This window comes from Narcine bancroftii, chromosome 9 (genome assembly GCF_036971445.1).
Source record: "Narcine bancroftii isolate sNarBan1 chromosome 9, sNarBan1.hap1, whole genome shotgun sequence".
Taxonomy (NCBI): Eukaryota; Metazoa; Chordata; class Chondrichthyes; order Torpediniformes; family Narcinidae; genus Narcine; species Narcine bancroftii.
In genome coordinates this window covers 37,433,672-37,577,850 of record NC_091477.1, presented here as the reverse complement: position 1 = coordinate 37,577,850, position 144,179 = coordinate 37,433,672, and the positions used below count along the sequence as shown (strand labels likewise).

Genomic DNA, 144,179 nt, shown 5'->3' with positions numbered 1-144,179 from the left:
TCCTCTGGATTGACCTTTGATCCATTTCTCTGCAGCAACCGTACAACTTTGTGATGTAGCCTGCCAGGACACTCTCGATAGATCTCCTGTAAAAGGTTGACATAAAGGTGGCCGGTAGCCTTGCCTGTTTCAGTCTTCTTGGGAAGTGCAGTTGCTGTTGGGCCTTCCCAACAAGTGAGGAGCTGTTGTCTGTACATGACAGGTCACTATTTAAGTGAACTCCATGTATCTTGGTGCTCATCAAACAATGCATAGAAAATTTCAGTCTTTCCGGAAGGGAGATGTTGCTATCTTTAACTCACAAGGTCAACTTGTGATCTGTTAATTACCAAATCAAAGATTTTGAAAGTAATTCAAAAAGGGACCCCACATTATTTGAAAATTTATATGCAAATCGGAAATAGAGCATCTAATCTTCTCTAAATTTAAACATGACATAATGTCACGTAGCCATTGTGCATAAGTTGGTGAAGCAACGTTCTTCTATTTGTGCAACACTGCCCACCGAGCCATAAGAGCAATAAAGGCAAGTCAGCTGCCATTAAAGTTATACCACTCTCTCCAACTGTACAAAACAAGGCAGTTAAAGGATTCGGCTTAAAATTAACTTTAAAAAGTACAGAAAAAGTTTGAAATACTTCACTCCAGTATTTCCCAAAACTCAGGCATGTCTGAAAGATGAATTAGTGAAGCATCTCCATTGTTGGATTTATCACAACAAGGAGGTACAACTGCATAAAAGCAAGATAGTTTGACTTTAAACATGTGGGCCCTATGGACTACTTTAAATTGTAGGAGGGAGTGACGAGCGCAGAAAGACGAGGTATTAACTAATTTAAAAATTACATTCCAAGTTTCTTTAGAGAATGAAAATTGTAGGTCCTATTCCCAGGCTTTTTCTATGATGGAGCCTCTCCTTTTCCCAACATCACATCATAAATGTTAGATTATAGAAAGGTTGTAAATTAAAAATTACATCTACTAAATTCTTATCAAAGCTCTTAGGAAATGTATGTAACTGAGATCACAAAAAAAATCTCTAATCTGTAAATAAAAAAATAAGTATTTGGTAAGCTATATTTAACTGACAGTTGTTCAAAAGAAGCAAGACTTCCCACAATAAATAAATCTTTAAAACATTTAATGCCTAATCTATACCAGTCTTTAAAAGCTACATTATCATGGAAGGTTTAAAGAAATAATTAGAAAAAATAGAACTCGAAGAAAAAATCTCTGTAAACCCAAATGTTTTCTAAATTGTATCCAGATGCTCAAAGTATGTTTAACCACCTGGTTGTCAGCTACTTTATTTAAAGATATGGGAAGTGAGGATCTGAGGAGATAAATAATAGAAAATTTCATAACAAAATTGGATTCAAAAGAGACCCATATTGGACAGTCTTCACAGTTAATATGATATGACCAAAATGTAAGATTTTGTATTTTGACTTCCCAATAATAGAACCTGAAGTTTGGCAAGGCTAAACCTCCATTCTTTTTAAGTTTTTTTTAGATGGACTTTATTGAGGTGAGGATGTTTATTCTTCCATATACAAGAAGATAATATTGAGTCAAGGGAATTAAAAAAAGACTTAGGAATAAAAACAGGCAAAGTATGAAAAGGTAATTTAGGTAATTATATTCATTTTAATAAAGTTGATTTGACCAATCAACGATAAAGAAAGGGGTGACCAATTTGATAGCGCCCCTCTCACATATTTTATTCAAGTTAGAAATTTTTCTTTGAATATGTGTTTATAATCTTTAGTAATTGATACACCCAAGTAAGTAAATTGATTTCTTACAAATTTAAAAGGAAGGTTAGTATTTAGCAGTGCCAAATTATTCAAAGGAAAATTGATTAAGCTGAGAAATTAAAGAAAACAGAGAAGCCAATGAGGTCTCAAATTTCAAAATAAAAAGCAATAATTCATCAGCCATTTCCTCTTATATGGACCACATAGATTGTTTCAACAGGCTGAACTCAGAACTCACAACTCATCTTCAAAATGGGGTTTTAAACAAGCTGACAGCTTGCCATGCTGCAGAAACCAGTTCTCTCTCTCTCTTAGAGAAAGCCTGTTTGGTCTCTTCCCTCTCTCTCTCTCTCTCTCTCTGCTTGCCAAAACCACATGACCTTCTTAGAACAGCAAACTGCATTCAGACAGATTGTGGCACCAGATCCAATTTGCTGAGTCCATTCATCTATTCCTTTTAAAACAATAATCCATTACTCCACAGCATATCCAATTAACACCCACTTATGAAGTCTCTATAGGCATTCTTCAAAGTTTTTGCAAAGGCACTTGGAGCCTGGACTGTCTGGCTTGAGCAGAGCTCCAGCATTTTAAATGAGATCTGTTTTGTGAAGTGTTTGTGTTTGTTTATGACCTACACCCATAATCTGTCTCCTTCAAAAACATATCTATATACAATATATAATATGATATAATCCATCACAACTGTCACTAGTCAAATGAGTACTCAGGAGCCTTGACTTCCATAATTCCAAAGCCTCCTCATAGATCTTTGATGGGACTCCCCACAAACTCTCCAGTAAGTCTAATTTCCCTCCTATGCCCATGAGAGTAATGCAGATATGTGTGAGACTGAGAACATCTGTAATGCTTTTTTTTAAATTTTTTTATTTTTCACACTATGAAATTCTAATTCGCCACTCATTCATAAATCCAGAAAACCCAACAGAAACAATGTCAAGAGCTACTGTTTTAATATTCCTGAGAATGGGCATGCAAGGCCTTGACTTGGAATGCAACCAGAAAAGTTCAAGTCATTCATGGAAATTTAGGGGTGTGGTGTGCTAGAAGCCAGAATCAGACACACACAAAGGCAAAGACTGTACAACAGGCTTAATCCACAAAAACTTCCACAGAGCCAGGCTGGCTGTGGCTGCAGCAACTCTGAGTGAGGCCTCAGGAGGCCGGCACAGGCTTATATCCCGGAGGATGATTGACACCCGACCGGGTGGGGCTTGATCCATTCAGGGTGACTGATTGCCCCCTGCAGTAGGCCGGTGGGGTACCACCACATTGGGAAAACAATTCCCTCTCCAATTTACTGTCCAATTCAGCAATTTATCATAATTTTGGGTCCAAGTTATGTGAAAGAGTAGAAATGTTGTCAGGCAAAATATCACTTTAAATGTGCATATAATTTGACAGACATTATTATAATTTTGGTGGGCTAATAAATCTCAGAAATTTCCTTAATTAAAATCCTACTTTTCATAATTTTGAGACTATTATAGAAACCTCATGATGTATTTTTAAAATTCCATCTTATAATTTGATTCAGGACAAACCAGAGCTGAAACAAATAGAGATTCAGTAATGGTCAATATTAAATGTCCAAACAATATGTTCCTTAAAAAAAAATTCTTATTTATTTATTTTTCCAACCAACTAATTCATGGGAATGTAGTGACATATGTATATGGTAGGTATGTCCAAACCTTTGTACAAAGTTTTTTGTTGTGGATCTGTTTCTGGACACAGTTTGTGATGCACAATGAACAAATAATTTTTATTATTTACTGTATACATGGGATATGGGCGCCACTGGTAAGGTTGGCATTTATTCCCTGTGCTAATTATGCAATAACATGTACTTGTTCCATCAAAAAATAAGGAAAGGCAACATATTTTCAAGACAGGATCATGTGTGATTGGAGAAAAACCTGTAAGCACTGGTGGTCATATTTTTTCCACTGTCCCCTGTTTTCAAGAGTTCACAGGTTGAGTTAAAGGAGACTTAGAAAATGGACACACTATAACTTGTAGATTGTACATATTGTAACTGCTGTTTATTAACTGCAGAATGATTGAACACTTTAAGTAGGTGGTGGGCTGGTTATTACACTGGCTACTTTCTTCTGAATACTGTCGAAGTTGTACTCTTTTAGCTAAATGGATATTATTCTCTCACATTCATGACTTGTACTCTGTAGATGGTAGAAAGGCTTTGGGGGTTCAGAAAATGTGCTTCACACTGAAGAATTTCCAGTCTCTGACCTATTGTTATAGCATTTTATTAATCCAGTTAAATTTCTTGACCCTCAAGATGTTGATGGCAAAGGGAGGGGAAAGGTGAGAATACCAGCAATACTGTGGCACAAATGGTGACACAACTTCCATTTACCATCCCATGCTTCAATATTAGTTTGGTCTCAGTCCATGCAGACAACGACTGGTTCATATTCATGAAGTTGCAAACAAAAAAAGAACATTGAACAAATATTCACAAAAAATCCCACTTTTGAACTTCAAATCTCATGTTCAAAGTTGGCAGCTGATTTATTGTTCTAAATTAGCAAATTCTGAGTATATGGATCAAAACCACTGGATCTTCTCAGTGCTATAAATCCACCCATCTTTCCACCCATCTGCTGTATCAGATAGTATTTGCGCTGAAGGGCCTATACTCTGCTGTACTGTTCTATGTTCTATTTTGAAACAAAATATTCTTGCTAACTCCTGTAAGAGACTAAAAAATTAGATGTATAATGGTATTAATAAATTAATAGCATTAATATAATAAATTAATAGTATTCGCTCAAGAACCAGTTTAATCCATGTATTACTTTAGACAAAAATTAAATTGAAAATTAACTCCATCTTGGAATTTATCCGCAGTCTTGATGAAGGATTTCAGGGACCCTTCTTTTTCTTCCACTGATTCTACTCCAGTAGATTTTATTTAACTTCAAATTCTAGCATCTGCACTCTTCTGTGTGTCAAATAGTTTTAGCTGCTGATCTTGAAGAAATCTATTCAAACGACTATCAGAATGCATGTGATGGATTTACCCCTCATCAATATGACTTGGAATTAGTACCAGCAGTTATAGATCTGCGATGTCCAGCAATAATGATGCCATCAAGCAGGCTGAGCAGTCAATCACAGAGAATTCTCAATAAAAAGAAAAACATGAAGTAATAGGGTCTGAATTTCAATGCAAGCTTCTTAGCATCTTTATGAAAGTGAAATTAAGGTTGAAATTGAAATAATTAAGAAACTTCGATTCAATTTGAGTCGTTTGAATTTTAGACAAGTTTCTGGCAGTGAGAATAGGGAAGATAATGAAGTTCATTGTTTGCTGAATGATATATACTCAGCAATTTATTCTATTGATAAGAAAGGAAGGTGTCACTGAAAAGAAAATTCTGATCTCTATGTTTAATGGTGGTTGTCAGAGTTTTTCAGATTACACAGTTGCACTTCTTTCAATGGGGAACCACAGGGCCATCCATTGGAAACTGCAAAAGTCAACAAATCATTTGGGGGGACAAGAAGGAAAACTAATGGCAGTGATACTTTTGTTCCTGGTGTGCTTTCTTTTCGATAGTGTTCTGATGACTCCTGAAAACATAACACACAAATCATAAAGCCCACACAAAGGATACGATAAACATTTAAGTGTTGCAAATGAATAGGAAGATCACAAGACGCACTTCACTTACCCAAGGTTAATGAATGTTAATAAATGAATGTCTGCCAAATCTAGTATTCTAGAAGATCTATGATCTTTTTCTACATGTTATAATTTCTAAACTTCAAGATAAACACTTGGGGTTAAGCATTTACAGGCCAATGGCAAACGATCTGAGCACAACTAATTTGATAAATCATTCAAAATGCCAAATGAGCTTCTATGCTTCTCATTCAATGTTTGAGATTTTCCTCAGGAAATCCGACATCAGAGCCAGTGCTAAAAGAACAAAGTATCCTTTTCCACACACACTCTCCACAAATCTGCATTCTGCAAGCTGCAAAGAGGTGGACGACTGTACAGAATGCTTCACAATGCAATCCATGACATCAGTGCTAGAGGTTCAATACATGTAAATCTGGCATTCATTTAGTTATTGATCACAGATCCATATTTGTCCTTCATACTTCAAATGTTAGGTCCCCTCAGCAACTGGGACAATTTGATAAATATATACAGGAAAGTTCTTGGATGCCAAATGGAATTCACTCTCTCTTTGCTAGCTGTCATCTTCTCAATTTCTTGATGGTACGCAAATAAATTTCCCTCTGAGTTGAAAATTGCACAGAAAAACAGTGATTGGTTATTTTGTAGCAGATTGTAAAATGTTGCTATATTTGTTAATGTTTTGATAATAGGTGACATTTTCCCCTAATGAAACAGATTAAGTTACAACAAATATTTTCAATATTGTGATACTATTAAAGTTAAAGTCCTAAAATCCAGACTGTTCGGGGATTAGGTCAGTTAGGATTTTCAGATTTTCTGGATTCCAGAAACAGGAATACAAGCTGTATTTTTAGATTAATTATTTGAACCTGAAAAAATTCTCAACAAGCTGATGGTGGTATGTCAGAGGATTTCCTTTTCCAAAGGGAGAGGATCTTTAAAATGTTATTTATTATACTGTGACCAAAGCTTAAGTATATACACTGTACCCCTTTGAGCCACTGCAGCAATTCATGAACAGGGTAATTAGCAAACGGCCTAGAAATCAGAAAAGTCAATAAAGAGCCTGCTGATATTGCAGTTCCAGTGTTTGTCTTATATTTCAGTAGCCCTATAGCTGTTTATATTTGGCCACTCGTAACCGGGACACTGCAAACTTTCATACTCACCATGAGCTATCTCCAATGTTAGGACTGTTCTACCTTCTACCGGTGATGTCATGATGCATCGAGCGATGGTGGATCTGCCATAAGTCCTGATCAATGTATTATGATCTTATATTTGAACAAAATTAATTATGTCTAATTATAACATAATTAAGCTTTATGTACAGCAAAATATGAGGATGGGCCTTCTACTCAAAATCTCTGAAGCAAAGGTTTTTTACTATCCCGCAGGACAACACTGTGCACTGAAAATAAAGGTCCATGACAAGATTCTGGAAAATGTAGACCACACCTTGTATCTTGGGAGCCTTGCTGAATGGAAATAAATATCAATGTTGAATTTCACCATCAACTTCAGTACACCAGCAGAGACTTTGCCACAGAGAAGGAAGGTGTTTGGAGACTAAGACTTCAAACATACTGCAAAGCATTTGATCTGCAAGCCAGTGGTGATCATTAACTTCCTCTATGGTTCTGAGACCTGGAGAACTTACTCTATGTCAAGCACTTCAAGGCACTAAAGATGCAACCAGTACTGTCCCTTCTAAATTCTCCATGCCCATAGACACAGTAAGAGAACCAACATTACCTTCCCAGGTCAATATCTCCAGCATTGTAATCTTAATTACACTCAGTTGTCAAGGCCACTTCATACTCATTCTCGATGCCAGACTCCAGAAGAAAAACACACTATTTAGAGCTTTGTCACAAGAAGAAATTGCCAAATGCATAGAGAAAAGATTAAGGGATATCCCTGAAACCTCCTTAAAAATGTTACATGCTGTTGTAGAGGCAGACCTGGGAGGGCTTGTGCATGAATTGCAAAATGTTCATTTGGAGGGGCAGCAGGAAAACAAGAAGCCCAATGGGATGTGGGCCTTCATTGCTAAAGGGCAGAAAGGTTCTGTTGCAGCTGTAAAGCATGCCAGTGAGGCTGCACCTAATATTCTGTGTGCACTTCTGCTCTCCTTATTTGATAAAAGGTTTACTGGCTTAGGAGGCAGTGCAGAGAAGGTATACCCGGTTGATTCAAGAAATGAAAGGGCTATCTTATGAGGAGAGATTGAGTAACCTGGACAATACTCACTGGAGATTAGAAGGATTAGGAGAAATCTTATAGAGGCATGTAAAATTATGGATAAGATAGAAGAAAGGAGGTTGTTTCCACAGGACTAAAATTAAGGGATATAGATTCAAGATTCAGGAGAACAGATTATAGACAGAGATAAGAAAGAACTGCTTCTCTGGGAGAATAGAGATTATCTGAAATTCTCTGCCAAAGCAAGGTGCAGTGGCTATCTCAATAAATCTATTTAAGACACTGAAAGATTTTTGAAGAACACACAATTTAAGAGTTATGGGGAACAGGAGGGTAAGTGAGTCAATAGTCAGGTCAGTCATGATCTTATTGAATGGCGGAGCAGACTTGATGGGCCAGATGGCCTACACCTTGTAATGGAGGATTAAAACCATGTACCCAGATGCTTTTTGCTCATGTGGAACTGACGACACTGGGTCCACACGCAGGTCACCTTACTTTCAGAACTAGCAGATGTAATTAAACTCAGCCATGGGGACTTATCTGAAGATACACTTTGAAATGGAATTCCACTGTGAGGCCCAGGGAAGGCAGTTGTCAAATGCAACACTCTGAAATTGACGAATTGGTCACAACCTGTTTTGCTCGAGAAGTTTTAATAAGTCTTTGTATCTACGAGATAAACCAGGAAATTATAACATCCTGGTTCCATAATAATTAATCTTCTAAATTGTAGAATGTAATGTTCAGTTTTGATTTTGACTGACAAATATTAGGAGTAGGCGCATGATTAATTGTTTTTGGGGTATATAAGCCTGTGGTCCTGCTGCTGAAGTTTAGACTCTCCGAGGGGTGGGAACACCCCTTGTCAAGAAGGAAGAACAGCCAGAGTCCGAGCAACGTCCCGGTCGGGGGAGGTGGAGAAGCTGCTACCAGCGCCCTGACAACCTACTACAAGTGTGCAGTCGTTGCCTCGCTTCGGCAGTTGGGACCAGTCCAAGCGTTGATAAGTATAGTTGGGAAGGGCTTGCATATTGTAGTGTGAAATCAGCTTTTGAATTAGTAATAAACATTTGTATAAACTGAACTGCTCTCGGTGTGTGTGTCTATTTTCTTTCGGTAGCTCAAACACTGTGACCAATCTAAAATGAACAAAATGAGAGGTATAAGTTTACCCAAGACACACCTGCTCCTACTTCATATATATTAAGGCCATGTGATGGGAACATACTGACATTCCCTGTAAATTATGAAAGGATTGCACCTCCAATAGAGTCATAGAATCAGAGCTGACCAGCAAGGAAATATTCTCTTCCTCTCAATTTGTCCATGCCAACCATTGCAAGTGCCACATGCCTGCACTTGGTCTATATCTCTATAACCATTCCCTATTCATATACCTGTCTACACTTGCACCCACACCTCTTCCCTCACCACCTTTCAAGACTCCAAACAGTCCTTCCAAGTGAAGCAACACTTCACTTGTGAATCTGCAGAGGTCATCTATTGCATCTATTGCAGACTTCGTCCTTGTGATTATTGGAGCAACTGGTAGTGCCCAAAAATATCATCGCTTGAACTTTTTCTGTAGATTATTTTTTAATAAATTATCGTCAGTTATGTCCATACATTGTACATGACATACTTCAAGCAAAGACAATCGAAAACTTCAGTTACATAATGTCTGTGTTTCAGTATTTATTTCATTTATGGTCGAATCAGTGCGGTCCGCCGTCCAACCACTGACACACCATTCGGCCCACCCCTTATTTAAACTCTGTATTCTCAAAATTTAACCTTTTAAGGTCCTCCACTTAGCTTGCACATCCTTTCCTGAAAACTACTTATCCCAATCCATGCATTCTAGTTGCTTGCTCATTTCCTCAAAATTAGCCTTTTTCCACTTCACAATCTCATCCTGAGGTCCTGAACTGCCAGTTGATGAAGTAGACAAAGATGATGTGGTCAAACAATAATCATGGCTTTTATTAGCAGAAACTCATGGTACAATAATGAAAGACAATAGATGCATATACAGTTATATCCAAGGGGAGTGTCCTTAACAGTAGAGATACAGACAGCTTGGCAGACATTCACCACAATTAATTCTCCATAATTAACTTAAAACTAATAGCATTATGATCACTTGTCCCAAAATATTCCCCTACACATACTTCTGTCACCTGTCCTGTTTTGTTCCATAAAAGGAGATCCAGTATTGCATTCTCTCTAGTTGGTACCTCTACATATTGATTTAGAAAACTTTCCTGAACACATTTGACAAACTCCAAGCCTTCCAGCTCTTTTACAGTATAGGAATCCTAGTCAATATGTGGAAAATTAAAATCCCCTACTATCACAACTTTGTTTCCTGCAGCTGTCTGTTCTCTCTCTCTCTCTACAGATTTGCTCCTCCAATTGTCATTGACTATTGGGCGGTCTATAATACGTCATGAGTGTGGTCATGCCTTTCCTGTTCCTCAGTTCCACCCATATAGCCTCAGTAGATGACCCCTCTGGTATGTCCTGCCTGTGCACAGCTGTGATATTTTCCCTGACGGGCAATGCCACACCTCCCCCTTTCATCCTCCCGTTCTATCACATCTAAAGCAACGGAAGTCCAAAATATTGAGCTGCCAGTCCTGCCCCTCCTGCAATCAAGTTTCACTAACGGCACAATGCACAATTCCACGTGCCAATCCATGCTTTAGGCTCATCTGCCTTTCTTATAATACTCCTTGCATTGAAATAGATGCACTTTAGAAAGTTTCCACCACATATAGCCCGTTGACATCTAACAGTGCATGCAATTTTCACATATTCTTTTCCCTCCTCCACTTCTCTCTCTGTTCTGGCCTCTATGGCTCCCCATCCCTCTGAAAAACTAATTTAAACCCACCGGAGCAGCACTAGCAAACCTTCCCGCAAGGATATTAGTCCCCTTCAAATTCAGATGCAAACTGTCCTGTCAGAACAGGTCCCACCTTCCCTGGAATAGAGCCCAATGATCCAGAAACATGAAGCCCTCCCTCCTGCACTATGTCTTTAGCCACATGTTAAGCTGCATTATCCTCCTATTTCTGACCCCACTTGCATGTGGCATGAGTAGAAATCCTAAGATCACAACCCTGGAGGACTTGTAATTCACTCTAGTGCAAAACTCCCTTAACTATGATCTTGATTTGAGATATCTCAGACCCTGGCACCAGGGAGGCAACATACCAAGCTGGATACTTGATCTCTTCCGGAGTTCATCCAACTTCAGCTCCACTTCCTTAATTCGGCTTGTCAGGAGCTGCAGCTGGATGCACTTCACGCAGATGAAGTCATCAGAATGACCCACATTCTGAAAGAAGAGCATTCCCCTGCCTTGACTGCCATTTCCACTGTTTACGATGAGAGGAGCAAAACACATGATATCTAAAACTTGCCCTTTCCTGTGCCTACCTGCTGAATCCTTTTTGTTCCTTGAATAGGGTGGCCTTTTTTTACTTCAACTCCTTCTATCCCTCGCCACCTTATCTGTTTTTGCTGAAGCCTGTTATCACTCTGATTCAGTCCACTCCAACAATGTCCACTCCCTCATTAACACCATTAAAATGTTCTTTGTCCATCCTTCAAACATGTCCCCAGCCTCTCTCATTACTTTCACTCAAGTTTCTTCTTTTCCTCACAGAAGAAAATAAACCAGACAAGTTGCTCCAGCCAGTCTACAGTATATGAACATTTAATGTCCTTGTTCTATATATGACTTTAATAGTAGTGTTGCCAATTTAAAATGGATCCATTAATGTCTGTACAGAAATGAGACATATTAATTGCCTGAAGCATTTATCAATGAACCTTGTTGATGTGAAATACTATTAGAGTGACAAGATGTTCTGATAATATCCTGATTGCTGGATATTGTGTTTAAACAAATTACTGGAGTGGCATTATTAGATGCAATTTTTCATACATGCTATCTATGCACGTGGACAAGTCAGAGATTATTGCAACAAGAAGGCATGCTTCGTTTTAAATGAATCCTTGTTGGCTGGATTAATTCCCAACTAATATTTGAGAATCTCATATAATTGCCTTTTTCACCCTTTCTTTTCTGACCTTGTTCCTCAAGATGATGAAACAGCTGCATTTGGAGGAATAACACCATGGTGAGGAATGCAAAATTCTGACCAGACAAGAGCCTTGATGCAAGGGGAAATTACACGCTGCTGCTTCCACAACCCTCAGCATAGCTTCATCAACTTGGCATTATGGATCAACCTTCACTGGAATAATAATTACATTTTTATGCTGCCCAATTTGTTGCAAGAATTGTCAATGGCATAAATATCTTGGTCTTCTGTGTGTAACATTCAGAAACGCAACAATAGTTTCCAGTGTCCAGACTTATTACTCGATAAATCTTCTTCTTGACATAGATTTACTTTTGTGGATATGTACCAAATTGTTTCAATTTGTCATTCTCATGACTCAAAGACACCAAATTGACACCATAAGACACTAAACTGACACAAGAAGAGAAAGAAATTCTGAAGACAATATCAAAGAAAACAAATATGATGATCATAAAAGTAAGTAAAACTTAGCTCCACGAAGGAAATACAATTTAATGAGGTAAACTGCTTACTTATGTACATTCAAGACCTGATTGGTGTGAATGGGAAAATGGGGGAGGGGAAGGAAAAAAAATTTTTTTTAATTAAAATAAAATAAAAATAAATTTAAAAAAAGACCTGATTGGTGTAATAAACCTGCTGACAACACCACTGAATTAATTGATTTCTAATAAACATGCAATTGGTTTGTGTGTGTGTGTGTGTGTGTGTGTGTGTGTGGGCATGGGTGTATGTATATGTATACACACACACACAATATATTGTTGTGTGTGGAGGAAGCATGTTTAGAATGTATACATTTTCAGGTGGTCATGTGTCCTCCCCAACTGAAACTTATTCAGAAGTCACATCACCTGTCAATCAAGGTTGGACTCCAGCCATCCATTGGTGCCTAGGGTCATTATTGACTAGATTAGCACTGCATATAACACCAACGTACAGCAAATTCTCTCTCTCTCTACCTCGTAGTCCAAGCTCTGGACATTGCTCCATGTCAGGTCGCTACTGTGCACAGCACTGGAAGGGTTACAGATAGGTGTGCACTGCACTGAAGCTGAGCCATTAGTATTGTGATAGGCCAGTACTCGCAGAGAGTCACAATCCCATTGTTAAGGGAATTGGGTGTGTGTGTAAAAGTCCTTGTTTGTAGTATGTGACCGTGTCGAGTATAGGTTCACCATCGTTGGAGTCCAACTGAAGTCCGAGGTGAATGTCAATACCATCACTTAAGTGAAATAATGATCGAGTACCATTTAATGTACTCACCTGTTTGTCTCCCATGTGTTAATTAAAGTTACATGTGATTGTAACACGTGTCCAGACTCACTCTCCGTGAACCCACTGAACCTGATCCTCTTCCCACGCAAACACACGCACACACACAAGTTGCTGTTCATAAATCGCTCATCCAAGAATACTAACATTGTGAGAACTGCTGTTTCAACTCAAGAACTCTGCCCCCAAATACTGTACATTTTTCTTAAAAGTCCCAGTCAACAGCCAGCTTTTCATTTCATATATTGATTCAGATCAACCTCTCAGCAGTTTTAAGGACTGACCTAGCAGGAGTCCTCACAAGTTCTCTCTCTCTCTCAGGTTTATAATTTGGTACAAAAAGTAGCTGCAGCCACAATTGACAATGAACCAAACATGTGGACAGAGCATCAAGTGCAGAGACGTGTGTGCTGCACCAGACCATGCTGGAACTCCAGACATTTGTTGATTATATACAAGATTGGGAGAGAGACAACAATCTTCTTAGTCATTTTCTCATGCCAAGTTCAGCGCTTGCCTCCACTCTCCCAGGTAGAGTCAAACCTTTGACTCTCTCTCTCTCTCTTTCCAGGAAAGATTACAAATGGTGACCTGGATATGTGAGGAAGAATGGAAACCAGGGCAAGAAAAAAGCTACCTGGCTTAGATTAACCTTCCTGCTCCTCCTCTCATAACTGCTCCCTTTTCTTTGGTGATGGTTCCTGAAAGTGGCAACATAGAACATTACAACATAGCACAGGCCCATCCACCCACAACGTGTGCTGACTTTCAGTTGAGGCTTTTAAAATTCAACAGATCTTCAAAGGCTGTTAAAGTAGGAAATATACTCAACATCAGAGCAATCCCCTTCCACCTGTAACTAAAGAGCTTGGAACAGAATGCAATGGGCATTACTTGCTTGATTCATTCATAGAATAGAGCAATAGGTGCTTCAGAAATAATGGCAAGTATTGGATTTTTGAAAATGGAGTAAATAGTAGCAGTGGGTTTCCATGAAGGCAATGTTAATTAAAATGGGATAGTGGGTTCCAACATACATGAATTCCTGAAGTTCTCATTATCTGTTAGAAAACATTTAATGCTTGAAATTTAGGTTTACTATGAATTATGCATAACCCTTTGCAGAACACTCTCTTATTCAATGAGCACCCATAACAAACAAATATTGACAAAGCTCAAATCAAAATATGTTGGTCTTGTGTAAATTTAAAATCATCACCTCCTCCTCATCCACCTCCATAACAATTATTCAAAATACCGATGGCCACTGTGAGTAGCCAATGCTCACCATATGTCAACATTATTTTCTAATGTATTCAGTCCCCATGAAACCTCACCATACAAGACACTTTCTCCATTCCCTCCCCAGAAAAAAAATCACTTGTTTGTTTTCATTCTTTTCACGTTCCCAACAGCATAATCCCATCTTATTCTATCAGTAAGGATGACATGATATAATTATGATTTTTTTGGTGCTTTTAGGTATCTTTTAGCACAGCCTTAACTATGAATTTTCATGTTTTACTTTTTTTTCCCAGCTTTAGAAGTACCATAATTTAAAAGTATTTGCATTTGTAACATCAAGAAAATAATACAAATTGACAATGTGTAACCATGTGGTCTATTAGCAAAGCAATTGTGTTCGATATAGATTTGTCTGATAAATGAATCTTTGGTACTTCCAGGCCAACAGACTATTACATTAAGCAGCTTTTCTTTGGCTTTGCACATCTGGCAAGATCAATTAAATGGTAGCTTTTATAATTAATAGACGTGACAACTGGCAGTAATGGCACAGATGGGAATTTACATCTTATTCTGACAAAAAGGTGAGTTCATTATTTACATGGGTAACTATAAAATTCTTTTTTTTATGTTTAATCATTTTTAGCAGAAAAGCAAATTAAATCAGATGACACAGCTATTGAGTCATTAAACTAGAAAAGTGTTTTTATGCTCTGATCCATTCATTATGTCACTAACCGAAGGATGCACCGGCAAAACAAAAAAAAAACAAAAAGTCCGGTGACCTGAATGTCTCTGAATAATATTTTGATTTTTTTCCCTTTTGGCCCAGCCTATGAAGCTATGTGTCCTAATAATTATAATTTTGGAATAAATTGCAAAAAAAATCAATGCAAATTTACATCCCGATTGTTGTTCCCGATCTTTTCTCTAAATAAAAACATCATACCAAAAGCCATGTCTGTAAAATGACAAAATCAGTGACAATTGCATCCTAAGAATTTTTAACTTTGCGAAAATGATGCTCTACAAACTATTTTCTTCTTGTGATAACCTATGGCATCTAATTGCATCCTTAGTTTCTGTAAAAAAAATTCATGTGAGAATTTAGCAGAATGAAATACAATTCAAAATGCATTATTTCTGCTACTATGTTTTCTTAGTTTGTTCCATAAAGTGCTTGTGTCTGTTCCAAATTCAGTTAAGCAATGAGGAGTTTTCATTCTGTTGGTAGGTTGGCATCCATTCTGTAACTTTATTAAGTTGGCAATATTTCCCCACAAATCCTGAGGAGCTTTTTTACTGTACGATAGAATTTTATAGGAATCACAGTTACTTGTACCGAGGATTTAAAAAATCTCTCAGGAATTATCCAGCACCTTGCCTTTCAGTAGGAAAGGATGATTGAATATCACAGTCTCTTTTATTGCAGTGACCCATGTAACATGCATATTTTATATTGAATGCCAGGACCCCAGCACAGAATTTAATTGCCTGTTCATAAAGATTGAAAGAAGTCTCAGTAACTACTTACATACAATTAATGATTCAACATAAGCTTAGAAATTCTGTATTCTCATTAAACAAACATTTAGCTTTCCTTCAAAGTGCATCCCACAAGATGCTTGCAGCTGAGTATATACTTAATAATTACTTTTATATCACCTATCACCGACTGAAAGAATCTCTGTGATCTCGGAACCTTATCATATAATTCTTAATGTGCAATTAAAGACCTCTGTAGCTTTCTTCCATGTAGTATCTGCATGAATAATTTTCTGAATGTTATGTAGTGTGACTAGTAAAATGCATTGAACCAATGATCATTTTCTAATTCATCTCCACCAAATACAATTTTGACTCCTATGTCCTAATTGTCAACATATTTGACATTGATGGGATAATCTAGACTCAACATCAAGACCACTTAGAACATAGAAAAACATAGAACATTACAGCACAGAAACAACTTCTTTGGTCCTTGTGCCTGTGCCAAACATGATGCCCAAGTTAAATTAAAACTCTGCTGCTTATATTTAATACATATCCCTCTACTCCCTGCATGTTCAAGTGTATCTAGAAACATGTTAAATGCTACTACAATATCTGCATCCACCACTACTCATGGCAGCCTGTTCCACCCACCTGCCCTGATTCATTCTCAACTTTCCTCTCCTTACCTCCTATCCACGTCCAATTATGGCCTTTTGCCTGTTGGTTGTACTCCCCCCCTGCTCTTTCTTCCCTTCTCCCCACCCCCCCCCCCCACCAGCCTTTTTATTTAGGAACCTGCCTGCTTTTTGCTCATATGTGGAAGAAGGGCTCAGGCCTGAAACTGGGTGCTGTGTGACTTGCTGAGATCCTCTAGCACTTTTGTATTTTTACAACAATCACGCCGTCTGCAGACATTCAAATTTCATTTGTAGTGGGGAAAGTAATGAGATACAAAGATGATTGTGGACTCAAGTAAATGGAGACTGACCTTTGTCAATTCATCTTCATGTTGAAGCAGATTGTTTCCAAAAGCAGTGAACAAGTAGACAATTGAGACATTAAAATTGCAGAAAAATTAGGCCAAACGTTTTGTTTGATAAATCATCAAACTGTAGGTGGCTTCCCCAGGCAGGAGAAAATGACTTTGCTACATTGAAATTTTGCAGGCAAGGTAACTTACAACACAAACCACCTCAAAAGGATATTCATAAAAAAGTACATTTTCTAAGCCACTTAGAAAAAAAATTGTAAAAGCTAGCTGTTCACACCTTTCTCCCAGAGGCACTTTGAGTGTTTCTACTTACCTGTCAGAAAGGCAGATGCACTTCCTCCCTGCTTGATGCCAGTCTCCACTGCACTTCAAGTTCATTTACACTTTCCTGTTTCTAACAGAGAGAATGGCTGAGAGTGTCCTCAAAGAACCTTTTAGGCAGTTGTTGCAGAGTATAGATTCTTTCGAAGAACTCTTTGAAATTTCATTTGTAAACATTGACATTAAACAGTTCAGTACATTTATCCAGACCTGTCTATGTCTTCATCAACCAAACTAAACTAATCCCATATGCCTGCATGAAGTCCATATACGTCTATTTCCTGCCTGCTCATGTGTCTGTCTACATGCCCTTAAATGTTGCTATGGTATCTGCTTCTACACCTCCTCTGACAGCCCATTCCCGGCATTTACCCAACTCTGTAATTAAAAAAAAACTTGCTTCATCTATCCCCTTTAAATTTTTCCCTCTCACTTTAAAGCTATGCCCTCCGTCATTTGAAATATCAATCCTGGCAAAAAGATTCTATCTACCCTGCATTTGCCTCTCATAATTTTAGTACTTCTATCATGCCATCCAGCAGGCTCCTAATTTCCAGCAAAAACAATCCAAGTGTATTGAATCCTTCAGAGTAAATTCTCTCTAATCCAGCCAATGTCCTGTTTAATTTTTCTGTACCCTCTCCAAAGCCTCCAAATCCTTCCAGTAAGGTGGCAACCACAATTACACACAATACTCCAAATATAACCTAACACAAATATAACCAAACTTTTTTAGCTCACAGAACCCTTTTAGGGAGCACTTGGAAATGGCAGAACCCCAATAATGAAAAACCTCCCAAGTAATGGTAATAATAAGAGATCGGTTTTTTTTTAAATACCTATGTTCGAACAAAGGTTGAAATGAGTGTGATTTAGGAATTAATCTTTTTACTTTTAAATAATGTGTGTAAATATACAGTGATGAAAAAGTAGAATACTTTTTTATACTTGTGTGTATTTATTTATTCTCAAAGAAATTATGTTCCATTTTTATTTAGCCTATAATAATTGTTATGGATTTATGTCATCTTTAGATATAAAATATATATTTCTTAAAGTAAGTTACAGAGTTAAATACGTTTCTTATGAGGGAATTGTGAACTGGATACAGGGTCACACACAGGTCACAGCATATTTCCAGATACACCATTGAACTCAAAAGGAGAGTTTATTTTCAAAGTCGATGCATCTGGAAAAGTAGAGCCATAAAGCTGAAGAAGTTTTCTTAATTGAAACTCAAGTACCATGTGTGGTTCTTAAAACCATTTTTGTTCACCATTATGCTAGCAGCTGTTCAAAACTCGTGCCATTTGAGTGACATGTGCTAGACTTTCTGGCATTGTAAACCACTTAACCCTCTTAGAACAGAGATGAGGTCAGTGGTTGTTATGGATATGGAGTGGTTTTGAAGAAAGGCAGGAAGTTTTGCAGAAATTAAACTAAAACTGTGGTGGTGCCACATCACATGATGTCAGAGAATCATAAAATAAAGGCAGAGACACATTTTGGACACCACTGAAGAAAACTGACCTTCTTGTGAAAAGACAGGATTGAAACAGTAGTCTCTGGAAAGAGAGGGAGATGTTGTCCTGTATTATATCATCCTTATCATAGGAGATACACAGCATAAGTGGCTTTTAAATAAGTAAGACCATTTCCCACTGCTCTTTTAAGAAGAGGGGAAACTTGTGAAAACACTCGTAAGAAGGAATATCTCTCTGAAAGTCAATTCATCAAAAGACTTGTGAGTTTAAAGAACTCTGAAGACATAATGTTTAAAAGTGTTTCATAATTACTTTTGAACTATGATTTTAAAAGATCCTCAAGATGTTTGAAACTGAACTTTAAATTGACTTTTTCAGAATCAAGGTCAAACTGTAATAGTTTGAAATTTAATCACACACACACACACACACACACACACACAAATATATATATAAATTTGCACATAGTGGGGTTTAAGATAGAATTAAGTTTAAAGATAAGTAAGAAATGTTATGTTCTTAATAACTTAATAAAAACTATTATTTTGAATTTACCATTGTTTGGTGAATTCTCTTTGCTATTCCTTTATTAGTACTGATAAGATTTTATTAGTTCATAACATAATTCTGTATGACTAAGAAATTGTAATATTCAATAATTTTCAAATTATTCTTTCAGATTTTTTGAGGTAAGTACAATTAAAAAGTGTGCCACTTTTGCAATACTTGGTACATAAAAAAGTATAGTTAAAAAAAAGTATATAAACTTACCATTCTCCAAACTGAAATTATTTATTGCCTCTAATTTGCATTTAATGGGAGGGATGAAATTGTTCATCATCTTTTTAATTTTGTTGGCGCCAAGGAACTGTTAGACAGAATTGTACCACATAAAACACACTATACACCTTCTGCCTCTTAATTCACGGTGAAATGAATCCAAGTGACAAATAATTGTTGTCATATTTTTATTTCTTTATGACACACGATTTTTCAGATGTAGGGTTATTCGAAGATTCTTCATGAAAAAGCAGTGGCACTTTACTACATTCTTCAGAGGAATTATCCTGTCTCATAGTTTCTTTTTTAATGCAACAATCCATGCGTTAAAACATGAATGAAAAAAAGTAACACTATCAAGATATTGTTCATAATATTAAACACTTTAATTATAATAATCACACAAAAAGAAACATCAACACTATAAACTTATCTCATGCAGAATGTCAATGTGGAATATCGGTAAAATATGGCCAGCTCCTTCTCTAGCTTTGTGCCAGTGCATGGAAGAATTTGGATCCTCATTGTTTAAAAATGACGGACTAAGTGCCATCTACACTGCTGATGTCAGGCGTCATGATTCTTTAAGAAACAAATTGAATTAAGGACAGAAGAAATAAGTAATTTTTTTTTAAAAACAGGCATCATGTTACTATGAGCCTTTAATATTTTTGAGTTTACTCCCCGTCATTTTTTTGTATGGGACCTTTACACTTTTTCACGGAACCCTAGGATTTCGCGGAACCCAGTTTGGGCAAACCCTGGCCTAACCAAAGTTTCTACAGCTGCAACACAACTCCCAACTTTTACAATGAATGCCCCAGTTGAAGAGGGCAAGCATGTTTTATTTACCTATCTACCTACTTTCAGATGCCTTGCACCCCAAGATCCCTCTGTACAATAATGTTCTGAAGGGTCCTGCCATTTATTGAATAACTTCCTCCTTCATTTGACCTCCCAAAATGCACCACATCAGACTTGTCTGGATTAAACTCCACATGCTTTCTCTTTCTCCAAATTTCCAACAGTTCTGTATCCCTTGACAACTTTCTTTATTATCCATAATTCTATCTACTTTTGTATCATCTGCAAACTTACTGATCAGACCACCTACATTTTCACCTCAATCTTATGCATATTACAAATAATACAAGCCCGTGTTGATTCCAACAGATCACTTCTACTCAATCAAGGACCATGTAAAATGCTTTGTTGAAGTCCATGTAGACAACATCCACTGCCTTATCACCATCAATCAATGTTTTTACCTATTTTAAAAACTATTTCAAATTTGAAAAATGACTATCCTTAATAAGATCATGCTTTTCCAAATGTGAGTAAATCCTATCTGATAATTAAATTATAACCATGCTCACTAGCCCATCATTTCCTGAATTATCCCAAATCCTCTTCTTAAACAAAAAGGACAACACTTGCTATTCTCCACTCTTGTGAGACCTTGCCTGTGGCTAAAGAATACATAAGGATCTCTGCAAAGCCCCCAGCAAACTCCTCCCTTGCCTTCCTGAGTATCCTGGAATAGATTACATTAGGCCCTGGGGACTTTTCCACCTTCATATTCATCTCGAGACCCAACACCTCCTCCTCTTTAATATCAACATTCCTTGGAATAAGAACTTACCATCAGTGGTGGGACTGTTACTGGAGGGGATTCTGAGTGATAGAATCTATGAGCATTTGGAAAGGCAAGGCCTAATGAAGAACAGTAGACAGGCTTCAGGCATGGGAAATTAAGTCTCATAAATTTGATTGAGTTTTTGAAGAGGTGACCAAGAAGATTGAGGAGAGCAGGTTAGTGGACTTGTTAGTCTACATGAACTTTAGCAAGAGCTTAGACAAAATCCTGCATGGTAGGCTAATCTGGAAGGTCAGATCGCATCAGGTTGAGAATGATCTTGCCAAATGGATACAGAATTAGCAATGGTAGGAGTCAGAAGATATTAGTTGAAGGGTTATAACTCAGATTGTGATTAATAGTGTGTAGCAAGAAGCTGAGTGCACTTTTGTTTGTGATCTATAGTAATGACTCGCGTGTCAATTGTAGATGGATATACAGTAGTCCAAATAATGTTTACCACAGAGCATTTAAATAAAGTTTATTCAAACATCAATAAATTCAGGAATTATCTCCATGGATTGGCAAATTGCTGAGCAGTTGAACAAAGGTCAGCTTGTCAGCAGTGGATGCATAGTTAATCTTGATGAAGAGGCCTCTGGTGTGTGGATGGGTCATGAATCTAAAGGTAATAAATAGAATTAAAAACTACAAATGTGAAAAGGTGGCTGAAGATTAAATGGGAGGAGTTAAAATAACCTCCACAAAAGTGTGTTCTATGTGTAATTAAAAGGAAGAAATCAATACCTAGGATTGGGATGATTGGGACATGACCGCAGAAGTAATTATGTCCAGGAATTAACAATTGTGGGAAAGAAAAAAAATGCAGTAAAGAATAGGAAGAGCAATTGATCTTAACACAGCTTACAGAATGAGGTCATAAAATAGCATGGCAATATAGAAAATGAAGATAAAAAGGGATCAATCACATTGATAAGAAGAGTGATCTGGGCAGCTGAAGTGTTGCAGAGGAAGAATACAAACAAGTCAGGGTCAAATGAAACAGTGACACAGCGAGGAGAGTGGCTCTCATGACTTAAGTTCAATCTTGACTTTAGCAGTTATCAGTATGGAGTTGCACCTTTCCCCTGTTACTGTTTGGGTTCCTTCCAATTTCTCTGGTTTCTTTTCATGTCCCAAAGATGTCTGGTCAGTCTGGTGCATGTTCAAGAGTACTGATAGGTAAAAATCAAAACTCTTCCTTTACAAACTCATATATCTACAATAAAACCCCTGGTATCTGGCAGCTACGGCGATTGGTAGATGCCAGATAAGTGAGTTTTCTGATTGCTTGAGACTCACTCTTACAATGCTGAGCTAATACACTTGCATTAAGTATAAACAGTTTAAAAGTCAAAAAATACTAGACTGTACTTACACTGACACCTCCCTTCTGGGCACATTGAACACTTTCTATGCATGGTTTGATGAGAAGAACAGGATGATGCCAAAGAAAGCTCCGTTTCCCCCAATGAGCTGGCCCACCACATAGCCACAGCCAAGGTGAGGAGAACATTATCCAAGGTGAACCCACACAAGGTAGCGAGACCAGACAACATACCTGGTCGAGTAATGAAGGACTGCACAGACCAATTGACAGAGGTCTTCAACACCTCAGTGCAACAGTCCATTGTTCCCGCAGGGTTCAAGACAGTCACCATAATCTGGTTCCCAAGAGAACGACAATAACAGGCCTCAATGATTACTGCCCAGTGGCACTGACCCCCACCATTATGACATACTTCAAGCATCTGATGATTGAACATATCAAAGCACATCTCCCAGAGACGCGGGATCTATTGCATTTTGCCTATAGAAGAAACTGTTCCAAGATAATGCTATAGCCTTGTCGTTTCACTCCATCCTGGTTCACCTGGACAATGATAACTCATATGGAAGGTTGGTGTCATAGGTGGAGCATTCGTAGGCCATGCCACTGCAACCCTCCCTCTGCCCCTGTTCATATGCCAGGCTGCTGTTCAGTGACTTCAGCTTGGTATTTAATACAATCATTCCCCCAGAGGCTGGTGGAGAAGCTGTCCTCACTGGGATTCAACACCCCTCCCTGTAATTGGATCCTGCACTTCCTAACAGAAAGACCACAGTCTGTCTGAGTCGGTAGTAGAATATTGATTACTGACACGCTGAGCACTGGCGCCCCTCAGGGCTGTGTGCTCAGCATGCTTATGTTTCCACAACTGCATCACCGGATCTAGCTCCAATGGTGTCATCGAGTTTGCAGATGACACCACAGTAGTCGGCCTCATCAGCAACAATGATGAGTTGCACTACAGAGAAGAGGTGGAAAATCTCGTAAAATAGTGCAAGATTAACAATCTGAATCTCATTGTGGACAAGATGAAGGAGATGACCGTGGACTTCTGGGGGACCAGGAATGACCACCCTCCACTATACATCAACAAATCTGTTGTAGAGAGTGTGGAGAGCACCAAGTTCCTTGGCGTTCACTTAACTAGGGACCTATTATGGACACTCAGCATCTCCTTACTTTTCAGGAAGGTGCAAAGCGACTGTACTTACTGAGAAGACTGAAGCAAGCATGGCTACTGGCCATCATTATGTCAACCTTCAATAGGACCTCTATCGAGAGTGACCTGACCAGCTGCATCACAGTGTGATACGATTGCTGTAGAGAAATGGATTGGAGGTCAATCCACAGGATCATAAGAATGACAGAGAGGATCACTGGAATCTTCCTCCCCCTTCCCATCTACTGAGATCATTGTCTCAAGAGGGCGAGCAAGATCATTGAGGACCCTTTCCACCCTGCACACAGCATCTTTCAACTGCTCCTGTTAGTGAAAAAATGCAGGAGTATCAGAGCCAGCACCACCAGGCTAAGGAACAGCTTTTTCCCATGGGCAGTAAGATTGTTGATCAACCAAAGGAATTGCACACACTAACCATCTGAGACTTTCATTTGTACAAAAGAATATTTATTTATTTATGTTTATAGATATTATAAACACGTCTTGCATATGTATTATTTGTCTGTATGTGTATTATGTCTGTTTGTGTGTCTGCATGTCTTTGCACCGAAGACTGGAGAACACAGTTTTGTCGGGCTGTACTTGTACAATCAGATGACAATAAACTTTACTTGACTTGACTTAACAAACTTTACTTGCATTAATATATTATAAAACTTAAAGCATCTAACTTTATTTTCAGTCACATTCTTTGAAAACATATAATTATCACTGAATTTGCAAGTCCCTTTCCCTTCATGGAGCGACTCAAAAGATGAACAATAACATCATAATTAACCCCCTCCCCCAAGTTTACAGATAAAGCCTTACTAATATACTTAATAATATAATAAAAAGGAGGGATAAAGGACTCTTTAAGAGTCACCCCAAAGGTGAGGTGCATCAACTAGCTCGTCACCCTGGTGAAGCCCTTTTATTCAAACACAACTTCATTCAAACACAACTTCATTCAAACTTTATTCAAACAACAGCTACGAGCAAAGCACGACCAAGGCACTCCACTGGCTGAATATTTGCTCCCATCTTCACCAAAGGTTTATGTGTTACTCCAAAGAACTTTTACTTTAACTGAAGTTTTTATTTATTCTAATTAATTTTAAAAATTTTAATTATGTATTTTCCTCAAATTTTTTTTGCCATTTGATTGAATTGCAGATAACAGGGTTTTTACTGTATTACGATTAGCATCTGAACCATTAAATTGTGGACTTATACGCATGATAGTACAGATTCTATCACCAATGTGTATATGTACATATGTACAGATGGTAGTGTAGGATGATTGTGATTGGCTGAGAGTGTAGCCACACCTACTGGCAGGTCTTAAAGGATTGCTCCTAGCCAGACCAGGTCATTCTGGACTGGTTGTCCAACTTGTAATATGTTCCAGTCTTTTAGTTAATAAAAGCCTTGGTTTGGATCAACAAGTCTTTGGTTCTTTCGACGCGCATTACAATAGGCACTTGGCAATATTTGTTCCTGTAAATAATATCTTGATTTATTGGTAAAATAGGGTTTTATTTTGCTTTAGCACATTTTTGTATTGTAAATAGTTGACAGCATTGATGCAAATTATGAATGCAATCTAGGTTTATGACCTTAGATGACATTTTCACTTAAGGATGAAGAGGTGAGACACATCTTTTATTTACATATACAGAGAAACTACAAAAATGTTTTTGTCAGAATTTATGAAGCAATTTTTGCATTATTCCCCAGCAGTATTTGTGTCCCTCGTGAATTTTTTTTTAACCTATTACAAATGTTAATGAAAGAGAAATCACTGTTTGGAGATACCAATCACCTCTAAATTAATGCTGATGTAATGTACAATTTTAAAGCCACAATTGCATCATGCACATTGTCCAAGCTACTAGTGTCATAGCCCAGAACAAGATTTTGAATACATTTGAAATAAATTAAATACTGCTAACTTGCCCTATTTGAACATGGTGTTTGAGAGTGATGTTTCAATATCGGTGAGTCAAGAAGTTATTATTCAAATGAATCAATTTACAATCAGATATGAGCTACTAACCTCTGCCAGTGTTACAATAAAGCAAGTAAGACAACTCTTAAAATGAACCTTCTGTTTTAGGAATAATGTTCACATTACCTTCATGTGAACTGTGGAGCAGCACGGTTGGCATAGCAGTTAGCATTAAGCTGTTACAGCATCAGTGATTGGTCTGTACGCAGTTTGTACGTTCTCCCCGTGTCTTCATGGGTTTTCTCCGGGGCTCCGGTTTCCTCCCAATGTTCAAAACATACTGGGGTTGTAGGTCAATTGGATGTAAATTGGGCAGTATGAACTCGTGGTTCAAAATGCTGTGTGCCCAAATAAATTTTTGAATGCTCTTCTTTAACTAACACCATGGGACCATAGAGATACCATGTCTAACTGACAGGCTTTGATCTAAAGTTAGTCAGAAAGGATGGCCTCCCTTGGGGTGAAGCTTAAGAATCAGAATCTGACACTTCTCATGTTCCTGTGCTGGCATTTTATTTCCACCACTATGCCAACTAGAAGAAAGATTGCTGCTTCCAGCTGAGAATAACTAATAATAATGCATAGCAATGCATGTGTGAGAATGGTAGAATGTCTTGGAACCTTTGACATCCAAAATGCTGTTAGGTTCAAAGCTTATGTCCAGTTTGCTATATACATGTTAAAAACAAAGTTATTTATTCAGAAATTATCAGTGTGTAAATTGTCTGTACAGAATAGTATCATGTAAGTTATAGGACAGGAAAATGTCATTTTGATAGTGAATCCATATTAGAGCAAGTGCTTTAACCATACCTACACCGTCTCTTTGCCCATCATTCATTTTTGCTTTCAAATCATTTTCAATTTCACTTTGAAATAATGTTCATGACTAGGAATTGTGGTCTCTCAGCACAGCTTTTCAGCAAGATTTTTTTTAAACTTTTGCCAACTTTTATTGAGCAGCAGATCCTCAGTTGTGCCAGTTTACGTCTTTTTCCTTCTTTTAATAGAAACCAGGTACAAAGTTTGTTTCACATTTGATTTACTTCTTCCACTTGTTTCAGCAAGAAATTTAATGATTCAAAGGCAAGGAAATATTGGTTATGTGGGTCAAGCAATGCCAGCTGGAAATTTATCTGGGCTCTTTCTGATATAAATTGCTCATCTGGTTGAGTCATTTTCTGTGTTAGATTCAGGCATAGTGACATATTGCCTGGAGCTTTGCTGGTAGGTTATTACAAACTGCTCCAATGTTGGACACTCACAACCCAATCAGAGATTCATGGCATTGATATGATTTGAAAGAGTCCTTCTGAGCAGGTCCCAGCCACTCACTGGGAAACTGATTCCAGTTTGTCCCTGTAATTAATTTACTAAAATTATCTTCAAATTCCTAGCATAACCCCAATTCAAGACCCTCATGTCCAACTTTTCAAGCAATTCATCAAAAACAAAACTATTGGGATTTTGAGACTCTTCAGCAGTTTTACAATTTCGTAATCATCCCATAATGATTTGACCAACACTGCTTATAACCAGTGTCCTGCCAGATTTAATTTCTCTTTTAATTTTATACAAATCTACTCAATATTGTCTTGCTGTTTAATGCCCTTTCAGATGAGAAAAGGGGTAAATATCTGCAACTGATGAACTCTGTTGGAAGCATTTTTTTTTCACACTATGAACCATACTGTCCAAGACACACACAAACATTTCCCTCTTGAATATACACAGTGTCATTTTCTCCCCTTTTCCCCCCTCCCTCCCCTCCCTCCTTCAACCCCCCCCCCCCCCCTCCCCCCACCCCTCCCCACCCACTCAATGTTCATTTGGAAGCATTTTTTGAGGTATGATTATTTTCACTAACCTTTCCCCCAGAAAATCCTACTTCATATTTAACTACTGTCCAGCTGTCTTCATTACCATTTTATGGGTTTTGTTCTCTCCATATTTTGTCAGGAACCCTAACTTGATATCATCAGCATGATTCATAATCAGGTTGGAGACTACAAATAAAGGAGAAGAGTTCAGGCATGATCCTGGGGAAATTAAATCCAGCGATGACATTCAAAGGTCATATGTCTTATTCACACAAAGCTTACTTTTGAATGGTACTTTCGAGTACAAAATATTCAAATCTGTTTTACTTTAGATAGACAGACAGACACACATCCTTTGCTTTTCTTTTGTTTTCTGTAAGGGGCACCAGAAAATACAAATGCTGACTCTTACCTGTCATAAGGCAAACAAAAAGAACATTCTGTGTAATATTATATTTTCTGCATTATTACATGACAATAAAACAATCTTGAATATATACATTCATACATAGGTAGATAGATGTTCGTGGGCAATGGAAAAGTGAATTAAAGTTTGATTTTTATAGTAATGCTTTAAAACGTGGAGTGGAAGAAGATTTCCAAATATACAACTGAGGCAACTTAAGCTTTTCTCATGAATGCCAAGTCAGAAAGAGAAATCAAACAGAATAAGACCAACAAGAATTCAGAGAAAATGTAAGGCTGAAGAGGTTGATACAGTTCTGTGAGGCAAAATGGAGAAATATTAGGAAGTTGTTTTTAAACTTAATTTATTGTCACACTATTTCATATTTGTTATTTTTGAACCACTACTAAACAAAAAATCTATTTCTGCAATCTTTTGCATACAAGTTTCTAATTTCCCAAAATTAATCAGTAAAGCTAGGAAAGAGAGAGAGAGAGAGAGATAAGTAGAAATAATGAAACAAGAGGCTAGGTAAGTATGAAGTGGAACTGTGTGAATTAGGTTCATGCTGATATTTGGACATCTGGTTAGTGCAAGCATGGGACCAGAACCGAGAGAGCTTTACTGCCCTGTGAACATCCCACTATTCTTTGAGAAACTATATCAGGGCCAGTCATTAAGTTGTAAAAGCACAAACACACACTCTGATAATTGCAGACCAGGTAGCTAAGATTATTATTGAAAGCAGCAGCAATTTAAAGGAATCAAAAGAAGCAAGTAAAAATAATGAAAATAAGATACAGCAGCGATAACTCCAGATAGTAGACGAAGACTGAATCAGGATGTTGGAGAAGAACTCACTACGTTCAACATCAAGTTCATCTGGAGTGGGCATTATGTAATTACAAAAGGAGACATGAAAGACTACAAATGCTGAAATCTAGAGTCAAATAGAAAGAGTCTTCAGCAACTCAGTGGATCAAGCATCATCTGAGGAGGAAATGTTTAGGGTTGCAGTCCAGTTCAGGACTGAGAAAGGACAGAGAAGACAGGCTATATTAAAGAGAGGGATAGGCTATGAATCAAGGAGGGGCAATGGATAACAGACAGATGGTGACATGACAATGGGAAATAATGAAAAGAAAGAGCAGAGAAAGGAAAAAGACAAGCAGGGAGGGGAAGATGAAGCCAAAGGAGTAAAGGGGGGGGGGGGGGCAGTTGAAGACAGCTAGTGAAGTAAGGAGATTGGTGAAACCTTTAGGGAGGGATGGTAACCTGATAGGACCATTGAATGAAGGGAATCAGTGGGAAGGTATATGGATAGTGGATAGATGGATAAGGTAAGGGGAAAGGAACTGGGTTTCAGGAGGTTGGGGAGTAAGGGGTACAAAGAAGAGTGTGTGTGAGAGGATCTGGGGAAAACAAGGAGGAGAGCAAAAGGAGCCAAGTAGGTGCAGGTTACTTGAAACTGGAGAATCTACATGCAAGTATTTGGGTTTTGAAGTTTTGTAACTAAAAAATAAATGATCCTTTTTCAATAGTGTGAGAAAGTGGAGCTGAGTCCACAGCCAGATCACTTATGATCATAATGAATGGTAGAGCAGGTTGACAGACCAGATGGCTGACTCCTGATCCTAATTTTTATGTTTCTACAAAATTTTGCAGTGAATCTTTAAGTTGACCATACTAATTGATATTAATAAAATGTAGAGTTATTAGGCAGCATGTCCTTAAAGAAAGAAACAGATTAATGTTTCACCTGGGTGACTCTTTGACAGCACATTTCCAATGAATTGGTGTGTTTCCAGCTTTTTGTTTTTTGTTTTGGATTTCTAGCACTTACAATATTGGGGAGTTTCATTGGATGAATGAGTTTATAGCAAGATACAGCGACAATATTTTGGACATTACAAATGTTAGACGATGAAGTTTGACATGTATAATATTGAAGAAATCAAATCCAGCAATGACATGGAAAGGGAATAACAAGAGTATCTGAAATGCATCAACTCATATGATATGCAACTTTCTTTAACCTATTGATCTCTATAGTCTGAAAGCCTTCCTCAGAAATCACTGGATGGATTTGTTAACCAGACTTTTTTTTTCCAACTGCAGAGTGACCTCTTACATAATATTGCAGTATGAAAGATAGCAAGACAAAATTAGCTGAAAACATTTCTTGAGTATGTTTCTCTCCTACTTTTGAATTTCCACTATTGTGTCAGGAATATTTTACATCAGATCACCTCTAAGACAAATGGTTCCCATCCTAGTGAACTGACGGCCTTGCAAAGAAATAATTCTAATGACAATTGGGAACTAGAAATATACAGGTGGGGTCAATGAGGCAAGCATCCAGCCTTCACCCCTCAATACTGGCAACACAAGATCTGAGCTATTTGATTGTTGGAAACATTCCTGCATGCCAGTCGTCTGGTCTAAATGACAACATTAACAATCATTCATGAGAACCAAAAAGAGCATGAAAGTATTTGAATGCAAGCCAATGATCTTGAAATTGATTTGTCGAGGAACAGGAATCTTCCCAAGCTGAGCAGGGTGGAATTTTACAGATAACAAAGGTAGTCTTTCTTGACAATTACAAAGCTGCGGAGTCAGTACAATGTAGATTATTTCCCATATCTAAAGAGCCACCATTTAACAAAAGCATATTTGATGTTCTTATCCACTGCTCCAATGCACCAGCACAACTTTTGGCCATTTTAGAATATATAGCTTTTTTCAAATAAAAATTGTTCAAATTTGGCACAATGTTCAAGAAAATAGTGGCCCTAACCTTCTGTGTGTAGTACAGATGTATAGCATGTCTACTGCTGGCATCTCTAAATACTGGAACAATCAAACCAATTAAGTTCACACAAGGTCCTACAAATCTATTTGGCAGGACAAATAAATCTTTTCCAAAGCCAACAACCTTAGGATTGAAAAATTATATTCAGGTTTCACCATGGATTTAGGGAAGGGGTGATGCATCATTCACATGCCAGGCACCAAAGTCTCCTCCCCCCTCAAACATGTGAGTTTCCAGGAGGCCAGACATAGTACATAAAGGACATTCCAAAACCTTTCTCGAAAAACTAAATTTCCTCACTGGTTCTTGGGAATCCATGACCTGTGACATTTTAAGTTGGAGCTGGAACATTCAGAAAAACAACTGAATACCTGAAGTCTCTGTGGGAACTTATGGAGGACAAACAGATTCAGCAGGTGGTTGTGGCACCGTTTAAAAATGCCCTTCATGCCTCTCAGTACCAAAGGACTGGAATTAAACCAACAGACTGACCAAGAAGAAGGAGCTGATGCTTTGTCTTCAATCAATTTCATTGAGAGCCACGCTGTAGGGTGAAATATGGTGGAGATCTTCAAAGAATGCAGAGATGACTATGCTCAGCAAGATGAAGACATTAAAAAAAATTAACAATCTGCAGGTGCTAGAAATCCTGGACAGAAACAAAATTTTCTGGAAATATTCAGATCTGTGGAAATGAAAATAAGAATTAATCTTTCAGATCAGAGGCACTTCTTCGGAACTGAAAAGGAGACAGAAGTTGGTGTAAATTTGATTATTATTTTAATTGATCACAGCACTAAAGAGAAACTCCAAAATACTTCCATCTGGCATGAGTTGAATCAATTAATTATCATTACTCTTGCCAGCTGAAATCTAAAACATTGTTTGGAGTCAATAATCCTCACTTTACTCTGGGAAATTACTTATTGTATCAGATGACAATCTGACCATCTGATCACTGATGTACATAGAAACTATTGAGAAAAAAACAATGGTTACTTGATTTATTTTGGTTCCATGTGATTGTATTTTCTGATTTTCAAATTTACCACAATTGGTGAGAGGAGAGCTCCAGATGTTTTATGTTACTTTTATCAACTACTTTTAAAAACCTTCATTTTCTTTAGTAGTCAATAGCATGTTAGAATTATTTTTTAATCAATTCACTCTAATTCTCTTGATGATAAAAAAAACTTCAAAGTTGATACGAGTAGCACTCAGAAAATTTCAGCCATTGTGAATTCCCAATTAAATGATTAAAAAGCCCAGAAGTTCCTTTACAATATGTTTTGGTTTACCATGAACAGTTCAAAAGTGATATCTATCTAGCTCACTATTTCATTGCATTAACAGCATGAAGTTCCAGTATTTGTACAATAGAGACTTCAGGACTATCACAGTAAGGCCACTTTGTCTCTATTTTCTCTTTCCCTCTTAATCTTGTCTTTTCTTTCCTTTTGCTATTTTACTTTAATTATACATTGAATGTATTATTCTAATTTACACTTTCTAGTTTAATTTCTGCATTGTTCTTTGATCTGATTGGTTAAGGAAAAATATATTAGCTTTCCCTGATCGTAAAAGTCAAGGAAGAATCACATATTTTGGATATTTATTTTACAGCAACATGAATGGTCAAAGAAATTAAATAATTCCCTAACTACTGTAAGTACAGGGACACAAGTTTAAGAAAAAAAATGATGTTAGTTGATATGAATTAACATCTCAGGAAAGGATTGATTTGGGGGGATGGTAATAGATCCGGTTGTAACTGAATTTTCTAAGATTATAAGTCTGCCAGCATCAGGAGAATAGGGTCACATTCTGAATGCAAAGATGTTGAATTTTTTTTAAATCCAAGTGGACCTATCATGCATTTCCAGAGCTGGGTTTTTTTAATATCAAAAATTGCCTATTTTTTTTTGTTTCTCTGTTCTGTTATTTTTAAGGGTCATTTAAAACTGTGAATGGTCTCTGATATGTGTTTCAGAAAAGACAACGTGCTCACAGGTGCAAAGTGAATAATTAGTTACCCTTGATCCATTTCCTCAACTGAATGCTAAAAATCATTTGCTGCTATTCCAAATAAAACAGGAGGATCTTCTAATGTTCTGATATTACCAATCTTCAGTTGAAATGTTATATACTGTTTAATACCGCATTCTTCTCCTGGACATTTTTGGAATCAATCATGTACAAGATGGCTGAAGTGCTTGCTTGTTAATGCTTCACCAAATGGACACTTGCATGTCTGTGAGAGGTTTCTGAAAAATTGATAAAATCCAATCCAAGTCTTTCTTCATTTATCTTAACCAAATACATGTGCATTGCTACTTCTGTACTCTATCACCTTGTCTATCACTGTTAATAATATGGGCTCTCAATCATTTAACACTTCATTAACATACCAACAGTATTGCAAACACATTTAAAAAGATAAATATGAACTTAGTTTTAAATTTACTGTCAGTAATTACCATGATTGTTTTTAAGTCATATAGTTCTAAATTGTTGTTCATTTTTTGTTTCTCTCTTTTTGAATTCCTGAATAGCTAAGAATGTTTTTGAGGCATAAAGAAGAAGCACGTTGGCGGTTTTTCTTTGTGAATATTGATTTCAACAATATAATGCTCAGAAATATTTTCAAGCTTCCATTAATGCTATGAATAAAAGTTGGAAGAAAGGAATGATTAGAGGAAAGATAATGATGTTACAGACTTTATTGTAATCGTCTAAACATTTTCAAAAAGTGCAAGCATTTCATTTCCCAAATGTGGGTGATTTCAAAATATAATTATTTATAAAAAGAATAGTAATGGAAATTGCCTTGAAGGGGTATTGAACTCAATGATGTTCTGAAGCTGAATTTATATCAGTAGATATATGGTCATTAGCCAAAATGCTTCTATTCAGCTAGCAACACAATTTTTCATGCTGCCAATTCAACCATGTATATTTCAAACCCATCATAATATTATTTGTGCTCAGGAATCTGAAAGGAACTCCACTGCAATTTTTCATTTATTCAAAGGTGGAGAGCTTGAACCAGGGATGGTGGGGATACCTGCATGGGGATATCAAATGGATCAGCAACAATGAGCATTTTTATTTTCTGTACATTTTTTAAAAAATAGAACCTCTTCTGTACCTGTGCGGTGCATGGTCTTTCTATTTGCACCTTAAATCAAGTGACAGAATCCTAATATATGCACAAATTATATTTTAGTTGCAACAAGCAAGAGTTGTAACTATTCTTCGCAAGACCTACTTAAAATAGCAGCAGCTGGAGTAATCGTATGAGCAAGAGAAAAAGAACATCAGCTCTAATGAGTTAGGAAATTTGTGCTTTAAGCGAGTGAGGGGAAAATTCCATAATCACTAAAACAAAAATAATCACAATCTTATCCTCTCTTCGTCTTTCAGTATACATATATATGTGTGTGACTCCAGTATTTTAGTCATTAACCCAGATGCATCCCAGGTGCATTTGTGAGTAGAGTACACTTTGATCTTTGCATAATTAGGCCCTGAGACATCCCATATTTACACAATTAGGCCCTGAGACATCCCATATTTACACAATTAGGCCCTGAGACATCCCATATTTACACAATTAGGCCCTGAGACATCCCATATTTACACAATTAGGCCCTGAGACATCCCATATTTACACAATTAGGCCCTGAGACATCCCATTCATGTTTAGACAAAAAAAAAATGTCAAAAATACCAGAGCAATGAAGTAAAAATATATATAATTTGTGCTTCAAGCTTTGGTGCTGACCCAACAACTAAATGCAACACCTGGTGCAGCACCAAGTCAGGCAAACCAGAAGATCACACAGCTTTGTTTCCCAGGCTGTGTTAAATTAGCTGATCTCAGTCAGCTAACAGCTGGGCACTAAAAAAAAGGTTGCACCAGCCCTGGAGTCCAAATCAAAAGTATTAGCCTTGGTTCCTTTTCCACAATTGCTCTAAAGTGACCTCTGCTGGAAAGAAATAATAGAAAAGAAAATGCTGGAAACACCAGAGCAGACATGATCTGTGAAAAGAGAGAGAAAGATAAATGGAGTTGAATGAACTTTCACTGTGTCTGAAAGAACATAATAATGCAACATTCATGGAAAATTATGTGGAAAAGAATGTTAAAAAAGGGAAATCAATGATAGAGTAGAGGGTAATAATATTTACAGGAATGGTGCAATCATAAATTATAACAGAGGGTCTGCAGATGGAGTACAATGTTAGTAAGTATGAGGTTATCCACTTTGGCAAGAAAAATAAAAGAGCTGAATATTATTTAAAGGGTGAAAAACTACAGCGCTGTTGCTCAGAGGGACTTGGGAGTGCTTATGCATGAATCACAAAAAGTTAGGTTGCAGGTACAGCAGATTATTAAGAAGGCAAATGGAATGTTGGCCTTCATCGCTAGAGGAATTGAATTCAGGAGTAGGGAGGAAATGTTGCAACTGTATAAGGTACTGGTGAGACCGCACCTGGAGTACTGTGTCCAGTTCTGGTCTCCATATTTGAGGAAGGATATACTTGCTTTGGAGACGGTCCAGAGGAGGTTTACTAGGTTGATCCCTGGGATGAAGGGGTTGACTTATGATGAAAGATTAAATCGTCTAGGATTGTATTCGCTCGAGTTCAGAAGAATGAGAAGAGATCTTATAGAAACATATAGGATTATGAAGGGTATGGATAGGATAGATGTAGGAAGGTTTTTTGAGCTGGCCAGGGAAACTAAAACGAGAGGACACAGTCTCAAGATTTGGGGGAGTAGATTTAGGACAGAGATGAGGAAAAATAGTTTTTCCCAGAGAGTAGTGAATGTTTGGAATTCTCTATCCAGGGAAGTGGTTGAGGCTGCTTCATTAGACATATTTAAAATTCGGTTAGATAAATTTTTATATGATAGAGGAATTAGGGGATATGGGGAGAAAGCAGGTAGGTGGAGTTAGGTCATAAATTAGATCAGCCATGATCTTATTGAATGGCGCAGCAGGCTCGATGGGCCATTTTTGGCCTACTCCTGTTCCTACTTCCTATGTTACCTATGTTAACAGGTAAAGAATCAAAAGATAGATCCAGAAAAGAGACAAATTGCAACAGGAGAGCAATAAACTATCGTTATAGATACAGCATCTACTCAGTTATAGGCTGCAATGAGGAGACTTCAAAGTGGGCGCTTAAGTCATGTTCCTCAAATGTGCATAGAATTATGTTAGGGAAATGTTGAACTGGAAAAGTGGAATGGAATATTACAGAATATAGACTGATTAGATGTGTAGCTAAGGTGTGAATGAATTTATTTCCGACAATAAACTCAATATCAGCAGACAATCTATTCTCCAAAGAAGAAATATGGAAGCATATAAAGGAAGGAAAATTTTGCAGATAGACTAAAGTAAGAGCAAATAACAAATTGAAAACTAATTCCATTTTTTTTCCAATTCAGGACAAAATCAATAACTGTCATCTATACAGGCACTGATCTACTAGTAAAAGAGGTATGAGTAAGAGAGACCAAAGCATGTTTCATAAACACTATTTCTGAAGCTGGAGAAACACTTTTTTATTAGGAAGATGTGAGTGGTGTCAAAAGAGTTTAGCCAGGTTGCTGGTTAGTGCAGAATGGCTGAGGCCTCCTTTCAAGATGCAAATGTTATGGGATGAAATCTATGGGAACGGAACACAGGGAAACAGAATGAGAAAGGAAATTTTTCAACTGGCAATGAGCATTGTGGAGAGTTCATAGTCAAATGTACCCAGCAAGAGGTGAAGGGCACAGTTCATAGAAATAGGTTTAAAGTGGTGGCTAAATGGTGAAAGAGCAGAACAAGAGGATTTTTGTTTGTACGGCTTAGGAAGGATGTTAAGGCAAGCAGTTAGTGGTTGAACGATTATAACGTTGGATGTCATAAAGAAAACATATCCAAAAATAGAAGTTCAGAGACATTAAAAACAGTTGCTGATTCCTTGGCGGTAGAATTTTGGCCCAATGGGAAGCCAGGGAAAGTATGTCCCACCAGAAGGTAGAACTTGTTTGGCAAATAACAAGAGCACCTCCCTTCACAGCCTGATTAATGAGAATGTTAGAGGGAAATGGAGAAAACAGAATTGTAGATTCAGAGGAAGGTCAACTACTTCAGCCTGACTGAGAATTGGCACTTCATCTTTTGGTTAAAACATTTTACAATCTTGCAAGCTCAACCACACTCAAATCTTTCAAACCTCTGCTCCCTTTTTCTCAAGACATTAGTTGCTGATTTAGTGGTTCTGCTGTTCCCATAAATATCTCATTTGGACGTGCCACTAACTTTTGAGATTGCACCGTCATTCTTGTAGGCATTTCTTCATTCCTGCTAACACAGATTTTTTCCCTTTGCTCTATTGCATAACCATCAATTTTACCCACCTCTGCACCCTCTTTAAAGTTGTTAAAGCTCATATTTCTGACAAAGGTTGTCAACCTGAAACTAATTCTGTTTCAAATTAGCAATAAATGCAGTATTTTGCTTCTCTTTCACCACTGGAAAGAGCATGCTTGTGAACTTCAGATGATCAACCCATTGGTCGAATATTATATTTTCTTTCGACCCTCTGTAGTTCTGTACAGTAAACATCAACACACTCTGGAAAGGAGGTGGAAAGTTGCAAGAGAGAGTTAACACTATCAAATGTCTAAACCTATGAGGATATGTTATCAAGTTTCTATTGCTATTATGTACGCATTTACTCAAAACTTCTTAACATTCCAGTCAAAGTTTTGGGGGAGGTAATCCAAGTCAAATTTACATTGAGGACTATGCAGGATACTTGCAATCCAGTACTACAGTTCATTTTTATTAACCTGTATTGTGAATTGTCTGTCTAGTAATGGCTATAAACAGCAGCATTGGGCAGTTCAGTGTTGATGTTGTTGCATCTGGAGATGTGAGTGGAGGTCATGTTCCACTGAAACATTTCCACCTGTACAGAAGTGTTAGGGGTCTACTTTAAATAACCCAATACCCGTTACATGCAAAGTTATTTTTGTTTAGTGGCAATGTGTATTAAAATGGTCCCGTGACGGACCTTCATAGCAGGGCTGTATTTTTCAGCTATCACCACGAAAGCTTAGAGATCTCCAGCACTAATAATTCCACCGTGCTGAAGTGAGAATAAAAATCCAAGATAGTCGTCTTTTTAACAGTACACACGATCGGTGTCAGTTGTCGAATTAACATTTAATGACATGACATTTTGTTGTACATTCACTATCGGTATCAGCATTGCTCGGCCCTCCTGAAACAGTCGCGATCATCAGAATTTGTCGTGCGTTTGGCTTTCGAGCTTCCAATCCATGTTTGCTTCTTGCTTAACTGGGTGCGTGGTCATTGCGTTCAGGTCAGCATGACACAGGCACCAGCGACCTTTTTTTCAAAGACCTAGCTCTGAGGAAAGCAAATAAACCATACATGGCGCAGCTTCAAGCTTTCACACATATGCACTATACCCCACCGAACAGCAGACAATGAACAATTTCCACGTAGAATCATTTGTTTGCCTCGATATTATTAACACAAGAAAAGAAGGCGAGAGGTAGAGGTAATTGCGTTTTGATATATCTCATATATATCTATATATCTATAGATATATATCTATATATCTATATAGATATATAGATATATATTACTAGATATCAAATAGGAGCTTAAAACTGGTGTGATAGTAGTTTGCTTTCGGAATGAGCACAAAATCCACGTCACATAAAGATGTGCGGCTAGTTTACTTCTGGACAAACGGGGAGAATGGCCTTCGAAGTCTGACAACACAATCCACCCGCGTCTTTACAAGTTAGAAGTAACAGAATTTTTCGAGGAAAATCTTTTTACTAGCTACACCCTCCCATTCAGCGTATATGTGTACCATTACGAGTTGTACAATACCGTTCTATCCGTTAATAAATACTTATATTTTGAGTACACTGTTTTAAAAGTTTGGAAGCAAGTACCGCAAGCCTTTTACATATCTTCACAGTACAAGTACATGTCTTTTTTTTCCTGTAAGAGGACAAAGTCTGATATTATTAGAGTGTGAGGGAACGCCCATCTGAACCAAGTAATAAACATATCCCAATACTGAGTATAGAATACAGATAAGTACTCGATTGGAGAGATTCAGTATTGAGTGGTATATCTGCTTTGTTGTTAACTTTACAGTTAAGGAGATCTGGTTGTAGGTGCGTCCGAAAAGAATGGGAAAATAAAGTGTGGTAACTCCATCTCATCAAGGGCATGAGTCCAGTTAAAGGCTTCGGTTATTATATGTCCACGGACAGGCCCTATTCCATAGCGATTGGCATAGCCTGAATCTGTGCTCAGATTAAACATTCTGGGCAACATTTTAATACCTGGCTGGCATTGTTGAGACTGTCGCACTAAATAAGTCATAACCCCTCACTAGGCAGTTCCTCTAAGGATTGTCATATATTCGGGAGAAATTAGATCCGGTAGACTCCTGCGACATTTAGTTTCGACCAAAGCTCATCTTTGAATCTAGGGGAAAGAACGATCTTGTTCAATACAACTTATTTCAGGTAACTAATAGTAAGCAGTGCGTAGCTAATGGTAGATGTTAAGTGAACCACGTTTAAAAAAAAGTTTGATACCAGCTCGCATATAATTTGCCTCTTGAATTAAAAGCAGCACATTTCTGGTATTATTCTGTCAACCATCAGGTGTGTTGGCCGTTTTGGGTAATGGGAATGATTTTTTCCAGGGAGACGTCAGTCTCATAGTCTCCATTGCTGGACAGGAGACTGACGGCCCCATGTTGGGAGACTGGGGAAAGCTTTGCGCAGCGGTTGGGATCCGTTGGATTTTCGTGAGTGCAGGGCACCGAATGCGGGATCAGGTAGACGCAGTTCTCCACTTTCTCGAGGGACCCGCTGGGGTGGTAGGCAGATACGCCGTTGTGAATAGTGACTGTCTCCACCGCATCGCCGTTACAGAAAGCGTCGCAGCCCAACAAGGTGGAAAAGGCCTTGCGGAAATCAGCGTTGAAGGCGTAGATGATGGGGTTGAGGGAGGAGTTGGCCCAGCCGAACCAAACGAACACATCGAAAGTGCTGCCACTGACGCATGGCAAGAGCGCAGCCGTGCTGTTGGTGTGGGCTTGAGTCTCGCAAAAGGGCACGATGCAATTGAGGATAAAGAAGGGAAGCCAGCAGCACACAAACACCCCCATAATGACCGACAAGGTCTTGAGAACTTTGGTCTCCCGCTTGAAGGACATTTTGAAGGAGCTCTCGGGCTGCTGGATGTCCGCGTTACTGCCGCTGCTCCTGTTGCTCTGGCAGTTCTTGGCGTGGACGGCGGCTCTCTCCAGAGCCGAAATACGTCGAATCTGTTTCTGGGCGATCCGGTAGATCCTGGTGTAGGTGACGACCATGATGGCCACGGGGATGTAAAAACTGATCAGGGATGAAGAGATGGCATAGGTCCTGTTCAGGCTGGAGTCACAGTTGTCCCCTGGATGTTGGGAACTGTTGTAATCCAATGTAGTGGCGCGTTTAGCCTTGTGCCAATTCAATTGTACTGGTATAAAGGAGATCAGAACCGAAAGGGTCCAAGCCACGCTGATCATCACAAAAGCCACGCTAGGTGTCATTTTGCGCTCGTAGCGGAATGGGCTGGAGATGGCCCAGTACCTGTCCACGCTAATGACACACAGATTCAGGATAGAGGCCGTAGAACACATTATATCAAAGGCTACCCAGATGTTACAGAATGAACCAAAGGGCCAAAACCCAGCGATCTCGCTCACGGCTTTCCAGGGCATCACCAAAACGGCCACCAAGAGGTCGGATACGGCCAACGAGATCACGAAGAAATTGGTAACTTTCGATCTCAGATGGCGAAATCTGATCACCGCCGCGCAGACCAGAGTGTTTCCCAGGAGCGTGGAAAGTATCAACACGGAGAGGAAGCAGCCCGTGAGCACGCGAAACGAGGAGTCCTTCTCTGGATCTTTCGAGTCCCCATCCATGGTGGTCGCGTTCAGACTCATCACTCCAAAGAGGGAGGGTCCATCCTTTATTCCCCCACCTCCACGCTGCGCCTGGATCCCGCAACTAACCTAACAAAGTCCGATCAGTGGGAAGAAGTCATTTCACACTTCCAACATATAGACCTACCTTCAAACCATCTCCACGGTGACTTGGTCCACTTTTAGACAACGGGTTTTATCCGGGTTTAGTTTTATGTTAAAATCCATCATCGTTCCGCGGCAGAGGAACATTTCTTTCCCTGAAGAAACAAGTAACTCTGAATCTTGTATTGTTCCCTCGTCCAATTGTGCAAAATTCTGCAGAAAAATAACGCACATAGATCGCATACTAACAGGCTATTGTGCCCGTGTGAGCGTCCATGTTTTTTTCCCTCTCTTCACTCGTATCCCACAGAGGCATAAATCTAATTTGACAGTGGGGGTGCCAGAATCTTTGTGGCTTTCAACGTTTCTCTGGCAGAATTTCTCAGTCTCGATTCCCTTCGCCTCCAGTGTCAAAAAGCTTCCATACTCTGCGCCCCACCGTTCACGCAAAGAGCTCGGAGATAAAATGTAGCCTTTAAATCACCACAAAACAGCATCAATTTCGTTCAGAAGTGTAATCCGCTTCGAGTCGCATTACAGCTGTGATCGGTGGGAGGTCGAGTTTACACCCAGCAACTGCTCTAATGAGATCAATAGAAAATGCTCGGAACACATAGAAGGTCGGGCAGCGTCTACACGGAAAGGACAGCAGGGTAAAAGTTTGATGCTCACGTCCTCTGTCAGAATAGCTCCCCGATGTGCTGAAGATACTATTTTCCGATCATGAAGCGTTTGCACCGAGGTTGAAAAAAAATACTCACTCTATGTCTACTAGGCCCCCAAAGTCTGAGGCAACTTTATGCAGGGATTGTTCTCAACAGAAGTAGTGTGTTCGTCAGGTCTAATTCTCCACGTTTCGGTGAATCCTTCGGTCTGAACTTCTCGTTTCACCCTCCGGAAAGCGCGCCTTTAATTGTTACTGGACACCAATGTTTGCCATGGCTGTGTTTCCAAAGGAAGCGACGTTCTCCAATCTGTTCAGAAACGACCCAACACTCTTCTGTCCCTTGTCTAATGGGAGAGTGTTTGTTGAGCAAGGACTGAGCGAGAGCTCGTTTGAAAGCGAAAATAACTGATCGTCGAGATTTTCACATCCATGTCGAGGAAAATACAGATCCCAATCACATCGAGAAACACAGGAGAGCCAACTACTTTGAGACCAAAATTCTTCATCACAGTTAAGTCGCCGGCTTTGCTGCATGTGTCGTCATTCACAAGGACTCGTAGCAGCCCTTGCGACCTCTTTTATTTTTCCCCCCAGCTCTGTCGCTAACGGATTGCCCATAATCTCTGATTGCTGGGCGCGATCTTGTTGCGCCATCAAGCGGTTTGCGGATAATGTTCTCCAAGGTACGGGTGGCGTTTCTACCCGGGGGTTATGTCCAGCCATGGATGTTCCTTTGGTCTGACAGCCTACGAGGTGACAAGCAGCTCAGTAAACGGACCCCGTCGGACACGAGGGGAACAACATCTTAACAGTTTTAGCAAATACTCCGGACTACAATAAACTATGGAAAACCTCGACGAACACAAAGTTCGGCTAATGCTAGGTCTTCGGCTACAGTAGGCGTGATGCGGCGAAATGACATCTCCCCCCCACCCCTCTTCGTTACCTGCAGCCAGAGAACATGCTTACAATTTTCCTCGAAGTCGCTCTCTTACCGTATTGAATGTGTGCCGACCTCCTGACAGCAGAATTCAGCTCCGGATTGTAATAAAACCAGAAAATACTGCAGGGTGCGAGCAGATCAGGCAACATCCTAAAGCAGGAACAAAGTTAACGTTTCAAGTTATAAACCCGTCCTTTGAGCTGCATCTACATTTCGCTTTTAAATGCAAACGAACGCAGTCATTTTAAAAAAAAACTGTCCTTTCATGAAGAGTTTTGGTTCCTTGTGTGCAGAATTGGGCACGGGGATTTTGTTCTCAATTACACGCTTGTCATATATTTCTGATGACGGGAATATCTTTGTTTTTCCTTCGCTTTTAATGCCGTACAGTAACCTTTAAGGGCATTCTGCCCAAAGTGAAGGGCGTTCTGCCCATTCTAGAGACTGGGAGAGAAAACCACAGGGAACAAGACTCCATTCTCTATGCTATAAAAGATGTTTGGTAGATCCTTTGAACCGTGCCGTGTCCTGTGTATGCAATAATCATGGCTCTTGGTCGTATTTGCTATTTTAAATAAAGTGTTTAATTTATTCTTTTGCGTTTGATTTGTAGAGCGTCTGTCGGTCGCCGTTTTAAGTACCCCAAAGCAAATGCAAGATTCTATTCCCCTTAAAATAATATTGCAAATCCGCCACAATGTGCTCTGCCCTATGTTATTTACTGTAAAGCCAAACGGACGCAACACCTATCTTGAGAATGTTTGAACTGTTTAAATGTTTAATCCGTTTTCATTGTTAACAGTCTTTTACCAATAACCTCGCCACTTTGTTTTAGAAAACAGTTGGGTTTAATTTTCAACAATGACATCGCTTTGTCGTTTTTTTAAAAAATCGTTTAACTCAGATTTTTCCTCTAAAATAATTTGAATTTGTATTTTAATGAGATTGATTAAGTATGGCATTGGCTTTTAAAACAGATTTAAAATCTGTTTTAGCTGGAACAGTTTATAATTGTTGAATTGTGTAATCCATAAACCACTGAGCTTCATTATTTTTTAAATGTAATTCACATAAAGATGAATATACATAGGCAGTATTTAACCATGCAGTGCCTGCCAATATAGGTTCACTAGAATGACAGCAGGGATGCAGTGGCGTCACTAGGGTTAATGTCACCCCTTCCCCCATGGACCTCCTCCTGCACCAGACCGCAGAAAATCCTTAGTAATGTCTTTTTGTACTAATGATACTCGTAAATCATAATTCCTGAATGTCACTGAATGTAATGGCAACAGTAGTGAAATAAACTAGCAAAATTAAAATTACACCTTTAACTTGCGATATCATATGCACTTTGTGAAGGATTATCTTATATTTTATATTGTATATAGATATGTTTTAAAGGAGATCAATTTTGGCAGGTTATTTTAGTGTAGGTCACAAACACTTCAAAACCGATCTCATTTTAAAATGCAAGAGCTTAGCTCAAGCCAGATAGTCCAGGCTCCAAGTCCCTTTGCAAGAACTTCACGTAGGTGTAAATTGGACATGCTGTGGAGAAATGGATTATTGTTTTGGAAAGCAACAGATGAATGGTCCAGTGCCGCAGAATGTCTGAATGTAGTTTGCTGTTCTATGGAGGTAATGTGCTTTGCAAGCAGAGAGAGTCAAACAGGCTTTTCTGAGAGAGAGAGAGAGAGAGAGAGAGAATTCAGTTCTACAGCTCAGCAGCATCAGGTGGGACTGGAACTTGACAAGCTGGAAAGCTTGTGGAAAAAAAACATTTTGAAGATGGGTTGTGAGTTCTTAGTTGAGCCTGTTCAAAGCCCTTGTGGTCCATACAAGAGGAAATGGCTGGCCATATAATGTTTCATTTGAAATAAGGGAAACAGAAAAGGAACTCTGTGGTGACCTGAAAGAAAGACATTATCATCTGAAAAACCCTGATGGGGCAATTTTCTTCGGCAGGACACTGAAGTGGCTGATCGGAAGGAATCAGTTGTGGGTGTCCAACAAGCAACCAATCTCTCTCTGAAAACCAACAAGAACCTTCCTGAGCAGTAACCATTTACTTTTCAAGCACCAAAGCCTGGTGAACTTCATAAATGTTAAATTCTGTGCACAGAATAAGAATTGCCTGATACTGGTGAACTTGGAGGAATGAGAAGTGAGAGTGGACTGTGAATTAAAGAACTTTTCTAAACTTACACACACATTACTTACATGTGCGCTTAGAGTTAAAAGGGGGTTAAGTTAATAGTAATAAGTTAGAGTTTTATCCTGTTTTCATGTTTAAAGATAATTAAAAGCAACTTTTGTTTAAGTAACCATTTGTCTTGGTGAATTTCTCTTGGTGCTGGGTTTTGGGGTCCTATGGGCCCGTAACAACAGCAACTATAAAAACACCAGCAGCAATGAAAAGAACAACGCATGCTTGTAGCGCAAGCAGACAAAACCACATGATTTGAAGTGTCATTGTAATTGGGAAATAATGACAGCTCTAACATTGATACATCAAAATGATATGAGTACAAGGATAGAGACATCTTGCCACAGTAATGTATAGGACTAACAAGACTACATCTGGAATGAGATATGCTTTTGCAGCCAAAGTAAGAATATACAGTTAGAGAGGATACAAGGAAGATTCAACAGACTCTTTCTTGGCATGGTACTTTTGACATCTGAGGAGATATTAAGCAGACTAGATGTGCAATATTGTGAGATTAAAAGAATAAGAGGAAATTTTGTTGAAATATATGAAATCTACTACCTTCGGATGCCTCTGTGCCCGTGAGTGGGATAACTGCCACCTCTCCACCAAGTTGAAGATCCGAGTCTACGAGGCCTGCGTGCTGAGTACTCTTCTCTATGGCTGTGAATCCTGGGTCACCTACAGAAAGCAAGAACACCGCCTTAACGCATTCCATTTCTGCTGCCTCAGATCCATTCGAGGCAACTCATGGCGCAACAGAGTCACAAATGTCCAAATCCTGGAGAAGACTGGAAGTAGGGACCTCTACTCAATCATCCGTGCTCACCGTCTGCGGTGGGCTGACCACATTGTCTGTATGGAGGACGGCCAATTGCCCAAAGGTGTGCTACCAGATGCTCTCCACCCTGTTGGCCGCCCACGTCTTCGCTGGAAAGACGTCATCAAGCGCGATCTCCAGTCATTCCATGTCAACCATACTGACTGGGAGGGCCTCGGAAAAAATTGCACTGCATGTCGTTCCATGATTCGCAGTGGCACATCACAATGTGCCAACATCTACAAAAAGTTCTGTGAGGGCAGAACAGCTACAAGGCACCACGTTCATCTTTGCTCGCGAAGGGATTGACCTTGATGATGATATGGAGTTTAGAAGGGTAGGTACTTGGATTTTCCTGTCTAGGTGTTTTGGACCAGGGGTCAGTCTCAAAATAAAGGATCAGCCATTCAGAAAAGGGATAAGAAAATACTTCTTCACTCAGAAGATGTTGAAACTTTGGAATTCGTCACCCAGAAAGCATTTGAGGCTCAGTCACTCATTATATTCAGCATATTCAAGTTATATTTAATTATATTCAAAATTACATTCAATTTATATTCAATTCATTATATTATATTTTAAAAAAAGTTATATTCAAAAACATACCAGGGGTATGTTTTAATGGGGTGAAAATTGGGCGGTACAGACTCATAGGACCAAATTGGCCTGTTACAGTGCTGTATGTCTAAATATGTCTAAATAAATAAATTTGTCAAAATATTTTGGATGTTAAGAGAATCAAGCATATAGGTTAGTGTAGTAAATTGGCACCAAATTAACCGATCAATCATGATATTGAATGGAAGAATGTGTTCAGGGGGCTCAGTGGCCTGCTACTTTGCCTGGTGAAAGTCCATCCATAAAAAATACTTTCCTAATTGTCACCATACAAATATCCAAAGGAAGCTTGAATTCTATAATTTAATTGTCAGCATTAAGAAAATGGAAACGCCATAGAGCTAACAAAAAAATTTCCCTGTAGAAAACTTTGCTTTGTCTGAACAAAGAGTCGAATTGAATGAACAGTCAGTGGTAATAATCTGCGCTGCTTACTATTTCCAACATTTTCTGTTTTATTTTAGATTTCCAGAATCTGGAATTTTTTTATTAACCGTATATTGAGACCATAAGATATTGGAACAGAAGTAGGCCATTCAGCCTGTTGGGTCCGCTCTGCCATGAGATGATCCATTCTCCTGCTCAGCCTCACTTCCCTGCCTTCTTCCCATAACCTTTGATAGCCTGATAATTCAGATAGCTATCAATTTCTACCTTAAATACACCCAGCGACTTGGTCTCCACAGCCATTTGTGGCCGCATATTCCAGAGTTTCATCACTGTCTGGTTAAAAAAAAATTCCTCAGAGTCTCTGTTGTAAATGGGCGCCTCTCAATCCAGATGTTGTGGGCTCTTGTCCTTGACTCATCTATCATGAGAAACAATTTTCCCACATCTGCTCTGTCCAGACCTTTAAACATTCAAAATGCTTCTATGATGCCCCCTCATTCTTCTGAACTCCATGGAGTGCAGTCCAAGGGCTATCAAATGTTAGTCATATGCTCATCCTTTCATTCCAGGAAGCATTCTTGTTAATGTTCTCTGAACTGTCTCCAATGCCAAGACATCCTTTCTTAAATAAGGAGCCCAAAAGTGTACCCTGTACTCCAAATTAGGCCTCGCCAATGCCTTATAAAGCTTCAGCATCATATCCTTGCTCTTATATCCTAGATATCCTAGAAAAGAATACAAAATTGCATTCACCTTCACCACTGACTCAACCTGGAGAATACTCCACAAGGACTCCCAAGTCCTGTTGTACTTCCGAATTTTGCACTTTTGAATTTTCCTATCCAAAGAATAGTCTGCTCTTTTATTCCTTCTACCAAAGTACATGTCTATTCACTTTCTAACATTGTATTTTGTTTGCCCATTCTCCTAATCTTGGTCTCACTGCAACCTCTCAGTTTCCTACTCACTACCTGTCCCTCCACCTATCTTTGTACCATCTGCAAACTTAGCCACAAAGCCAGTTATTCTGCAATCCATATAATTGACATACAAAGTAAAAAGAAGTGGCCCCAACATCAACTTCAGCAGTACACTACTGGAAACTGGTAACCAATCAGAATAGGATCCATTTAATCCCACTCTGTTTCCTGTCATCAGCCAATGCTCTACGCATGCTGGTATCTTTCCTGTAATTCCATCTAGTGCTGCCAGTTCCATAACATCCTAAATATGTACTGTTCTGAAACTGGAACTCAAAGAGTGCTTTATGCACTCCAACTGTTGTCCTGTGAAGCTCAGAATGCATTTGCAAAGACTTCTAAATATAGCAGTCATCTTTAATAACAGCTATCAGCAATATTAGCAGATGTTGATTTCAATTTTTTGAGTGGCTCATTCTGAAATGTTTCTCTCCTTGTTTCTTGATATGAAGATTTTTTTGCATATAATTTCTGTGTCTGATGATTATTAACATATTAACGTTTGTCCTCTATGATGCAAAGATTACAAAAAAATCTTTCCTCATTCAACACACCCCCTTCCAATTTCTTCTCCTTCAGTCAATCTTTATTTTTTTCTGAACTCCTGTCCCCTTTTACTTTCCATTTTCCTTTGAAAATGTGTTTTCTCCTCACTTTTCAGCTGCCATCTTCTCACTCCATTGGGTTGATGCCATTTCCTGACCCCTAAATTCTGTACTTTACCTTCTCCAGGCTATTTCCTGACCATCAATAGGCCTTGCCATCAGCCTCAACAGTTATACATCCCACTTCCCCATTCCCCTCAACTTCAGGCAGTAGTCACCCAGTATTTCTTGGGTTGGCACTTGTTTAACTTAATTAGTGTGGATTCATCCTGCAGGAGCAGATGCTATGGATTGAATCATTATCTTGGGAGCCATCTTTGTGCAAGGGTTAACAGCAACACAAAATCTATTCAAAGACAATGATCTCAAAACCAGGACTACGAGACAATTGTGTTCCTTGGCCTTATCTATGCATTGAAGATATAAGCAACTTGCAAGTAGGCACCTAAAAGTACTGAAGATAAAGTATTAATGCTGCCTTTTTTAATCCTCTCCCAGGCCAAAATCTCAACAATGAGACATTGATCATATTCATGCAGCTTTGACAGGCAGGCCATATCGTCCCCATGCCTAACTCCCAAATATCTGAAGCATGTCCTTTTAAATTATTTTTAAGCAGTGTCATTCAAAATTAGTTTAAAAGTGCAAACAATCAAAATGCCATCATGGAAGTCCTGGGGCGGGATTCATATGTGAAACACCTACTCTGGTGTGATCAGACTGGCAAGTTACAAAAGGTTAGTGTGGTCATGGAGAAAATTGTGGGTAGCAAGCCAAATCCAGCATGGACCTGACATCTGAAAGGATTCAGAAACTTCCAAAATGTATTAAAATGTAATATGAATGAATGAAAGATTATTGACATATTCATAGGTGCAGTGTACAGTTCAATGAAAGTCTTACCTACACGATCTTCCCAGATGCATAAAACACACTGACAACTTAAGAATTGTTAACACATCAGATGCCACAGAGTGGAAAAATATAATAGATATCAAATAAAGATATTCACAGCTATAAAATACTACAAATATTAATAAATAAACTTATTTTAAATGACACTCACAAACATTTAAATATATTGAAACAAATAAGAAAAATAATAATTACATGCCATAGATCTGCACAAACTTACTTGGGGACGTCCTCTCTTTCAGTGAAATCAATAGAGAGGGAAGTCCCTGGAGAAGGGCAGATTCCCCAATTGCCCAATTCTCATTCCTTCGGGCTTTCTAGTAGGATTCCTTCAGGGTTTTCCTGGAGCCAGCTCATCAAGACAACCATGAAAAAGACAGAATCTGAAATAGAATCAGGATTTATTGTCAAGAGCAAGTCATGAAATTTGTGGGTTTGCGGCAGTCTCTTAGTGCAAACATTCATTTTAACCCCCTAGAAAAATAAGTAAAAATAGTGCATGAAAAGTCAAAGTGAGGCAGTGTCTTTGGATCATTGATCATTCAGGAATCTGATGACAGCAGGGAAGAAGCTGTCCTTGCACTGCTGAGTGCTCGTCTTTTGGCTCCTGTACATTTTTTCCCAACGGTAGAAGCAAGACGAAGGCGTGGCCTGGATGGTGGGGGTCCTTAAGGATAGAGGCTACTTTTTTAAGACACCGCCTCTTATAGATGTCCTCAATGGAATGGCCTTGTGATGTCGCAGGCCAAGTTAACAACCTTCTGGATTTTTTTCTTGTCCTGAGCGTTGCCAGCTCCATACCAGACAGTAATGCAACCAACCAGAATGCTCTCCATGGTACATCTGTAGGTTTTCAAGAGTCATTGGTGGCATACCAAATCTTTTCATACACTTCACAAAATATAGCCACTGGTGAGCCTTCTTCGTGATTGCATTAACATGGAGGCTCCAGGACAGATCCTCAGAGATGTTGACACCCAGGAATTTGAAGTTCTTGACCCTCTCCACTGCTAAGCCCTCAATGAAGACTAGATCGCGTTCTCCCGACTTCCTCTTGAAGTTCACAATCATCTCCTTGGTTTCGCTCACGTTGAGTGAAAGGTTGTTGGTGTCAACAAACTGATCTATCTCATACCAACATCCCTACATTCTGAGAAGTCTGAGAGTTGGCATGTTACTAAATAGTCAAAACAAGTCAGGACAAGTCACCTTTATTTGTCCTTCATACCATCCTCACACAGTAAAGATGAGATAGCGTTTCTCCAGGACCACAGAGCATATTTACGAAAATATAGGTTAGAACAGAAGTTCCACACATTTAAAATATTATGACTGGGATTAGCATTACTGAGATATGGTCTGAGAATACGAGATGGGGCCAGGGCTTTGCCCATTATGCATCTATGAAACATCTACAGCTGACCTGTGGAAATTATACTGACTGGTTGGATCACAGCCTGCTTTAGTAATTCGAGTGCCTGGGAATGCAGAAGGTAGCAAACAGAGCCAAGCCCATGACAGGCTCTGACCTCTCATCCACTGAAGATATCCATGTGAGGCACTTCCTCATAAAGGCAGCCAACATCAGACTGCTCATCACCTCTTCTCACTGCTATCTTCATGAAGAAGGTACAGAAGCCTGGTACAGCACCTGAAGATTCAAGAACAGTATTTTTTTCCAGTGGCTATCAGACTCTTTAACCTCCCTTTACTACCTTAATCAAAAAGCCCTTACTCAGACACCACAAAAATTCTTGTTTGCACTATTGAAATTCAACTTTTTTCTTGCTCTCCTGTAATTGTGAATGTAGTGACTATTTTCCTTTATAATCACTTGGAGGATATTAGAATGTTATTGTTGTCTATGACCCATTCAAACAATTCTGTACTAAAGCTGAGTTGAGTTTTCCAGAGTTTATTTAAACATTGTTAACGTTATTATCAGTTGCTATTCATTGTTATAAGCTGTTAAAACTTTTTTAGACGGGTGCTAAAACTTTGTCAAACAGTAAATAAAATTGTCTGATCCTTCTAAATCCTTACCATTTCATAGAACAAAGGAAACTAAAACTAACGTGTAATCTCTAACAAGCCTTAAGAACTTGGCTCCAAGACTTTGCTAAGGATTCACTCAAAAGAATATGTAAACAACATCTTGAAAGCTGTATACAGAATTTGCTTGCAACTTGTGATTCATTTTAACCCTTATAATGCTGGCCCCTAATTATTATGTATAAAAAAAGTAATTACCACTACAAAGAAAAAAAATCAAACATTATATAGTAGTATATGTCGGTTAAATTTCAAAAGAAAGTGAAAATATGTTATCAAAGCCTTCTGCCTGTTTTAAAAGACAGATTTTGGTAATTGGTCTGTTCAGAAAGCCAGTTTTATTCTTGATCCAAACTTTATGTACAAATCCTCTTTTGTCCTGGATGGTATCAACAATCTTACTCATCAACCAGGAATTTCAAGTGCTGACTGGTCCATGATGATCACAACATCCCTAGCTGTGAATTTGCACCTGATTTTAAACCATTTCTGTCACTCCTGCAACAATGGAAGATATTCTTTCACCCATCTTTTCCAGAGCAAATCTGATATAAATTCTACCTGTGGCACTCATATATGTCTTCCTTCTGAAACTTTAAGGTTTACCTTTAAGAAGCAAAAGATGGTTTGGTGTAAGTGCTTCAAGATCATTTGGATCTGTTGAAGTCTTAGTGATTGAACAACTGTTGAGGATAGCTTCAACTTTTCGTAGAACTGCCTGAAGACCCTCCTCATTAAGATTTTGTACATCTAGAATGGAATTAAGAAATTTTTGTACTGATCTAATAAATCTTTCCCATGAACCTCCATGTTGTGAGGCAGCAGAGGGATTGAAGGTCCAATTACTTTCTTTCTGAACTTATTCGAGCCTGATTCTAGTTTACGATTGCTTCTCTTAACTCGCGCTGAGCTCCCACAAAACTAGTGCCATTGTCAGATCACAATTCCTTCACTTGCCCACATCTGGCGATAAAATGCCGAAGGGCATTGATGAAAGAGTCTGTATCAAGTAATGATGCCACTTTGATGTTAATTGCTCTTATGGCTAAACATGTGAAAATAACACAACAGCACTTCACAACTCTCCTTCCACGCTTCACTTCAAAGGGTCCAAAATAATCAACTCCAACATATGTAAATGGAGGTTCATCTCGGGAGACTCTATCCAGAGGCAAATCTGCCATCAGCTGTTGTCCAGAAGGGGTATCTACGTGCTAACAAACAACACATTTTGTCACAATTTTTCTACTTAACCTAGTGGCACCAGAAATCCAATATTTTTGTCGTAGTCTGAATAACAAATGATTGCAACCACCATGACCTATCTCTTTGTGCATATGTCGAAGAATTAGATATGAAATGTGAAAAGCTTTGGCTAGTATGACAGGATATTTCATCTCTTCTGGCATTGCTCTCCTACTAAGGCACCCACCAACTCTTAAAACACCATTTTCGAGAATAGGGTTGAGTTTACAAATGTGGCCTGTCCTTTTGACATTCATTCCATTCTTCAGACTTGAAATTTCATCTGCAAATCTCTTTCTCTGGCAAAAGTGGATTATCTCCATCTCAGCATTAATCAATACTTTAAATGTGAGACCTCCCTTTTCTTGAATCTCAATATCACTTGTCTCTTTTTGTGGTAGATCCTTTTGATGGATGCTATCCGATTGAAATTGAGTAGGGACATCGCTTGTTTGTTCTTTCTGCTACAATTCAGAAACTATCTTTGAGGCCACTCTTTTTCAGGCTGTAGAAGAAAGCGAGGACCTGTTATCCACATTTCATTCTTCAAAAAAGTCTTGACATTCAAACCTCGGGATGCCAGATCAGAAGGATTGCTAACTGAGTTAACATATTTCTACTGTATTGGATGTGAGTCTTTATCAAGTCCTGTGATTCTGTTAGCCATGAAAGTTCAAACCCTTGTGGTTTTATTGTTGATGTATTTGAGTACAGAGGTGCTATCAGTCCAAAATATGTAGTCTGTTAGTTTCATCGCAACTCTCTTTTCAACATTGTGTCCATTATGCTCACCATAGTAGCAGCCATCAACTCCATTCATGAGATAGTGACTAATCTCAATGGGGCCACTCTGGCCTTTCCCATTGCAAATTCACAATGTACCTGATCCTTGTAATCATGCAGTAACAGGTAACTAATAGTTCTGTAAACATCTTCACAAAATGATGCAGTTGAGCAGATGTTACAGTTCCAAAATTTGTGGGTTTGAAGATTCTGTCAACCATGAAGTCTATCAACTTACGAAGATCCCGAATCCAACACGTCCATTCTTGTACAATGGATTCTGGCATCTCATCATCCCAACCAATCTTTTACCTACACAAAGCTTGCAGGATCTTCTTGGCTGTCAGGACAACTGATGCCAATATTCCTAGAGGATCATATTTCGAATCCCCCTTCTTGTGAGAGGTTGGTCTTTCAAACTCATTTTGAACTTAAAAAAAGTCACCTAACACAATCTCCACAGGAAAGTTGTCATGGTCTGTCCAAATTATTCATTTATTTTGCCCTCTCTCTCTTTCAGATATGGCAGCAAATACCTGGAGACTGTTACTTGCCCATTTGATAAGTAGAAAGCCTCCTTTGTTGCATATTACTCTTAACTCATGTTTAAGAGCTATTGCTTCTTTTACTGTAGCTGCAGAAGTGAAACAGTCATCCACATGGAAGTTATTCATGGTGGTGGTTATACCTTGAGAGCTAAATTGTTCCATATTGTCCTCAGCACACTTCCTCAAAGCAAAATGCGCACAACTTAGTGATGAAGTCGCTCCAAATAGATGCCCTGTCATTCTGTATTCTAGCATATTCTGACCATAGTCTCCATCAGGCCACCAAAGGAATTGTAATAAGTCACAGTCATCATTCGGTACTTTGCTTCAATGATGACAGGTGCTTTACGGAATCTAGTTAAGACTCCTAGCAACAAACTGGTCAAAAGAGTTGAGAATTTAACAAGCCAAAAGACTTTGGCTCAAAGACGTTGCTAAGGAGACATTCAAAAGAAGATGTAAACAACATCTTGAAAGTGGCATACATAATTTGTAACTTGCAATTCATTTTAACCTTTACAATGAGTATTTTTGAATCCATCTTTTATACTTTCTATTTCTTTCTTTACAAAGTACTGGTTTAGCTGCAGCAAGTTAGAATTTCAGGAATATTGTATTACTTATGTGTATGACAGTAAACTCATTACCATTATCAACTGCAAACAACTGATTGCAACCGTTTGACTGATGAATTTAAATGAAATTCCTAATGCTGACAATAATGCTGGTAAATACTTAAATTCGGTACAACATTCAGACGATTAACATAAAAAAATACTCATATTCACTATTTATCTTCACAAACTCTGAATGCCTCAAATAGTTTTTGAAATACGGACCTCATTGTTATGTGAGGAAACATTAAGGATCCACAAATAGAAATGAAGACACAGGGGACTGCAGATGCTGGAATCTAGAATTAAAAAAAAGTTAAAATGCTGGAGGGATTCAATGGATCAGGCAGCATTTGTGGGGGAAAATGAACAGTCAACATATCAGATTGAAACCCTATTTCACAGCTAAAGCAAGGTTTCAATCCAAAACATCAGCTATTTTCTACCATGGATGGTGCCTGACCTGGTTGAGTTCCTCCAAGCAGAAATAACTATTTTACTACAAATAGTTAATAGAAATGGTAATTAGGTCATTTTCCTGCTTTGAAGAAAGTTGTGATCTGGGGCTTAATCAAGATAAGGTAAATAATGTAATAGTGGATGTGATTCACCTTGGAAGAATGTTATTTCTGGCATTAACTGTCCTTATTATTTATCAAAAAGTGCCACACAACATAGAAAAATAGAAAGGGTGAATAGGATTAAGCTATTTAAACCATCTGCTTTGCCTTTCAATGCAATTGTGAGTAGAATTCTGCCACTTAGAAAAAGACTTTTTTTCTCATTCCTTGTTGCCTATCTGCCAACAAGCTCTCTATCCATGTCCATACCTTATACCCAATCCTATTGACTTTAGTTTTGTGCACGAATCCCTTATGTGGAGCCTTACTATTTAGAAGTTAAATATTGTTATAAATAACATTTCATTCATCTGTGGCTGCTTTCAATTGTTTGAAGAGGATGGTCAAAGATGAATATTTTTTCTGAGAATTTCTTTTACATTTTTATGTCTGACGGGAGGATAAATAAAACAAAGGTTGGAAGAATAGAAGGGAGCATTGAAAACTGTCAAATCTAAAGTGTTCCAGCCGCGATTGGTGTTGTGGTTTTCATGAGCCAGCTGCTATTTAGATGAGTGTGCTTTGTGTGTTCACATATAATTACTTATCTCACTCAGAAAACAAATCTGTGAATCTGCAGTGCCATTTTTGAAGATAAGAGGGCAGCAGCTGTTGTTCTAATTGTCTTGAATCAATGCAATCATGCACACTGTAGAAGAATTTATCACAACACTATCATTCACTTCACCAAGAGAAAAACACAACTCTAATGCATAAGATCCCTTTCTTTTTCCATGAAATGTTCTGCACTCAGGTCTGTATCTTGCCTCCATTAACGTTTAAATTAAGTTAGAAAAAAATACATTTCATTTTTGGGCACTCTACAACTTGCTAGGAACAAGATTATAATTAGTTAGAGTGAAACACAAAAGTCTGCAGATGCTGTGATTTGTAGTAAATACAAAAGTGCTAGAGGAGCCCAGCAAATCATGCAGGGTCCAAAGGATGTAAAGATATATAACCAAAATTTTGGGCCTGAGCCCTTCTTTATGGTATGAACCTTAAAAAGTCTGCCTGATTTTAGCTCATGCTTTGAGGAAGAGCTCAGGCCTGAATTGTTGTTTATATATTGCTACCTCCTTTGGATGGTGTGTGATCTACGGAGTTCCTCCAGCACTTTTACATTTGTATTTATCAGAATTAGTAATGGTTACACCTTTTCCTCACTTATGTGTGTGTTCAATAGTTTACTTACTTTAATTTTTTCCTGCACCAAAAACTGCTTCCATTCCTTCCTGGCCTGTGATTGGTTTCTTTACTTGTTTCATTATAGCGTTCTTTTCACTTATTTTTTTGTTCCTTTTGCCTAATAATCTTTTCAGCCTATCATAGACTTTCCCTTTTATTCTTTCCCACCCCCCCACCCCTCTTCCTATCTTTCCATGTGTAGTGCACATTGAAAGAATCAAAGACTTGTTGATCCAAACCAAGGCTTTTATTAACTAGAAGACTGGAGTATATCACATGTAGGTCGACCAGTCCAGTATGACCTGGTCTGGCTAGAAGCAATCCCTTTAAGACCTGCCAGTAGGTGTGGCTACACTCTCAGCCAATCACAATTATCCTACACTACAATCTATACATATACACATTGGTGATAGAATCTGTACTATCACATTCACCCCTTCTTTGAGAACTGACCCCGGAGTGGATGGAGAGCTGTAAAAAAAAAAAAGAAAAAAAGGCCCCAGTGGAGTTTAGGGGCTGTACCGGTCAGGGGTCCTGACCATCTGCCGTGACCGCCGTGGTGCCGTGATTGGGGTCACTGGAGTCGTATCACCAGCAGGCTTGTCGGATGCGGCCACTGCTTCACTCAATTCCCCAACGGCATTGTTGACAGTCTGGCCTGAGCTGGTGTGGTGTTGCTGGTCCCTCTGTTCGAGCACATAACCTGGGGAGAAGGATTTGGGGAGGTTGGGTTGGAACCACTGATCCGGCTTGGGCTAGGTCCCTTTCCGAGACTATATACTCCCGCCCGCCCAGGTACTCAATGTAGGCATAATGCGGGTTCACATGGAGCAGAGTCACTTGGCCTTGGTTGTGCTGGATAGGAGGGAGCGGATGGAGTGTAGGGCACTAGTGAGCACGTCCTGCCAGCGAGAGGTGAGGAGACCTTTGGATCGGAGGGCAAGCGTAACCGCTTTCCAGACAGTGGCATTCTCTCTTTCGATCTGCCCATTATCGTGTGGGTTATAGCTGGTGGTCCGAATTGAAGCAATACCACGTTCCAGAAGGTACTGCTGCAACTCCGCGCTCATAAACGAGGACCCCCTATCACTGTGGAATGTAACTGGGGTGTCTGTGATGTGTGCCGAAAGATCCAAAGACTTGTTGATCCAAACCAAGGCTTTTATTAACTAAAAGACTGGAGCATATCACAAGTAGGTCGAGCAGTCCAGAATGACCTGGTCTGGCTAGGAGCAACCCTTTAAGACCTGCCAGTAGGCATGACTATGCTCTCAGCCAATCACAGTCATCCTACACTACCATCGGTACATATACACATTGGAGATAGAATCTGTACTAGCACACCATGATCCTGTTTTTCCAAAAAGCCTGTAACATTGCAGAATAAAGGTCAGTAAAATTATAAACATTGATTTTAATTCATTCACCATTTTGCTATGTGATCAACTGAGTAGTCTCACAATTTTCTGCTTTTAATGAAAAATGAGGCGCTCATTTTCAATTACTCAGGAAAATAATTTGAATCAACTCTCTATCCTGATTTCAAACAGAGTAGTGATTTCCTGCCTCATTGGTATATAACATTAGTGTAGATTTTCAATGTAATTTTGGATTAACCAAGTCTCAAGTGTCATTTCAGATATACATTCTTTCCAATTACATGTTTTTTGGTTAGTGAATCAATTAATAATATAATTTTTTTTTTCTTGCCCTGTTAGTTTATTAATAAGGCTTATGAGGAATCTATGAAGTGTTTTCTTTAATTAAGATAAGTAACTTGGATCACCCTATATTAATTAAATATGAAATTTTGTTCAAATATCTACATGAATTTGTTGTTTACCTACCTAAGCCCGGATGTTGGATTTCATCAATGTTTGCTATTCTGACGAGGTGTACCATTTTGTCCTAATTCCATATTGGTTTCATTATTAAGAAATGCCAAAATTAGGATATCCTTACTTTAAGAAATTGCTTTTGTGGTTTTCTTTCTTTAAAAGCCTGAGAGGCCAACTTGGAATTTCACAGACAGCAACTGCTACTGAGGTTATGCTGATGTTTCACATGCACGCGTGCATTGGAAAATGGGGTCAGTACTGTTAAAGAAGCCTCTCTTTAGTTGCCATGAAGATGAAGGAAAATAGGTTAGAGGTAAAGAAAATGAGTATGGTGGAGGCAGAGAGGGAAGAAGAAAACTGAAGGAAGGCAGGAAAAAATGAAAGATGGGAAATCTAGCTGAGAGAAAGGGTAAAACAGCAGTAATGGATAATGTCCTCTATGCTATGAAGTGGCCAGATTTTGTGATACTGCGATTGAACCCAATGTCTACATGGGCAGTTCTGTTGTTGCAATGAGAGCCACAGATTGCAGAAATCAGGACTCAGAAGCAACATTCTTTATCAGTGCTACTTGTAGGACAAATGGGAAAGTGAATAAAGACAAAAATAATGTCCCATTGTTGATCCTTTAATTAGAATATGGTTCCTGAATTTTTGCAAACTCTTTGTCTGCAAGTGAGCAAGGAAAGTCATGTGTTTTGATCCATTTGATCTAATTTCTGTCAGTAAGTCAAATATGTTCACTGCATATGATTATAATAATCATTTGTGCAGCACCCAGTGGGGAGATGACACTCTAAGTTCGGATGAACCTCCACAGAAATGTCTAATCCAGTTTCTCAAAGGATAGAACTTATGCCAGAATTAGGTGCAAGTACTTCAAAACATGGCAAAGTAATTTTACACAAATGAAAAAAGTAACTGTTTTTTTTCTTCTGTTCTAATTTCCAGGCTGTAGAGTCTTACTTCCAACAAAAACCTTTTCTTGTATCAAATGAGAAAATAAAATATTCTATCACCACTCCTTTGTTTTTTTTTCCATTTGTGAGAAATGTTTATTTAATGTGGCGTTAATGGAAATATAGGGCCAAACATATTACAGGGAACTTAGTCATAAAAGAGATTTATGGGATTGATAGAATTGTTCTGAGAGCTGGCATGAGACTTGACAAGTTGCATGGATTCCTATGCCATGAGTATGCAGGGATAACATACAGGCATGAACATACTCAGAGTTGAAATAAAATACTGTATTTGTCTAGATGGAAGACAGTAATTGATTATTCAAAATAATGGAAACCTCAAACTAAATAGTGTCCTAAAATTGATCATTCTACAATGTTGTAATTGTCTTTTTTCTAAAGTAAAGTAAATTTCAGTTAGTGATTTCATATACAGTATTCACGTATATTTTCAGTGGGAATTACAAGAAATTAATTCAGATTTTTATTTGTCACCCTACCATCTTTTAAAGAATTTCTGCAGATGAGTAAATTTATTCATTGTGTAGTAGAAACTGATGTAAATTACTTTGACTAGTTATTGACCTTCGTGTAAAGTATAAAAACAGACAGTAATTTTTAAAATAATTATATAAAGCACAAAAGAGTGGCTAAAGTGAAGGTTGGTCCCTTGGAAGATGAGAAGGGGAAATTGCTATTGGGTAATGAGGAAGTGGCTGAGGCTTTGAATTACTATTTGTGTCAGTATTCATGGAGGAGGACGCGTTGAAAGTGTCAAAGACGGGTGTTATGGATGTAATGGGAGGTGAGGAACTGGATGTACTAGCTATCACTAAAAAGATTGTACTCAGAAAACTTGAGGGTCTAAAGATAGATAAATTCCTTGGTCCTGATGGAATGCATCCAAGGGTACTGAAAGAAATGGCAGAAGTTATAGCTGAGGCTTTGGTGATAATTTGCCAAAGATTTCTGGACTCTGGTCAGGTTCTGATGCATTCAGAGATGGCGAATGTCAAGCCACTATTCAAAAAAAGGATGTAGGCAAAAGGCAAGAAACTATAGGCTAGTTAGTTTAACATCTGTAATTGAGAAAATGCTTGAAGCTATCATTAAAGAAGTAATAGCAAGGCATCTGGAGCAAAATGGATCCTCAACCTTCCCTACTGAGTGCCTCCAGCAATTCTTTTTGTTCCAGATTCCAACATCTGCATTCTCTGTGTCTCCATGGTCTTTGTGGTGTTCAGGACATTGTAAAGCATTTACAATCAATGAACTGCCTATTATCACCTCTGTCCTGCTCACAGGGTGGGGGTTTAAAGTCCTCCTGCTTCACATTTTCCTGAAACATTTTATCCCTTCAACTAAACATTTGCATTCTTCTAGCCACCTAAATTTCTATACTTCTTAGTAATATCCAAAGGATTTAATTGTGCTAAATGCAGGGAATTGCTGTAATCATTTCTCAGTATCTATTAGTCTCTACTGTTTCAATAAACAAACAATAATTACAAGCAAGCACTGTCTATCCTTGTGTGATCCTCTTTGCTGAGCTAAAATTCTGCATCTAGGCTGCTCTAAAAATATTTCTTCCCTCATGATAAAATTGTTTTGCTTCAGATTGATCCCTATATTTTCATTATATAAATCCTACTAGTGAAACTAATTATATATCCCGAATATCAGCTTCCAAGTGTGATAATAAATATTTGGTATTAACCCATTCTCCAATTTCCCAGTTTCTCAGTATGACATGTAAGTGGACATGACAATTATAGGTCATTTCAGGTCTCAATTGAATTGCTCTCTTTTCAGACACCAACCTTGAACAGAGTTGTTCAATTACTTCTGATTTTTATTAATTTTCAAGATCATCAGAAGGTTAACTAATTGAAGCATTTCATCAGCCTTCAGCAGAAAAGAGCTCCAAGGTAAATATAATTTCACTCCCACCCAGGAAGTAATATGAACTATGGAGATCTGTCTAATTTTAAATAATTCAACTCTTTTGGAGAGAATTATTTTCCATTCCTGACCTTCCTAAATTCTTATGGAAAGTAAGCATTTGTCTTATACATTCTTTCTGCTCAAAATTGTTCCTGCAACAATACAAGAATGAAACAGAGGAAAGCTACATCCACCCAATTGCAATTTCTTACCCATCTTTAATTTTCAATGGACTTAATCCAGTGGTTAAATAGCCTTCACTGCAGAAATTATGGTCAAATGGATGTTAAAACTTTAAAATGATTTTCATTCTTGTACTGACTAAGTATAGAAAAAAGTATGCATTGCAACTATTAAATTTGTCAGTCATTTCTTTTTCCATTCAGAAACCAATTGCAGTTGTTCTATTTTTGCCCATTTGTGGCACCACATGCAACTAATGAATGCCTTTCTGTAAGAACTTCCCTTCCATCCCCATGTTCAAGATTCTTATGTCAGAAAGCTCAATTGTTTGTGCCCAGTGTTTGGATAGTTAATGACTTCTGTCCTTGAAATAAAACAATTCATGCATGTTAATCAGCCATACATTGTGCATCAAGCATTTTCTATCACATCGGCCAACAATTGTGTTTTGAAATTTAGATTTAAAATGAAAGGGCTCAGAATAAGATTTAACATTAGAAATATGATGTATTTTCCACTTTCCCCAGGCACTATGGTAAAATAATCAGTTAAAACCTCATAAAATATAAGCACTTTACTCAGTCTAAGAGGAAGAATAAATTATTTTCGTGAACATGCTGAAAACTATTTGAAGACTGAAATCCTTATGCAGCAATCAGAGGCATTAAAAGCATCAACCATGCAAATTGGATTCCTTCTTTTCACTTGAAAACATTGCTGGTCATAAAATTAATTTCAGATTATGCATTATATATAGTGCATTATATATATTGCAATTTTCTTAATTTGGTAGGATTGAAGCGAGATAATGAATATTACAGTGATTCGAGCAACCAGTCACTAACATGTTATAAAAAAAATCAAACATTTAGTCAAGGAAATATCAAGTCATCATGGAATGAATGCAAAGCATTTCTGAATGCTTATTTTGTCTTTCATATTTGAGCAGGGGTACAGTGCTGTTGGAGCTCACCGGAGCACCACTTCCAGCACCTCAGGGGGCAGCTCTGGCACCTCGTGGAGCAGCTCCGGCACCTCCTTGTTGCTAAAAATTTAGCACTATGCCCCTGCATTTGAGTTACACAAGAATCACATGTAATTCAACAAAATTGGTTGAAAGTACATTTGACCAAGGTCACCTAACTGAGACAGCAGAAGCATTTAGCAAATTTCCAGCAGAGGTCTGCGCATTAACTGAGGAGAAAGATGTATAGGTGTTTGGAATAACAGCTTGCCGGGGAACTCAACACTAAATAATGATGAATGATGTTTTACAGTGAACTATGTCTAAAAAATTGATCAGGAAATACACAATTTACTGTAGATATTTGGCTTAACATCTTAAGAGAATTATATAGGATCATAATTCCTAAAAAAAACTGTGAAGTCAGAGAATGTACAATCTTGGAGGAACCCAGAGATACATTGAGAATTGTCAAAGGTCAGACATTAATTTTGCTATATTTTGTGACTGTCAACAAGAATTTTCCAAAATATAAGTAGTACAGGTAAATTAATCTACCGAGATAAATAATTTGAATATACTGTTGGTCCAAAATATGAAGCTAGAAAAAGCATTAAGGAGAACTTGAAGAAGTGTCATCTCAAGGTCATAAATCCAGGCCTATGCCTGAGAACCATAGAGTGTTCAGCAAGGGCAGAGTTAAGATTTCACAGTTGAAGGGTATTTGCCATGGTAACAAATTAGTCTCAATATTCAATTTGAATTTTTAGGTTTGACCAGTAAAATACAGAAATAGATCCTGAAGGTTTACTTGGAAAATATTTTTGTTTTCTTTTCATTATTAAAGCTTTATCCAAGCAATAAATAACATCCATGCATATTATTATTTCTCTTCCAGAATGCTATAGATGGCTTTTTAAATGCATGTATAGACTTCTGACCATTAATTTGAATTCCTAATTTTATAATTTAGAAGTACAATACAGGAACAGGCCTTTGGGCCCATGAACTTACACTGCCCAAATATACCCAATTAACCAACCCCATACATCTTTTGAGTATGAGAGAAAACCAGAGTAGCTGGAGGAAACCCACTTGGACATGGAAAGAATGTACAAGTTCCCTAGATGTGCTGGATTCGAAACCAGGTCATTAGTGCTGTAATAGCATTGCACAAACTGCTACGTATCGGTTAGGCTAGTCTTTGGAATGTCAGCTAAAAAAATGTCTAAGTAGTACTGGAGCAAGAATCTGCAAACAAGAGGAAGAAAATTAAGTTTCTGAAAAAATCAGGAAGGAAGAACCTAAAATACTGTAGAATTTATATATCTTGGATTACCTGCAAAAACACCTCCCAGATTTCAGAGCATTAATGAAGTGCCTTGTAAATAAAATGCAAACAATCCAGTGTCAATATCCAGAATAACACAGAGATCACTTGCAGAAGTTGTACCTAAAATGAAAAGAAAACATGCAAAGATGTATTCAGCTTATGATGAAACTGGAAACCATTTGGTGAACTGTTTTACAAAAGATGACCCAAGATGAGAACTGTCTTATCAGGAGTCGATCATTTCTGAAGAAAAAAAAATTATTTTAGCTTGCTAGTTTAACATTGCAGCACAGACTTTCATACCTTTTGACACAGTTAATAAAAACCTAAGAGTGAGGCAACTCTTGATCATCAGTTAGAGACTGCACTTAAAATAATATTTCAACAACAATCTGAACTATACTTCAGTGTTTCTGAATCTGCAGCCTGTGCTCTGCTGGACTTCCAAGGCTTGATGCATCTTTTAAACATATTTTCCAGTTCTTTGTTGGCAAAGTTGGAGGTATCAAAGAGACACTGCAATTCCAATGCAAAGATTGCTTTTGGGTAAATATGGATAATATTGGGTTAATAATGGCTTTTGCATGTGAATAGATTAAGAAAAACTGTCAGTTTATTCTCACTCTAGCCCATACATATCCATACTAGTATTTTGGAAAAGGCAGCATGCACAATTACCAAAATAACTGTAGTTCGTTCTCTCAGGGCATCAATGTCTACAAATAAGTGTCCTATTATTTATTACATGTAATAAATTACATGTCCTGTTGCTGCCGCTGCCGGAGGCCCGAGGACCCGCTGCCGCCCGGGGGGGCCCCGAGGTCCTGCCTGAGTCAACCTGAGGTAACGGCCGCATCGCGGGGAGAGACAGCCAGCCGAGACCGTGCCTGCCCGCACTGCTATCCGAGCACCGAACACAGGCTGCCGTCGCCAGGCAAACCCCGGCAGCTCACACAGCCCGACCGTTGGCAGCCGAGCCCCGGGCCGGGAGCAGTCAATGAGAACTGTTTAGTGCATTTCAGAGTTTAATACACACCTCAAAAACCAATAGTCTAAACACTAACAACTGTGAACTCCATTGCAGAGTTCTCTCCAGTCTTAAAAAATTTCTACTAGAACTTTTCTTTCTGATCCTCAACCAATGCTGCATCCCCTTTACTTGGCTGCGGCAGGAGTAAACGCACACAGGCCGATTCCAGGGCACATCACTCCATAACTGTGGACAGCGGTCGTAGATCTCCAGAAATGGTTCGACCTAAAAGGGGAGGCAGGCCTCTTCAGCCCGGTTAAGCAACCTGCATAGGAGAAGGTCACTCCGATATAAAACCTACGACCCAAGGACCTCGTTGCCACGTCCAAGCTTGCTTGGCCACGGCACACGAACCATGAGTGTAAAGGGTGGGGCCAGTACTGTGCACACTGCACTCCACCTAAAAGCTCCTTTGCGCAGGCCCGAGGACAGGTCCACGTCCCCCCCCTCAAAAGAATTATTACATTAATATCTTTCTGAAACTTCATTATACCTGTATATAAATAATCATGTAAGAATGCTAACAGGTTAATCAAATGAATTAAATGACATTTATAACCTAAAATAAATTGCACATATGCACATATTGTTGATCTGTTTATTGAGACTAATAGTTTTTGCAGTCAATTGACTCAACACTTTAACAATCAAAATGAACAGATTTAGTTGCACATGGATTAAATCAGTGGTTCTCAACCTTTTTCTTTCCATTTACATACCACTTTAAGTATTCCCAATCCATAGGTGCTCTGTGATTTGTAAGGGATTGCTTAAGGTGGTATGTAGGTGGAATGAAAAAGTTTGAAAACCACTGTTTTAATCATACCTAATTGACTTGTTATATGCATGGTTTCATAACTCCAAAGGAAATGAGCCAATGACAATTTTTCTCAAGCAAAATATTTCAGTAACAATTGGGTCTAAAGCAGTGATTCTCAACCTTTCCTTCCCACTCACATATACTTTAAGCAACCCTTACTAATCACAGACCACCGATGGCATAGGGATTATTTAAAGTGGCGAGTGGAAAGAAAAAGGTTGCGAACCACTGGATTAAATTGAAACAATGCAGGACACTCTCACTGAATCAAATTTTTATAAAGGGATCAAGCCCAACAATATCAGAAAGAAGTTAGAAGAATAAAAGGAAAATAACCTATTATTCATTTGGCATTTAAAATTCATTGACTGTATTGACATTATTCTGCATCATTTTCATACAGTCAAAGCAACTCATAGGAAGTCAAAATGAATTACAATTTATAAACTTAAATTTAATCAGTGCATTTTACATTTCAAAGGCATAAGCTCAGTCTGCTAAAATGACCTACTGCTTGCAAATATTATGAATATAAGTAGGTAATTTTAATGGATATATAAAATATTATGAAAGAACAATTTAATTAATTTGATGATCCTTTTGTTCTGAAAATTAATATGCATAAGTTGATCCTATTGTTCAAATATTAAAATATTTTTAACAATAAGATGGCTGACTTGGAACAGTAATCCAAAAATATCTAATCACTTCTTTATTAAGAATTTTTATTGCCGTAATCAGATTAAGTTTGAGCATATTTCCAAATGCCCAATAACAAAATGTTTTCATCCAAATTATTGGCTGGACATTGTTCTATTGTTTATCATTATTTTCTAATGGTCAGTAAACTAAATCCACTTTATCAATTAATCTGCCTTCTTTAAATTATTGGACAGTATTTTCCTTCTTAGCCTTTATTACAAGAAGAACGATGAAGCCAATTTAAACTGATTTCAGTTGACAACTTATCCTGTTGCAGTTCCAATGAATTCTATGTTTGACCTGAAGTTCAAAACAGAATTTATTGTCATGAACATGTCATGAAATTGGTTGTTTTGCGGCAGCATTACAGTGCAAACATTGCAAAAACAAAATAGTGCAACAAAACTGGATAAGGTGAGGTAATGCATATGGTTCATTGTCCGTTCAGAAATCTGATGGCAGAGGGAAAGTTGCTGTCCTTGTGCTGCCAGGTGCACATCTTCAGGCTCCTATACTTTTTTCCTGATGGTAGCAGTGTGAAGAGGGCTTGGCCTGAGTGGTGGGAGTCCTTAAGGATAAAGACTGCTTTCTTAAGACATCTCTTATAGATGTCCTCCATAGTGATGTTGTTGGCTGAATTAACAACTCTCTGGAGTTTTTTCCTTTCCTGTGAATTCGCACCTCCATACCAGACAATGATGGCAACCAGACAGAATGATCACCTGTAGAAATTTTCAAGCCTTTGGTGGGTTACACCTCACCAGCAGCAAGTGAGAGACACATAAACAAATGGGTTAAGTTTATCTCAAAATTTATTAACAATTCTCAATAGAATTAACTCAATAAACTTAACACCTGAACATAAGCCTTTATGGCAACTATATACTAATAAAATATATTTATAACTTGTATGTGGAGAAAAAAAAAAATCAGACCATTACAGTCCAAGCCCAAAATGCCCCAGAAGAAAACTTCCAAAACAAAACCTCCAGTCAGTCACATTAAGTCCATCAGTCAAAAAAGAACAACTCACAGAGTCTGGTCTCCTGACTTGGGATTCTTAGTTTAATTGCACACTGGTCTTTTAGTTGGATGTGGAGACAGATGGCCATGATCACTGTAGACTTACGATCTTGTCAGGGGAACACGAGAGACTTTCTTGAGTTTCGAATGTGGCGACGACCACCTGTAATTTCTTCACATAGGAATTTTCACTCAGTAACCCTCCTAGTCATTGCTCAAGGTTCACGCCTCCAAAACCTACCTTAGGGTTAACAAGTGACCTTCTGTCACACAAACCTTCCCCTCTAAACACCCTGTCTTCAGTTATCAAGTGATTCCTGTCACACAAAGTCCTCCTCTTGGTAGGGGACTGGAGAAGCCCAGGTCGGACACACACTCACTATGGGTATCAGAGTGGCTCAAACTGCTGTCAGGACTTGGTCTTTTTTTCTCCAAGTGAAGCTACTGGGTGAACACACTGACAGACAGTTACAGACGGCAGTGCTAGCACCCGTGAATGAAGTAACTCAGCCTCTTGTTTGCTGAAGCTACCAGGTGAGCACGCACACACAGACCAACTGTCTGTCTGATTTCCCTCTGACTAACCGAATAACCTGTTCAAAACTCAGTGCGCTGGGCTCTTCAATTGCCCCAGCATGTGCCTTCAGCTCTCCCAATTGGTGGAGAGAGATTGACAACAGCAGGTGTGTTCTCCACAAGCCCATCAGCTTCCAGTGCGTGGGTCTCGCGCTTCTGGCAGCTGTCATTTCTCCCAGCGCTGTTTCAATGTTTCCCATGCAGCTGTCGGTTTTCCCAGTGCTACATCAGCGCTTCACAGCAGAGCACAATCCTCTCTCTCCCACCATAGGTTCAGTCCTGTCCCTGGTCCAAAAATAAAATTGTCCAGGATCCATAACAGGTGATGCCAACTCCTCCCAAAGTATTGCTGCATCGACAGATCCTCAGAGAATTTTACACCCAGGAATTTGAAGTTCTTGACTCTCTCCACTGCTGACCCATCGGTGAGGACAGGTTCATGTTCTCCTGATTTCTTTCTGAAGTCCACAATCAGCTCCGTGGTTCTGCTAATGTTAAGTGCAAGGTTGTTGTGTTACCACTCAACTAGCTTCATCCACAAGTTATTGGGATGAATTTCATTTCTGTTAGCTGGTTTAATGACAACAGGAATACTAGTTGCCATCATAAACTGATGCAAATCCATTTCTAGTTTATCTTGGCCATTCATTTTCTATCAGGGTGATTTCAAAGCCATTAAGTCACTTTCTATCCCTTATTCAGGTTATTTTTTGGTACTTGAAAAGTTAACAAGAAACAGTTGTTTCTGAAACATGGCACATGGCCAATAACAAAGTATCAGCTGCCAATAGTTCAGCCAAAAGTTCCTTTCACCAGAACTGAATATCAGAAAAACTTGATAAATTAGTTCATAAGAGGCTCAGTAAAGTTGCTTCAGTCCCCACCATCTCTGAGAATGGCATTGGTTAGAGCTTACTCTTCCCCAAACCAGGTTAATTATCCACTAAATATGGTAGGACTGCAAAGTCTTGACCACTCTTCCCTCTAAGATCTGAACATGTGCATGCACACACGTTTTGCAACCAGTGCACCAAGGAAATTAATGTGTGCACAAAAGGTTAGTTATCTAAAATAATGTAGTAGTTAATGATTATACTTATAGAATAAATTTTTAACTAAATACTTTACTTTGTAGAATGCAATCATATTTGTACTATATTAAAACATGCGTATACAGTTTTATTAGCCATGAGAGATAGGCTATTCCAGAATTTTCTTGAAACATTGCAAGTTTACATTTGCACAAGTATTCAGTCCACACATACTTTTGTCACAGGAAAAAAAATTGCACAACGTAAGATTTTTGCATACACCGACTACTAAAAATTAGAGGGAACATTGGTCTTGAACTTGTCTGTTAGTTCTGAGATTACTTGTCTTGAACATTGTTTTTATTGTTAATGTTCATGTGGTCTTCTGTTGCACTTACGAAAAAGTTTGCATCTCATTTTTTGGTAAAATGTGGCACTGCACCCACCCTACTACACTCCTAACTGAATTTGGATTAGTACTGTGACTTGATAGTAATGATAGATATGCCAAGTCAGGAGGTTACTAGTTGTGGAGTGTATATTTCTGTTGCTGCTGAGAAGTCTCATAGCTGCCTAATTTTGAGCTGCCAGAGATCGACTCTGATTCAATCCCATTTAGCATACAACACAACTGAAGGAAATAATTTTGCCTTTGTGTGCTCATCTCTACTCATGCTAATGCAGACAGATGCAACTCCCACAGGTAAACTGATGAGTGTTCCATGTTGGTTTCAAGTTCAAGTTCATTTATCATCTAATTGCACAAGTACAACCCAATGAAACAGCATTCTTCAGTCCTCACTGCCAAAACATGCAAACACACATCCAAACAAAGCAGAGATAGACAAACAATATATATGCAATACATATATAAAAATAAATAAATATAGTTTCCTAAATAATAGAATCTCAGAGGGTTTGTATGAGCAATTCATTCAGTCATTCAGAAGTCTCACTGTCTGTGGGAACAAGCTGTTTCTCACCTTGGTGGTTCTGGCCCTGATACTCCTGTATCTATTTCTTGACAAGAGTAGCTGGAAGGTGCTGTGTGCAGGGTGGAAGGGGTGCCGAGACCTCTTCAAACCATAATCCCAGTAGATTTCGTCAATGGGGTGGGGGGGGGGGGATGTGGAGGGAGACACCATTGATCCTCTCTGCTCCTCTTATGGTCCAGTGGATTGACTTTTGGTACAATGTTCTGCAGCAGTGGTTTTCAAACTGCCCCCTAAATTCACATTCCACCTTAAGCAATCCTGTCCTGGGTAAACTTGTACCTCTCATTTTGTTCATTTTAGATTGGTCACAGTGTTTGACTACCGAAAGAAAATAGACACACACACCGAGAGCAGTTCAGTTTATTCAAATGTTTATTACAAATTCAAAAGCTGATTTCAAACTACAATATGCTAGCCCTTCCCAACTATACTTATCAATGCCTGGACTGGTCCCAACTGCCGAAGCAAGGCAACGACTGCACACTTGTAGTAGGTTGTCGGGGCGCCGGTAGCAGCTTCTCCACCTCCCTCGACCGGGACATTAGCTGGACTCTAGAAGTTCTTCTTCTTGCTGAGAGATTTTGCCACCACCTCTTGGAGAGTTTCAAACTTCAGCAGTGAGATCATGCCTTATATTACCCAAAAGTTGTTTACTTCATAGCTTATCTCTTTAAACAAATTGATTTAATTATCTTCAAGATCTCCTGACAGTCTGCGACCAACAAAAGAAAACTGCATCTCTGGCCCTCATGGTGGAATTTTGATGTGTCTACTAATATGCATCCTGGGCCTCATAGTGTAAATTAGATTATGCAGAAGCAAAGGCTGCAAAAGTAAAAAACAGTTTAAATCTTCCATTACAAATCCCTATGCCATAAGTGCTCTGTGGTTGGTAAGGGATTGCTTAAGGTGGTATGAGAGTGAAAAGGGAAAGTTGAGAACCACTGTTTTGGCCCCAATTGTTACTGAAATATTTTGCTTGAGAAAAAATGTCATTGGCCCATTTCCTTTAGACTTATGAAACCATGCATATAACAAGTCAATTAGGTTTGATTAAAATAGTGGTTTACAAACCTTTTTATTTGCACTCACATACCACCTTAATCAATCCCTTACTAATCGTAGAGCACTTATGGCATAGGAATTGCTTAAGGTGGAATGTGAGTTTAGGGGGCAGTTTGAAAACTTCCACTCTACAGCAACTGTATCACACTATGATGTAGCTGGGCAAGACACTCTCAATGGAGCTCCTGTAGAACGTTTACAGGATGGTAGCTGGAGGCCTTGCTCGCCTCAGTCTTCTCAGCTGTTGAACCTTCCTGACAAGTGAGGAGATGTTGTGCCTAGGGTAGGTATCTTATTACCTTGAAGAAGGGCTCAAGCCCGAAATGTTGGTTATGTATTTCTACCTTTGCTACATAATGGACAGTTTTACCTACTGAGCTTCTCCAGCATTTTGTATTATTTAATTCAACCAGTGTCTACAGGTTTTCCTAATTTTCATCTTCTTGAGTGGACTCTGAGGAACTTGGTGAACTCTACTCTCTCCACTACTGAGCTATTAATGTGTAGGGGAGGGTGGTCATCCCTGGTCCTCCTGAAATTTACGACCATCTCCTTTGTCTTGTCCATGTTGAGCCTCAGGTTGTTATTCTCACACCATTTCATGGCATTTTTCACCTCTTCTCTATAGTGTAACTCAACATTGTTACTGATGAGCCCAACTACTGTCATGTCATCTGCAAACTCGATGACTCTGTTGGACCTGGATCTGGTGTTGCAGTCATGGGTCAGTAGCATGAATAGGTATGGGCTCAGCCTACAGCCCTAAGGTGCGACAGTGCTCAGCATGAGGATGCTCAATGTTCTGCTGCCAACCTGGATAGACTGTGGTCTTTCTGTTAGGAAGTCCAGAATCCAATTACAACGAAGAACATTATCCCACATATTGGCTCCTCACTACCTGTTGGAAATCCTAGATAGCATATAGAGGCGATGGTGCCACTGATCCACTTTCATGGGTGGACACTGAGGTCCCCATCTAGAATAAATTCTGTGCCTTTGCTATTTTCAGTTCTGCTCTCAAGTGTGCCTCAACCTAAAGTGGCACTGAATCATCTGTTGAAGAGGTAGCATGAAATTTCATTGCCTGATGTTATGAGAATTCATGGCCCTGGATTTAATATTGAAAGCCACATGCTACTTACTCCTACCTATACACCACTGTTCTGCCAGTGAGATAGAATGTAACTGTCAATTGTAATGGATAAATCTGGTCATTGTCTGGAAGAACTGCCTAAGTCTTGCTATTGCTTGATTAACTTATGGGACAATTCTTGCATATGGTAGTCCCCAGATGCATGTGAAGAACTTACAATCGCTTCTCGGCCTTTTGGCTAAGATCAAATGTAGTATCTGTTCTTATCAGTTTAATATCTTATACGTCCCTTATCTAGGGATGTATTAAATTGATTTTTGGAACAGGGAGATGGAATAGGGGCTTGCTCCGTCCACTCCACGCATCGATCCAGTATTGCAGTGCCTCTGGGAACGGTGCACCAAAAAAAAAGATGATTGCACTGTGAGTCATTCATTATCATCTGACTTGCATATACAATTAGATGAAACAGTATTCCTCCTGACTCCAATGCAATTCCTCCAGTTACAGGATACTGTTCATTAATCTCACAGCCTGTGGAAAGAAGCTATTTCCCAGCCTGGCTGTCCTGATTTTGATGCTCCTTATCTCCTTCTTAATGGTAGTGGGTCAACAATACTGTGTGTGGATGGAAAGAGTCCTTAAGTACAGTTCAAACCAACATTCCTGGTAAATGTTGTCAATATATGAAAGGGAGACCCCAGTGATCTTCTCGGCCGTTTTGATGATCCCTTGCATTGACTTTTGATCCAATGGTTTGCCGCTACTGTGGATCTGATTCCACTACTCACATTAACCCCAAGCAGCAGGAATAGTGGAATGTGCAAATGAAACATTAAGAAAACTAAGCTGGTGAAATTGACTGAAGAAATAGGGCTAAAACTGGCTAAAACGTGCTACCCCTAGCATTGTTTAAAATGTGGATGACACCGCAGGCTAAGTTGGAGCTATCTGGAGCAGAGATGGTCCACAGACAGCTTGGGGAGCAAAGCTCGCATCACCAGTAGCGATGGATTTATTATCATTTGGCGATGACATGAGCAAATATTTGAGTAATCTAACTAAAATTTTTTTTTAATGTACAACAGGTACAACATGCACACCTAAAGATCCAACAGATCGAAGTGGTGAATATCCTAACAGCAAACCTGAAAATTACTTTCTGGTTAAGAATTGGGATCAGAAGAAATTGGGAACTTGCTGGAATGGGCCATTCCAGGTCCCATTAATAACACTGACTGCAGTAAAGCTCACTAGATACACCAGACATAAGGAAAAAGGCCCACCTAAGATATTAAGATTTTTATTATAACAGACTGAGAAAAAAAGCCCACCTACAACATGAAAACTTTATTCTCATGCCTCTTGTCACCATGATATTTTAAATGAATATTGGAGTCATGAAGAGGCATAATACATTTTTAAATGTGTCTTACTTATATGTTGATAAGATGAATGTTTACAGCTGTTGAATCCATTCCCATTTTCTAACCAACTCAATGGGCAGTATCCCTCAAGATCCAGGCCCTACCCAATACAGGAAGTGACAGAATGGATTTTGAAACAGAACCGATTACAGACAAGTGAAATTAAGGATATAAACATGTAGAGGAGACCAGGGTTATAACATGACATCTTTTATTAAATGATGCCTAGTCATATAGCCATCCTAAAGCTGGGAGAAAGTTTTTTTTTTTTTTTTTTTTTTTTTTTTTAAATTTTTTTATTTTTCACACCATAAATCACATTAGCCATGATATACACTATTTCTTTTCACACATATACAGTGACTTTTTCTCCCCCCCCCCCCTTTCCTCCCAAACCACCCCCCCACCCCCCCCTCTCATCCATTTTAGGTATACAATCTAGGTTGCATTAAGCCAGTCAGACAATGTTGTCATTCAACCAAATTACACCAGAAATTCTACTGAGTCCATTCTTTTCTTTCCTTCTCCTTCCATCAACTTAGGTAATGTTTGTCCCCGGTAGGTTTTTGCTATTGTATTTAATGTAAGGCTCCTATACTTGTTCGAATATTTCAATGTTATTTCTTAACCAATATGTTATTTTTTCTAATGGAATACATTTATTCATTTAAATTTGGTAGTTTCTTCCTTTTAATTTGGTTATGTATTCCATTAATATTTAAAGACATATAGTTCAGCGTAGCCCTTTTATATTTTGTTTATCTTCTCTTTCCGTTTTTCCATCATTACCTTTCCTCCTTTTCCATTTCTGTTTTCTTATTTTCAACTCTTTATAAGACAACATTCCTACAACATCTAACATTTTCCTTATTCTCCTATTTCTATCTTATTTATCCCCAATCTCCCCTTCACCTCCTGAGTTGTCCTTTATCCCTTGTCGGACAACCACATCTCCCCTCTCCATTTGGATTTGCGAATCCACTCGCAAGCGTCAACTGATTTTGCAGTGACCGCTATTTCCCCCCACCCCGCCTCCCCCAGAAAAGATTTCACTTTTCATATGTCACAAAGGTCCCTCTTTTAATTCCCTCCTTATTCTCTCTATTCCATTACCTTCCCTTATTAATTCTTGTCTATACTATCCATATTTTCCTCTAAGTACAGATACATTCATGTATGCTCATTGTCTCTATTCACTCTTATACCTCTTTACCTGCATACATATCAATCGTGATCATTTTTACTCTCATTACCCGTCTTCATCCCTCAGTCTATTTTTGTCTTTACCCACATACATATCAGTCGTGATCATTTTAACTCTCATTACCCGTCTTCCTCCCTCAGTCTATTTTTGTAATTGTTCTGCAAATTTTCGTGCTTCTTCTGGATCCGCGAATAGTCTGTTTTGTTGTCCTGGAATAAATATTTTCAATACCGCTGGATGCTTTAGTATAAATTTATACCCTTTCTTCCATAAAATCGCCTTTGCTGTATTGAACTCTTTTCTCTTCTTTAGGAGTTCAAAACTTATATCTGGATAAATGAAGATTTTTTGCCCTTTATACTCCAGTGGTTTGTTGCCCTCTCTTACTTTTTCCATTGTCTTCTCCAGTACCTTTTCTCTTGTAGTATATCTTAGGAATTTTACTACAATAGATCTTGGTTTTTGTTGTGGTTGTGGTTTAGAGGCCAATACTCTATGTGCCCTTTCTATTTCCATTTCATGCTGTAGTTCTGGACATCCTAGGGTCTTAGGGATCCACTCTTTTATAAACTCCCTCATATTCTTGCCTTCTTCATCTTCCTTAAGGCCCACTATCTTTATGTTATTTCTTCTGTTATGGTTTTCCATTGTATCTATTTTTTGAGCTAGTAGTTCTTGTGTCTCTTTAGTTTTTTTATTAGATTCCTCCAATTTCTTTTTTAAGTCTTCTACCTCCATTTCTGCTGCTACTGCCCGCTCTTCCATCTTGTCCATTTTCTTTCCCATTTCTGTTAAGGTCATCTCCATTTTATTTATTTTCTCTTCTGTGTTGTTTATTCTTTTTCTTAAATCCTTAAATTCCTGTGTTTGCCATTCTCTAAATGATTCCATGTATCCTCTAATAAGAGCAAGTATATCCTTTACCTTGCCTCTCTTTTCTTCTTCTATTTCACCATACTCTTCCTCTTCTTCTTCCTCTGGGTTGGCCATCTGTTGTTTCTTTGCTGCCCTTTCCTCCTCTTCTATCTTGTTTCTATTGTCTTCTGTGGTCTCTTCTTGCTGCAGGTGTTCTGCAGCTGTCGTTGCCGGCTGTGGAGATCGACTCCCCAGCTGGTCCCCCCTCCCGTCGGTGTGTTTTTTTTCATTCGCATCGCGCATGCGCGAAACTTCGCGCATGCGCGGTTGCGCACTTTTGTTCGGCTCTGCGAGCCATTTTTGTAGTCCATTATTTACCGACCTGAGGGAGCGGGTTTCTCTCTCCGCAGCGGGCCTCTTCGGACAGGTAAGGCCTTCACCTTTTTCCTCCTTTGTCTTCTCTTCCTCTCTTCTTACCGTTGCTTTCGACTTTTCTTTTTTTGTCGCCATCTTCTTTCCACCTTTATACTCACTTTTCTGTAACTTTTATTTCTGTGCCTTTGTGTTTTCTCTTGTTTTTCCCGACTTTTCTGGAGAGGGCTGGAGTTCACCGTCCGGCCACTACTCCATCTCGTGACTCCTCCAAGCTGGGAGAAAGTTGATGTAAAACTCTACTGTGTACAATGAGACTTATTTATTTTGACATAAAGCACATCCATGGCTAACTGCTAATTGGATAGGATCCTGTTATTTGGGAAATATGGTTCCCTCTACACATCATGTACAGAAGCTACACAAATATCCTGATTGGCCAGATGTGACCAGGTTAAGGACAAGAAGATGTATCTCTAAGATGGAGCAGGTCTTTATGATTCTGTTGCCCTTTAACGGTATGAGAAAGACATCCAAAAAGCTGGTTCGCCGACTCAGAAGCTGTGATTATTGACTAATGAAACAGTTAAGAGGCTCTAAGCAGCTGGGAAGGTGGTGTCAGCAGAGATGTTTGCCATCCATACAGTGATAATCCAGAACTGAATGGACCCTGACTATTCTGGCTGGTCATGGGGAGACCTGTAAGATTATAGGTCAAGGCTACTATACGAACAGCTCTGACAACATCACCAAAAAGGTGAACCACATGCAAAATGAGAGATACAGGACTCACAAGAAATTGAAGTGAAATGCCTAATTATCACACTGGTCCCTTTTCACAATGCTTTGCTTACTGTATCTATATTGATAAAAGGAGGGAATGAAATAAAAGACCCTTAAGAAATCCTTAGAATATTAGAACCTTTAGAAGCATTTTAGTGTCTATGTTCAGTGCATAAGAAAAGGTAAAGTTAGAAGCAGTATGGTGTTTTGGGCCTCTGTCTGACTGGTACTAATTGAAACAACCTTGTGGTGGCAAAGTAGGGAGTCAAAGCTGAAAGTGCAGGAATGCGTGAAGAGATTTGGGAAGATAAGGGGCCCTGATATTTTCTCTGAGTCTGAAAAAGAGGTGGAAGGGGAAGAGATTTGCTGCTTGTCCTACATGTAATGTTTTACTTTTATATCATGTGAGTTTGTGACTGATGTAACCTTTTTCTAACTTGCTTGAATGTATAAATACTTTATTGGGCAGAGACCCTACAAGTATGACAGCAGGAGAGGGCTCTTCCAGGTGGCTACCCATAGATCTCTGTATGCTGTGCCTGTTTGCATCGGGAGCGACAAAAATCAGAACCACTCTACCATACCACGCAATGATGTAGCCAGACAGAGACTCTCAATTGCGCTTCTGTAAAATGTCAAAATTTTGTCACTTCGGCCTCTTCAAATTCAGTCAATGCAAGATAATCCAATTTATTTACTCCCTATGCCAAAATTATCTATTGCCTACCATAGAAGTTTGCCTGATCCTCTGAGTTCCTCTAGCACTTTGTGTTTTGCCATAGTTTATAATGATACAGGTGGAGAGTTGTTAGTAATTTTTAGATGGCACTTAAGAATCAAGCTTGCAGTTAAGAGGGCAAATTCCACTCTCCAGTCCCACTCCTTCAGTGCTGGAAAGGACCATTGAGTTTTAGTCCAATAACTTTGTCATCATTGTAACTAATGCCTAGTGCAACATTTTTTAAAAATCAGGTTATTAACTGAATTGACAAGAGTTTTGATTGATTTAGTTGTTAGTCCAGGCCTTTCCATTACACTAGACAACAACTGTTTTCAAAAGATTTACTTCTTGAAAAGAAATTGAGGATTATGATAGACAACTTCAAGCTGAACACAAAGATAATTTCAGATTTGCTATATCACATAGGAAGTTGGAGAAATATTAAATTAACTTTTATTGAATTTAGAATGCTTAATTGCACATGCGTTCTGACACATTGTGTTAGTTCAACTATTGATGATTTCCGTTTGTACTCAGCATCTGATGCCTCTTGCGTCCAACAATAGTCAGCCTGTATTGATCGATTCCAGTTGCCCTGATATCGCTTTTCCATAGTCGCAATGTCTTGGTGAAATCTTTCACCATGTTCATTATTGACTGCACCAAGATCATCAGGGAAGAAGTCCAAGTGCAAATGCAGAAGATGAATTTGTATAGTTTTGTATATTTGAAGTAGGCTTAAAATATAACAGAAAATCACAAAAATATCTGAATAATGGTACATGATAGAAAATTTTTTAAGGTGATTTTCATAATCAGCTGCCCAAAATCAATAAAAATGCCCATAAGTATTCAGGAAGTCAAATCTCTACAGAGGGCTTGTCTACAGAGGTCATATGGGTGGATCTGAGGAACAGGAAAGGTGTGAACACACTGATAGGGTTGTATTATAGATCACCCAATAGTCGGAGAGAATTGGAGGAGCAAATCTGCAGAGATATAGCAGACAGATGTAAGAAACAGAAAGTTGTGATAGTGGGAGATTTTAACTTTCCACATATTGACTGGGACTCCCATACTGTAAAAGGGCTGGATGGCTTGGAGTTTGTCAAATACGTTCAGGAAAGTTTTCTAAATCAACATATAGAGATACCAACTAGACAGAGTGCCATACTGGATCTCCTATTAGAAAATCAGACAGGTCAGGTGACAGTTATGTATAGGGAAACATTTTGGGTCCAATGACCATAATGTCATTAATTTCAAGTTAATTATGGATAAGGATAGGTCTGGCCCTCGAGTTGAGATTCTAAATTGGAGAAAGGCCAATTTTGTGGAAATGAGGCAGGATCTAGGAGGAGTGAATTGGGATAAGCTGTTGTCTGGCAAGGATTTGTTCAGTAAATGGAAAGCCTTCAAAGGCAAAACTTTGGGAGTGCAAAGTTTGCATGTCCTGTCAGGATTAAAGGCAAAGTTAACAAGCATGAGGAACCTTGGCTTTCAATGGATATTGACAATGTGGTTAAGAAGAAGAGAGAGATAAATCAGATATAGCCAACAAGGAGCAAATGAGGTACTAGAAGAGTATAGAAAATGTAACAAAATACTTAAGAAGGAAATTAGGAAGGCAAAAAGAAGCGATGAGGTTGCTTTGGCAGATAATGTGAAGGTAAACCTGAAGGGCAAAGGATAGTAAGGGAAAAAAATTGGTCCCCTAGGTATCAGAGTGATTATCTATGTATGGAGTCTCACAAGATGGGGGAGATCTTAAACAGTTTTTTTGCATCAGTATGGAACATACAGAGATTAAAGAGGGGGTGCTTGCTGTCTTATAGCATATAAAAGTAGATAAATCCCCCAGGCCTGACATGATATTTCCTTGTACCTTGAAGGAGGCTAGTGTAGAAATTGCAGGGGCTCTGGCAGAAATATTTAAAACGTCCTTAGCCATAGGTGAGGTGCCAGAGGATTGGAGAGTAGCTCATGTTGTTCCATTGTTTAAAAAAGGCTCCAAAAGTAAACCAGGAAATTACAGGCCGGTGAGCCTGATGTCAGTAGTAGGTAAATTATTGGAGGGTGCTCCGAGAGATCAGATATACAAGTATTTGGACAGCCAAGGGCTGATTCAGGATAGTCAGATTGGCTTTGTGCGTGGTAGGTCGTGTTTAATGAATCTTATAGTTTTTCAAGGAGATTACCAAGAAAATAGATGAAGGAAAGGCTGTGGATGTTGTCTACTTGCCCTTTAATAAGGCCTTTGACAAGGTCCCACATGGAGGTTATTTCAGAAAGTTCAGACTCTAGGTATCCATGGAGAGGTTGTAAACTGGATTTAAAATTGACCGAATGGGAGAAGACAGAGGGTTGTAGTGGATGATTGCTTCTCAGACTAGAGGCCTGTGATTAGTGGTGTGCCTCAGGGATCGGTGCTGGGACCATTGTTGTTTGTTGTCTATATCAATGATCTGGATGATAATGTAGTAAATTGGACCAGCAAGTTTGCTGATGACACTAAGGCGTGTGGACAGCAAGGAAGGGTTTAAAAGTTTGCAGAGGGATCTGGACCAAATGAGAAAAATGGGACAGAAAATGGCAGATGAAATTTAATGCAGACATGTGTGAGGTGTTGCATTTTGGAATGACAAACCAAGGTAGGATATACCCAGTAAATGGTAGGGCACTGAGGAGGAACAAAGGGATCTGGGAATACAGATACATAATTCCATGAAAGAGGCATCATAGGTATACAGGGTTATAAAGAAAGCTTTTGGCATCTTGACCTTCATAAATCAAAGTACTGAGCATAGGAGTTGGGATTTATGGTGAGGTTCTATAAGACATTGGTGAGGCCAAATTTGGTGTATTGTGTGCATTTCTGGTCACCTAACTACAGGAAGGATATCAGTAAGATTGAAAGAGTACAGAGAAGGTTTACTAGGATGTTTCTGGGTCTTCAGGAGTTAAGTTACAGGGAAAGATTAAACAGGTTAGGACTTTATTCCTTGGAGTGAAGAAGAACGAGGGGAGATTTGATAGAGGTTGAGGGGCTTATAGAGAAAGTTAATGCGAGTAGGCTCTTTCCACTTAGATTAGAAGAGATAAATTCAAGAGGACATGGCTTTAGGGTGAAAGGGGAAAGGTTTAGTGAGAACAACTTCATTCAGGGAGTGGTGAGACTGTGGAATGAGCTGCCACCTGACGCTGTAAATCTGGGTTCACTCTTAAGTTCTAAGAATAAATTGGATAGATACATGGATGGGACTGGGTGCAGGTCAACGGAACAAGCAGAATAATATTTTGGCACAGACTACAGGGGCCGAATGGCCTGTTTTCTATGCTGTAGTGTCCTATGGTTGCCCAGTGTTATTAATCCTCTTGTTTAACTATCATGTCATCACCTATAGAATGTTTTTCTGAATGAATAAAGAAAAGAAACAAGATGCTCAATATCACCCAAGGCGAACAAGACTTGATTTGTTCAAAGTACTGGATTACTTTACTTCCTCTACCATAGTCAATGCTTGGTTGCATTGTGTCCTTTCATAAAATACATGGCAGTTATTCATCAAGGTTTCTTGGACAGCATCTCCTGAACCAGTGAATTTTATTACCAATCTATAACTTTGGCTAAGCTGCCTGTGGAGTATTGTGTGTATTTGATGTTGTTCTCATTACAGGAAGGATGAGGAGGCTTTGGTAAAGGCTCAAAAGTAATTAACCTTAGTGATGCCTGGATGAGGGGGTATGAGCTGTAAGGACAGGTAAAGGTTCCATTATTGTCACATAATAGTACATTCAGAATTTAACATATATGAAATTCTTTAATTTTTGTCTACTGTAAAGCAGACAGAGAGTCACCACTTTGTCCAGTGCCCCTCACCGAAATGTACAGCCCCTGGTGTTCCTAGGCAGTCTCCCCTCCAAATACTGACCAGTCCTGAGCCTCAGGTGTATTTAGGCTATTAGGTACCGTTGTACATAAGCTGTACAAATTTAGGCTGTTTTCACTGGAACTTTGAAAATTGAAGGGAGAGCGACCCTTGGCATCTCTCATTGTTGTGTCCATCATTTTCCCCATACCAAGCTCATTGGCTGGTCATTACTCTATTTTTTAAATAACTTTACATCAGTAACTACCTCCCAGTCCTCTAGCCAGAGGACTCACTGCATCTCTGAAAAGAGTCTCACGGCACCGCTGAAAAGCCTGCAATATATTTTATTCATGCTTGATTCAAGTTTATTTAAGACTCTAAGTGGAGTGAAGCAGGGCTGTGTCCTAGCGCCAACACTATTTAGCATCTTCTTCTCCCTGTTGCTGCTGCATGCATTCTGGGATTCCGAGGACAGAGTAAATCTGCACACAAGAAGTGACGCAAAGCTCTTTAACCTGAGAGCAAAGAGCAAGACCTGGCAGGTTCTCATCAGAGAGCTACTGTTTTCTGATGACGCAGCACTGACCTCCCACACAGAAGGGCAGCTACAGAGGCTGATCGACAACTTCGCCACAGCCTGCCAGGAGTCTGGGCTGACAATCAGCATCAAAAAGACTAATGTGATGGGGCAAGATGCTGCAACCCCACCAACAATCCACACTGGAGATGAAGAACTTGACGTCACTGACAGCTTCACATACCTGTGCTCCACCATCACCAGCAACCTCTCACTTGAAACTGAAATCGACAAGCGTATCGCTAAGGCTGCCACTGGGATGTCCAAACTAAGCAAAAAGAGTGTGGAGCAACAAACACCTCACAAGGAACGCTAAGCCCAAGGTGTATCAGATATATCTTCAGCACCTTGCTTATGGCAACAAAACATGGATAGTGTATACCAGGTAGGAGAACCAGCTTGAGAGCTTCTATCACTGATGCCTTCAACGCATCCTGGACATATCCTGGCAGGACAGACTCACTAACACCAAGGTTCTGGATAAAGCCATTTCTCTCAGCATGCACCTCCTGCTGTGTTAGCGACAACTTCAGTGCCTTGGCCATGAACACCGTATGGAGGATGGTGGCATCCCAAATGACCTGCTGTACGATGGTCTAGCTGAAAGATCCTGTCACAGCTGCAGTTCAAAGATATCTGCAAGCATGATCTGAAACTCACTCACATCGATGTGCTCAATTGGGAGCCCCTTGCTGATAATTGTGGCCATGGGAAAAAACTGTCAGAAAGAGCATGAACAGCAGTGAGGAAAAGCACACGCCAGCTGGAGGACAAGAGGACACGGAGGAAGCAGACAACAGAGTCAGTCGACCACAACCCATCGTTCTGACTTCATCTGCAGCAAGTGTGGCAGAGAATGTCACGCCAGAGTGGGCCTTATGAGCCATTCCAGACTCTGCTCTAAAACCAACTGACTATCCATGGCTGTACCATTGTCTTCTGAGATCGGACGATGCTTACTACTGTATTGTCACATGTACCAAGATGTAGCGATAGAGGATGTTTTGTTAATATACCAGTAGACATTTCTTGCATAGTACCAGAGACAGGACAAAAGCACAAAAGTGTGGAGTTACAGAGAGAGATCAGATGGCGCAGAGCATAGAGAACATAATTTTGCTATTTAGAAGTTCATTCAGGAGTCTGATAATGGTGGGAAAGAAACTGTACATGAGTTTAGTGATGTGTGATATCATACACACGATTCATGTTCCTTATGATAGTGGGGTATGAGTGTGGCCAAGAGGGGATGCGTCTTTTAACGTGTTGATTGATCTTCCAAGGCAGTAGAATTTAGAGATGGCATAATAGATCAGTGATGCTTAAAGGCAACTACTTCTCTTCATATGCATTGCTAATGTAGACGCAATAGCTAGCAGGCAAAGAATTTCTGGAGTAACTCAGCAGATCATATAGCATCCATGGGTAGAAATGGTCAGCCAACATTTCGGGTTGGACTTTTATCTAATATAAGACCAATATGAGGTGAAATTACATCCATAAAATGGGAAAAAGGTTGAAGGAGGGGCCTAGAGACATTTGAGCATAGGACAGAAGGTGCTGCGGCCGAGAGACAAGTAGAGGAAGAATCCATTTGGGAGAGAAGAAAAGTGAGAGAGAAAAAATAAATAAATACAAGAGTAGGTAAAGAGACGGAAACAGTGAAATCAGGTGAGAGTAGAGGTTGATTGCACAATAGCTGGTCATTGCCAAGCAAAAGGCATAAATTTCCAATGTTAAAAAATGTATAAAGGCCTCTGAATGCTACAATGAGCACCACAACCTATTATGGAATTAATGCATTTGTATATTTTCAAATGTTGTTTGTGCTATGCATTCTGTACAAACTGTGTATTTTACCCTTACAGTATGTGAAAATGCCAGTGAGTACTGAACAAAAATAACTGATAATTTATCTTGCTTGCTGTTTTGAGTGACCTTGCTAAGCAGATTGGCTGCTATTTTGCTTGTGTAGCGATTTGGACTTCAAACCTAATTAATTAACTGTCAAGTGGTTTATGGGGATGTGGAGCAGTTGTATTCATTTGTAACAGGGTTCATATCTTTAACAGTCCATTTTTTTCATTTAATCAGAAACGTGCACAAAACGAAGTGAAAAGCCATATGGTTTAATGGGCCTTATAGTTTGTAAGGTTACAAGAGGATTTGAGTCTAAGGGTAATCATGTCATTTGTTGTTATTATACAGAGCCTTGATAGTCTTCACCTGGAATATTGCCAACAGTTTTGACTCTTTACCCATAAAAGGATATAGAGTAGCTTTACAGGGGAAGAAATGCATTCCTAAAAATGTCCAGATCACGATTTTCTGCATACTTCAAGATGTGCAAGTTCAAAAGAAATTCTTTACTTATTCACTTTCGTTGTTTTTCCCACCTTTGTGGGTAGTGATTTGTGAATTATGACCGTGTCAGATTAAGGACGAATGTGCAGCAAACCACAAATACAGGGTTTACTCAACTCAATGAGACTGGGAGGGTGTCTCTGGAGAGGAGGCGACATGCAATATTCTGACAGAGCTCCATGACATGCATGTGGAGATGATGCTGAAGAGTCCCAGTCCCCAGGTCACTGAGGACAAAGATCTCCTTGTGAGAGTGGTGGTGACCCTTTGCAATTCTCTGCTCAGGGAGGGAGGGATGGGGAGGGAGGGATGGGGAGGGAGGGAGGGATGGGGAGGGAGGGAGGGATGGGGAGGGAGGGAGGGATGGGGAGGGAGGGTCGGTCATCGAGTACCATTGATCGAAGTCTGGAGATGTGGGGATTAAAGGCCGCTGGGACTGTGCAGGAAAATGCCTATGATCAGTTCTCCTCCCATCATACGCCGGACCCCCTGAAACGCGGGCGCACTGGACCCGCTGGAACGCGAGCGCGCTGGACCCCCCCCCCCCCCCGGGACGCAAGGACACTACTCCCCTCCCCTCTCCCCCGGTCCTCGTCGCCCTCAGATTCCTCGTCTCCGCGCCTCTTCTGCGAGTTCACCTGCTCTCCTCGCACCGTCTCCACGCCAGACGCAGCCGGCGAGGTCACGTGGGTGGAGCCGCGCGTCGCGTCTTTCCCGCGTCCTTCGAGCCGCCCCCGCCCCCGCGCACCGGGACAACGCTGCAGAGAGCACACCCCCCCCTCCCCCCACCCCAACTTTGACCGTGCACGTCCCCATCCATGTTGGGCTCACGCTGGCAGAGCAGCAGCACTTCCGGGTGAAGCGCCTCACCGACCTGCGGGACCGAGTGGAAGCGGCGGATTACTGTGAGTCCACGGCCGTTAACGTCCGCGTTCAGACGTCCCCCGCGTGGGTCAGGTGGACGGGACGTCCGGGCCATCCTGCCGGCCTCGACCGAGTTGGGCGGGACCGAGGCGGCGGCCGCGGGGAACCCGTTCACTTCAGCCCTTTCAGTACGTCAATATTCCCAGGGCTCCCGGAGCCACAGCTCATGCATGAGGCAGCCCTCCTGTTGCAAGGCTTATGTGATTTTGCTGGCGCAGGATTAATGTTTCCCTTTGCATGTGCTGTTTGCAGTCAAGAGCAAAGCGATTTGCTGGATGTGTCATTTTGCAGGTACCAGTTCGCTTTGATTGAATGACACTGTCGCAGAACAACAGGAACATTTAACTTGGTAGATGGAAATCACCAGGAATCACATGAACGTTGCCTCCGTGTCGCAGAAATATTTGCTGACTGCCTATTTTTACTCCCTCGAAGCTGCAACCAACTCCAGAGCGATGCACAGACTTGGGTATTTCTGATGCAATGATTTCTTGAATTGCACCAGAAAAGGTTGGATCGCAGCATAAAAATTAATTCCAGAAGTTTGTAATCGATCAGGAAGGCGTGAGGACGAAATAGCCCAGCAACCTGTGTTTGCACTAATTGATATTGTTGACGAGTTAGCGAGTTGTTCTGGTTGGTAGAGATTACATCCTAAATAATATTTTGTTAAAAGTTAAAGCTGATTTCTGATTACCCTGTCGATAGAGTACTATAAATTGCTGTCTGTTCATGTTTGACTCGTTTACAGCCAATGCCATATTAAACATTAACTATCAACTCTTTAAGTCTTGGGTTAAGGTTTGGCGTGTTCCACAAATGCTTCACACAGTTGTCTGTATAGACTGTAAAATCATGACTGTAAATGGGAAAAACATGTTCAGCAAATCAATAAGTCTAAAGGCCAATCAGTCGCCAGGTCCTGATAACTTCCAGTACTTCTCAACCTTCCCTTCCCACTCACATGCCACCGGTATCACAGAGCATCTGTGATATTGGGATTACTTAGTGGAAAGAAAACAGTTGAGAACCACAGCCTTTCACTTTCAGGAGGTAGTGATAGGGCTGCAATTGTTCACAATTTGTTAGATTCTGTAGCGTTCCTGGAAATTGGGAAATTTGTAAATGTGCCATCACTATTCAAGACATTTGGGGACAGCGTGGAAGAAACTATAAGCCACTTTTTGTAAAGTGCTGACATTGTAATTAAGGTGGTAACAGAAAAAACCTAATACTATCAAGCAGCATCAAAATGGTTTTACGAAAGGAAAATGTGACAAATTTGCTTGTTCTGTGCAGATATAACAGGAGAACCAATAGATGTCATGTATTTGAATTTCCTGAAGGCATATGCCACATGAAAAAGTCTGCTTAACATAAAGTACAAGTGGTTGGGTATCACATTGGCATTGATAGAAGAGTGGCTGGTTAACAAAGCACCATGTTGATAAAATGGGAGTCAGTAACAAACAAGTTCTTGCTATTCTTGGTGAAGGGGTTTTGGCCTGAAATATCGGCTATGTGTTGCTTTCCATGAATGCTGCCTGACCCACTGAGTTCCTCCAGATCTTTGCATTCCAGACAATGGGGACTAGCCCAGAATGCTATCCTGATTGTTGAACAAGAAGTCTGCAGATGCTGGAGAATTGGAACAATACACAAAATTGCTGGAGAAACTCAGTCAGCCATGTAGCATCGATAGAAAGCAATAAACAGTCACCGCTTTGGGCCTTAGCCCTTCATCTGGATGCCAAAGGTCAACATTTGTGTGTTTTTCACCATACAGATTTGCATGTTCTATTATTCTCATTAGCCAAAGATCATCCAGATGCATCCTATTTAAATGAAATTACAAAGAAGGTAAAAATGATAGGACTAAGTAAACACTATATCAGACAAAGAAAGTAAAATGACAAAATTAATTGTACAATTTAATATTTTGTGATATATGGTTAGAATGTAATGAGCACCATTGAATGTGTTAGTTTTCTGTCAGTTTATTGTAGCTTGCAAAAAAAACTGGTGAAGGTTGCGTGAGAGAACACTTTTGTATTGAACGACGGCAGTAGATCCAATAACTGAAAGGAATATAGTTAATATTCATTGTGCTTGGCTGAGAATTGCAGAGGTAATGTGCAATTTATAGCTTCACTGTGTGTCGTCATTAGTCATGAAGTTGTATATTTTTAAATTTAAGAAAATGCAGATGAGTCTGGTTTTGTTTTTTTTATTAGAGTTTTGTTTTTCTTTTAATTAGAGTTAAACAGTTATGCTAAACTGTTATAGTTACAAAATTTTAGTTTTTATAATCATGGCTGCCCGACGCTACAGCTTACAGTATTTAAAGTTAATTAGATATGCACCTACTCACCTCTGGGAAGATCTGCGGATGAGCTACATGACCACGAGCTGTCGCAGTCTGAAGGAAAACCCCTGATGCCTGGCTCTCCCATCCATCCTGCTCGCCAACATCTGTTCCCTAGTGAACAAAGTGGACGACATCTGACTCCAGAGGTCTGTGCAGCGTGAGTATGGGGACTGCTGTGCTTTGGTCTTTACTGAAATGTGGCTCAACGACAGGATCCTGGATGCCACTGTTTAGATGGATGGGCTCACTTTATTTAATGCTCCTAGAGATGCTGCTTTGTGTGGTAAAGCCCATGGCAGAGGCCTGTGCATTTACATCAACACGGAATGGTGGAAGAATTCTGCACAAGTCTCCAGTCACTGCTCATAGCTGGTGGAATTTGTTGACTATTCTATCTGCTGCGGAAATTCACCACTGTCCTCAGAATTGGAGTGTACATCTCCCCCCACCCCCCACCCTGTACTAACACTAAGGAGGCGACCTGGGAAATGTATGGGGCTATAAACAAACTGCAGACCGCACACCCAGACGGGCAGATTATTATTGCTGGGGTTCTCAACCAGGCGAATGTCATCAGAGCTACCCAAATTCCATCAGTATGTGGGCTTTGTTGCGAGAGGGGCGAACACATTAGACCTTGAGTACCTACGAAAATTTCTGATGCGTTCTATAGAGCGGAGCCCCGCCCCCCCACCTCAGATACTCAGACAACATCTCTGTAATGCTTCAGACTTCTCGTCAAATGCTCCAGACCAGTTTTGAAGTAGGTTAAAACCTAGTCAGCAGGGGCCATTCATGCACTTCAAGACTGCTTTGAGCGCAATGACTGGCACATGTTCAAGAAAGCAGCAACTGTTGGTGACCGAAACAATTTGGAGGAGTATACACCATCAGTGACCGGCTACATTAGTAATTCTACTGACGACATCACTGTGCCCAAGACCACCATTGTTCGTTCTAACCAGAAGCCATGGATGACTGTGGAGATGCGTGTGCTGCTCAGGAACTATGTATGACATTGCCTTCAGAGTGGATGACAAGGTAGCTCTAGCTGTTGCAAGATCCAAACTGTCTAAGATCATCAGGGAAGCAAAGCATACACATGCCCAGTGCATTCATAGTCACTTCCTGGACAGCAAGGACACACGACGCATGTGGAAGGGCATCCAAGATGTTGCCAACCACGGGCTACACCATCTGCCTTTGCTGGTGAAGTCTCCCTCCCAGACACACTGAACAATTTCTCCCTGTGTTTTGAGGCAAAAAACGACGTGACGGTGAAGAAGACCACCTCTCCTCCAAATAATCAGATGCTGTGTCTTTCAGTGGCCAATGTGAGGAGAGTGTTAGGCAATGTCAACCAGCAGAAAGTTTCTGGACCTGATAATGTTCGCAGCTCAGCAACAGATGTTCTCACTGATATCTTTAACATCTCCCTGAGAAGCGCCATGGTCCCAAAGTGTTTAAAAGCCATCACCATTGTCCCCGTGCCAAAGAAGTCGTCTGTGTCCTGCCTCAATGACTACCCCCTGTGGCACTTGCGTCCATCATCGTGAAGTGCTTCGAGAGGCTCGTCATGGGGCACATCAGGCTCCTGCTGTCTTTGTCAGTGGACCTCCTGCAGTTTACATACAGATCCAACTGCTCAATGGATGATGCCATCGCCACAGCCCTCCATCTAGCCCTCACCCACCTGGAAAATAAGAACTTGTATGTTCAAACGCTGTTTATCAACTTCAGTTCGGAAGTTGAGCCTGATGGGTCTAAACACCTCCCTCTGCAATTGGATTCTCGACTTCCTGTCGGGGAGACCTCAGGCAGTCTGGATCGGTAATAGCACTTCCAAGACCATCACACTGAGCACAGCCCCCCCCAGGGCTGCGTGCTTAGTCCACTGATGTTCATTCTGCTGCCCCACAACTGTGCAGCTAAACACAGCTGGAACCACATCAAGTTCACTGACGACACGACTGTGGTGGGCCTTATTGGTAAGAATGAGGAGTCAGCATACAGTAATGAGGTGCAGTCGCTCATGGACTGGTGCAGAACCAACGACCCGTATCTGAAAGTTAAAGCAAAAGAGATGGTTGTTGACTTTGAGGGCCCAGGGGGAACCATGCTTCGCTGACCATTGACAGTTCGATGTTAAGGTCATAGTTCGCTGCATCACTGCCTGGTTTGCAAGCTGTAGCACTCAGACCGCAAGACCCTCCAGAGCAGGGGTGTCAAACTCAAATTCACGGAGGGCCAAAATTAAAAACTTGGACTAAGTCGAGGGCCGAACTAAATATTTATTGAAAATTTTCAACAACATCTGCATGTTTTCTCTTCTTTCAACATATGTAATGTTAAAATTTAGGATATAACTTTAGGAGGATAATGTTACAGGTCAGGAGTAGGTAGCTCAAGTTCACCCTTTGCTTGACCTGAGGGAAACATATTTGGTCCCTGTGGAGATGTAGTCAGCATTCACAGGCTGTGTCCATTTTGGCCTGCATCAGGACTCAGCATTTCCTGCTCACTCCTCAGGCTCTAGGCTTCTATTCACCCTCGACCCACCATCCCTCTACCTGACCAGTCCTTTACCCAACCTCTACTCACCCCTCACTCCACTCGCTCTGCCTCTACCCACCCCATCCTATACACGCCCCTCTACTGCCTCTCCCCTCAACCTGTTCCTCCCTCTACCCGTCTCTCACCCTCTAATCACCCCTCCCCTACTCACCCTGCCCCTCCCCTTTTATCTCTTCCCTATCCACCCCTCCTTCTACTCATCCCTCCCTCTAACTGCCCCTCGTACCACCATAACTTCCCCTGCCCATTACTCCTCACCTACACCCTCTGCCCACCCCTGCTTACCCACCCACTCAGGCCCAGCGCGCTGCTGATCAGCCTTTGTGGACAGCCACCATCTCTCTCTTCACGTGCAGGGCCGAACCAGTCGTCCCTGGGGTCCGCGCGGGTGCAAGCGCTGAAGGCTGTGGTGACCGGGAGAAGTGCACTCGCGCTGTGGAAGGGCCGTCCGGTGCCAGTCGCGCGGGGCCCGCGCTGCCCGGGGGCCGTGCGCAGCCTGCCATGCCCGTCGCGCCGACAGGAAATCACAGGCGCTCGCCCATCCACCGCACCGCTCGACAGGTGGGAGAAGTGACTGGTTGTGCGGGGAGCCTTCCAACCGGCTTGCCGGCTGATGACATCGACAGACTTCTCTTGTTACAATTTCTCGTGTTACAATGGGGAAGGATGTGCAATGAAGGAGGAGGATGGTGGGGGTGACATTACCAAAAAACAGCATCGGCGGGCCACCTCTAATACATATTTTAAATGATCTTGCGGGCCAAATATAATTATATCGCAGGCCAAATTTGGCCCGCGGGCCAGAGTTTGACATGTGTGCTCCAGAGGATAGTGAAGTCAGTGGAAAAGATCATTGGGGACTCTCTTCCTGCCATGAAGGGCATCTACAACACTTGATGCAGGTGAAAGGCAATAAACATCATGAAAGACTCCTCACACCCCTCATGTAAATGTTCTCCCTCTGTCATCTGGTCGGAGGTACCATAGCACTCAGGTCCTTGCATCCAGATTGTGTAAGAATTTGTGTTTATAGCCTTTCTAGAAATATCATTTATGAGAAAACTAGCACAAATTTTCCTCTGTAACAGAAATAGGCTGGAAGGAAGCAACAAGTTTGAAGCCAAGGAACATTCTAGACAGGAAATTAGAATCAATTATCCCTTCTGCCTTGATCATCTCAAAGTAATCACACTATTCCCCCCCCCAGACTCTAGAATACATAGTGTCTTTAACACAAAGACACTATTATGTCTTGGTGACCAATTCCACTACTTATCAAACAGGCTCCCATTCATAAATTGGCTTCCTGCGCAAACATGGCCGATTGACTCTACTACTTGTCAGATGTGATCTCGCTGTCAAAAGTTCAGAATGTGCATAGCCACATTGAAGGTGCCAACGAATCTTTGGTTTCACCACAGACCTTCAAACTAGCACCTTTCCTCTCTATTGTTAGAATTGATGGCTTTCTGTTTAGGGTGGAACTAGCATTTGCAAGCCTTTTCATAGTTGGCCTCTGAAAGGAGGCCAGCTTGAAGCCAAATGAAAAGGTGATTCTTACCTTTTCTTGAAGGCCCAGAAAAGCCTGGTCCGATGTCCCTTTTCAGCCGAGACGGATGGGGCATTGATGCAGCTTTCAGGGGGTGTGGATACTGGTACCATGAAGTCATACATATGTGCCGTGCAATGGCTGAGTGGCTGACTTCGTTACGCATAATCCCCCCAAGCAGCTGGAACTGCTCTGCACTTCCCAGAACGGTTCCAACTGCGTGACGGATTATAGGTAGGGAAGACGGCCATTATTCTGCTGCTGGGGCCAACGAACGGCCCTGAAGACTGAAGTGGCCCGTTGAGGTGTCGGAGGCTGGAGCGGCCAGCGGGGCTGTTGCAGCCATCCGGCTGCTACAATGGTTCCCGCCGGCTCCACCAGCCCTGAGGGGTCATGGAGGGAGAGGGGTGATAACGTCACTGCGACATCATCAGCCTGCCCCTCGCCAGCCACTGGCAGTGGCAGTACATTCATGCTAAGCGGAGGAGTGCAATGCTCCACTGCTGACATTTTTCCCTGAGAGGGATTGCAGTCAGCGCCTTGGAGATAGCCAGGGCTCATTCATGGTGGTAAGTCCCGATGTAAGGGTGGAGAATCTCGACCTTTATACTTGAGCTTTTTGACTGCATGAAAGGGCCTTAAGGCACACAGCAAGGAAATCACTGTATATTGCAAGCAGCTTTCTAGACGGCTTCCATTGTATATGCTACAAATTCATATATTTTAATTATAACATGCACATGTAAAAAGCCAATTGATGTCAACCACTTTCTTGTCTTTAGAAATGTGTAAATACTGACTGTAAAGCCTTAACTTGTAACAATACTTTCAAAGAGACAACTCTAATTTGTAGGCAAGAATTATACCACTCGACTGGATTCTTTGGGTATTTTTACTCAGAAACTTCAGAATTATTCCAGAAAGAAAAATTAGCATACTTACCTCTGGTGTGTCCCAATGTAGTTGTTTACACAGGGGCACTTTTACAGAGCCTTCCTATGTTGTGGTGTTTGTCAGATGGGGAGAGTCGTATTCATTAGGCCTGATTCTTGGGGAGTGGCTGTGGTCAATTTACACTGCAGCCGTAAAAATGTGTAGGAGTACAAATGGAAAAATTACAGGATGGAATTTGCATTAAAAATTCCATCCCAACATTTTTACTCAGCCACTGGAGCAGAAATTTTCCTGAAATTTTCTGCTGTTTTGTGGCTGGGTAAAAGTGCTTTTTGAATGAGGTTCAACAGTATTAGTGAGATGACCTTGTCTATCTGCCTCTAGTACTGCTCATTCCCACTGTGGTTTGTACTTTGTGGTTCTGCTGTACATTTTGTACCTGAACAGGAAAAGTGTCTATAACAATTGGGCAACAGTTTTTTTTTTCTCCCAGGTCATCAGGCTCCTGAATTCCCAGAACCTATGTGGATATGTTCTGTGGACCTTTACTGTATACATTTTAATATTTGGTTGTGTTTACCTTCTTTTCTGACTTGTATTTGTGTAAATATGCTCCGTGGTCCTGGAGAAATGCAATCTCGACTTTACCGTGTGAGCATGGTATGAATGAAAAATAAAAGGTGAATTGACTTGACTTGAATGATGAGTTTCAGTCAGAGACCATGTTGCTTTTGGCTAAATACCGACGGGTTGGATTATGAATCAAAATACGATGAAGATATTTGCCCTAAAATTCTTTTTGACATTTAAATATATCAACCATGCACTCTTCTTAGTCTTAGTAACACCGTTTCCTCATGATAATTATGGCATTCATGAATAATATTCTTGCAATTAAACACAAAAAAAAGCTTTAATTTATATAGTACTCGATTACATCTTTCCGAACCAGTGCATGGCATTCAACAATCAATGAATATGAAATTAATTTTACATATCACTGAAATTGAGACAATACAGTGAAAGTGTCTCGCCTGGACCCAGCACACTAGTGGTATCATGAAGAAACCATGTCAGCGCCTCTACTTCCTTAGGAGTTTGTGGAGATTTTGTATGACCCCCCCATGACCCCTGGCAAATTTCGACAGATGTGTGGTGAAAGTGTGCTGACCAGCTATATCATGGGGACATCAATACTCCTGAGCGCAAAGCCCTCCAAAAGGTAGTGGACACAGCTGTAATGGAGGATTTAGACCAGCTTATGCAAGAAGGGATGGAGTTGCATCAGAAGACATAATCTAAATTCCACCATGGGGCCCAGGGATGCAGTTAAATCGGAAGACATAATCTAATTTACACCATGAGGCTCAGAGATGCAGTTGTCTTTTGTTGGTCGCAGACTGTCAGGAGACCTTGAAGATAATTAAATCATTTATTCAAAGAGATAAGCTATGAGTAAACAATTTTTGGGTAATATAAGCCATGCTCCCACTGCTGAAGTTTGAGACTCTCCGCGAGGTGGCAACATCTCTCAGTAAGAAGAAGAACTTCTAGACTCCAACCAACGTCCCGGACGGGGGAGGTGGATAAGCTGCTACCGGCGCCCAGACAACCTACTGCAAGTGGGCGGTCGTTACCTCGCTTCGGTAGATGGGACCAGTCCAGGCGTTGATAAGTATAATTGGGAAGGACTTGCATATTGTAGTTTGAATTCAGCTTTAGATTTAGTAATAAAGATTTGTATAAACTGAAGTGCTATCGGTGTGTGTGTCTGTTTTCTTTCGGTAGCTCAAACACTGACCAATCTAAAATGAACAAAGTGAGAGGTACAAGTTTACCCAGGACAACAGCCCAGCCCAAATCTCTCAAGAACATCTACAGGGAATGCTGCTGTCAGAAAGCAGCAGTAATCATCAAGGATCCACACCACCCAGCACACACTCTATTCTTGCTGCCGCCATCAGGAAAGAGGTCTAGGTGCCACAAAAACCACCAGGTTCAGGAACAGCTGCTACCCCTCCACCATCAGACTCAACAACAAACTCCATCAAAGATTCATTTAAGGATTTTTAAAAAATAATAATTTGTATTGCACAGTTTGTTTATTTGTTTACATGTATACTCTGTGTTCCCCCACACTTTGAGGGGCTCAAGGCCAAAACGTTGATGTATCTTTACCTTTGCTACATAAATGCACTGTTTGACCTGCTGAGTTTCTCCAGCATTTGTGTGTTTTTTTTCATTTAACCACATTGTCTACAGAATTCTGTGTTTTACCCCTTTATACGCTGTGTACGGTTTTTGATTTGCACTACCAATAAGTGGTAATTCTGCCTCGCCCATAGAAAAAAAAAAATCAGGTTTCTATGTACCCTGACAATAAATCTGAAGTATGCAAAAAGAAAGTCACGATTTATGAATGTGGAGAATCGTGCTTCTTTGGAATCAAGATTCCATCCACATTTGAAAGCAATCCCCAGCTTTGATGTATTGATATTCAGTGCTAGGTTTTAACCCATAATCCAAGAACTGCTATCAGATTTACTATTCTATATGAAAGTCATGACCGCTAATACCTGAAGGACTGAAGCTCTTTTGGAGTTGCTTCCCAAAAAATATCATTTTTGAATGACAACCTGTAATTGAGACATAGAGAAATACTGCACAGAAACAGGCCTGTGGCCCATTGAGTTCCTATTGACCACCAAGCACTAATTTTGTGTAGTAATCCTAACCTGCCCATTGTACTACTCCCACATTCCCATTTGAACGCTGGTACTATAACTGCATTGCGCTACCATCATAACTAACCCCCCTCCCCCAAGTTTATAGATAAAGCCTTACTAATATACTGTGCTTAATAATGTACTAATAAAGATAAAGACTTACTAAGCAAGGACAGGGAGACATTTTTGGAAGAGTCGCTCCAGCGGTGCGCATCATCAGCCCACTCTTCATCCTGGGCAATGCCACTTTATTCAAATGGCTGCTGCAGGCGTGCTCTTCTAGCTGAATGTTTACTCCCATCTCCACCATGGGTGGGTGTGTGTGTGTGTGTGTTGCTTCAGAGAACATTTACAATTTTAAACTTATTTATTCTTATGTATTTTAATTTTATTTATTAACTTTTTTTTTGCCATTTTCTTGGGGTTGCTGGTAATGGGGATGTTACAGGAATCTGATGTTGCAATGTATATAAAGTGATAATATCATTAAATCTAAAATTGATTATTTTAAAAATTAGTTTAAATTATACAAAAGTCTCATTTGACTCGATTGGCTTCAATTAAAGGTGAAGGGAGCACAGGCCCAAAATGTTGGTTACCCTTTCCTTCCTATAATGCTACTTTGACCTGCTTTGTTTCTCCAGCACTTTTGTATATTGCACTACTATCGCAGCATCTCCTGTGTAACTGGTTTAAATTATAATTGTTTTAGAATTTCTAAATTATTTTAGAAGCTAGTCTCTGATGGAACTAGTGGCTTTTTGGAGGGATTGTAAAGGTAATGCAAGAATTGTAAAATAATCAAATGGCTTATGTGAAGGAGTATCATCACTGAATGGATTTGTGTAGGCTTATGAAGGCATTAATTCTCTATTTAATGCATCAGATTCTTACAAAGCAGTTAAGCAAATGGAAGAACTGACATCCACAGAAACATACCTCCATATCTGGTTCAACAGTTATAGTGCAGCAGCTGTGGTTTAATACAATCTCTTTAATCCTTTAAAAAGACCAGCAGTTTTTAAAAAAAAAAACATGAGAAAAAACTTTGTATTGCAAGGCAATCAAAAAGTCTATTACAATGTCTACAGCCTTAATCTAGAATCAAAGCTACCATGATTTTTCTTGTTAATTGTCCCAAATATTTCACTTTTTCTTATCTACATTGCTGAATCATTTGTCAATAACAATGTTTATAATCTTCTATGTAAAATGTAGCTTTTTTTTGTTCTTCCTTTGTTTCATTATACAGTATTCAGTTTCAAAATTATGTACTGCACAATATTTGTTTTGCAAATTTTTTTTCTCTCGCTGAACATGTGAAGAAGCTATTTAAAGGAAAGGTAATAAAGAACAAGTATAATTTTGGTCATAAGTTCAGTACATCACTATCTAAAATTCGGAGAAATGTAATTGTTGCTCATTTTTTGCAGCAGAAATTATAACATTTGAAGAAGGATCCAAAGTAATAATTTAGTACATTTTTAAAATTTATGGGAAATGTTCTTGACTGCTTCCTCATTTGGTCTGTTCTGCTTTTGGCTGTTCACAAGTAAAGGATTGAAATGTCTCCTGTCTATAATTTTTTATTCTAGAGGTGGGTTACAGAGACTAACCCTTTATAATACTGGAGGATTGCTGCATTGTCTGACAAGCATTAATCTGTCTTTCTGTGTGCATATGATTATGTGCCGTGTGAGAAATGTATCATGTGCACATTGATCGAGAGAAATGCTGTTTTCTCGAGCTCTATGTGTATAATCAGATGGCATTGACCTTGAACTTAAATCTGACCAAAAATGAAAGTGAGGCACCATCTGCTTGTTTGACATTATGTAAGATATTTCATGGAACAGCTCTGAAGAAATCCTCAAGGTTCTTTATTGTTATAGCAACTGATGCCACGAAAAGCAGTTTTAACCTGAAAATACTAGAAATCTGAAATAAATACAGAAGTATTCAATTAGGTCTTGCAGCAAAGCAGCCTCCCATTGTTAGCTTCAATAAAAATGTATTTTTTGTCAACTATGTAAAGTACAAATGGTTTAAGATGCAAAAACAAAACCTTTTGGAATAAAAGAGAAACTAAATCCATGTTAAAAATTGTTAAAAACCTGCATATAATGTTTAATTCTTAAATCTCTGCAGAATTAACCACCTACACATTTCCTTTGTCTCTTATTTCTAGCAGAAAAAATATACATTTTGAATTTTTGATCCTTATTTAATGTCATTTTTTTTATTGTTCTTTAGACCATCTACATGAGGTCCACTGTTTTAATAATTTGTAATTGCATAATTTAATCCCCAAACCAGCACAGGAATTGTGAGAAATTTTGCAACTGCTACTTGTTATTTGATGTCGTTACCTGCTAAACTGTGTTCCTCTGTGCTCCTCCCCTTCCCCCTGCACTCTTCTTGCTTCTGCCCATTTTTTTTTGCTATTCCTGATGAAGAGTTTCAGCCCAAAACTTTTCCTGGGTGCTGCCTGACCCTCTTGAGATCCTCCAGCATTTTGTGTGTTGTGCATCTACATTCCGTTTAACAAATACAAATAATATATTGATAAATATCAAACTATTTTGATTGGCATCTATCAAATATAAAACACTGTAGATCTCCTCTCAAAAATGGCAGAAAGAAGCATTGCAATGAACTCTGACTTCAGATAGTGTAATGCTTGTTTTCTCTTTGACTTTAAAATCACCTTCCTTATTTGTCATAAATTTGTTAAATATTCAGAAACTGGTATTAAATGTAGGTATTTCTTCTGAGATTTTCCCTCGAAATACTTCAGGTAGCTTCAAAGTCAAGCATCTATTAAGCTTGTATAGCAACAAAATAATGTTATATTGTTTTGCCAACTGTATTTGAGTCTATCCCAATGTAATTGGTCTGGCTTCTTCTATAATCGAGAGCAGTGTTTTTCAACCTTTTTCTTTCCACTCACATACCCCTTTAAGTAATCCCTGCCATAAGTGCTCTGTGATTAGTAAGGGATTGCTTAAGGTGGCATGTGAGTGGGAAGGGAAGGTTTGGAATCACTGCTCTAGACCCAATTGTTACTTAAATATTTTACTTGAGAAGAACTGTCATTGACTCATTTCCTTTGAAGTTATGAAACTGTGCACAAAATGAGTCAATTAGGTATAGTTAAAACAGTGGTTTTCAAACTTTTTCTTTCTACCCACATCCCACCTTAAGCAATCCCTTACTAATCACAGAGCACCTACGGCATAGGGAATACTTGAAGGGGTATGTGAGTGGAAAGTAAAATGTTGAGAATCACTGATCTAGATAGAAGAGGTTTTTATGGCAAATGGGGAACTTAAATTGTTCAAGAACAGAAAGCTGATGACAGCTGACTGTAAATGACCAGATTCTAATCAAAAACCTAATTGTTTAATGAATGGCATTTAGAGAGGGAAATTAACCATACAGTATTTGACATATCCAGAACCAGTATATATTTGTATGTCTCTAGAGCCACAGAAAAATGATTATTCTTGGTCAGTGAAATGACCTACCAAAATACCCGATGTACAAGTAGGATTTTAATTCTATTCATAATAAGTTGCAAGATCAGTAGCTACCTACCCTTAGTCCCAGTGTAGCTGATATTGCAAATGTATTTTTTCCTTCTGTGTCAGCACCTTAAATCTCAAAACAAATATCGCTTAAAATGTATATTTAAAAAAAAACACATTTGATCTCTTTATTTTTGCAAAATACTGTACTTTTTCTAACATTTGTTGTCAATATCCTTGGAAAAAGGTCCAGTCAATCTTTCTCACAACACTACTTCAATCTGACCAATTGAGTTCCACCCATCACTTGTAAGAGTTACAAATTTAATCCTTTGCAACGCTGATTGTAGTACGCTATCTCTCAAGTTGTCCATCTCCACCCTTTGACAGGCACAATGTTCAGGTGAGTTGGATTGCTTTACTTAGTTCCATTATCATGTTGTGGGGAATATGTGTCCCTATTTGTAATTTCTCCAGTTAGCATTCTGCATTGAATATTTATTTACCCAACCCCTTACTTATGTCTGCATTTCCTGGGGTGAAATTTTGGAATTTCTGAATATCCAAGACTTTCCTTGTCAGAATAATTTTGCATTTTATCTTGAAATCTGTATTTTTTATACCATATTTATCATTTAAACGTAATGTCAGAATAAAAAACTTTTGTATATTTGAAAGAAACCAATGCATAAAAAGTAATTTCAAACATGCTTTTCTGCCTCACAAATGACATTTTGTATAACCATATAACCATTTACGGAGCGGTAACAGGTCACGTCGGCCTTTTGAGTCCGCACCTGTTCACTAGAACAACTCCACTAGCTCAACCCTCCCGCTCACCGCCAATAACCCTCCATCCCCCTCACCTCCATGTACACATCCAACCTTCTCTTAAATGACAGAAGGGACCCTGACGCAACTATCTCATTCTGCCACCACTCGCTGAGTGAAAAAGCCACCTCTAATATTTCTCGTAAAATGTTGCCCCCTTACCCTTGTTCTAACTTCCCCTGCCCTCAGGGAAAAGAGTCTGTTTATGTCTAGTCTGTCTATTCCTTTCATAACTTTAAATACCTCTATCAAGTCCCCTCTCAGTCGTCTACGTTCCAATGAATAAAGTCCCAGTCTCCTTAATCTCTCCCTGTAATCCAGATCCTGTAAGCCAGGCAACATCCTTGTAAACCTTCTCTGCACCCTCTCCACCTTATCTATATCCTTTCTATAATTTGGAGACCAGAACTGAGCACAGTACTCCAAACCTGGGCTCACCAATGCCTTAAACAGCTGCAGCATCACCTCCCAGCTTCTATTCTCTATACTATGATTTATGAAGGCCAGCATACCATATGCCTTCTTAATGGGAATCCACCTTTAGTGAACTGTGTACCATAATCCCCAGGTCTCTTTGCTCCTCTGCATGCCTCAATGCCCTCCCCTTAACTGTATATGTCCTATTCTGGTTATTTTTACCGAAATGCAACACCTCACACTTGTCTACATTGAATTCCATCTGCCATCTTTCAGCTCACTCTTCCAAACAAACCAAATCTTTCTGTAATCCAAAAAAAATCTACCTCATTATCCACCACTCTCCCTATTTTCGTATCATCCGCATATTTTCTTACCCAGTTAACCACACCCTCCTCTAAATCATTAATATAAATGATAAACAACAAGACACCCCGCTTGTCACAAGCTTCCACCTGACATACATTTATCCACCATGATGCTCTGCTGTCTATCTCCCAGCCATCTCTGAACCCATGTCACAATCTCTCTACTAATTCCTAGTGACTGAACCTTCCTTATTAACCTTCCATGCAGAACCTTATCAAAAGCTTACTAAAATCCAAATTGATCACTTCCACCGCTCTACCATTTAGGTGCCAGAGTGGGAGGTGGGGCAGTCACAGCCCAACCCGCTGACCCCCACTGTCTTGACGGCTCCCGCCAACCCAACTGGGCACCCCTGCCCCAACAGCCCCCGCTGCCTGATGGCTCCCACTGGCCCCCTGCCTTGAGGGGGTCATGGAGGGAGAGGGGTGAGTGGGGAGATGGGTTAGAGGCAGATGACATCATCAGCCGGCCCCTAACCAGCCGCTTGCAGCAGCTGTTCATTCATGTGAGGCAGCGGAGCGCAGCGCTCCACCGATCATCCTTTTTAACTATTGCTTCAATTATGTATGTTTTTAAAATATTTTTGTTTCGAATGTCAGAGACTTATAAAAATTAATAACAATTTTTGACATGCTGAAATCTGAGACCCGTACTTAACCAACACTCAGTGCATTACTATGGGCAGTACATTTATAACCCACAGCACTGCTCATAGACTATGGTTTAGCTGGACTAAAGATGTTTTAACTTGGTTATCTAATTACATTTAACAAAATGAGAAGCAGTGTTTAAGGTTAAATTGTCACATATCACCTGTTGCCAATCACTTCTAATAAAAATGCTCTTCAATGTCTTTGTAATTGAAATGAAATATGGTTGATTTGAAGAGAATGATTTGTTCAGTATTTGCATTTTGTTTGTAAAGGTTATAAAATGACTGGAGAATTGTCACCGACCATCAATATCAAAGAACCGCGATGGGACCAGGGTACATTTATTGGGAGAGCAAAGCACTTCTTCACGGTTACTGATCCCAGGAACATTCTTCTATCTGATGCCCAGTTGCAGAATGCGAGAAGGATAATACATGATTATAGGTATTGTATGACAGCACTTGGGTGCGGCACAGGGAACTAATTCAGTTTAAAAGCTGTCCTTGCGTTACAAATACAAGACCTAAGGACACAAAGACATCTGAAATCAGAGCAGGAATAGCCATATGGCCCATCAGACCTACTCTGCCATTCAATAAGATAATGGCTGATCTAGCCTTGGACTTTGGTCCACTTACTTGGCCTTTCCTCATAAGATCATGGCTGATCTAGCCTTGGATTTTGGTCCACTTACTTGGCCTTTCCTCATAAGATCATGGCTGATCTAGCCTTGGACTTTGGTCCACTTACTTGGCCTTTCCCCCTAAGATCATGGCTGATCTAGCCTTGGACTTTGGTCCACTTACTTGGCCTTTCCCCATAACCCCATAGTTGCTTTATTCTTCAAAAATTGATTAGGGTCTTAAGTATATTTGTTGCTTCCTTATGTAGAGAATGTCACAGATTCACTGCTCTCTGGGAGAAGCAGTTCCTCGTTTCTGTCTTAAATCTACTCCCCTGAATATTGAGACTATGTCCATTTGTTCCAGCCTCACCTACCAGTAAAAACAATCTTCCTGCTTTGATCTTACCTATCCCTTTCATAATGTAATGTTTCTATAATATCTCCCCCCCCCCCCCCCCCCCCCCGCCACTTTCTAAACTCCATAAGGTACTCCTTATCATTTCTTCAGCAAACCTGGTGAACCTCTCTGCACTGCCTCCAAAGAACCACTATGTCCTTAAGTCCTTACTGGTCAGGTAAGGAGACCAGAACTGCACACACAACGACAGGTGCAGCATCACCAGTACCTTGTACAGCTGCAGCAGAGCCTTCCTGCTCTTAAATTTAATTCCTCTAGTAATGGATTAAACAAGAAATTCTGCAAAAGCTGGAGTTGAGTGCAATACACAATAACATTTCTGTATTACCTCTGACAATGAGTTCCATTTGCTTTCCTGATGAAATGCAAACTAACCTTTTGTGGTTCATGTACAGGCACTCCAAAGTCTCACTTGCACAACAGCATGCACCATTTTGTTTCTCCATTTAAATAATATTCCAAATTATAATTTTTTCCTTCCTGTGAATGACCTTACATTTACCAGTGGTGTGCCCCATTGGCCAAACCTTTAATCTATATATAGCTCCTTGTAGATATGACTTGCTCTTCCTCTCAATTTACACTCACCAGCAAACTTGGGTATGTGACACTTAGGGGACTAAATCATTTATGTATATCATGAACAATTGCACTCTTGCATATAAATGAGCTTATACAATATTAAATTCAAAAGTAGTTTCCTCTTTCTCTTCGCTTCTAGAAATTGTTTTTATTAATCAACTTTAAGTGTTTTGATGCCATTCATGAACAATACTGTGGAAACATTGTCTCTATATTGTGATTTTGTGTATTTTCTGACTTAATGGACAAATTCATCTTGAGGGCATCTTAAAAAATTGAACCTTTTGTTACCTGTGGATGACCTGTATTGGTGTATTCCTGAAATGCTTCAATTTTACCATGTGTCTATTTTAATATATTTTAAAAGTGGCTGGCATTCTGAACAATATAGAAGCAAAGAAAATTGAATTTTTAATTTTAGACATACAGCACAGTAAATGGCCCTCTGGCCCACGATCCCAATTACATCTAACCCCCATACATTTTGAAGGATGCGAGGAAACCCACACAGACATGGGATGAACTTATAAACTCTTTACAGACAGCACAAGATTCAAACTCCAGTTGCTGCCGCTGTAAAAGAATCAAGCTAACTTCTACACTAATCATGCAGTCCATGGTTCTCACCCCTTTCAAGCATTATATTCCATATCCTAACTCTCAGTCAGAATGAAAATTCGCAACTTTCCTCTAATTTAAAAAAAAAATCAATGATTTTACATTTCTGGCTTCTAATGACTAACCTTTCTGCCAGTGAAAACAGTTTTTCATTCATTAAAATCTTTCCTAATTTTGGATATCTCTTTTCAGTCATCTCACGGTCTTCTCTTGTCAAGCAGACCAACCATAGCTTTTCTAATCTAAGCAAGTGATTCAAAAGTCCTCTGTCCTTGGTGTAAAACTAATATAATTCCTATTATTACTCCACTCAACACCTTACAGGAATTGAGATGATAATTTTTATTCCCCCACAGATTCTTCAGATTTTATGTATTAAGATTGCAAAACATGAAAATGATGGTGGCTGCATGTATTGCCTTCAGAATCTTTTGCCTCTCAGCAAATTAACATTAATTTTGTTCAGTCTGATCATTTTTAATTTGAAGCCATGATGAATGGCTCAAAAGTTGTGACATAAAAATTTCTAAAATGTTAGATCCTGAAGAGAAATATAAATAAATAATAATCAGAGCAAAATCCACGTTTTTAGATTATTTTGATACTGTTTGGGACATTAAGCAAAATTTGTAATTTGTCCAAAGTGCCTGTTCATGTAAAGATTTTTTTTAAACATGGATTGATGGTACCTGAAACTGTCTCCAACTTTAAAAAAAAAACTTCTCAATTCTGGTCACAACTCTTAAAATATTTAAACCCCTGGAAACAAAAGAATTGCTCCTTCATTTGGCATTTCCAAATAAACTAAACATTTTAATTTTTTTGAGAATTTATTTTGGAGAATTTTTAAGCAAATTTCATTTATTATTGGATATATTAATTGTGTTATATCTTAGACAAGGTATCATAGCTTCTGGGCTTACAGAAGATGAACTTTGGAGAGCAAAGTATATCTACGATTCTGCATTTCATCCAGATACAGGAGAAAAGATGATTCTTATTGGCCGAATGTCAGCTCAAGTGCCAATGAATATGACAATTACCGGATGTATGATGACCTTCTATAAGTGAGTAAAAGCTTTTCACATTTAAGAGCTCCAATTTTGTTCTCAACTGCTGAAAGCTACTTAATGCCTCCAGTTTGCAAATAGAAAAGGTGCACTTTTCTTGCTATTTAACCCCTTTTTTGCTTTGGAAAGCATGTGATAACATGAAAGACTCTGGATCACGTTTTCAACTAACAAATTCCTGTTCAATGCATGTTATTCTATGGTCTTTATTTGTAATGTCAGATCAATATCATCCTAAAATGGTTCAAATAATCATGCATTTTAAAATACCAACTGCAATCTAAAGTAAAAACACAAAACACTGGAGAAGCTCGACATTTCAGGCTTGAACCCTTCAGAGTATAAGAAAATGCAGGCAAGCAACTGAACAAAAGAGTGGGAGGGGGATGCTGGGAGGGCAAAAGCAGGAGGTGATAGGTGAAAGGAGGGAGCGGACAGTGGCAATGAGAGGGAGGAGGGATGGCAGGGCTATGTGGGTGAAAGAACTGGAAAGACAGGAAAAGGGGGATGAGAAGAAAGAAAAGGCAAAAAGGTTTAGTGGAAAGCAATAAAGTCAATGTTCATGCCATTTGGCTGGAGGGTGCCCAGACAGAAAATAAGGTGTTGTTCCTTGGCGGGACAGTACATAAGGCCATAGACAGATATGTGAGCAAGTGAGTGTGACCTGAAATTGAAACGGTTAGCCACTCGGAGGTTGCTGTGGTTGCGAACGGAGTGGAGGTGCTGAACGAAGCGATCTCCCAGTCTGTGATTGGTCTCTCCAATGTAGAGAATGCCACAAAGGGTACACTGAATGCACTAAGTAAGTCCTCTGGATTTAATAATGAAGAGTTGCTTCACATGAAAGGCCTGTTTGGGGCCCCGGTCCTTGGTGACAAGTATTGTACCTCCTCCAGGCACAGGGCAAGGTGCCAGCATGCTGCAATGGTGAAGGGAGGGATGAGTGCATGAGGGAATCGTGGAGGGAACGATTCCTGTGAAAGGCCAGAGTGGAAGGAGAGGGGAAAAATGTGTCTTGCTGGGATCCTGTAGTAAGTACCGGAAATTCCAGCAGATTTGGATGCGGAGGCTGGTGGGGTGGTCATTAAGGATGAGGGGGATTATATGTTTGTTGTTCCTGGGGGCAGAGGGGTGAGGGGTGAGTTGATGGTGGTGGAGGGGAAACCACGTTTGTGGAAGAAGGCAGACATTTTGGAAGATCTGGACTGGAAGGCATCATCTTGGGAACAGGTGTGGCGGAAACGGAGAAACTGAGAGAAGGAGACAGGTTGTGATGAAGTGTAGTCAAGGTAGTTGTGGGAGTTGGTGTGTTTGTAATATATGTCGGTGGAAAACTTATTTCCCAAGATGGAGACTGAGAGATCCAGGAAGGGGAGAGTTTTATCAGAGACGGACCAGGTGACTTTGAGATCAGGGTGAAAGTTGGCCACGAAGTGGATGAAGTTGACAAGCTCATCACAAGTGCATGAGGCAGCCCCAATGTAGTCGTTGATATACCGGAGAAAGAGCTGAGGGGGTCTTGCCTGTGTAGGCTTGTAGCATGGATTGCTCCACAAACAGGCAGGTGTAGCTGCGACCCATGTGCTTACCCATAACCACTCTTTTAATTTGGAGAAAGTGAGCTGAATTAAAGGAGAAGTTATTTAGAGTGAGGATAATTCTACCAGGCGGAGGAAGGTGGTGGTAGAGGGTGACAGGTCGGGTCTTTGATCCAGGAAGAAGCTAAGTGCTTTCAGACCTTCTGTGCAAGGGGGATGGAGGTATAAAGGGATTGGACATCCATCTTGAAGATGAGGCGGTTCATGGAATCTGAAGTCATTGAGGAGTTGGAGGGCATGTGAGGTGTTGCAAATGTTGGGGCGAGGGATTGGATCAGGGGAGAAAAGATAGACAAGGAAAGATGAAACTAGTTTGGTGTGGTAAGAGCAGGCAGAAACAGTGGGTCTGCCCGGATGGTTAGGTTTCTGTTTCCTGGATAGAAGGTAGAAACAAGCAGTACAGGGATGGAAGAGAATGTGGTTGGCGTGTATGTGGGGGGAGGGAGTGACTAGAGGTATTGAGGTTAATGAGGTTAGAGATGGAGTTAGAGACGGTTTCTTGATGTGTTGTTGTTGGTCCTATCGAAGGGGTCGATAGGAGAAGGTGTCTTGAGAGCTGTCAACTGGCCTTGGCAAGGTAGAGGTCAGTGCACCAGACCAGAACAGCACCACCCTTGTCTGCGAGTTTGATGGTCAGGTTGGAATTGTTGCAGAGAGAGTGGATGGCAGAGTGTTCTGAGGAGGTGAGATTGGAATACAAGAGAGGGGGTGGTAAAGTTGAGATGGTTGATGTCTTGACGATAGTTGAAAATAAAAAGGTCCAGAGTGAACAGCTGGCCAGGGCGAGGTGTTCAGGAGGAGAAAGAAGACTTGAAGCAGGAGAAAGGGCCTTGGGTGGGGAGTGGAGAGTCGCAATCATGGAAGTAGGCCTGGAAGTAAAGGCAATGGAAGAAGAGTTTTTTTTTAAATTTTTTTATTTTTCACACCATAAATCACATTAGCCATGATATACACTATTTCTTTTTCACACATATACAGTGACTTTTTCTCCCCCCCCTCCTCCCAAGCCACCCCCCACCCCCCCCTCTCATCCATTTTAGGTATACAATCTAGGTTGCATTAAGCCAGTCAGACAATGTTGTCATTCAACAAAATTACACCAGAAATTCTACTGAGTCCATTCTTTTCTTTCCTTCTCCTTCCATCAACTTAGGTAATGTTTGTCCCCGGTAGGTTTTCGCTATTGTATTTAATGTAAGGCTCCTATACTTGTTTGAATATTTCAATATTATTTCTTAACCTATATGTTATTTTTTCTAATGGAATACATTTATTCATTTAAATTTAGTAGTTTCTTCCTTTTTAATTTGGTTATGTATTCCATTAATATTTAAAGACATATAGTTCAGCGTAGCCCTTTTATATTTTGTTTATCTTCTCTTTCCGTTTTTCCATCATTACCTTTCCTCCTTTTCCATTTCTGTTTTCTTATTTTCAACTCTTTATAAGACAACATTTCTACAACATCCAACATTTTCCTTATTCTCCTATTTCTATCTTATTTATCCCCAATCTCCCCTTCACCTCCTGAGTTGTCCTTTATCCCTTGTCGGACAACCACATCTCCCCTCTCCATTTGGATTTGCGAATCCACTCGCAAGCGTCAACTGATTTTGCAGTGACCGCTATTTCCCCCCACCCCGCCTCCCCCAGAAAAGATTTCACTTTTCATATGTCACAAAGGTCACTCTTTTAATTCCCTCCTTATTCTCTCTATTCCATTACCTTCCCTTATTAATTCTTGTCTATACTATCTATATTTTCCTCTAAGTACAGATATATTCATGTATGCTCATTGTCTCTATTCACTCTTATACCTCTTTACCCGCATACATATCAATCGTGATCATTTTTACTCTCATTACCCGTCTTCATCCCTCAGTCTATTTTTGTCTTTACCCACATACATATCAATCGTGATCATTTTAACTCTCATTACCCGTCTTCCTCCCTCAGTCTATTTTTGTAATTGTTCTGCAAATTTTCGTGCTTCTTCTGGATCCGAGAATAGTCTGTTTTGTTGTCCTGGAATAAATATTTTCAATACCGCTGGATGCTTTAGTATAAATTTATACCCTTTCTTCCATAAAATCGCCTTTGCTGTATTGAACTCTTTTCTCTTCTTTAGGAGTTCAAAACTTATATCTGGATAAATGAAGATTTTTTGCCCTTTATACTCCAGTGGTTTGTTGCCCTCTCTTACTTTTTCCATTGTCTTCTCCAGTACCTTTTCTCTTGTAGTATATCTTAGGAATTTTACTACAATAGATCTTGGTTTTTGTTGTGGTTGTGGTTTAGAGGCCAATACTCTATGTGCCCTTTCTATTTCCATTTCTTGCTGTAGTTCTGGACATCCTAGGGTCTTAGGGATCCACTCTTTTATAAACTCCCTCATATTCTTGCCTTCTTCATCTTCCTTAAGGCCCACTATCTTTATGTTATTTCTTCTGTTATGGTTTTCCATTGTATCTATTTTTTGAGCTAGTAGTTCTTGTGTCTCTTTAGTTTTTTTATTAGATTTCTCCAATTTCTTTTTTAAGTCTTCTACCTCCATTTCTGCTGCTACTGCCCGCTCTTCCATCTTGTCCATTTTCTTTCCCATTTCTGTTAAGGTCATCTCCATTTTATTTATTTTCTCTTCTGTGTTGTTTATTCTTTTTCTTAAATCCTTAAATTCCTGTGTTTGCCATTCTTTAAATGACTCCATGTATCCTTTAATAAGAGCAAGTATATCCTTTACCTTGCCTTACTTTTCTTCTTCTATTTCCCTGTACTCTTCCTCTTCTTCCTCTGGGTTGGCCATCTGTTGTTTCTTTGGTGCCCTTTCCTCCTCTTCTTTCTTGTTTCTATTGTCTTCTGTGGTCTCTTCTTGCTGCAGGTGTTCTGCAGCTGTCGTTGCTGGCTGTGGAGATCGACTCCCCAGCTGGTCCCCCCTCCCGTCGGTGTGTTTTTTTTCACTCGCATCGCGCATGCGCGAAGTATCGCGCATGCGCGGTTGCGCACTTTTACTCGGCTCTGCGAGCCATTTTTGTAGTCCATTATTTACCGACCTGAGGGAGCGGGTTTCTCTCTCCGCAGTGGGCCTCTTCGGACAGGTAAGGCCTTCACCTTTTTCCTCCTTTGTCTTCTCTTCCTCTCTTCTTACCGTTGTTTTCGATTTTTCTTTTTTTGTCGCCATCTTCTTTCCACCTTTATACTCACTTTTCTGTAACTTTTATTTCTGTGCCTTTGTGTTTTCCTTTGTTTTTCCCGACTTTTCTGGAGAGGGCTGGAGTTCACCGTCCGGCCACTACTCCATCACGTGACTCCCTCGCAATGGAAGAAGAGTTCATGGAGCTGGCAGCGAGGGTGGGTGTTTGTGTCAGCGGCAGTGGTGTTGGGAGCTTCATTGGGTGAGTGACTGAGGCCAGGGCTCAGGTCGACAGTTATGGCGTTGGGAGCTATCATCTCCTGCCTTTTACACCAACCCCCCCGCCCCTCCCCGCACCTTTTTGTTCGGATGCCTGCCAGCATTCTCTCATACCTTGATGAAGGACTCAAACCTGAAATGTCAGTTATGTATTTTTACCTTTGCTACATAAAGGACACTGTTTGACCTGCTGAGTTTCTCCAGCATTTTGTGTTTTTAATTCAAGAGGAAGTTTAGGGTGTGTTACTGAAGGAATGATTAAAAAGGCAAATTCCAAAAATTAATTCCAGATCAGGTTAGCTGAAGGCTCTCTCATTAACGTTGCAAGATGACTTAAAACGAGAGTCAGAGAAGAACATGAGTAATCAGGGGTTTTTTCATATCCAGACTAAAGTGTAACAAAACTATGGTGGAACAAGCACAAGGATTCTGCAAATGAGCACACTGAGAGAAATGGGGCATGCAGAAACTAGTGACGATGAGAACAGTGAGCAGGACCCTATCGATCACGTGTAATCAGGGTGGTTTCGTATACCTGAGAAATTCTGCAAGTTGAGTGGGTAGGGAGTAAAGCTATAATTGGAACTGGAAGATGAATCATAAATGAGATATTACATATTGGGTTATTTTGCATTTTACATTCCAGGTTGGTGAAACTCATTGATGAACTCTTGCTTGTCAATATTTTTGAATATTTTCACCTGGTTTGATAAATAAAATAAAACTCTGCAAAATATCATATTAATACAACTCTTTTAGATATGGATATTATATTCCCTTGTCCTTGAAAGCAGTAGAGCAATATTGTATTAGTATGTAGCGGCAGCTACACTGCAACTGAAAGAACACACAACCAGACTGGAAAGAACACACAACCAGACTGGTTGAGCTCAGTGAGCATAAAACTGGCTGTTGGGGCTGGACTTACACTTCCAGCCCGGACCTGGCTGAGAACCACACTGGGGGGGGCGCCAACGTCACTTGGGAGTCATGTGGTCCCCCAGCGCGGGCTTCTGAGCCCGGTGCTGAGAAGAAGGGGGAACCCCCAACGGCGCCACTTTGGCCGGCTGCCCCGCCGCGTAGATTACAAGCGGGGACGGTTCACCTGCCTAGTGACATGCTGCCACACAGCACGTCCGTCCCCCCCCCCCCCCCCGCCCCAGAACCGGCGCCAATGTCCTTTTTAGCTGGGTGGCCTCGCTTCTTGGGCTGGGCTACAATCACTGGTTCGGTGGGGTCGAGGTGAGCTGGCTTCAGCCTGTCCACGGTAAACAGGTCCCGTCTGCCGCCGATGTCCAGCGTGAATGCAGACCCTGAACGCTGGACAACCCTGTATGGCCCCTCGTAAGGACTCTGCAGAGGTGCCATAAAAGTACTCTGCGTAGTGCAGCTCGCTGGGGACGTAAGATGGCCATGTGCCGTGCTTGGGCAGCAGTGGGGGTGCGAAGGAATCCAAGTGGGAAGTAGCTCGTGCGGTGACAGCTGGGGGTTGTGAGGCGCGTTGATGAACTCACTGGGCAGTGCCAGTGGTGCGCCGTAGACCAGCTCAGCTGATGACACCTGCAGATCCTCTTTGGGCGTGGAGCGGATGCCCAGGAGCATCCAAGGCAGTTCGTCTACCCAGTCGGGACCGGTGAGTCGGACCATAAGTGCCGACTTAAGGTAGCGGTGCAGACGCTCGACCAGCCAATTGGCCTGCGGGTGATAGGCCGTGGTGCGGTGTAGCTCTATCCCCAAACTGTTGACAAGCTGTGCCCAGAGCTAGGCCCAGTTGAACTGGGCGCCCTGATCGCTGGTGAAGTGATTCGGAACGCTGAACCGGCCGACCCAACTGTGCAACAGCGCTCGGGAGCAGGAATCCATGGCTTCTGGCATCTGGATCACCTCGGGCCAACGAGTGGTGCGGTCTACCACCGTGAACAGGTAACGGTTGCCCTGGGAAACTGGTAATGCCTGACTATGTCCATGTGAATGTGGCTGAACCGTTCCCAGACATGGAGGAGGCCGTGTCCTTGGCAAGCCACCGCAACCATTAACAGTGGCAGGCCTGCTCGTTTTTCTGGAATGAGCAGGGCTGACGACACTTCCGAGTCTTGGCTCCCCAGTGCTGGCGATAGAAGCAGAGGCCCAGAGCAGATGCCGTGCCCATGGTTATGCTCTTGTTGGCCCCTTCAGGGGCCGGGTGTTCTACTGCAGTGCTAGGGGCAGGCTTGGCGTGGTCATGCCCATGCCTCGTGACCTGCTGGACCACCGAGCCCTCCGGGAATCATTTGATCCATAGCATTTGGGCCTTCTGAGCAACCTTCCTCGGGTCAGTAAAGCTCTCTTGGGCCAGTAACGGCCGGATGTCGTCGGGCAGATGATTGAGGAAAATTCGCCATTGAGTGGGCAGTTGGTGTGATTACCCATGAGCACAAGCATCTTGTCCATCAACTCCATCGGGGACCTCTCCCCCAAGGCGTCGAGGTGCAGCATCCTGTATTGTCTTCAGCTGGTGGGTGCTGAACGAGGTTTGGTGGTGGCTTGGTCCAGGGCGGCGACCATATGGTAGAATTTGGTCGTGTCGGACGAAATCTGGCGGAGGTGAAACTGAGCCTCCGCGTGGCCGAACCAGGTCTCTGGCTCCTGAACCCAGAAGTCAGGCAGCTTGACGGCTATAATCACTGATCTCAGGTTCACTTGTGTTGGGTTCAAAGACATTTGAACCAGTTGGGGTCACCAATTGTAGCGGCAGTTATACTGCTACTGAAAGAACACACAACCAGATGGGTCGAGCTCAGTGTGCAGAAAACTGGTTATTGCTGGCTGCCAGGCTGGACTTGTATACTCCAGCCCAGACCTGGCTGAGAACCGCGCTGGGGTGCACGTGGTCCCCCAGCGTGGGCTTCTGAGCCCAGTGCTGAGAAGAAGACAAAACTCCCAACGGTGTCATTTTGACTGGCTGCCCCGCCGTGTGCATTACAAGCGGGGCCGTTTTGCCGCCTAGTGGCATGCCACCACAAGTACTTGTTTTAGACTTTAACCAACACAAAAAATTAGGAAGATTTATAGAATAATGAAATAGCTCTATTGAAACATTGATGTAATAGATCCTAAAAATTGCCAGACCCTTTTATTTTATAAAATCTTAAATTTATGATTTAAAAATGTGCAATGGTTATTTTCATATACTCTTTCCCCTCCCAAGTATTGTAATTGTTTGCTAATTCAGTTTAAAAACAAAGACTGCTAAAAACATTCAGCAAGTCAGACCAAGTTTGGAGGGAGTAAGTTAGGGTTAAAATTCCAGGTTTGTGGCCCATTGTCAGAACACAAGGAAAGAGAAGCCATCACAGGAGTTATACCATCAAAATGGGACAGGTAAGAATGGAATCGGGGCTAGGGAGAGTAAGTTAAGGATGACTGAAAAGCCAGTATTTTGACAAACATGAAAAGGATATGAGAAGGATGTGATTGACAGAGAGAGAGATGACGCAAAGTATTTCTTTGTGTTGGTGAAAATAAAGCCAGCCAACTCTGCTAAACTCGGCTGCTGGCCTTTGAGGATGAAGACAACACATCATGACTATATAGGGTGTATGATGTACAATATGCTGTCTTCAGCAATGTTTTTCTCACCTTTACTGTGTTATTGTATCTGAACTGTATTTGAATTATTTTACAGTCTTCTGTTTTTTTTATATATTTTCCCTTCTTTCACCCTAACCTCCTTTACTGAGTTTTTGTTGCGATCACAAGTCAGTTTTCCCAGTCTTCTCTCTTGCAATTTTTTAAGCTTGAAAACATCTGATGCAACTTGTCTCTCGGCACTAAAAACTTTGGCTATTCACTTGCATGTCAAGCTTGCCTCAATACTTTATTATGAATAGTGTAGAAAATAGAGCCATGTGTTCTCCTCTTGGCAGGCAATTTGTTTTTCTCTGTTTTTAAATTGTGCAGGTTATATTTACTGATTGTAACGATATAATTTGTTCTGAATTGATTTTAGAACAACTCCAGCAGTGGTTTTCTGGCAGTGGATTAATCAATCTTTTAATGCTATAGTGAACTACACTAATAGAAGTGGAGATGCACCAATTACTGTAAGGTAAGTAATTGTCTTCAGATTTACTTATGGCAGTATTATAAGTTTCAGTTTTCAAACTAATGCTTTGGCTGGTTAGTCAACAAAAAAAAGCAAAACCAGCCTTTTGCATATTTGTAAGTATTAATTTTTCATCCAAGAAACAGTATTAATTTACTTTTACTAATGTTGTAAATAGTGCTTTGATCCCAACTAAAAGTGTATGTGTTATTGTAAAATTTCATTAAAATGTGTTCTTATTTTTTGTTTAAATTACAGCCAGCTTGGTACAGCCTACGTCTCCGCTACAACAGGTGCAGTAGCAACAGCTCTTGGCCTTAATTCACTAACTAAGGTATCACTTACTTGGATACATGTCTATCTTTTCCATTAGTGGACATTGAAACCATAGCGAGTGTATTCTGCTGATTTTGCGATGATACCGCAAATGGCCAGTTATAAATTATATAGTAATTTCTAATATCATCCTCAAGGAGAGTTAACAGAACTGAATGAGAGCTTTAACATTGATATTCAAAATTATATTTGAAAGGGATGAACTACTGGCACAGGATGTGAAAACATTGGTTTGCCAATCAAATCTAGTATGTTCACTTGATGGTTTTCTCTTCATAGGCAGTTCCTTAGGATCATGGATAATTTGTTTCTGATCTGGTTCTATGGGTTCTGAAATGGCTGATGGGATCAATGTGGAAGCTGTAGATACTTTTAAAGATGGGATAAGAGGTGCTTGATGGGGTGAGTGGAGGCAAAGTAATTTGAGATGTTATGCATTTATGCTGAGCTTCTATTTGTGTTCATTGAATGGACTTTAGATTCTCAATGCCTGACTGAATAATTATTTTCTAATTTTCATGGACCAGGGAATCCCATAAGTTAGTGGGAGTGTCACATCCTTCCAAGGAGATTTTGACAGCATTATTGAACTGTTGTTTCTGTCCACCTGCTAGTGATTTGCTGTGACAAACACTGTGTCTGTGTTTTAAGAGTCTGCACAATTAATGCAGCCTGTCCATTGAAGCTAACTATATGTAATCAAGTGTTGGGGTTATTGGCATGGAAGGTGACCATAACACTGGTCCTTGCTAAGGGTTTGAGGGAAATGATGCAGTCTGTGTGGGTCTACAGATGTCATGAGTGAGATGTAGTGGGGGTGGTGCTTGTTTAGATGCGAACATTGGTAGTTTAGGAGATTAGGTGCTCCTCCTTACATTTACATTGGGATTGTGTTCCTAACACAAAGATTCAAATGCACAAGCATTGTCTAGGTCAATTGAGGAAAGGTATTTGAAGATTAAGATTTCAAACCTAGCATAAAGGTCATAGTCCGTAAGGCAGCAGAGGTTCCTGCATTTCTATCTGTTTTCGAGACCTGGAGTCCTTACAGTGGACTCCTCCAAACACCAGTAAGATAGCAATAATTTCTCTTCAAAATCCTCCAAATCCCCTGGCAAGATGAGCAGATTAAAATCAGTGTCCTCTCTCAAGCTACCATTCCTACCATTAACCCCTAATAAACATTGTCAACTTTGTTGAACAGGCAATGGATTTGTATCACTATTGAGTGAAGACATTACCAAGTTAACAGGGAACCATTCAAAGATATTCTCAAAGTCTTCTCGGAAAAATTACAGTATTCTCATTGACTCTTCAGAATCACTGGCCCATAACACTCAGTGAAGAAAAGGAGCGTTCAGAATTGCATTGCAATCATCGTCCAAGTGTCAGAGCATACATACTTACCATGGTCTGACTTATGGGTTTTTTTAAGTTATGGTGGTTCAAATCCGTACTTTCAATTTCGAATTCCAATCTGTTCCCGCACTTGCGATATGCGAAATGCAATTCCACATTCCTCACTATCCAGCAATTAATTGTAGTTCAATATTTCAAACATTCTTCTTGCCCAGTTTCAGCTCTGTACGTTAATGGGTTTTTTTGTTTGAAATAAAGGTGTTCAAAATTTAATTATAAAAAAATGGTAGCTGTGGTATTCTTTTTCGATTTATGATGGGTTTGCTGGAATGCAACCCCATTGTAAGTTGAGGAGCACCTATAGTGAACCTGTAGTTCACTATAGCATTAGTAATAGCATTACCCAACTTATCCACAAACCTGTCCAATCTGTGAATTACGCATTGGATACTTCAGCCTCTTCAGAACACACAGAACTCGAGTGAAAGCAATTCATCTTGGATACTGAGAGTCTGCCAAATTGTTCTGCCAGTGGATGTGTTGGTGGTGTCCTAGTGCTCTGAGGTCATGCTTTAGTGATCCATGTCTTGGAAGGATAGAGGTGAGAGGGAAGGATGAGTATCATTGATAGACTGAGCTTTCTGCAGGTGTGACGTGTTGCTGATGCATCAAAGGCAGTGGTGAATTTATTCATAACTGTCTACCTTTGGTAAGAAGTGACTGCAAAGCTATAGGAAATGTTGCATGTTTTCAATGCCGATGTGAGTTTATTGTCATGAGATGCATCAAAATTCTTACTTCAGCAGCCAAGCAGGTGTGTAAGATACAGCCAAGCAGGCGTGTAAGATACAGCCAAGCAGGCGTGCAAGATACAGCCAAGCAGGTGTGCAAGATACAGCCAAGCAGGTGTGCAAGATACAGCCAAGCAGGTGTGCAAGATACAGCCAAGCAGGTGTGCAAGATACAGCCAAGCAGGTGTGCAAGATACAGCCAAGCAGGTGTGCAAGATACAGCCAAGCAGGTGTGCAAGATACAGCCAAGCAGGTGTGCAAGATACAGCCAAGCAGGTGTGCAAGATACAGCCAAGCAGGTGTGCAAGATACAGCCAAGCAGGTGTGCAAGATACAGCCAAGCAGGTGTGCAAGATACAGCCAAGCAGGTGTGCAAGATACAGCCAAGCAGGTGTGCAAGATACAGCCAAGCAGGTGTGCAAGATACAGCCGAGCAGGTGTGCAAGATACAGCCGAGCAGGTGTGCAAGATACAGCCAAGCAGGTGTGCAAGATACAGCCAAGCAGGTGTGCAAGATACAGCCAAGCAGGTGTGCAAGATACAGCCAAGCAGGTGTGCAAGATACAGCCAAGCAGGTGTGCAAGATACAGCCAAGCAGGTGTGCAAGATACAGCCAAGCAGGTGTGCAAGATAAACCGACTACAATAGTAAAAATGTAAATGACCAGAAATCCCATGACAGAAAAAAGATAATAAACATCTTAAATAGATAAATATTCACATTTGCTGTTCATGCAAGAAAAAAAAAGTAAAATTTCAATAATACAGACCGATTTTCTGTTTGTCCAGAAGTAGTTTCGGTTTAGGGTAGTACGGGAAGTTTTAAGCTGGATCTGTTGGATAAAAATTGTAAATGAATGAACTTCAGGCTTGTGAACCTGCTACTGAAGGGAGCAATGAGAAGAGACTGTGTCCAAGGTGATGGGGGTCCTTTGTAAAGCTGGCAGCCTCTTGATGCAACACCCCATAAAGATGCTTTCAATGGACAGAAGACCAGTGCCTATGATGGACTTGGCTAGGTTTGCCACTTTCTGCAGCCTTCGTCTTCCCTTGGCACTTGATTCCCAAAACAGGCCATAATGCAATCAGTCGGTACTCCTGTAAAAGTTTGATATAGTAGCCAGTGACATGGCACATCTCAGACATCTTCGAAAGTAGAGGTGTAGGTGTGCCACCTTCGTGGTTACGTTGATGTCCTTGCTCCAGGAGAGATCCTCTCATATGTGAAATTTCAGGAGCTTGAAGGCTGCTAACCCTCTGCATCAATTTGTCATGAACGTAATGTAATTTGGGTTCTGAACTGGATGCAATAGAGGTTGAACCTTTTTCAGTTCTGATAAACAGTTTCACTCCATTGAGAAGCTTCCAATAGATGATGTCCTCATTATAAAGATTCAAATCTGTTTTCACTATGGAGTATAGCCATGGAGAAACTAACAGATCAGATTAAAGTTCTGAAATCTTATTGTAGAGGTTTGTGAATGGTCCTACTCAATTAAACTGCTAATAGAGGAAGATAGCTTCCTTTATATGCCCATTCTCAGTGATATGAACACCCAAGACAGTGTTGAAGCATTTGAACCAATCTTCAGTCTGAAGAGCTAAGTGTATCCAATCTCCTTTGCCTATTTTCATACAACTTAGACTTTGGTCTATTTCATTCGCTAGGTAAAGATGTTGTAAAATAGCTGAGTGTACTACAAGCAGTATTGATAATGGACAGTCTGACTTGTGGGAGTTTAAACTTTATAATTCAAAGAGTACCTTATTCTAGATTTCAACAACTCAAGGAAGAAGTGGATAAATGCTTTATTAAAAAAAGCAGTTCTTGGAAGATTGGAAGAATGCCATTGGATAATCTTTATCAAGGAATGGTTAAAAAAAATCTGCTTGTTGTAGCATATTTGCATTCCGTGTACTTGAGCTTCAAGGGAAAAAAATAAATTCAATTCAATTCCTTTAGATATTTTAATTATTTTTAAATCAACTTTTTCTTTATTTATGGCATGGGATTGAAATTGATGACATGACATTATGTGACTATTGTGATACTGTGGTTTCACAATTTAAAACTTAAATACTACAATCCGAGTGCAATTTGAACATCAGAATATTTGGTGCCTGTGATAGTACAGATCTATCACCAATGTACATAGTGTATATAGTTACTGTATCTAGACTGTGCTTACAGCGATTGGCTGAGAGCTAAGCCACACCTATTGTTTGGGCCTTAAAGGGTTGTGTCCCTAGCCAGGTCGGATCATTCCGGACTGGTCGGCCACCTGTGAAGAGCTCCTGTCTTTTGCTAATAAAAGCCTTGGTTTGGATCAACAAGTCTTTGGTTCTTTCGACGAGCTCTACAGTGCCACTGTGCAGATAGAAAAAAAATGTTGTTCACCACTATGAAAACCAAAAAATAGTTGGTTTCTTGATAATCTTTTGTGTTTGCTCAGAGACGAATAATATGAGCTGGGGAAATTTTTCAGGAGATTAAGATTTAGTTATTTGGTAACATTTATTTATATGTAGTAATTTAGTAATGTTTAGGTTGATGTAATAAGAAGGATTTGGAATGAATACCTCTAAATTTTCTTGCAAAGGAAATAATTAATGATACTTTTATTCTATGCAGCGCGTGACACCTCTAATAGGACGCTTTGTTCCATTTGCTGCAGTAGCTGCTGCCAACTGTATAAATATTCCTTTAATGAGACAAAGGTAAGGTTTTCACTAGCTGTGAAGCACCCAATTAAAAATGAAATAATCCAATGGGTGGCACAGCTTAATGCATAATTATGCTGCACTGGGAGCCAGTAAACACAGATATTGCATTTCAAAAAAATTATTGTGTAGCATTTCTCGACTTTTCAAAGAATACAGGTGCTCTTAAGATGATCCGACTTAGGATTTTTAAAAGTTATGATGGTTTGAATCCGTACTTTCAATTTCAAATTCTGACCTGTTCCTGCGCTTGGGAAATGCAGTACGCTACTCTCTCGTGATGCTGGGCGATGGCAGCATCACGCAGGATTATCGTACAGCATACCCTCTCGTGATACTGACTCGACCACACTCGCAGTCTCTGTAACGATCACACAAACGAGTACACTGCAAACAACCCATCATGTCTACTAATCGCCCATGTGTGCCTCCTCATCATCAAGCATTTAGTTCAATGCTTCAAACTTTTTTCATGGCCAGTCTGCTTTCAGCTGTGTACGTTAATGATTTTTCCAGTGTGGAATAAAAGTATTCAAAATGTAATTATAATAAATGATAGGTGTGGTATTCTTTTTTGACTTGTGATTTTTTTTTTCCAACTTACAATGAGTTACTGAATTATTTTGCTTGAGAAAAATGATCATTGGTCCATTTCCTTTGGAGTTATGAAACCGTGCACATAACGACCCAATTAGGTACGATTAAAACAGTAGTTTTCAAACATTTTTGTTCCACTCACTTACCACCTTGAGCAATCCCTTACTAATCAGAGCACTTATGGCATAGAAAATACTTAAAGTGGTATGTGAGTGGAAAGAAAAAGGTTGAGAAACACTGATTTAAACATCCTGGAAATAGTCATAATTTGTTTTTATCCCATAGAGAATTGAAACACGGAATACCAATAACAGATGAGAATGGCAATCGATTAGGAGAATCAACAAAAGCTGCTCAACAGGCTATCGTACAAGTAATCATCTCTCGGATTCTCATGGCTGCTCCTGGCATGGGTCAGTAGTACTGAAAGTAAATTATTTTAAATATTGGAGCCCCTCTGGCTGGTATATTTTTGCTTTTTCTTCTGTTAGATATTTAATCGATGTGCTATGACCAAGAGGACATATGAGAATGAACTATGTTATTTTAGTCTGCCTTTACTCTGAGTAAATCTCAAGGTGATTTAACCCACTGATAAATGTGCATCACGTCATGATTTGGAAATTAATGCTATAATTTGCTTCTAATTTGACTGTAGCAACTTTTTAACCTCATTTTTTGGTCTTGTTTGTTTTTGTTTGAATTTTGAATTTACAGATGTTGGCTTGCCACTATATTTAGCAGTCATTGACAAATTTAAATATTTACTTAATGTTTATAAATGGCTTTAAAAATACTATGTTGAACAGTATCTCCAGAAATCAAGCTGTGGGTGTATCCTATTGGTTCCAGTTGGAAAATCTAGTTTTAAAACCTGATTCTGACATAAGATGGCACAAATCTAGCAGTAGAGTCTATCCTTGGGTATAAAATAATAACTACACATATCTTTTGTAATATTGTTTATAAATTTTGTTACATACCAGACAGCAAAAAATTAGCACTGACAGGGTTGTATTTAAAATATTTTTAATTATTAATTAACAATAACACCTTATCTAATTTATCTACACTTATCTAAACTTAACGCCCAACTATACACGAGTGTGTGTCTGTGTGTGATGCTCTTGCCACTATAGCTCAAGCCTAATTCTAGAAAGGCAGTTCAGAATTAAATTTTGGAAATTCCAGTGTTGACAGGTAAGCTTGAAATTGATGCAAAGAAGTACACAAAGTAGGTAGGAGAGACTGGGGTGACAGTATGTTTATAAATCCTTGTTGAGGTGCTTCCAGAAAAATGGCCTTTTAGTCACAGTGGGATTCAACAAGTCCCCTTTTCAAAGTGATTTTTTTTGGTCAAAGAGTGGTATTCCCATTCTCCTATAACACGGAGAAATCAGACAAATAGTCTTTCACCACTCAAGGCCACAGTCAGCACAGTATCCCTTTAAAGGATGCTTTTCCTTAAAATGGCCACTACTCATTCCCCTGGGGAAATCAGACAGATTGTCTATAACCATACACAAGGCTACTTCAGTACTATATTACTTCCAAGAGCTCTGCTGCACAACACTGCTTCCTTAAAATGGCCCCCAAGCAAAACAGTGCAGTGTATTAAACACGCTGGTCACATGGTCTCTGCACCTGTGTTCTAGGGACACTGCCTTGCTTCTCTTCAAAAGTATCCAATTTCAGTGCATGCTAACCTCGGCCTGCCAGCTCACAGTCATTCTCCTATATCTTGCAGGGTTGGCTGTTTGATTTGTTCTCTTAAAGTGGCAGTCCCACTCAAATAAAAATGAACTGAAAATGGGAGCACATAATAATAGCAAAATGTTGCAAGCTACATCACAGGCTCATTAGCAATACCAGGCGACATGCGATATTAGCCATCAAGATGTAGCCCATAGGATGTAATTGTAAAGAGGCAAGATTGGTGGAAGAAGATTAACGCGAGGATTCTACTGTTTAGATGTGCAATTGAAGGAGTGCGTTCAGTGGTGGGGAACTCAAAATCAGGGAAGTTAGCAACCCAGTATTGGAGGAGCACATTGTCGGCTTATTGACTAAGAGTGGGGTTGGTGGAACAATAATGAAAATAATAAATAAAGGTGTTCCATAAACAGGAACCAAGACACGATCACAAACACTGATGTGATAGATTCAGACAATTTTTTTAAAACTTTATATATTTAAAAGATAATTAAGATAAAACAGTATACAATCCAATAAGAACAATTTTGTATAAGTATATATAAAAAAGAAAACACAAAAAAACAAAAAAACCCCACCCTCCCACCCCATCAGCCAGCTCTCTTAACGAGAGCCAAAACTATAAACGAAAAAACCTAAAAGTTTTTAATAAATCAAAGTACATCCAAATGAATATATTCCAAATAACGTAGCTACATTAACAAAAAAAGAATAGTTATGCAGATTATATGTAATTTTTTTCTATAATAATACAAGCTTTCAATTCATTCTGCTAACGTATTATACTAATCGCTCTATTATCTTTCCATGTACTAGCTACACATTTTTGTGCCACAGAAAACACTCATCGTACAAATGCAATTTGAAACTTATCCAACCCTAATCCCCTTAAAAGAACCATGTAGCCCATTAGGAAAATAGATGGGTCTAATGGTAACTTAATATTGTATAATTTTTCCAAAACTAACCTAATTTCTTCCCAAAATAATTGTACTTTAACACAAGACCAAACGGCATGTAAAAAAAAGTTGCAGTACATAAACCACATCTAAAACAAGAATCCGAATTACAAAAACCATATTTTTTTCAATTTCTCCAGAGTTAAATATAACTGATGTAAAAAATTATAATTAACCATTCCACATCGTACCTTCATCAATTTAGTTACACTATCATAACACATATCTGCCCAATTATCTTTCAGAAAAATAAAGGTTAAATCATTTTCCCATTTAAGCTTAGACTGCTCCCATTCCGGTTTATCCATACTATCTTGTAACACTTGATACATAACTGAAATGTAACCCTTTTTTCGTATAGAGGAAATCAAAGATTCAAATTTTGTCAATACAGGTAGAATCATCTCTTTACCATAGATATCTTTTAACAAAGATCTAAGTTGGTAATAAGCAAACAAAGAATTTTCAGAGACATCAAGTCGTTCCCTCAATTGATTAAAAGAAAGAAGTTGTCCTTCCTCAAAACAATCCTGCAATATCTTTATACCCTTAGAATCCCAACTCTTTAAAAGATTATTAAACATCAAAAAAGGAATAAGCTGATTATTATATAATAGGATTAAAATTGATAATTTACCTTTTGATCCTAAAACCTTATTTCTTCTAGTCCATTCCTTTTAACACATGTTTTAATACCAGCATGTTATATTCCTGCAAAAAATTCATATTCCATTGAAATATATATTGATGCATCTCATCTTCGGAAATACAAGCCATCTCCACTTTCGTTCAACTTGGAGGTTGATCCAAGTCCATCAATCTACTAATAAATTTCAACTGAGCTGCTTCATAATAATTTTGAAAATTAGGTAACTGAAGTCCACCTAACACATACTTCCATATAAGTTTATATAATGCTACCCATGGTAATTTACCTTTCCATAAGAATTCCCTTACAACTTTATTTAAATCCTGAAAAAACCCTTTGAAAGGGCACATGGTATCGATTGAAATAAATATTGGATTCGAGAAAAAATGTTCATCTTAATACAATTTACTCGACCGATTAAAGTTAACGGAAAGTCTTTCTATTTAATTAAATCTGCTTTAAACTTTTTTAATAAAGAAACAATTTAACTTGTATAATGATTGATAATCAGCATTTACAGTTATTCCTAAATATTTAATTTTATCGGACCATTTCAATTTTATAATATTTTTATACTCTGAATAATCGCCCTCTCTAACTGGCAAAATTTCAAGTTTGCCAGAGACGCTTTTTTTTATCTTCTGTCACATCTTTCTGAAATTCCTTCTCTAACTCAGCAATTTGTTTCTCCAATTCTAAACTCTCTGCCATATATTGTTTCTTAACTCTCGAAGTATAACTAATAATCTGCCCTCTTAAATAAGCTTTCAATGCATTCCATAATACAAAACGACTATCTACAGAATTAACATTCTCAGCCAAAAACAAAGTGATCTGTTCTTTAACAAAAGTAACAAACTCAGTTTTTTTCAATAACATTGTGTTGAACCTCCATCTATAAGATGAATATACCACTTCCAAAGTTGCACAGGAAAAAAAACAATAAAGTATGATCAGATATAATCCTAGTTTTATACTCAGCCTGTAAATGTGCCGAAACCAAAAAAAAATCTATTCTGGAAAATGAATTATGCCGAGATGAATAAAAAGAAAAATCTTTCTCCGTAGGATTAACTCTTCTCCAAATATCCACCAAATTTAAATCTTTCATCAGAGCCCCAATTTGTATCGCCATCTTTGATTTCCTTATACTTTTCGGAGATTTATCCAAAAAAGGGTCCAAAGCACAGTTAAAGTCTTCCCCAACTAAGATATTTGCATTAGCCTGATTTAACAACAAAAAAAGCTTCTAAAATTAAAGCATTCATCATCTACATTAAGTGCATAAACATCAAGTCCAAGATTCAGCAAAAATTTTACAATTTACCCCAAAACTCTCCCAGCATTTCTCACTAAAGATGTAATTCAAAAGGCAAACTCTTATGAATTAAAATCACTACACCCCTCACCTTAGAATTAAAAGAAAACACACGACCAACCCAATCTCTCTTCAATTTCAAGTGTTCTTTTTCAGTCAAGAAAAAAATCACCCCTAAAAAAAAAAACACCCAAAGATAATAACACCCTAAAAATCTGGGTGTGGTAAACCCCACTAGCAGCAGATGACTGTCAAAGATTTCAGTGCCATCCATTCCTCCCCCCCACCCCCCCCCCCCAGGCAGACATACATACATTATTCAATTAAACATAATCAAAAACAGTAAATATATTCAACCCACTGATTCCAGTCCCAATGATTGTTCTGGGTCTTCAATATCAAGAAGACTTTGTGTCAGCTCTTCGTTCTTTTCTTTCTTTCCATTCTTCCCATTCCCATGCCCATTTCCATTTGCCCTTCTTTTAGACGACAACAATGGAGATCGGCCATTTCCTCACAAATCTGGCAACGAATTGGCAAAAATTAATGCATCATGGTCATTTTCAAAAAATTGAGATTGAAAATTACCATAAAAAACTTTTAACACTGCAGGGTAGCGAAAAGCAAATTTATAACCCTTCCGCCACAATTCTTCTTTAGCTGAATTAAATTCCCGACGTCGCCTAGTAATTTCTTGACTCAAATCTGCATTAAAAAATACTCTATTATTTTGGGTCATCATTGGAGATTGACTTTGTTGGGCCGTCTGCGCCGCCAGTCGTTATATCATTTCTCTATCTTGATATTTCAAACAACGAATTAAAACCGCCCGTGGCAATTGTCCCGAAAACGGCTTCTTCCTTAATGCTCTAAGTGCTTGATCCAACTCCAAACCTTCCAGAAAAAACTCTTTCTCAGGAATCCATTTCTTAAAATTTTTTATTGGGTCAGAACCTTCAATATCTTCTGGAAGACCCACAATCTTCACATTATTGCTCCGACTTTGATTTCCCAATGAATCAATTTTCTTCAATAATTCTTTCTTCTGAATCCCCCAATCCACAAAAGAATCCTCCACTTTCTCCATTTTTTCCCTATTGTATTCAACTTGATTCTTACATTTTCAAAAAAAGCTGCTTCAATTTTAAAAAAATTATCTTGTACTGTATCAACTGATTTTATACATCTATTAACATCACTTTTAACTACAGACATATCTTGCTTCATATTTGTCATGTCTTCACACATAGTGCTCATTTTAGTTTTTACTTCCAGGAATCCTCGAGACATCTGTTTAAACATTTTGTCCATTTGGTAGGCAATCCCTTCCAAAACAGCACACGTAGATTCCATTCTGGATTCCGTCACCTCCCTTTGAGCCCTACCTTCCCTGATCTCCACCTCCATTTGTTCTTGTGTGCTGCCCAGTGAAGGTAAGTCATCTTCTTCTTCAGGTACCGCTGGTGCTCGGGGCCCCCCACAGCCGACACCCATTCTAATAAATTCCGAACCCTCGAAGTACCACGCATGCCCAGTAGGACCAGCGACTGCGCAGGTGCGTCCTCTGATGCAACACTGCGTGTCCCCGGCCCACCCGACATCATCGTGGGCTTGAGGGCCCCTCTTAGCCGGACCGCCCGCGCACCCGACTTCACGGGTGTGTGGTTCAGAGCCGGCCGAGCTTAACTTCAAGCCTGCGCCATCTTTCGGAGGTAGGTTCGGCGCCGGCGTCATACTTAACCGGGCAGGAGTCCTCTGAGCCTTGGGGATTCCCACTGACAACTCCATGGTTTCAACTAGACAGGTAGGCCTCAATTCTTCGGCACTCTTGAAAGGTAATTTTTTGAGCTTTCGTGTTTTTCACATTGATAGCCATTATAGTCCTTTAGTATTCCAATAATTGTAAATATTACTTTTAATCACTTTTATAAATTTTAAAAATGGGTATTTAAAAAACTAGCTGGTGAAAGGTGGAATTGCACGTTTGTCTTCTACGCCATCTTGCCACGGACCCCCCCCCCCCAGATTCAGACAATGTGATACAGAATCAAGAATAGAGTTTTGGATAATAACAGACAGTGTGTATTAGTTTAGTTATGTGTAGAATAGATGATTATTTGGATGACTATTTTGGCAGCATATAAGAACCAGGAGCAGAGTTGGGCAATATCTGAGGATATATCCACAGAAGCCATTTGGGTGTGAATGACACCTAAAACTTTATTTCCTGAGTTGCAGTTCATTGCAGTATTTTTAAACATTTAATCCATTAATATGACTGCTATATAAAGTGTCAAACCAACACCTGTAACTATAAAATCCAGAAACAAACAAGATATTTAAAAAAAACTGCTGCAGTTAAAGAGGAAATGAGTAATCGCAACAATGACAGATTTGAGGTCTGAAGTTCATCTGAGGGTCACTCGTGCCAGCAATTTTACAAGTGCTTTGGTTCGGCCTGGACGGTCCCAGGGATGTGGAGTGCCTTGGTTTCTAGGTATTACAATTTGTAATAAAGACTTAAAATGATGGCAGTGTTTTTTTTCAGTGTTTAATTGGAGGAAATTTCTGTTCATCTATTACAAGATATCAACCTGATAATGTGGAGGTTTGAGGGAGAGCAGGATGCCTTTGGCAAACCTATGAAGGTTGAGCTTCTGGATGGTTACTGTGGGACATCATATAAATGAGGATTGAAAGCAAATCAAAGGTGATTAAAATATACAGACTGTCAATGTTATTGGACCAGCATTGGTGGGAACCATTGAGTCATTCATAGCTCACCCACCAACTTATCAAGGAATTAGGAAGCAAAGTGGTGGAGGAGTTAACAAATCTCTAAATGTAATCTTAGGATAATTAATAAAGAAAACTAGTGCTTGTTAGCTACTTCCTATTTCATGTGTTTAATTCCTATGCTTCAATATTCACGTTTTAGATCGGCACTAAAGCCAGTGAGACCATTTGAGACATAAATTAGATTCTGTTAAGAATAAAAATACAATTGTGCTCGCTTCGGCAGCACATACACTAAAATTGGAATGATGCAGAGATGAGCATGGCCCCTGCACAAGGATGACACGCAAATTCATGAAGCTTTCCATATTTTTTATTTTAAAATTTTTTTAAAAAGAATGAAAGTACAATTAGTGATTCACCTTGATTAGGAAATGTACCTTGTACAGTATCACAAGGATAATTGGGAGAATGAAGAAACAAATGGAACAAGTCCACATTGCTTTTGGATGTCAGTTATTCATTGTCAAGGTAGCTCTGTTACTATCAACAAACATAAAATACCATATCGATAAAATACCCATGCTATCATAGTTTAGTGAGCCATTGTGATCCCTACCCATTTCGACAATTGGATTTCAACGCTACAAATGTTTCCGGCTGCAAGAGAAAACAAATGTTATCTTGGGTTTATTATTGTATTTCATAAATTTATAACTATGGTAATATGTGTAGAATTGTTCAAAATCAAATTATTTTATTGCACTGTGTCAAACTGTTGATTTGATAAAATTGTACATATTGTTCCAAAGATCTTAGGCTCTCTTAGTTTTAATTGTGAACAATGTTGTAAATGTGTTTTTCATTCCATTTTAGCTATCCCTCCATTTATAATGAATACATTGGAAAGAAAAGCATTTTTAAAGGTAAGATTTTTTTGGTCAAGTTTATTGTCATCTGATTGTTGCAAGTACAACCTGATGAAACAGTGTTCTCGAGTTCTCTGGTTCTCGTGCAAAACACACAAGCCGACATGATTCACCTACAGACAAAAATGACATAGGCAGAACAAGTACTTCATCTACACAAATAAATAAATAAATGTTATTCCATGAATATGAGAGTCTCAGATGATTAGTGTGAGCCATTCCTTTGGTCGTTCAGCGTTCTCGTTGCCCGTGGGAAGAAACTGTTCCTCACCTTGCTGGTGCTGGCTCTGATCCTCCTGGTTCTCTTCCCTGATGAGAGCAGCTGAAAAATGCTGTGTGCAGGATGGAAGGGGCGCTCAATCATTTTGTGCACCCTCTTCAGAGAACAATCCTGGTAGATCATGTCGTTGGGGTGGGGGAGACTCCAGTCATCTGTTCTGCAAGTCATATTGTACTGTGAATTCCTGTGACCTCCAATCCATTCCTACACTGTGATTCAGCTGGCTGGGCAGCTCCTATAGAAGGTTGACATAATGGTGGCCGGTAGCCTTACCCACTTCAGTCTTCTCAACAAGTGCAACAACTGTTGCACCTTCCTGACAAGTTGAGTATCCATGATAGGTCACCAGTTAAGTGAACTCCAAGGAACTTGGTGCTCTCCACTCTCTCTACTACAGAACTATTGATGTGTAGTGAAGGGTGGACGTCCTGGTCCTTATGAAATCAATGATAATCTCCTTCATCTTGTCGACATCGACTCAGGTTGTAACTCTCGCACCATTTCACAAGATTTTCCTGTAATGTGACTCATCATTGTTGGTGATGAGGCCAACTACTCTTGTGTCATCTGCAAACTTGATGACCATTGTTGAAGATGGATCTGGTGATGCAGTCATGCATCCATACTGTGAATAGGAGCAGGCTGAGCCCACAGCCTGAGTTGCACCAATGCTCAGCATGACAGTGCTTGACATTCTGCTACTGTCCCGGACAGACTTGTCTTTGTGTTAGTAAGTGCAGTCATTGCGAGGACAGCTTCTCTACCACCAGCCTCTAGGGGATGATCATTAAACGCCACGCTGAAGTCGATGAACAGCAGCCTGGCATATGAGGCGAGGCATGGTTCTCCAAATGGGTCAGGATGGAATGAAGGAACATCATTTGTTAAACAGTTTCTTCTATAGGTGAATTGAAGTGGGTCCAGCATCTTTGGGAGGTGTGCTTTGATGCATTCCATCACCAGACGCTTGAAGCATTTCATAATGGTGGAGGTCACAGTGGGGCTAGTCATTGAGGCCTGTTATTGTTGCCTTGGGTACCGGGATGATGACGGCTGCCTCGAACATTGCGGGAATGATGAACTGCTGCAGTAAGGTATTGAAGAAATCCGTAAACTCCTCCGTCAATTGGTTTGTGCAGTCCTTCAGTGCCCGACCAGTTATGTTGTTTGGTTCTGCCGGCTTGTGTGGGTTCACCTTGGTCGCGGCTATGCAGCGGCCCATTCATCAGGGAGACATGGAGCTTTCTTTGGCATCATCCTGTTCTTCTCACGTGCATAGATGATGTTCAGTTTGTTCAGAGGCGTCATTGTCCATAACTCGCAAGGTTGACATGCGATCCGTTATAGTCCCGATCCTTTGACACATGTGCCTCATGTCACTGGTACCACACAGCTGTCTGATCTTCTGTCCATACCCATGCTTTGCCTTCTGAATTGCAGGGGAGAGTTCAGCTCTGGCTGATCTTAGTGCCATCCTATCCCCTGTCCTGAAGGCAGCATCATGAGCCCTGATAAGGGCCTTTTGGTGGTTGTTTGAATTATTCATCATTCTAGGGCAGCAATATTCATTTTGTTGCGACTTTGAAAGAAACATCATTTATTCAGTGAACTAGTCACTTGTTATTAAGATGCATGAAATATTTTAGAACATGGAAGAGCACAACACTGGAACGGGGTCTTTGGCCCACAATGACTGCACAAACATTATGGCCTCTATAATCTCTACATTTGCTGCCTGTTCATGTACCTATTTAAAAGTATTTTAAATTGATACAGTTCTAGAGACATTTAGAGAGGCACATTCCAGGCACCTTCTACTCTGTAAAATAAAACTTGGAAAAGTAAAAGGTTTCAGAAGGATGGAGAAGATCATTAGCGAGAAGAAGAATTATAAATTACAGAAAACATTTTTTCGTCTGATTGAAATTAAAACAATGTTTTAATTAACCAGTTCATTCAAAATTTCATACATCAGTGATTTAATGCTTGCTTCTGCCTGACCCTATATCTACAGAGCAAAAATTACCAATCATGTCGATATTCTGTTATAGAAACTTCAAGACATTAGGAACATTTATATTCATAAGTGTGTTTTGCTTTCCATTTTAATAGCGATTTCCATGGATGAGTGCACCGATTCAAGTGGGTTTGGTGGGAATTTGGTGAGTGAAGAATTTTGAAATCTCCCTACAATAACAGATTTAACTGATTTTTCCAATTAAGGCACCTAGTTTTTTGACTAAATATACTTATTAATGTTGTATTCACAACTCCTCCCCAAGACCATGTTTCTGTTCCTTGCTAATTTATTTTCTTTCAATAATAAAGCCTCTTACTGATTAAATTTAGACATACAGACTTGTGGGCTCAAATGGCCTGTTACAAGTCTGTGCCACCCAATTTACTCCCCTGGTGCATTTTGATGTGTGGAAGGAAACCGGAACCCCGTTTATTTAAAAAAAAACCCACACAGACACCGAGAGAAAGTACAAACTCCGTACAGACATTGTGGGACTCGAACCCCGGTCCAGACCCGATCTCTCCTGAACAAAATCCTTAATAACATGTTTTGATAGTTGCTGCTCTCTTTTCCATTTAGTTTGTCTTTAAAATATCTAGTACGCGGCAATATTTATTTTTAGCATTTGTTAACTCAAATTCCCTTACTTATTTTGTGGCATTATGTCACCTCATGAACTTCTGGATTCATGAATGCCTTTTAATATTACCATTTTACGGTTTTTATTCTTAAAGCCATTATCACCAATAAACAGTCAATACCTCCATAATTGCACTTTGTGTAATATTGCCCAGATGATTACACTGTCCAGTATTTAGACTTAATTACATTTATTGATTTTAACTTTTGCCCTAAAATGTTCCTCCTCCTATCGACCCATCAATTACTATTTTGGAACTCCCATCCCATCACTCTGTAACAAGACCTGTACACATATACACTTTTAGTATGAAGCTCTCTTTGGATTGATAAATGGGGTCCTTCCCTCTTTATCTAGTGTTTATGCTAGTATTCGAAAATTCTAAAAGTGATTTCCCATACTCCGCACTTTGTGCTATACATTCAGTGGTCTTTGCATTTTGACCCTTTGCCAATTTGTTGTTGCCAGTGATCCATCCTCTGTTATGTTACATGGTCATTTAACATAATACTCCTAAACTGGACTGGCTTTCCCCAAAATAGCAAAACATTTCTGACTACTTTAGCATACAGATAGTAATAATGTACATTATTCTGTAGATTATAAAATCTTACACATTTATAACATTCTCTGGGAAATTAAACAATATTTGTCCAAAATCAATGCTAATCTAAGTCTTGTGATTAAAAATCTAAATTAATTTTGATATGTGGAAGATGTGTTGCTTTTTTGTCCATTTTAATTTTTGGTAATCTTTCTTATTACAGTTTGGTATTTGCTACACCACTTTGTTGTGCATTGTTTCCTCAGAAAAGGTAAGAAGCCAGTTCTTGTGTATCATGTATGGTAAAAGTTTACATCTTAAAATTTTCAGGAATATTACATTTTTATGAACATAACAGAGTTAGACAGAGTTATGCAGCATGGAAATAAGCCTTTCAGCTCACTGAGTCCTTGTTGATCAAAAAGGCATTTGGGTAGATTTATGGATAGGAAGGGGTTAGAAAGATATTGACCAAATGCAGGCTGTTGGGACTAGCCCAGAATTCTAACTTGGACAGAATGGATGAGTTGGGCCAAAACGTCTGTTCTTTGCTGTATGACTCACTCATTAAACACAATCCCATAATATACTCTCCCTACATTCCCATCAGTGCTCAATAGATTCTCTGTAATGTAATTTCAATAATGCAGTACACTTGATATTTTGGTGCCAGACTAACATATTTCCTGGACTATTAGAAATGATTCAATTTAATTCCCCAACACATTATTCATACAGTGTTATATTAAATTTCACAGTGAACCCATTAAGTTTAAAGGAAACATGGAAATGGAGCCTTGGTCGTTATAAAGGGAATGCGGGAACAGGACCCCAGTGTGCTAGATCTGAACATTCGGGATTTCCAAATAGTTGAAAAGCAGCTTATCGGAGTTTTACTATATTCACCTACAGGTTAGATGCACTTTACAGTGACTAATTAACTTTCAGTTTGTATGTCTAAATGATGTGGAAGCAAAATGGGAGCATCCTCACTATTGCATGGAGAACATGCAGCAAAGATAGCATTGGAGCAGCGAGGCACCAGCTCAACCAACTGTACCACCGTGTCGCCCTCTCCCAGAGTTTTTTTAATTTAACTTTTATTTTCGTATGTTGTCATATCATGTGAGCATATGAACAAAATGCATAAATCACATACAATGCATCTATTTATCTTATTTGAGTTCTGTTCATCAAGGCATCACAGATTTAGGCACCCAATATGCAGTCACCCATATATTTAACCGTACACTTCTTCATATGCCCATTGTTACACTTTCGAGCTTAAAGAGGAGAGGTTTAGAATAAATCTTATTCAATTTATCACTGTCATCATTATGTATGCATTTGTATCCAATCACAATCTCATCTGTATACATTATTCCAATTAATTGTAGAGTGCTCCGGTCAAACTCACCCCTACCAGATTACAGAGAGGTTATATCCCTAAGCAATCTCTGTAACTATAGTATTACTGGTGACTAATGTTTTCAACATTAGTCCTTGGTTGGAGTTTAGCTGTTTCACTTGCCATCAAATATACATTGTTTAATCTTTACCTCCATTGTTGGTGGTTTTGCATTTCTCCATAATACTGTAATCATCTTTGCGATCAACAGCAACACCCCAAGTAATTATGCCTGGGTTTTGATAGCTCTGCTATTGCTCCCAATATAAAATATACTAGCTCCAAAGATAGGGCTTAATTTCCACCTGAATATCTTTCCAATATTGATATAGTTTGGCACAGTCCCAAAAAATGATTGCCAATCTTCCCACATTCTCTCCAGCAGAATCCTGAGGTGCTACTGTACCTCACCTACACATGAGTCTTAAATACTCTCATTTTAATTTTCTATTCAAACTCCCTCCAGGTAGGGCTACTTGTTAACATGTAACCATCAAAGCATGTCTTTTCGCACATTTCATCTGTAATACAAATATTCATTTCTAATTCTCATTTCTGTTTATTTTTGATAGTGTTTCCTGTTACATATCTTGAAGCCATCTGTATAAGTGATCTATCAGGTTCTTCTTTATCACTCCCCTCCATAGTCAGCGTGAAAATCTTTTCTACTGTTGATGTAATTTTACAAATCTGCATGTGTCTGAAAGTTGTGCTGCACTTGAAGAAATCTAAAAAAAAATCCATCCCTGACAAACCAAATTCTTTCTGAAGATGTTCATATGATTTTAAAGTTTCCCCACAAAAAAGGTGATCCACAATAGTTAACCCTTTGCCCATTTTCTAAAGTCATTATCTACTTTTCCAGGTAGGAATTCTGGGAGAGCTACTATTTTTAATGCTCTGGATATAAAGTTAAAAGCCAAGTTTTCAATGTGAATTTAATCCATTCATTCTAAATTTTTAATTTCTTCCAGTTTGCTTGTCTTGGCCTTCCAGAGAAATACTAGGGCATGAATTTTGTTCCATACTCACCCAACCTGTTCCCATATCATTTGCTATCCATGTTTTCAGGGTCCTCAGCTGTGCTGCCAGTAGTAATATTTAATGTTGGGCAAATTAAGGCCCCCTTTTTGTTTTAATAATAGCTGAGTTTTAAGTCTAACTCTCAGTTTTTTATTTTACCATACAAACCTTGATATCAATTTGTCAAGACCTTTAAATGCTATAATAGGAAGTCCTACTGGCAAAGATTGGAATTAAAAAAACAGTCTGGGCAAAACATTCATTTGGACAGTTTTAGTTCTACCAATTAATGATAAGGGGAGAATCTCCCATCTGAGTATATCTGCTTTTGTCTCCTTCAGTAACTTTCATAATTAGCTTCATAGTTTTAAGATGGAGGGAGTGATAGTATCTAAGTATCTGAAGCCCTCTCTAGACCAATGAAACCTGACTTGGTTATCTAATTGTGATTGCCACGTACCCAACAGCATCATTGCTTCTGATTTTGAGTCATTAATTTTATAACCAGATATTACTTCATATTTCTTTTAAAACTTGTAACATATGAGGCACTGAAGAAATAGGATTGGTCACATACAGCATGACATCATCCGCAAATAGGGATATTTTATGTTCCACCCCTCTATCGTCTTTTATACCCTTTATATAATCCTTTTGCCTAATAATTTCAACAAATGGCTCTAAGCATATATCAAAGAGCAGGGAACTCAAACTGTCTCCCTGCCTAACTCCATGTTTTTACCTGAAAAAAACCGAGAGCAACATCCATTCACCCTCACTCTTAATATTTTCACCCAATTAATAAATTTTGGGTGAAACCCCATCTTATCTAATGTATGATTACGATAGACTCAGTCTACTCTATCAAAAGCCTTTTACACATCTAAACTAAGTAGATGACTGATGTTTCTTTTTTTCACTTGACGTAATGTTAAAAATACACCTAAAGTTATTGGCTCTGCCTACAAGGTATAAATCCTGTTTGATCAGGATGTATTAACTGTGTTATAACCTTTTGAATTCTCTTTGTTAGTATAGTGCTAAATATCTTTTGATCATTACATAAAAGACTTATTGGCTTATAACCTTCACACTTTGTGGGGTCTCTCCCATCCTTATGAATAACAGAAATGATAGCCTCTCCCCACGATTTAGGAGGATTTCCTTCCGATCAGACATAATTATAGACCTTAGCCAGATTCGGGGAGAGCTACTCCTTCTAACACTTGTAGAATTCTCCCAGAATCCCATCGGTCCTTGGGGACTTATTATTCTTTCGTTTATTAATAACTCTGTTTATTTCCTGTTCTTCTATACATGCTGTGATTTTTACCGCTTCTTCTTGGGAAATGGAGGATAGATTTAATCTAGAAAAGAATGTTCTTATCTTCTTCTCCTCTTTATGATTTCAGGGAGAGTCGTATAATTCTTCATAAACGGATGCAAATGCTTCTGCTGTTTCTTTTGGTTGTAAAACTAACTTTCTTGAGGCTGGGTAAAACACTAGGGAGACCACTCGATTAGCTTGCGCTTTACGCAACTGAAATGCCAAGCAGCGACTAGCTCGGTTTCCCTTCTCATGAAAATCTCAGGGCCCCTTCAACTTTGTATGTCAAGAGCTCCTCTAATTAGTAACATAACATATAACATAACAATTACAGCACGGAAACAGGCCATTAGGCCCTTCTAGTCCGCACCGAACCAAACACCCCTTTCTAGTCCCACCTCCCTGCACAATGCCCATAACCCTCCATCTTCTTTCTTGAGGCTGTTTTTTTTTGGTCTTAATATAGGAGTTCTTTATTTTTATTGTTAGTTTTATGTACTGACTCTTAGTACCTGTATTTTACTTACCCCTGATTTTACCCCTTATTATTGCTATAGCAGAATCCCACAAGATGGATGGTGTAATTTCACCTTTACCATTGATATCAAACTACTCCTCCAGACACTGTTTAAATTCCTGAGTCAGTCAATAGCGAGGTTCTAAACTTCTATTCCTTTTCTTTTATCTTTTTGGTGGAAGCCATCAAAAGTTTCAGTGGTGATGTTTTTCTCTTCAGAATTATTAATACATAAGTTGACTAACATGAAAAATTTAGAATATATTCATCAATGGACTAATAAATTACATGCATTCTTTGGAGCTAAGAAGTGCCATTTAAGGGGCTACTACAGACCCTCTTCTCCTATTTAATAAAAATAGCTCTGGGATTCTTCTCTCTCTTGCCATCTGGTAGCACTCAGGTGGTTATGTCCAGATTGGGCAACAGTTTTTTCCCCCAAGCCATCAGGCTCCTGAATCCCCAGAACATGTGGATAGTGTACCATGGACTTTTACTGCATACATCTTAATATTTTAATATATCAATGTGTTTAACTTCTAACTTATATGTGTGTGTAAATATGCTCCGTTGTCCTGAAGCAACACCATCTCGTCTTTACTGTGCAAGTGTGGTATGAACGATAAATAAAGGTGACTTGACAAATATGTAGATGAAGGGTAGAATTGTTCTTGACTTGGCTGGCAGTTCCAAAGGGATCCACTAGCAGTCAGCTGCAGCACCTCATAGACTTGCACAAACCCACCAAGACTGAGACAAGCTCACTGACACAAATCAGCCCCATTCACCAGGAGTTAAACATCATAGTCGAATTGTGCTGAGATTTTGCTGGCATCATGCTGAGGAATCATCCTCCATGATCCTAGTTTAGCAGGACTGGGGTAGGACAGAAATCACTATTCATATTAAATGGGGATTTCATACCTGATTGAAGAAAATGATGATTTAAATCATTAAAATCAATAAATTAGCATTTTGATGTATTTGAAATAATTAAATGCCACTGAATATCATACATTTAAAAGACTTTTACTAAGCCACTCCACTCCCTGTCACATCAAAGGCAGCAGATCATTCTAGGAACAAGATTTATATAAACAACTGTTTATATTGCCTGAACAACAATGAAGTTTTGCCTCTCGAGTCCCACTGGTGGAGTGTCAGTTCATATGACCCTCCACACCAGGCAAACACAGTAAAAATTTAAAAAAAGCAGTCAGCGAAGTCCCTCTCAATTAGACTTATTTTGGTAATGTCATCAGATTAATGGCCTAGAGATCTCCCATGGAAACATGAGAAACTGAATTTACTATATTTTGCCACTAGTAGGCTGGTACCAGAGCAAATAAATAGAACCTGTCACTGGTCTGATATGCGCATATCCTTTGACTTTTTCATGGTTGTTTCACAATTTAGTTTGGTTGGATTGGTTTCTTTGTGGGTTCTCTATATTTCCTTAATTCCAGATACCTGAACTCTCTTTAAAACCTTAATTTTTGCGATGTTGGAGGATGAATAAGGGCATCACCGTAATGTGAAAAATATTTCTAACATTAAACATAAAATACACAACAGGCCCTTCGGCGAACAATGATGTACATCAAACATGGTTCTGAATTAAATTAAATCTCTGCTACTTGCACATGATACATATCACTGCATTTTCTCCATATTCATGTCTCTGACTAGAAGCCACTTAAATGTTTTTATCATAACTGATTTCACCACTACCCTTGGAGGTCTATTCCATGCATCTATTACTGTTTTTAAAAAAAATGCCCGGGACATCTTCACATTTTCCCCCTTTCAGCTTAAATGTTTGTCAATTTTACTATTGCAGTATCGATCTATGTCTCTCATACCATATATACTCACATAATCATGTAAAAGTTGAACTTCCCTCCCCCCTATTTTTGAGCCTGACTGGCCGCCTGTCTATCTAAGGTCCCAACCAAGGATCTTTGCCCCAATCCATTAGTGAATTCTCTTGGGCCCTCTCCAAAGCTTTTGCAGAGGCTCTGGGCCTGACATGTCTAGCATTAACAGAGCTCCAATATTTTAAATAAGATGTGCTTTAAAGTATTTATGTGACCTACACTTTTTAAAAAACAAAACCTGCCCCAATTTATCTCCCAAAAACATATCTATATATAATACAAACACAGTATATATATCAAGATAAAACTTCAAACAGTATAAACTTGGTACCCCCTCCACTGCACTGGATGAAGACCATAAAGACATATATAAAAAAAATCTATTAAAAAAAAACCAAAAAAAACATCTGAGCAGCTTATCCTGAGGGTTACATATATTTTGTAGCTTTTGATTCATACTGTGAATTGAAAAACAAAGGTAAGACTATTATCTCATCTGGAAGAGTGAGTGCATCTAATCACATCAAATGAAAATAAGACATAAAAGGTTGCTGTGTACCTTCAAGTTTCTCTGATGAATCAAATACATGCTATCATTTTTTTTCTCTAAACAAACAGGACATAATGTGAGCGAACCATTGAAACACTGTTGGGGGTCTAGAGTATTTCCATATGAATAAGATGGCTCTTCTAGCCAATAATGTAGAGAAGGCCACCACCACCCCATAATTAATGACACCAACAATTTTGATGTCATATTTTTAAATTTCCAAAAAAGAAATTAAAAAAAATGTAGATAAAAAGTCTACAGGTACAGAAAATCTCTATGTCTGGTTCAATAACCCCAAAAGGAGCAGTTATTGGATTGGGTCGTAGCTCCCCTTGAAATACAGTTGAAAAGATATAAAAATCTCTTTCCAATATATTTCTAAGGATGGACAATATTAAAACAAATATGTCAATGTAGCAATATCAGATTTACATCTGTCACAAGCAAGGTTAATATTAGAAAAAATACAAGTCAGCTTATCTTTAGACATGTGAACACAATGCACCACTTTGAATTGGACTAATGAATGTCAGGCACATATTGAAGATGTATTCGCCAGTTTAAGAATCTTGTCCCATAGATTCTCCGATAAGGGTCCTGCAAGTTCAAATTCCCAAGCCTTTTTAATCTGATTTGGTAAATATATTCTCAACTTTTTCCTTTCTGTAATTGTTACATTTCAAGTGCAGCCTAACCAAAATTTTATTTTGCTGCAACATTACTTCCTTTCTCTTGTACTTAATGCTCTAACCCAAGAAGGAAAGCATGCCTTATGCCTTCCTTATCATCCTCTCGGCTTGCATAGTCTCTTTCTGAGAACAATTACGTCACTTGGAATTGAGCCTGTTCGATTAAGCCTCTACATTATCCCCACCCCCCCGCTCTCACTCCCCAACATCTTTTATCTGTCAGAGGTTCATTTAGGAGTCTGACAGCAGAAGGAAAGAAATTCTTTTTGATGCTGGATGTTTGTATTTTCAAGTTGGTGGAATTTCTGACTATGGATGGATAGAAAAGTGTTTTTTTTTGTGATTTAAATTTTCTTGAGATTTTTTTTAAGTTTCCCAAACCCTTGAGTCAGTGTTAGTTATGTAAATCAAAGTTACAAAACATAACCATCCATAAAATGGAAACAAATGTGGCAGTAAAAATATCAATTTCATAACCTTATGTCTATTTAGACCTCTAATAACAGAAAAAAACTGCCATTCATTAATATGCTTCACCGCAACATCCACCACTATTTCCCCCTCACCCCCAGGAAACCTAAATATTTGCCCCATTTTTGTGTATAACTGTCCAATTTATCAAACTGTTTGAAAGACGTGTGTTCAAATGCTTCCACTTTGGCCATTTCTGAGGCCCAATTTGGTCCCACCAAATTCTTCTAACCATTATACTTATCTGAATCCAGTTTTGAGAGTATTTATCCCTAAATAACCCAAGTGTGTCTCCCAAGATGGAGTCTGGGGCAAAAAGGAATTTGAATACCTGAATACTAAAAATCACAAAGAAAAAGAAGTGTTGTTACTACTAGTTACATAGAAACATAGAAGATAGGAGCAGGAGTAGGTCATTCGACCCTTCGAGCCTGCTCCGCCATTCAACGAGATCATGGCTGATCTTAAAGTTCAGTACCCCGTCCCCGCCTTCTCTCCGTAACCTTTAATACCCTTATACTGAAGTTATACTGAGTGTTGAATAATGGAAGAAAGGGATTGAGTACAATGGTGGACCGTGTTGAATGAAAATTGCATACCTGAATTTTCATTGATTTTTGGACAATTTATGGGAATTATGTATTTTAACTGTCTTGAGATGCCTTTAATTTCTTACAGTTCTATGTCTGTGGGTCGTCTTGAGCACAATCTTCAGGGTAAAGTTCGAGAGGCCAGTCCTGGTGTCGAATACGTTTATTTCAACAAAGGATTATAAAAACACAAAATAAAGAAAAACACCAAGCAGTCTAGTTTGTAGTGAGTTCAATGTGAGAGAACTTAAAAACTGTTTTTTGTCTTAACCCATTTGTACTTTTACACAATTTTTTTCTGAAAACTTATTAAATTATTTAAAAATACTAACCAAAATTAATTCTGATATTAATGTGCAGTTTTAAAAAGGCAACAGTTTGTGCTATCTGAAGTATGTAGCCTATTTCTAAAATAATGGCATACTAATGTGAACCATTGTCAGTCAACTGACAAGCACAAAACATAACAACATTGTTCATTGATCACATTCACCTTATTAATGTTTGTACTGTGTTTATGGTTATAACAAGTGTTAACATTTGCTAATTAAATTAGAACAGAAAATAAATCTTGTGATTATGTCAAGTGTTATGTAAGTGTGATTGTATTAGAAAGTTAGCATAAACATTTTACTTCAAATTTATGTTTCAGGGCCATATGTGAAAGGATCAGAAGGTAATTCTCCATTAGCTAAATTGTGTACTGTGTGGGCCTTTAACATTTGAGTAAAGTTTAAACTCAAGATTGAGTTTAAAGGACTGAATACTTGAAATAATACAAAACTTGCTATGTATGATCAGATGATGATAACGGTCTTCAAAATTTATAATCTCATTGGCACGTGCAATAAAACTTCATTATTGCTATACAAGCACATTCTTAAAATAATTTACATTCCTAGATATTTAATGCCTTCAGGGTTTTTAAAATTGTCATATGATTATGGTACAATTTTAATAGAAAAAATATATTGTCTTTGCAATATTTCAATCAATGAAAGTATTATTTAGATGTAACTGGAAAATAAAAACAAATAAAGTTAAACTTCAAGAAAAAAATAATGTCACTTTTGTGAAATTATTTGTCGAAATATGCTCAAAGAATAATAGTACAGTACACAAAGGTGCTGGAGAAACTCAGCAGATTACATAGCATCCAGAGAAAGTAAAAGACAATCAACATTTTGGGTATGAGCTCCTCTTCACAAGGGTTGTGCTATATTGGCTTCATGTGTATTTTAGTATTTTAGCCATTCCAAAATGGTCAAAAAGATAGACTAAATGGTAGAAAAGGGGTGAAGGGTGTTTTGCAGACAAATTGAGGACAAAAATAAGGAAGCACCTGGTATATCTTTACACAGGGTGAAAATGGCCAATGCCAGAAGACATCTTTTTAAGGTGGGTTAGAGGATAGTTCAGGGGAGATGTCAGAGGTGGTTGGTTTTTTTTTGAAAACAGAGTGGTGGGTGCCAGGAACATACTGCTAGAGGTAGTAATGGATGGTGATAATACAAAAATTATTAGACATGTGGATGCAAGGAAAATCAAGGGAGAGGTGGTTATGGATTGAATGGCAGAGTGTTAGATTGATTGAGGAGTGTGTTTCTATTGGTTGACACGCCATTATGGGAGGAAGTGCCTGTACTGTGGTGAAATGTTCTGTGTTCAGTCTAATGTTCATCCAAAGGAAAACATGCGAGTCTGAAATGTTTTAACTTCAAAAATTTTGCTGTTTCAAAAGCAATCACTAGGTGGAGTTCTTTACAGGTCTTTTTCTTTGGCTTGGCTTCGCGGATGAAGATTTATGGAGGGGGTAAAAAGTCCACGTCAGCTGCAGGCTCGTTTGTGGCTGACCAGTCCGATGCGGGACAGGCAGACACGATTGCAGCGGTTGCAAGGGAAAATTGGTTGGTTGGGGTTGGGTGTTGGGTTTTTCCTCCTTTGCCTTTTGTCAGTGAGGTGGGCTCTGCGGTCTTCTTCAAAGGAGGCTGCTGCCCGCCAAACTGTGAGGCGCCAAGATGCACGGTTTGAGGCGTTATCAGCCCACTGGCGGTGGTCAATGTGGCAGGCACCAAGAGATTTCTTTAGGCAGTCCTTGTACCTTTTCTTTGGTGCACCTCTGTCACGGTGGCCAGTGGAGAGCTCGCCATATAATACGATCTTGGGAAGGCGATGGTCCTCCATTCTGGAGACGTGACCCATCCAGCGCAGCTGGATCTTCAGCAGTGTGGACTCGATGCTGTCGACCTCTGCCATCTCGAGTACCTCGACGTTAGGGGTGTGAGCGCTCCAATGGATGTTGAGGATGGAGCGGAGACAACGCTGGTGGAAGCGTTCTAGGAGCCGTAGGTGGTGCCGGTAGAGGACCCATGATTCGGAGCCGAACAGGAGTGTGGGTATGACAACGGCTCTGTATACGCTTATCTTTGTGAGGTTTTTCAGTTGGTTGTTTTTCCAGACTCTTTTGTGTAGTCTTCCAAAGGCGCTATTTGCCTTGGCGAGTCTGTTGTCTATCTCATTGTCGATCCTTGCATCTGATGAAATGGTACAGCCGAGATAGGTAAACTGGTTGACCGTTTTGAGTTTTGTGTGCCCGATGGAGATGTGGGGGGGCTGGTAGTCATGGTGGGGAGCTGGCTGATGGAGGACCACAGAATCTTTACAGGTACAGTTTAATGATAATGCAGAGGGAAAAGGGAGCAGCTTAATCTTAAACCATGGCAATGGCATTGAAGTGCTGTAAAGACAAATTATATTTGCCCTGCTGAGGCAAGTTGTTGAGAATTTTATTTTTCTGCAGTACATTCCATACGTCGGTTACTCATAGAATCCTAACTAGAAAAAAGATTTAGCTATCGCACTCGTCTGGCCTCAAAAGTGTCCAACAGCTAATGTTTGTGAAACACAATAGGCTGTGAATGTTTAAAGGTTTGCAATTGAAATGAAGTGTATTATGATGTGTTTTTTTTCCATATTTTATGCTCATTGCTCTATAAATCACTGGAGCTGTATATCCTTCAAAAATATAATTTTTGGGATTCAAGACTGAGAAAATGGGTGAATTGGACTGAATTAGATTCAAATTTAGTGTTATAAAGTTGGAAAGAATTATTAGATTGAGTGAGAGCAAAAAGAAAAGCAAACTGTTGCCTGGACCAGAATTTCAAATTAAGTTTATTATCAACTAGCTGTACATGTACAATTGGACAAAACAGAATTTATCCAGGCCACAATGCACATACATAATACACACCACATAACAATCACATATATCAAGATACCATAAAATAAATATGCATAAATATTTTTTTAATAAATTACTCATTTCATTTGTGATATCCAAAATTACAGGATACTGTTACAATAATGATAAGTTAATACATTTAATAGCATCTTTAATATTTAGGAGTTCAAGAAAACAAAATTTTACAATTAATCACATGGTATTACTAAAATAGATGATTAAAGCTTGGTCAGACATGTAGGTATAAAGAGTATTGTGTTTAAGATTTCCTTGGTATCCAGTGGTTCTGCTGCTGTACTATAGTTACACAGCTTTGATCCCAACTTTCAAAGCTGTCAGTGTGCAATTTACCCATTCAAATCTATGATGATGTGGATTTTCTAGAGGAGCTCTACATTTTCCTTTACTTCAAGGATGTGGTATTTGTCAGGTTAATTGGCTGCTGCAATTCCCCCTAAAGCAGGCAGTTGGGAAAAGCATAATAGAGTTGATTGATGGACATATGAGAAAGAATAGGTTGCTGGAAAAATAAAGTGGCAGAATGGAATTAATGGGAGAGTCTTGTGAATAGCCATGTATGGCAAGAGAAAGTGTGAGGCTTCAGAGGAGGAAATGGAGGTTAAGGCCTTAGCAGATGAATGCAGCTGAATGGAGAGCAATTTAGGACGATCACAAATTGAGAATTGGAGGGATCACATTGCAGGTATGACAGAATGTAGGAGTGGTTTGAAAACTAGGGGACGAATTTTTAAATCATTGTTTCAGCTGGCTCAGAGCTTTGTCTGACTGAGTAGAGCGCAGGAGGTTGGGCAGGAGTGTGTGGGAATAATTTGGTGGTAACATATAGGCAGCAGCTGTGGCGACACAAGGCGAAGAACCCACACAGGCTTGCAGGTTGTTGGCAACTGCAGTCAAAGCAGACTACTGGAGACTGGTTGAAGGGGTAGCAGGTATCTGAACTGGAATGTGTGAGGGCACTGAAGGCTTCCTGATTGGAGGTTTGGAGCTGGAGCTCAGATTGCCAGTGGTTTGGGCTGGAGGTCTGTGTGGCTGCGGAACACTGGAGGCAAATCCATGGATACCTGGTGACTGGCTTCTCTGATGATGGCAGACTAGGACAAATTTTGTGTGATATTACACCTGTTTTACATGAGAAAGGAATCTTGAATATAATTAAATGGACTATGAATGGTGTCAGACATTAGAATTTTTCAGAGGGAAATACTGCACCAAGGTTGTGGCTCCTGCCTGACACCTCACTGCTCTTTATAGTGGCAATCTTCCTTTCTCTTCAACCCCCACCCCTTCACCCATCAACAAGCACCATTTCATCTGCTGAGTTCCTCCAGCAGATTGTTTTTTTTAGTTGTACAAATCAGAGGTTTACTTCTTGGGAACTCTGTCTACTTAGGTTAGCAGCAAAAATTTTCCTATCCCTGGTTAAATTCAGCTGAGATAAATTGAGCAGCATTCACATTCCTGATCACAATCCAATGGGTGTTATTTATAAAGGCCCATACAAGCTAGGGTTTGCAATGGGTTCAAAGCAAGATATCCAACCTATTTTGGATAAGATATTTGAGACAGATGTGGCTACAATAATTTCCCGACATTCAAAGAAAGGGGAGAAAATGGTTATATTTGCAAATAAGAGGTGCATAAATAATAATTTCAAGGCAAACTATGTGTTTACAGACTGTGGCCAGTAAGGCAAATACCATTCTAGATTTTGAAAAGATTTGAGAAGTAGTTGCTGCAGTGTCATAATTAAACTCAAGGGAGCAGAACTAGATATAACTAAATATAAACTAATTGCTCTTTCCTACTGAGTAGTTGAGGTTGATAGCATAGATCCATTTAAGAACAAATTAAATTAATATGGGAGACAAGCAGGTAATGAAATATATTGAATTGCTGAAAATCCAAAATAAAAACATTGCTTTTGTTGGTGGAATGGCATGTAACGTGGAAGTGCGATGGGCAACCCGCGTGAGAACGTTTGAAAAACAAAATACCCAAAATGCTGTGACCT

General features: G+C 39.4%; 2 protein-coding genes, 3 long non-coding RNA genes and 2 other non-coding genes across 15 annotated transcripts; 3 read left to right on the top strand and 4 right to left on the bottom strand.

Annotated features, from left to right (window-relative positions):
• Positions 1–37,763: 37,763 nt before the first annotated feature.
• Positions 37,764–42,238, bottom strand: LOC138743440 (D(1) dopamine receptor-like). The gene has a single exon (XM_069898837.1). It carries the CDS (start codon positions 40,604–40,606, stop codon positions 39,272–39,274), a length of 1,335 nt encoding a protein of 444 aa, XP_069754938.1. The 5' UTR covers positions 40,607–42,238; the 3' UTR covers positions 37,764–39,271.
• A 116-nt stretch (positions 42,239–42,354) lies between these two features.
• On the bottom strand, positions 42,355–49,217 carry LOC138743441 (uncharacterized). The gene is made up of 3 exons (XR_011344880.1): positions 49,061–49,217; positions 45,074–45,193; positions 42,355–42,450 (listed from the first exon to the last, which is right to left on the bottom strand). It is a non-coding gene; the product is annotated as an uncharacterized lncRNA (long non-coding RNA).
• A 22,450-nt stretch (positions 49,218–71,667) lies between these two features.
• Positions 71,668–71,855, top strand: LOC138743738 (U2 spliceosomal RNA). The gene has a single exon (XR_011345044.1). It is a non-coding gene; the product is annotated as a U2 spliceosomal RNA (small nuclear RNA).
• Positions 71,856–83,373: 11,518 nt separating this feature from the next.
• LOC138743439 (uncharacterized) lies at positions 83,374–85,387 on the bottom strand. Its single transcript, XR_011344879.1, has 2 exons — positions 84,456–85,387; positions 83,374–83,851 (listed from the first exon to the last, which is right to left on the bottom strand). It is a non-coding gene; the product is annotated as an uncharacterized lncRNA (long non-coding RNA).
• Positions 84,255–139,870, top strand: LOC138743437 (sideroflexin-1). 9 transcript variants are annotated; one of them, XM_069898831.1, is made up of 13 exons: positions 84,255–84,529; positions 84,840–85,184; positions 98,434–98,589; positions 100,729–100,900; positions 103,596–103,766; positions 112,765–112,863; positions 113,119–113,194; positions 117,978–118,063; positions 118,949–119,076; positions 126,915–126,964; positions 129,360–129,409; positions 130,675–130,722; positions 138,992–139,870. In XM_069898831.1, exons 4-13 carry the CDS (start codon positions 100,737–100,739, stop codon positions 139,086–139,088), a joined length of 969 nt encoding a protein of 322 aa, XP_069754932.1. In that variant the 5' UTR covers positions 84,255–84,529; positions 84,840–85,184; positions 98,434–98,589; positions 100,729–100,736; the 3' UTR covers positions 139,089–139,870. The 9 variants fall into 9 exon arrangements, 8 of the variants coding, with proteins under 8 accessions (XP_069754932.1, XP_069754933.1, XP_069754934.1 ...); XM_069898832.1 differs by lacking the exon at positions 84,840–85,184; XM_069898833.1 differs by lacking the exon at positions 98,434–98,589.
• On the bottom strand, positions 86,762–92,327 carry LOC138743438 (uncharacterized). Its single transcript, XR_011344878.1, has 2 exons — positions 91,982–92,327; positions 86,762–88,978 (listed from the first exon to the last, which is right to left on the bottom strand). It is a non-coding gene; the product is annotated as an uncharacterized lncRNA (long non-coding RNA).
• LOC138743750 (U6 spliceosomal RNA) lies at positions 126,309–126,412 on the top strand. The gene has a single exon (XR_011345053.1). It is a non-coding gene; the product is annotated as a U6 spliceosomal RNA (small nuclear RNA).
• Positions 139,871–144,179: the final 4,309 nt, after the last annotated feature.

Coding starts and splice junctions, on each gene's coding strand:
- LOC138743440 (XM_069898837.1), bottom strand. CDS start 40,606: ATGAGTCTGAACGCGACCACCATGGATGGGGACTCGAAAGATCCAGAG.
- LOC138743437 (XM_069898829.1), top strand. Junction 103,767..112,764: donor TGTATGATGACCTTCTATAA/GTGAGTAAAAGC, acceptor AATTGATTTTAG/AACAACTCCAGCAGTGGTTT. Junction 130,723..138,991: donor GCATTGTTTCCTCAGAAAAG/GTAAGAAGCCAG, acceptor AATTTCTTACAG/TTCTATGTCTGTGGGTCGTC.